General features: G+C 41.5%; 1 protein-coding gene across 1 annotated transcript; it reads right to left on the bottom strand.

Moving 5' to 3' along the window:
* Positions 1-29264: 29264 nt before the first annotated feature.
* On the bottom strand, positions 29265-139313 carry LOC140197243 (SH2 domain-containing adapter protein F-like). The gene is made up of 6 exons (XM_072257169.1): positions 138734-139313; positions 119864-119993; positions 81501-81698; positions 61197-61350; positions 53895-54014; positions 29265-30460 (listed from the first exon to the last, which is right to left on the bottom strand). Exons 1-6 carry the CDS (start codon positions 139211-139213, stop codon positions 30277-30279), a joined length of 1266 nt encoding a protein of 421 aa, XP_072113270.1. The 5' UTR covers positions 139214-139313; the 3' UTR covers positions 29265-30276.
* Between the last annotated feature and the right edge of the window lie 4866 nt (positions 139314-144179).

The following is a 144179-nucleotide window of genomic DNA, read 5'->3' as shown; positions in this document are numbered from 1 at the left end:
CAGGGTGAAAAGAGGAATAGTCCAGATAGCTGTGAGAGTCAGTAGGCTTATAGTAGACATCAGTGGATAAGCTGTCTCCAGAGGCAGAGACAGAAAGATCTAGAAAGGGGAGGGAGGTGTCGGAAATGGACCAGGTAAACTTGAGGGCAGGGTGAAAGTTGGAGGCAAAGTTAATAAAGTCAACGAGTTCTGCATGCGTGCAGGAAGCAGCGCCAATGCAGTCGTCGATGTAGCGAAGGAAAGGTGGGGGACAGATACCAGAATAGGCACGGAACATAGATTGTTCCACAAACCCAACAAAAAGGCATGCATAGCTAGGACCCATACGGGTGCCCATAGCTACACCTTTAGTTTGGAGGAAGTGGGAGGAGCCAAAGGAGAAATTATTAAGAGTAAGGACTAATTCCGCTAGATGGAGCAGAGTGGTGGTAAAGGGGAACTGATTAGGTCTGGAATCCAAAAAGAAGCGTAGAGCTTTGAGACCTTCCTGATGGGGGATGGAAGTATATAAGGACTGGACATCCATGGTGAAAATAAAGCGGTGAGGGCCAGGGAACTTAAAATCATCGAAAAGTTTAAGAGCGTGAGAAGTCTCACGAACATAGGTCGGAAGGGATTGAACAAGGGGTGATAAAACAGTGTCGAGGTATGCAGAAATGAGTTCGGTGGGGCAGGAGCAAGCTGAGACAATAGGTCGGCCAGGACAGGCAGGTTTGTGGATCTTGGGTAGGAGGTAGAAACAGGAAGTGTGGGGTGTGGGAACTATAAGGTTGGTAGCAGTGGATGGGAGATCCCCTGAGCGGATAAAGTCGGTGATGGTGTGGGAGACAATGGCCTGGTGCTCCTTAGTGGGGTCATGATCGAGGGGTAAATAACAGGAGGTATCCGCGAGTTGTCACTGTGCCTCGGCAAGGTAGAGGTCAGTACGCCAGACTACAACAGCACCCCCCTTATCGGCGGGTTTAATAATAAGGTTAGGATTAGTGCGGAGGGAGTGGAGAGCAGAGCGTTCGGAAGGAGTAAGGTTGGAATGGGGACAAGGTGCGGTGAAGTCGAGACGGTTGATGTCCCGACGGCAATTAGCGATAAAGAGATCCAGAGCAGACAGAAGACCAGAGCGGGGTGTCCATGAAGAAGAGGAGGGTTGAAGATGGGAGAAGGGGTCATCGGTGGGGGTGGAAGAGTCCTTGCCGAAGAAGTAGGCTCGGAGACGGAGACGGCGGAAGAAAAGTTCCGCATCGTGGCGAACACGGAACTCGCTGAGGTGTGGGCGAAAGGGAACAAAGGTGAGGCCCTTACTGAGGACTGAGCGTTCTGCCTCCGACAGTTGAAGGTCGGAGGGGATGGTAAAGACCCGGCACGGATGAGAGCTGGGATCAGAGGAGGGACGGGGGAGGCTGGGGGTGTCAATGGAGAGGGGAGGGTTGGGGTGAGAGGAGTCGACTGGGGTGATATACTGCGTCCGGTGCTCCCGATGTGGCCTTTTATATATTGGCGAGACCCGACGCAGACTGGGAGACCGCTTTGCTGAACATCTACGCTCTGTCCGCCAGAGAAAGCAGGATCCCCCAGTGGCCACACATTTTAATTCCACATCCCATTCCCATGCTGACATGTCTATCCACGGCCTCCTCTACTGTAAAGATGAAGCCACACTCAGGTTGGAGGAACAACACCTTATATTCCGTCTGGGTAGCTTCCAACCTGATGGCATGAACATCGACTTCTCTAACTTCCGCTAGGCCCCACCTCCCCCTCGTACCCCATCTTTACTTATTTTTATGCACACATTCTTTCTCTCACTCTCCTTTTTCTCCCTCTGTCTCTCTGAATATACCTCTTGCCCATCCTCTGGGTCGCCCCCACCCCTTGTCTTTCTTCCCGGACCTCCTGTCCCATGATCCTCTCGTATCCCCTTTTGCCAATCACCTGTCCAGCTCTTGGTTCCATCCCTCCCCCTCCTGTCTTCTCCTATCATTTTGGATCTCCCCCTCCCCCTCCAACTTTCAAATCCCTTACTCACTCTTCCTTCAGTTAGTCCTGATGAAGGGTCTCGGCCTGAAACGTCGACTGCACCTCTTCCTACAGATGCTGCCTGGCCTGCTGCGTTCACCAGCAACTTTGATGTGTGTTGCTTGAATTTCCAGCATCTACAGAATTCCTGTTGTTTAAGTTTAATCAGCATTGTGCTCAGCGTGAACATTGCAGGTTGAAGGACCTGTTCCTGTGCTGTACTGTTCTATGTTCTAAAGCAGGGGTTCCCAACCTGGGGTCTACGGACTACTTGGTTAATAGTAGTGGTCCATGGCATAAAAAGGATTAGGAACTCCTGTTCTAAAGCTATTCTAGTGATGGGAATTGATTCTACATTTAGCAATCTTGTGGATCCACATTAAAGGCAAAAATAATTTGTTCACTGAAGTAGTACAGGAACTGGAATATTATTTCAATCCATAGTCATTTGAAATAGCAAAGTGCTGCTTATTGGGTCCAAAGATTGGAAGAAACTGTGACTAATGATTTTTTGTTTTATTGGAAGGTTTATCTAGGTATTGCAATGCAAGTGGGATAAATCTATTTTTGGTTTGAAAGAAAACATATCCAGTCCATATTATCAAGCACACATCTTACCTGTGAATTGACTTGTAAGATTGCTGCCTCAATGGAAATGGCTGCAAAAGATGTTAAGGAATTTTATTATCCTCCAGGAAAAATGCCATGGCAACAACTCAGCATCATGTGACTATTTGTGATCACCACAGACTACACCCCCCCACCCCCCAACAGCATTACCCCAACTGCCCCACACAGCTTCTCCACAGTCTGGCTGCAGATACAATAGCAAGCACTCTGCACTGAGCTTATCAGGTGGAAATGTGCTTCAGGTGTCAGAAAAAGGGACAAAGGCAATGAGATGCAAGTCTAACCCTAGTGCTTCAGGTGCATTCCCTGCATAGAAATGAAATTTATCCAAGGAGAGGAAGCCTGCTTAAGACAAACCTAATTCTGATGGAGCAGAACTGGACATGTGTCTCATCTGACATACAAGATGTGATGTGAAATGGCCAGGAACAGCAAAATTGCAAGGTAAAACTACAAATAAGTGAGTGGGCTACAGAAATTAATTTGTTAGTAAGCAGTGAATTATTCTGTCATGGTGGGGATAATGAGCACATGAACTACAGATAGTCCCAAGACATTCGTGTGAAGTACTTAAGGTACTAGATCAAACACAATACACACAAACAGGCCCTAAGACCCAACTGGTCCATCCCACCCAAAGTTCCTGTCTATGCTAGTACTATTTTCCTTCACTTGGCTATATGCCCCTAAACCTTTCCTATCCATGAATCCTGTCTAGGTAGCTTTGAAATATTGTTAATGTATCTACCTCAACCACTCTCACGGTGAAAAAACTGTCCCTCAAATTCCTATTAAATCTCTCCCATTTCACTTTAACTCTAAGCCTTCTAGTTTCATTATTCTCCGACTCTCTGGAAACAGACTGCGAGTTTTGACACTGTTTAGGTCCCTCATATTTTATGTCGTTAATCATGAGCACAGGATGATGTCAGTCAGTCACAGTAGTCGAAAGCTCTGGTACAATAGAGAAGGACAGACCTTAGAAATGAATAGAAGAGTACGTTTTCAAACGTTGACCAATTCAGATATGTGCCCACATATTGATATGTAGTAATTAAACAATAGACAAATCAAGGATGTTAGAATTGGGGCTTAAAAAGTCATCTTCAATGTCATGGGAACCTGAATCTTAAATTAATTATTCTCAGAACATGCTGGAATTGTAAATCTGAAGATTGTAGCTGAAAACGTCGCCAGCCATCAACAAAGATCTAGAAAATTTAGTACAAAACAAAACCATCAAAGACGCACCCCCGCCCCAGATATGAAGTGGCTGACAAAGAGATACATCATTTTCTCATCAAAAAGACAACAAATAACCTTCTGATCCCAAACAACATTCATTTTACAGTTTGACATCTGGGATCATGTATTCAAGATTCATGATTCAACAGGTGAGATTGATTTGTCCATCCCATAGTATACTTGATCATGGACCTCACTTCACATCACCTCTAACTGAATGATTCATAAGGTGCAGTGGTATCAAACTCTCATTCATTTTCAACACCACCCAGCCTCTGAGGTTCTTAAGGAACCGATGAACATGAAGTACTTCTTTCATGAAATATAACTTCTGTCTTTATATGTGGGGATTTATAATAGGACATTCACTATGAATAAAATTTACCTACATCTTCAATATGGGACAATTGAAGGATATGGGACAAATGGGACAATGGGAGAAGATGGTGGCGCGATGCAGCTCGCAGCGGCCACTCCAGTGGTGATGTCTGTTATTTGTCAAGTAGGGTGCCATGCACAATCCTGATTTGATGGAGACAGACGTGAGAGCACGGAGGAACATCTAGTAAAACTTCTGAAATGCCTGCTTTGCTGCTGCTGCTACTGTGTGGTCCAGAATCTCCGGAGGAGAAGGCTCTAAGTCCTCGGCTTTGCTTGTTGCTTGGTGGCCGGGGTGGGGTCGAAGCACTCGGCAGAGGATGGTGCTCGGAGAGGCTGTGTCGGAGGGGCTGGTCAGAGGCTCAAAGTTTTCGGACGGACTCAGAGTCTGCTACGGTCGGGTGCTTCCAATGGTGCTGTATCAGCAGGCTAGCGGCGCTTGGAGGGTCACGGCGGGGAGTATTTCTCCCTTCTGCCGCCTGCATGAGATAATGAGTCTATCGGGACTTTGAGACTTTTTTTTACCGTGCCCATGGTCTGCTCTTTATCAAATTATGGTATTGCTTTGCACTGTTGTAACTATATGTTATAATTACATGGTTTTGTCAGTTTTAGTCCTGTGTTTTCTTGTGATATCATTCTGGAGGAACGTTGTATCATTTTTTAATGCATGCATTTCTAAATGACGATAAACGAGGACTGAGTGTCCTCATAATCTAATCTAATTGAGAAAAGGGGTATTTAAGACCTCAGAGAGGGCAAAAATGCTTGGTGTCTACTGGAAGCTAATGATCAGTTTCCTGCTTTATGTTTCTGAGATCTGGGTTACTCACAGCAGGCGTTTCAAAGTAACACCAAAGCTGGCTCTGTAAAATTCTTAAAGTTCACTGAAAATAGAAGCAAACTAGTGTCCTCTCCCAGGCTACAGTCAAAGTCATTTTATTGTCATATGCACAAGTACATGTATGCAGAGGTGCAATGAAAAACTTACTTGCAAGCAGCATTAGAGACACATTGCATCAGATAAGCAACATTCACAAGAAAAAGATAAATTATATACGATTTTTTTCAAGAATGAATGCCGTGCAAAATGATCAAAGTATTGCTAAATTGTAGTAGCTAAGGTTTTGCTGGTAGGTTGAAGAACTGAATTGTTGAAGTGAAGCAGCTGTTCTTGAACCTGGTGGTGTAGGACTTCCGACTTCTGTACCTCCTGCTCGATATTAGTAGGGAAAAGATGGCATAGCCCAGTTGGTGGGAATCATTAACTATGTATATTGCTTTCTGGAGACAACCTCACCTGTAGGTACCACTAATGGTGGGGAGGGATATGCCCATGATGCATCGGGCAGAGCCCACTACTCTGCAGCTTTTTACCATTCCTGTACATTTGAATTGCCATGTTAGATTATGATAGAAACATTCAGGATACTTTCAACAGTACATCTGTAGAAGCATGTTAGTGTTCAGTGACGAGCTGAACCTCCTTAATGTCCTAAGAAAGCAAAGATGTTGGAGCGCCTTTCTTACTTCAGCACTGAGGCCTTAGTTAAAACTCAACCAGCTTTGTTGGGTACACTATGCACCTGGCTGATACTAAGCATCCAAAAAGGCATTTTATTCCAAGCTCTTTTGTGTGGATAACTTACCCAGCAGATAAAGAAAAATAGATGCAATCTACCTTGACAAAACACAGGATCCTCACCTACTATTGGAAATCAGTGGTCCATGACCACTCAAAGTTAGGAAAGATAAGAAGCATTTGGTATTTTATTAACAACTTCAGATCCATGTCTTAAGTTTCATTGTACGTAATCTCGAAGTGAATTGTTTTCAGTTTAATCCATGAAAGTTAAAGGTTTATCTCCACTAGTGAATCAAACCGTGACAAAGTAGTTTAATGGAGATTTGGTTGGATGAAAAGTATACATGATAAGAAGAGATTTGTTGCAGTGAAATAAATTATTTTGACGAGCTGAAAAAAGTAGTGGGAAGGCTTATTCTAAGTCCCTTCACTTTAAGTAAATAAAGTAATAATCCATGAAAAAGCAGATAGAAGCTAAGGGTAAGTGATAGGCGGATTTCACCACCACACACACCAACCACTGACTTCAGTCATAAGCCACCTCCTCTCCCATCTCCCATTGTGAAGGGTCTGAAGTTCCCACATTGACCACAACAGCCACCTCAGAATCCGCAAAACTAGAGTGAAATCTGGTGACTCCAGATCCCAAATAAGTGCCTAAGAAGACAACAAAGAAGTCAAAATGACTTCTGTCATTCCAGTAACTTTCATGAATGAGTTTTATTGAAAACTGTTTTCCTTAATTCTACTGGGCTAGGCTGTCACTAACTAAAGTAACAGTCATGCAGCACTGAAACAGGCCCTTCAGCTGAAATAATCCACACCGACACCGATGTCCTTCTAAGCATTTCCCATTTGCCAAAGTTTGCCCATATCCTTCTAAACTTTTCAGTTCCACATATGTACCTAACCAAGTGTCTTCTGCATGCTGTTATTGGACTTGCCTCTACTATTTTCTCTGGCAGCTCATTTCATATATATATGACTCTCTGGGTGAAAAAGTTGCCCTCAAGTTCCTATTAAATCTCTCCTCTCACCTTAAACTTGTGTCCTGTGGTTTATGATTTCCTTTCCCTGTTAAAATGGGCCTACTCTTTTGCTCATTGCCCTGACTGATGAAGGCCAGTGTGCCAAATGCCTTCTTCATCACCCTGTCTTCCTTTGATGACACTTTCAGTGAACTGTGTACCGGAATTCCTAGGCCCTCCTGTTCTACAACACCCTCCAGAGCCCTACCTTTCATTGTAAAAGTCGAGCCGTGGTTTGACTTTCCAAAAAGCAATACCTTTCACTTATCTGAATGAACACCATTTGCCATTCCTCAGTCCAGTTACCTAGTTGATCAAAATCTCCCTGTAATCTTTGAGACTTGCTTCGTTGTATATAATGCCACCTATTTTAGTGTTATCTGCATACTTACTAACCATGCCTTGTATATTCTCACACAAATGCTTTACATATGTAAATGCTAAACTACAATGGCTCCAGCACCAATCCCTGTGCACACCATTAGTAACAGGACTCCTGTCTGAAAAGCAATTTTTCACTATCTTCCTGGTTACCTCTTCAAAACTCTCTAACAGATAGAAGAAATTGCCTTTAAACTCACGAGAGAGCATAGGCCATCAACTTTTTGCTGTTGATGTTTCTGTAGCAGGCAATTTCTTTTTTATGAGATTGAGTTGCTAGCTCAACGCTCAACCCAGCACGGATGGAAAGCGTGCACAGGAGCCGGCTGGATTCGAACTCGGGACCTTCTGCCCCAAAGTCCAGCACTGATGCCACTATGCTACCAGCCGGCCATCTCTAACAGATAGGTGAAACATAATTTTCCATGTACAAAGTCGTGTTGACTATCCCAGCTGAGTCGTCATTTTAGCAAATGCTGGTATATCTTTTCGCTCAGAATTCCTTCCAATAACTTACCCACCACTGACGTCAGGTTCACTAGCATGTAGTCCTCTCGCTTGTCTATGCTGCTCTTCTTAAGTAATGGTACAATAGTAATTACCCTCCAGACCTCTGGCATTTCTCATGTGGCTAAAGCTGATGCAAGTATCTCTGCAAGTGCCCCACAATTCCTTTCCTAGCTTCCCACAACTACCACACCAATCAAATCATGATCAATCCATCTTGAGTCCCTTGGCGAACTTCTTGCACTGTGATAAAGCTCTTTCTATCATGTTAACTAAACAAAGTTACTTTCAGTGCAACTTGTCATAACTGCATCCAAAATATTAACTATTTTATATGTCTCTTTTTTCTGAAAATTGGTTGCTGTAGCCACTTTTTAATTGTTTCTAATAAATAATCTTTTACAGACAAATATCTTCCTGTTTTTAATAATCAAACTATTGATTTTCAGTCTTGCTTATTTTGAACAGGGCTTATTTCAATGAAGTACCTTTATCTTACATGCCCCACTATGCTTTCTTTGCACGTATTTACTTTGAACAGTTTTCGGCATTTTGTTATTTTGCTGAAAGTATTCCTTTCCCTAATGAAAAAGACTTTATTTTTCTGTCATGTACTTTTCTCTTTTTATCTAGTTATCTAATATTTTTCTTCAAGGTTGTCAACTTGTGTTGGTCTTGACATTTTTGAGAAATATCCTATTGTACTACTACTTTCACAAAGATGAAGTTTTTTCTTTTATGGAATACATTTTTTAAACCTACTGGACTAAACATTTTCAGTCTTTGAAAAAAAAACACAACACTAGAAGGTGTTAGGGTAGATCAGCCATAGTCTTTTAGAATAGCAGAGGAGATGAGTGGTCATATGACCATCTGTTCTATTTCTTGTCAGTTCATCCACATGTAATGTTAACTCATTTTGTCTCATTCCACAATTGCTGTTAGGTCTGCTGAGTATTTCCAAATAAAATACTCTGAAAATACTTAGCTGATTAGGCAGCATTTGGGGGGGAGAGGGAGAAAGACAGGGGAGAGGGGAGAGGGGGAGAGGGGAGATGGGAGGAGAGGGAGAGGAAGAGAGATAGAAAGATAGAGAGATAGATATATGGAGAGAACAACGGATAGATTGGAGACCTGAACGTCATAGACGTGTTAATGGTTGCTGATTTGTCTGCAGAAGATGCAAGTTGAAGGAAATGAATGAGGATATTGGCGAGAGAGAAGGACACAACATGCAGGAACTGTGCTGATAACGCTAGCTAAGAGTGTGAAGGCTTGTTATCCCAGCTGAAAAATGAAATGCAGTTTGGTTGATGGATTTGTAGAGCATTTTTCATCTGTTTGCAATAGTGTGGTCCTGAACTTGACGTTGCTTGTCACTTTAATTTTCAATCACTCTTCCACTCACTTTGTACACTGTTCTAGTGAAATGCAACACAAGTAGCAACTCCTCTTCCAATTAGAACATGTTACAGCCTTCAGGACTCAACACCGGACTCAGCAATTTTACGATAAACAGTATTTTCCAGCTGACATAAGGAATGGCTAGTTCTGACCAACAGTTTCTGAATAATTGAGTTTTATTACAATTCTATTTTCTTACGAAGTTGTAAACAGGGCCTTGGTGAGAACACACTTATCTGCAATTTTCATCTCCTTGCATAAAAAAGTCTATTCTTGGATATAGATGGAAGTTGATTATATGGAGAGATATTGAGTAGGCTAGGGATTGGAGTAACAGGACAGTTCCAACAGAAACTATGAGGGAGGAGCTGGCCAAAGTTCAATGGAACAATACCCTAGCAGGGATGACAGTGGAACAACAATGGCAGGTATTTCTGGGAATTATGCAGAAGGTGCAAGATCAAGCAACACACATCAAAGTTGCTGGTGAATGCAGCAGGCTAGGCAGCATCTCTAGGAAGAGGTACATTCGATGTTTCCGGCTGAGACCCTTCGTCAGGACTAACTGAAAGAAGAGCTAGTAAGAGATTTGAAAGTGGGAGGGGGAGGGGGAAGGATGGAGCCAAGAGCTGAACAGGTGATTGGCAAAAGGGATATGAGAGGATCATGGGACAGGAGGCCCAGGGAGAAGGAAAAGAGGGAGAGGGAGAAGGAAAAGGGGGAGGGGGGAAAAAACCCAGAGGATGGGCAAGGGGTATAGTCAGAGGGACATAGGGAGAAAAAGGAGAGAGAGAGAGAGAAAGAATGTGTGTATATAAATAAATAACGGATGGGGTACGAGGGGGAGTTGGGGCATTAGCGGAAGTTAGAGAAGTCAATGTTCATCCCATCATTGACTGCATCTGCAGAATTCATCGTATTAAGGTGCAAGATCAGTTCATTCCAAAGAGGAAGAAAGATCCTAAGGGGAGTAAGGGGAGGCCGTGGCTGACACGGGAAGTCAAGGAAAATATAAAAATAAAAGAGAAGAAGTATAACATAGCAAAGACGAGTGGGAAGCTGGAGAATTGGGAAACTTTTAAGGAGCAACAGAAGATAACTAAAAAGGCAATACGCAGAGAAAAAATGAGGTACGAAAGTAAACCAGCCAAGAATATAAAGGAGGATAGTAAAAACTTCTTTAGGTATGTGAAAAGGAAAAAAATTAGTTAAGGCCAAAATTGGGCCCTTGAAGACAGAAATGGCTGAATTTATTACGGGGAACAAGGAAATGGCAGACGAGTTGAACAGGTACTTTGGATCTGTCTTCACTAGGGAAGACACAAACAATCTCCCAGATATAATAGTGGCCAAAGGACCTAGGGTAATGGATGAACTGAAGGAAATTTATATTAGGCAGGAAATGGTGTTGGATAGGCTGTTGGGTCTGAAGGCTGATAAGTCCCCGGGACCTGATGGTCTGCATCCCAGGGTACTTAAGGAGGTGGCTTTAGAAATCGTGGACGCATTGGTAATCATTTTCCAATTTTCTATAGATTCAGGATCAGTTCCAGTGGATTGGAGGGTGGCTAATGTTGTCCCACTTTTCAAGAAAGGAGGGAGAGAGAAAACAGGGAATTATAGACCGGTTAGCCTGATGCCAGTGGTGGGAAAAATGTTGGAGACAATTATAAAAGATGAAATTATGACACATTTGGATAGCAGTAACAGGATAGGCCCGAGTCAGCATGGATTTACGAAGGAGAAATCGTGCTTGACTAATCTTCTGGAATTTTTTGAGGATGTAACTATGAAAATGGACAAGGGAGAGCCACTGGATGTGGTGTACTTGGACTTTCAGAAAGCCTTTGATAAAGTCCCACATAGGAGATTAGTGGGCAAAATTAGGGCACATGGTATTGGGGGCAGAGTACTGACATGGATTGAAAATTGGCTGACTGACAGGAAACAAAGAATAGCGATTAATGGGTCCCTTTTGGAATGGCAGGCGGTGACCAGTGGGGTACCGCAGAGTTCAGTGCTGGGACCGCAGCTGTTTACAATATACATTAATGATTTAGATGAAGGGATTAAAAGTAACATTAGCAAATTTGCAGATGACACAAAGCTGGGTGGCAGTGTGAAATGTGAGGAGGATGTTGAGATAATGCAGGATGACTTGGACAGTTTAGGTGAGTGGGTGGATGCATGGCAGATGCAGTTTAATGTGGATAAATGTGAGGTTATCCACTTTGGTGGTAAGAACAGGAAGGTAGATTTTTATCTAAATGGAGTCAAGTTAGGAAAAGGGGAAGTACAACAAGATCTAGGTGATCTTGTACATCAGTCACTAAAAGTAAGCATGCAGGTACAGCAGGCAGTGAAGAAAGCTAATGGCATGCTGGCCTTCATAACAAGGGGAATTGAGTATAGGAGCAAAGAGGTCCTTCTGCAGCTGTACAGGGCCCTGGTGAGACCACACCTGGAGTATTGTGTGCAATTTTGGCCTCCAAATTTGAGGAAGGACATTCTTGATATTGAGGGAGTGCAGCGTAGGTTCACAAGGTTAATTCCCGGGGTGGCGGGACTGTCATATGTTGAAAGATTGGAGCAACTGGGCTTGTATACACCGGAATTTAGAAGGATGAGAGGGGATCTGATTGAAACATATAAGATTATTTAGGGATTGGACACGCTGGAGGCAGGAAGCATGTTCCTGCTGATAGGTGAGTCCAGAACCAGGGGCCACAGTTTAAGAATGAGGGGTTGGTCATTTAGAATGGAGTTGAGGAAAAACTTTTTCACACAGAGGGTTGTGGATCTGTGGAATGCTCTGCCTCAGAAGGCAGTGGAGGCCAAGTCTCTGGATGCTTTCAAGAAAGAGATGGAAAGATCTCTTAAAGATAATGGATTCAAAGGTTATGGGGATAAGGCAGGAACTGGATACTGATTGTTGATGATCAGCCATGATCACAGTGAATGGCGGTGCTGGCTCAAAGGGCCGAATAGCCTACTCCTGCACCTATTGTCTATTGTTCCCACGTGGGTCCGACAAAGAGCTTGAAAATGCAGCAAGTTTTTCAACAGGAGTTGTTGACTGGAGTACTGCACAGATGCAACAGGAGCTTTCCTGCGCAGGTCTGACAAAGAGGTTTTAAAAATGCAGTTTCTATAAAAGAGAGGTACTGCCTAGCAGAGCGGTCGGAGCAGTCTTGAGTCAAAGTAGAAGGGCTTTGGATCAACAAGGCTTTGGCGGGAACAGGCAGAGGCACGGTAAATAGGCAAGTTCATTCCTTATTTCTCATTTAATTATAGAGAGAACAGGGGTACGTCTGCAGAGCCTGTGTTCTGTTCTGGGTGTCAGATGTCAGATTTGCAGGAGACTCTCAGCCTCCTTGATGGCCACATCTATGCCAGATGCATCAAGATGCTGCTCCTTAGAGACAGAGTTAGGGAACTGGAACTGCAGCTCCATGACCTTTGGCTTGTTAGGGAAAGTGAAGCAGTGATAGACAGGAGCTACACAGAGGTAGTCACCCCAAGGCTATAGGAGACAGTCAGGAGAGGGAAGGGAGAGTGTCAGATCGTGGAGAACACCCTGTGACTGTCCCACTCAACAATAAGTACACCATTTTGTGTACTGTTGGTGGGGGGACATTCCTGGGAGAAGCAACAACGGCTGTGCTTCTGGCACTGAGTCTGGCCCTGTGGCTCAGAAGAGTAAGAAACTGACGAAGATGGCAGCAGTAATAGGGGACTATATGGTCAGGGGGACAGACAGGCAATTCTGTGGCTGCCAAAAGGAAACACAGATGGTAGTTTGCCTCCCAGGTACCAGGGTCTGAGATGTTTCTGGACAAGTCCACAATATCCTGAAAAGGGAGGGCAAAAGGCCAGAAGTCGTGGTACATATTGGTACCAATGACAGAAGCCTGAAGGTACTCACTCAACGATTCAGGAACAGCTTCTTCCCCTCTGCCATCCAATTCCTAAATGGACACGTTTTAAAAAATCTATTCAGTATACGTATATTACTTATTTTATTATTATTATTGTTTATACTTTTTTTCTCTTCTATATTATGTATTGCATTGAATTGCTGCTACTAAGTTAACAAATTTCACGTCACATGCCAGTGATAATAAACCTGATTCTGAATTCTGAAAGAAGAAAAAGGGAGGAGGTCCTGGAAAAAGAATACAGAGAATTAGGAAGGAAGCTGAGAAGCAGGACCTCAAAGGTTGTAATGTCAGATTGCTGCCTCTGTCATGTGACAGTGAGTATAGGAATAGAATGAGGTAGCAGATAAATGTGTGGCTGAAGAATTGGAGCAGGGGGTGGGGATTCAGATTTCTGGATAATTGGGACCTCTTCTGGGGCAGGTGAGACCTGTATAAAAGGGATGGGTTGCACTTGAATCTAAGGGGGACCAATATTCCTGTGGGCAGATTTACTAGAGCCGTTGGGAGTGGTTTAAACTAATATGGCAGGGTGATGGGAACCAGTATGATAGAGCTGAGGATGAGCCAGCAGGTTTGCAAGTAGATGATGGGTGTAACATGAATGTAAGGAAGGAAAGCCAATGATTCAGTACAAAGAGTTAAATTGTACTCAGAGACAAAACTCAAAAGGGCCAAAAATGCAGGACTGAGGGTGCTGTATTTAAATATGCATAGCATTCGGAATAAAGTGAACAAACTCGTGGCGCAATTAGAGACTGGCCAATATGACATTGTGGCCATCACTGAGTCATGGCTGAAAGGCCATAGTTGGGAGCTTAACATCAAAGGATACTTTGCATTGAAAGGATATGCAGGAAGGCATAGGCAGTGGTATGGCTCTGTTGCTTAAAGATGGAACTACATCTTTAGAAAGAGGTGACATAGGGTCAGATAATGTTGAATCTTTGTGGGTTGTGATAAGAAATTGCAAGGGTAAAAAAACCATTATGGGAATCAGATATAGGCCTCCTAATAGTAGCCAAGATATGGGGTTAAGATTGCAAAGGGAGCTGGAAAAGGTATGTAATAAGGGTAATGACACAATTGTAATAGGGGACTTCAATATGCAAGGGATTGGGAAAATCAGGTTGGTGTCAGGTCGCAAGAGAGAGAATTTGTTGAATGCCTACAAGATGGCCCTTTAGAGCGGCTTGTGCGTGAGCCTACCCAGGGAAAGGCTATCTTAGATTGAGGGTTATGCAATAACCCAGAATATATTAGAGAGCTTAATGTAAAGGAACCCTGAGGAGGCTGTGATCATAATATGATTGAAATCGTACTGCAGTTTGAGAGGGAGAAAGATAACTCAGATGTATCAGTATCACAATGGAATAAAGGGAATTACAGAGGGATGAGAGAGGAGCTTGCCCAGGTGGATTGGAGAGGGATACTGGCAGGGATGACGACAGAAGAGGGATGGCTGAAGTTTCTGGGAATGGTTCACAAGGCTCAGGATAGATACGTCCCCCATAAGAAGTTGTTCTCAAATGTCATGGCTAGGCAACCGAGGCTGACAAAGGAAGTTAAGGACTGCATAAAAACCAAGGAAAGGGCATATAAGGTAGCAAAAGTGAGTGGGAAGTTGGATGATTGGGAAGCTTTTAAAATCCAACAAAAGGCAAATAAAAAAAGCTATAGGAAAGAAAGAGATGAAATATGAGGACAGCCTAGCCAATAATATAAAGCAGGATAGTGAAAGTTTTTTCATTTATATAAAGAGTAAAAGGTGAGAGTCGATTTTGGACCACTGGAACATGATGCTGGCAAGGTAGTAATGGGGGACAAGGAAATGTCAGATGAAGTTAATAAGTACTTTGCTTCTGTTTTCACTGTGGAAGACATTAGCAGTGTGCCAGAAGTCCATAAGTGTCAGGGAACAGGAGTCTGTGCCATAGCTATTACAAAGGAAAAACTGCTAGGCAAACTGAAAGCTATTAAAGTGGATAAGTTACCTGGACCAGATAAACTACATTCCAGAGTCCAGCAAGAGGTTGCTGAAGAGATAATGGATATATTGGTCATGATCTTTCAAGGATCATTTGATTCTGGCATGGTCCCAGAGGACTGAAAGCTTACAAATGTCACTCCACTCTTTAAGAAGGGAAGAAGGCAAATGAAAGGAATTTATATGCCTGTCAGCCTATCCTCAGTGGTTGGAAAAGTGTTGGAATCTATTATTAAGGATGAGGTTTTGAGGTACTTTGAGACTAATGGTAAAGTAAGTCAAAGTTAGCATGGTTTCTGTAAAGGGAAATTTTGCCTGACAAATTTGTTGGGAGTTCTTCAAGGAGGTAACAAGCATAGTGGACAAAGGAGAGGCAGTGGATGTCATTTACTTGGATTTGCAGAAGGTGTTTGATAAGGTGCCACACATGAGGCTGTAAACAAGATAAAATCCTATGGCGTTACAGGAAAGATACCGTACTGGCATGGATGGCGGAATGGCTGACAGGCAGGAGGCAGTGAGTGGGAATAAAAGGGGCCTTTTCTGGTTGGCTGCCAGTGACGAGTGGTTTTACTCATGGGTCAGTGTTGGGATACCACTACTTTTCACATTGTTTGTCAATGATTTAGATAATGGAATTGATGGCTTTGTGGCAAAGTTTGCAGATGATACAAAGATTAGTGGAGGGGTAGGTAGTGCAGAGGAACCAATATGATTGCAGCAGGACTTAGACATGTTGATAGAATGGGCAAAAAAGTGGCACATGAAATACAGTGTTGGGAAATTCATGATGATACGTTTTGGTAAAAGGAACAATACTACGGACTATTACCTAAATTTGGGAGAAGGTTCAAACATCAGAGGTACAGAGAGACCTAGGGGTCCTCATGAAAGACTCCCAGAAAGTTAATTTACAGATAGAGGCTGTGGTAAAGACGGCAAATGCAATATTGGCATTTATTTCAAGGCGAATAGAATATAAAAGCAAGGAGATAATGCTGAACTTTTATAAGACACTAGTCAGCCCGCACTTGAAGTATTGTCAACAGTTTTGGGTCCCATATCTCAGAAAGGATGTGTTATCATTGGAGAGAGCCCAGAGGAGGTTCATGAAGAGGATTCCCGGAATGAAGAGGTTAACATATGAGGAGCATTTGGCAGCTTTGGGCCTATACTCGTTGGAAATTAAAAGAATGCAGGGGGAGCTCATTGAAACCTACCAAATGTTGAAAGGACTAGATAAGGTGGATGTGGAGGGGGTGTTTCCTATGGTGGGAGTATCCATAACTCGAGGGCGTAGCCTCAAAAATCGAGGAGTGACCCCTTAGAACAAAGGTAAGAAGGAATTTCTTTAGCCAGAGAGTAGTAAATCTATGGAACGCTCTGCCACAGACTGCAGCGTATATTTAAGGTGGAAGTTGATCATTTTCTGATTGGTCAGGGCATCAAATGGAATGGCGAGAATGCAGGTGTTTGGAGTTGAGTGGGATCTGGTATCAGCCATGACTGAATGGTGGAGCAGACTCGATGGGTTGAATAGCCTAATTCTGCTCCTTTGTCTTATGGCCTTATGGCTCCATTTTTCAGGTCAGCAGAATAAGGGGTGACCTCAGTGGAGCACATACAATACTTAGAGGACTTGACCAGATAGATCCAGGGTGTTTCTCCTGCGCAAGAGGTCCTGAAGTTGAGGTCACAGTCTCAAGATACGTGTTGGGGCATTTCATTTAGTCTATTGTCATGTGCTCAAATACAATGAGGTACAGATACAAAATGAAAAAAGAAAATTGCTTGCAGCAGCATCCCGGGCATGTAGGCTCAAACACAAAACTTAAACATAAATTATACAAGACAGTGAAGAGAAGAATGCTGCGTAAAATAAGGCATTAGCACAAAGAAAGCTACAATCAGAGACAAGTCCATAGTACTTTGTTGCTGAGGTAGGGTTAGGGTGTACAGGTCAATTCGAGAACCTAATGGCTATAGGAATGTAGCTGTCCCTGCTCCTGGTGATGTGCAACTTCAGGTTTCTATACCTCCTGCCAACATTAGCATTGAGAAGAGGGCATGGCCCAGATAGTGAGAATTCCTGATGATAGATACTATCTTTTTTGAGGTAGCACCTCCTGCAGATGATGTCAATGGTGGTCTGGGTTGTTTCCATTATTCTCTGCTGCCTCTTGTGTTCCTGTGTGCCGGAACCGCTTCACTGGTCCATCAGATGTTTGTGTATTTGATGACATGCCAAATTTAGAACCAAGTTGAAGAAAAAGATTTCTCTACACCAGTAGGTTATGGAGACTCACTCACTGATTTAATTCAAAATTGAGATCAATAGATGCTTGGATATTACATACAGGATTGGAGGGAAATGGTGTTTGAGGTAGATTAGCCATGATCTTCATGAATGACTGAGCACATTTGAACAGTCAATTTACTCCATTTCCTGTCTTTCCTTATAATGTTAACTGATATTTTCTCATTCCATAATTGCTGCTGCCTGCTGAGTACTTCCAGCATTCTGATTTCAAAATTTTAGCAACTTTGATTCTCCTGTCCCATGAATCCCCACTGTCATAGGAAGGACCATAAGATCATTAGACACAGAAGCCTATCGAGTCCACTCTGCAATTCAATCATGGCCGATCCTTTTTCCCTCTCCTCAGCCCCACTCCCCAGCCTTCTCGCCGTAACCTTTGATGCCGTGTCCAATCAAGAACCTATCAATCTCTGCCTTAAAAACACCCAATGACCTGGCCTCCCTGCTCCTATATTCTACACATCTTGAAATGAATGCTAACATTGCATTTGCCTTTTCACCACCGACTCTACCTGCAAGCTCATCCTTAGGATGTTCTGCATCAGTACTCACAAGTCCTTTTGCAGAACGAATGGTCCTCTAATACAATTATATTCTTGACACACAATCTACCTTCTTATGGTCCTGCAACTTATTGTCTGCCTGCACTGCACTTTCTCTGTTCCTGTAACACTTTAATCAGTATTCTGTTGCTTTTGCCGTGTACTATCTCAATGTACTGATATGTGAAATATCTGCAAGGATGCAATGCAAAGCAAAGTTTTGGACTGTACCTTGGTATGTGTGACAATCATAAACCAATTTAACAATTACTTTTACCAGTTTACTCATTCAACTAGGGTTTGTTCCCTCTACTTAATTGTAATCATGTTGCACCCAAAAATAGATTCACAATTATTGCTGTACAATTGAAGGGTTCTTACTGAAACATCTGCATGGTGCTAAGCTAGGGCACATCATCAGTGATGCTACCTGGGGTCGTCGGGTGTTTCGGGTCTTTCAACATCATACACCCTCGCCCAGGCGACCCGACTGGGGTTGATCAGACCCCGGCCTGTGCCTTAGCAGCAACCCATGGATCTGGCCTCTTTATTCAGAGCCACCTTGACGCTTTCTCTGCTGCATCTGTGGTGGTAGAAATGATTCTTCTTCTTCTCTGTCCCGCGATTCCAAGTGCAGTGTATACTTTGCAGAGCGACTGGCCTCCATGGGCCAACACTTTGCTCTCCAGCCTCTTCTTTGGCAGTTGTTCTTCATATCTTCATACTTGGCTCTTTTCTGCTCGTAGGCCTCCTCCATGTGTTCTTCCCACGGCACGGTAAGCTCAAGCATAAGAACATGCTTCGATGAGTCGGACCACAACACAATGTCAGGCTGCAATGTAGTCTCTGTGATGTGGGGAGGAAACTGCAGCTGTTTTCCCAGGTCTGTTCTTAGCTTCCAGTCCTGCACAGTGAAGAGCAACCCAGTTGCTTCCTGGTGTTCTGTTGGTCTTCTCCCTTCTTTGACAAAGCAGAGGGTGTTCTTGACCGGACTTGTTTTCCGGCAGATGTTAAGGGTGCTGCAGATCATCTCAGCAATTGTCCGGAGGACCTGGTCATGCCGCCACTGATAATGGCCATCGGAAAGAGCTCTGGGGCAGCAGCTCAGAATATGCTCCAGCGTACTGGTCTTCTCACAGAGGGGACAAGCTGGTCGTTCTGTAAGGCCCCAGCAGTGCAGGTTGGATGGGCTAGGAAGGACGTCATAAACAGCCTGGATAAGGAACTTGATGTGGTGTGGATCCACCTTCCAGAAATCATTCCATGAGATCTTTCACTCGATCACTGGCTCCCATTTGGTCTGGGCTCCTTGCTGCTTCAATTCAGGATTAAATTGAGGTTATCAAGATTAAAGTGGGTAAATTCCCAAGGCCTGATGAGATCCGCCCCAGATTACTGAGAGACAAGAGAGGAGATTGCTGGGGCTTTGACAAAGATTTTTGTATTCTAACTAGCTGCAAGCTAAGTTTCTGAATAGAGAGCAGTTTATGTCATTCCTTTGTTTAAGAAATGCAAATTTATAGCATATGAGACTCACATCAGGAGCAGGGAAGAGATTCTTAGGGATAGAATTTACTCACATTTCGAAAAGCGTAGACTTAGGATAGTCATCATGGCTTTTTGTAGGTCAGGTCTTTCTAACAATTGAAAACTTGAAGAAGTGATGAAGATAATCGATGAAGGTAAAGCAGTGTATTTTGTCTATATCATGACTGTGAACAAAGCCAACCAGAGACACAACTGGTAGAGATAAAAGTCTTTATTTGGGACACACACAAGCTGGCAGCCTTTGGAGTCACTCAAAAGAGAGAGGCTCCCGACCAAACATTCCAAAACATTGTTATATGTTAAAGAACAAAGTAACAGGACAATTTCTATTGTTACAATGCCTTCATAATGCTTCTTTTGAGTTACATGTAATTTTTCAAATACCTGGATCTTCCCAACTGTGGTCTCTGAGTTGTATTCAAGCCGATACAGACACCTCATGTCAATTGGGTGTTTCCTGGTCTGAAACTTATTCTAAAATGCAGCTTCAGGAAGACCATTGTTCCAAGATGCTTTTTAAATTCAATCTGCAATCCATATTCAGATCTGAAGACTGGTTGCTGTTGAAAATAATATTTACTATATTGCACATCTCCAGAATATGCTCTAACAGTCTATATAGACATTGGTAAGGCATTTGACAAGGTCCCTCATGATGAGTTAATCCAGGATATTAAAATGCTTGGTGCCCATGGTGATTTGATAACTTGGATTCAGAACTTGGCTGCTTATACAAGAGCTGAAGGGTCTGTTCCTGTGCTGCACTGTTCTATGTTCTATTGAGACTTTTATTACAGAAAGGAATGCTTTTGCATTGTAGCAATTTTACTTTTGCCAATAACTATGGGGATTTTGCAGGCTGCTGCTGTAATTGATGAAGTCTGCATGAACAATTAGGAAAACATATATTTGAAATGCTAAGCAGGAAATGGGGAAGTCAATAGGAAATGTTTCAATAACACTTGACAAAAGCCCAGGATTTGTGGTTAGTGGTGAACCACCAGACCTCATGGTGACATATGGGAAAGGATTACTCTTGGCTTCTGTGAGTCGTTACTGCCAAGTTACATTTTAGAACTCCGTAGCTGTCAAACAGCGAGTGTTTCTAACATTCTGCACAATTAAAAAACAATCCCCGAACACTAAAAAAAAAATTCACCTTTCGAAGGTTCATACTCACCCCTGCATGAAAAAGAAACAAAACTTGCAGACCCTCAAATCACCCACTCCCTCCCCCCAGGAAAAAGCAGTGACAAAAGCAGCAAATCTTCACCCCCTCCCTCCAGAAAAAAACAGCAACAATAACAACAAATCTCCAACCCTCTCCATGGGAAAAACAGCGACAATAACAAATCTCCACCCCTTCGGCAGAAGAAAGTGACAATAACAATCCCTGACCCCCTCTATACAGAAAAAAAGTGACAATGACAATCCCCGACCCTTCACTCGCAGAAGGGAACAGGAACAGTAGCATCAAAACCTCCCAACCCCTCCCCACCTCACACACAAAGTACCAACAGATCACCCACCTGCCAAATGGCCACAAGAAAGAAAATGCCAAAAAACTGAAGGAGACCTATATAAAGCACAGTCCAATCACATAAATCTCAGAACATTGAACAGTCCTTCTGTGACTCAGAACTCACTCCTGGTCTCTATAGGGAGTAATCGCAGACTGGGGTCCAAATGCTGCCAATCTGGTGGCCTCCATCAGGAGTGATCACTGACCCCCTCTGCACTCGTCTCCACGCCTCAATCTTCCTCACCGCTTTGAAAACGAGTCATTCATAACCCCGTGTCCCATCTTTGGTTTTTTCCACAGGTCAGCTCGTGTTCTTGGCCCTTTTCGGGTTCTCGTTTCTGACCTCCATGGGGCAGCTTTCCGGACACAGCACAGCAAACTTTATAAGGTATTGAACAAAAAGATTCAAAATAAGGCTGAAAAACACTTAGTAAATACAAGAATTGAATAATCTATTTCCTCAGAGTCTTGAGGAGAATACCCAAAACTTGGATTTTGTTGCACTCACATCCAAGGGATCGATGTTGCTGCTAAATTCAGGGCATGTGTTCTGAACTTTTTGCACACCAGGTGGTTCAGTGTGGATATTGCAGCACTTTTGCTTAAAATCTGGTCTAATACTTTTGACTGGGGCCTCTGTCAAAAACTTATGATGATTTGAATTTGGGCCTGTTTGTGTTCTGGACATTAGCTATCTCATCACATTTGAAGTGATGAATTTGTTTTCCAAGGAGAATCTTTTCAGAATCAAAATCAGTTGAAGTAGTAGGTGGGCACTTGTGTTATTTTTAATTCAACAGAAATAGCTCTCCTTGAAAGACAAATTCAATGGGAAACAGAAATGACCTATGTGAGTGCTCATTTTCTATCTCAGACCAGGTAATATCAATAGAAAGAGAAACAGAGTTAATGATTCAAATCAAAGAGCACTAAGTATTCCTAGTTACTTGAATACAGTTAAGCATAATTTTAAAATTTACTTCATCTGACTGCTACTCTAGCCTTCTTCTTTGTCAGATTTCTCTTAAACTACAACATACAGTAAATGCAAACATCTGCATTCTTTTGTGGCCAATGAAGATGCTCACGTGTTAAAGTCTAAGTTTGTGTAAACCCCTCACCGGGACTGTATGCAATCTTGCCTCGTCAGCTGGGCCTGCTAACAGCCACGGGACTCAGTGGTGAGAAGGCCACCTTTCATAAACATTGAGTGTCTAGGGTCGGTATGATTTGGGGGTTCAGCCAAATAGGAACGTTGTGGTGTTCTGATTAAAGAAACCTCAATTTGAGCAAGTGCTGCGTAAATACTGCCCATAGCCTAGTGTCGGTCAGCGAGAAATAACAAATCGTACACCGCATAAATTTATAAATAAAGTATATTTACAAGCTTCAGCTTTATCGAGCACTTAGTAGAAAAAAGAAAAGGAAAAAAAAAACAAAATGGTTCATTACAGTTAACACAAAATAATCTGCAGATGCTGGGGTCAAAGCAACACTCATAACATGCTGGAGGAACTCAGCAGGTCGGGCAGCATCCGTGGAAACGATCAGTCGACGTTTCGGGCCAGAACCCTTTGTCAGGACTGTAGAGGGAAAGGGCCGAGGCCCTATAAAGAAGGTGGGGAGGGGGAGGGTGGGAAGGAGAAGGCTGGTAGGTTCCAGGTGAAAAACCAGTAAGGGGAAAGATAAAGGGGTGGGGAAGGGAGGCAGGAAAGGTGAAGAAGGAATAGGGGAAAACACAATGGGTAGTAGAAGGAGGCAGAACCATGAAGGAGGTGATAGGCAGCTGGGGGAGGGGGCAGAGTGACATAGGGATAGAGGGGGGGGGTGGAATTACCGGAAGTTGGAGAATTCTATGTTCATACCAAAGGGCTGGAGACTACCTAGACGGTATATGAGGTGTTGCTCCTCCAACCTGAGTTTAGCCTCATCATGGCAGTAGAGGAGGCCATGTATGGACATATCTGAATGGGCGTGGGAATCAGAGATGAAGTGGGTGGCTACTGGGAGATCCCGTCTGTTGTGGCAGATGGAGCGGAGGTGCTTGACGAAGCAGTCCCCCAATCTGCGTCGGGTTTCACCGACTTAGAGGAGGCCGCACTGGGAGCACCGGATGCAATAGATGACCCCAACAGGCTCACAAGTGAAGTGTTGCCTCACTTGGAAAGACTGTTTGGGGCCCTGAATAGTGGCAAGAGAGGAGGTGTAGGGACAGGTGTAGCACTTGTGCTTACAGGGATAAGTGCTGGGTGGGAAATCCATGGGGAGGGACGTGTGGACCAGGGAGTCGCAGAGGGACTGATCCCTGCGGAGAGCGGAGAGGGAAAGATGTGCTTAGTGGTGGGGTCCTGTTGAAGGTGGCGGAAGTTGCGGAGGATAATGTGTTGGATCCGGAGGCTGGTGGGGTGGTTGGTGAGGACAAAGGGAACTCTGTCCCTGTTGTGGTGGCAGAAGGATGGGGTGAGGACCGAAGTGCGGGAAATGGAGGAGATGTGAGTGAGGGCATCATTGATGACAGCGGAAGGGAAACCACGATCCTTAAAGAAACAGGACATTTGAGATGTTCTGGAACGGAAAGCCTCATCCTCGGAGCAGATGCGGCGGAGACGGAGGAACTGGGAATAGGGAATGGCATTTTTGCATGTGGCGGGGTGGGAAGAGGTATAGTTGAGGTAGTTACAGTTCATTACAGTTAATCCAGTCCAAATGAGCACATAAAGTTGCAGCTCATCTTGAAGCTGTCTTTTTACTCATAATCATAGTCATACTTTATTGATCCCGGGGGAAATTGGTTTTCGTTACAGTTGCACCATAAATAATAAATAGTAATAGAAATAGTAATAGTAATATTACTATTAGTAAATAGTAATAGTCATAGAAACAATAACTAGTAATAGAATAGTAATAAAGTTAAATAGTAATATGTAAATGTATGTAAATAGTAATACTCACACACTGGACCCACAGTCTGTGTGAAAAAATACACCACATTCTGAATATCGCTCAAAATCTATGTTGAACAAGTGGGCACTCTCTCAGGAGTATTGGCCCTTCCTCCTTGGAGCCATTCATCTGCACAAAGCATTTCATGCAACAGGGATGCTCCTTTCCACAGCATCCTCCCATCCTCTCCGCAACTTGTACCAAAAAAATCTGCAAACCACACTATCAATCACGAATCTCACTCCACCAGCTCTCTAGAACTCTCTCCCAATTCCACCACCCTGATTGGCTGACACAACATTCCTAGTTGATCATCACAGCCTCTTATCTTTCAGCCGAAACCAAAACATTCTAAAAGCAGAGCACAATGCTTTCACAGAACTGCAAAAATGGAATTCCTACAGCATAGTATTAAAAATCTCAACCAGGGCATTACATTTGGTTATGTCTAGATGGTGGACAGAATAATTCTCAGAACCTTGACGATGGGTTGGGGAAGACAATGGAACATCAACGTGAAAAATACTGTCAGTGGAAGGGAACATGAGGAAGGGCGTACAGTGATTTCAAGAGTGGAAGTAGAAGATACAATTGATGCTGGGAGGACATGGAAAAAATCCATAGGGCTGCGAAGGACATAAAACTGTGGGTTGGGAAATCGCGAACCTTGAATAGAAAAGTGTATTCACCTTATGGAGCATCAACCCATCATCCAAAAAAAAATCTTGACATATACATTCCTCAGCCTTTATCCTCTAGCATTTCAAAACTAGTCAGAAATGGTAAATTGGGACAAGTAGTATACACATAGAGATCCACACTTCACTTCACAGGTACCAACTTTGCAAGGGCAAAGTGTCCAACTGTCATGCAATATGCAACAGAACTTCTGGGCCAAGATAGCTGTTTTTTAAATGAACATAAACAAGCACAACTTTCACAGTAATTAAAGCAAATGTGTTCTGAATAAAATAAAACGTAATGAAGTCTGTCAATACTCCTTTTTCAATTGGCTATAATGGAAAATTATGCAAAACATATTGAATTACCTCGTGTCCTCAATGCTAGCATTGTTCTCTCCCTAAAATAAAGAACAACAGATTAGGAAGGAGAGGAAATGGGACATACTGGAGATGGTACATTGTTTTTTTTAATTCACCAGGCAGAGATCCAAATGTTCTTCTTGTTTGCATGAAAGTTAATATCTTCTACAGTTATTGTGGCTAATTTGTCACCAATTACAATTATTTTTATAACAAAAATAAACAATTCCATGAAAACTGAATAAATGTCCCAGGTCTCTGGACACCGAATTCCATATACCCCATCCTTCATCCCTATGGACAAATCCCATCAATTCCAAATCCCATCAATTCATAAGCAAGACATTTTATCAGCACAAATTGTTTCAGGTCACCACTAAGAAAATAAAACTTTTTTATTTGACAATCTGGCATCACTTCTAATTGGTTAATGGTAGTCTGATTCAGTACTACGCAATGATCAATGAATCAGTAAAACAAATCTACATTTAAATTGTAATAGATTTTGCAAAATATTGATAAAAAAGTAATCAACTTACGAAATATGTAAAAACATTGTCCGAAAATCAAAAATATTTCAAACATGTAAAATTATTTACCTTTTTGATATAGTCACACCTGTCGATTTTGCATATATTGCATAAAAAATAAGTGTTAAATTACAGAATACAAATTAGCAGCTTACTATCTTACATTACCTTAGCTACAACTTTTTATATATTGAACAGTGTTATATAACTGCAAGACATTTAATGCAAATCTGTCATGCTATCAATATGGCATTAATTTCCATTACAAATGTAGCCACAGGAAGTTACAGTGGTAAATGTCAGGAACTAAAAACAGATATAAAAGCTTAGATTTAGCTGGGTCTTGCCAGGATTGTCAATATTTCTCCACAGATGCCAGCAAGGTTCCAAGTTCCTGTACAACTGAGTAGGAAAGCAAAGTATTCATATATTAACAATTCCATGTGAGAAATATTAAAATAAGGTAAATCACATTGTATGCTTTTTTAATTATTTCAGTGTCATTGTATATTTTTGTCAGAAACTTCTAGGAGCCATGAAAATCTTCACCATTTAGAGATGTTGGGGACAGTGTTTTGACAACTGATGTAGTTTTTCCACAGGAGTTTGTGGACAGGGCTTGTTCATATTCCCAAAATCAGGTAGCTACATCATTTGACATCCTATTATCAGTCTCAAGCAAGCCTCTGGGCTCCAGAATCATACCTGTTAGTAAATCTGGTGGTTTCCTTCGGAATTAACAAAAAACGGGGAACAAAGGCAGTAACAGTGGACAGTAGACCCCAAATAAAATCTTCAGCACCATTTTCACAGCCACTTCCAACTTATTATTGACAATTTCTTTGCTTTATTTGATATAAATTGTGACCGTTCATTACTATTTACTTCCTTAAATACAGAAGCATAGAAAATAGGTGCAGGAGTAGGCCATTCGGCCCTTCGAGCCTGCACCGCCATTTATTTAAAGTAATAACACTATTTAAAACTTTTAATCTCAGCTTTATTCACTGGCCTGAATTTGAAAATTCACAAAAATAATAAGATTTCCAAATAATTACTTTATATTCCCTTGCCTCAAATGGGATGATTTTTGTGAATTTACTGAAATTTATGTTTAATCGAATCCTCTGTAAAATCTTAATGCCAGTTATAGTATAATGGGCAAGGGAACATGAATGCCACAGAAAAAGATGTATAAACATCAGATGTGATTTTATCACAAGAGTAGTGCTTTCTGATGAGTAGCCGGCAAATAATTACTTGCAGTTTATTCAGATCAAGTACATAACATATACTTCAGGGTAAATTTAGCTGGCGGTCTAATTCCAACTTGACAAGGCACCTTAGTCTGAATGACGACACAGCTAGAACCACATGGAACTCCAGTTGAGCCTTTTGGATTGTAAATGTTTATGTACGGATTACAAGCAAGAATTGGTTCAGATTGTCACTCTAAATTCTAAAGAGTAAGCAGGCAGAAGGGGAGTGTGTGATCAGCTGACAGACAATGAAGCCCATAAAGTCTACAAGTCTTATTACATCTGGTTGCAAATTAAATAGTGACGTCATGGGCATTTAGGAACACAGTAGGCTAAAGCACAGGAAAAAAAAACCTTTCTTGGACAAAAGTCTTGGAGGCCAATGTCAGAACACCATTCATGAAGGTGGACCCTTGCAAGGTGTCAGGTGTACCCGGTAGGGCACTGCAAACCTGTGCCAACCAAATGGCAGGAGTGTTCAAGGACATCTTCAATTTCTCACTGCTGCAGTTGGAAGTTCCCACCCACTTCAAAAGAGTGACAGTCATACCCATGAAGAGCAGGGTGAGCTGCCTCAATGACTATTGCCCAGTTGCATTCACATCTACTGTGAAGTGCTTTTACAGGTTGGTCATGGCTAGAAACAATTTCTGCCTAAGGATCTGGACACACTGTAACTTGCCTATCGCCACAATAGGTCTAGAGCAGAAGCAATCTCACTCGGCCTTGGACCATCTGGACAATAGCAATACCTACATCACGCTGCTGTTTATTGATTACAGCCCACACAATCAACCCTCAGTAGTAATCAACAAGCTCCAAAAGCTGGGCCTCGGTACCTCCTTCTGTCACTGGATCCTGACTTCCTCACTGGGAGACCATAGTCAACGAAGATCAGAAGTAACATCTCCTCCTTGCTGACAAACAATGCTGGCACACCTCAGGGATGCATGCATAGTCCACTGCTCTACTCACTCTATACCTAGGACTGTGTGGATAGGCACAGCTCAAACACCTTCTATAAATTTGCTGAATACATCACTATTGTTGACAGAATTTCAGATGGTGATGAGGAGGCATCAAGGACTGAGATAGATCAGTTGGTAAAGTGGTGTCAAAACAGCAACTTGCACTCAACGTCAGTAAAACCAAGGAATCGATTGTGGACTTCAGGAAGGGGAGATCGAGATAACACACACTTGTCCTCATTGAGGGATCAGCATTGGTTGGTATATCACCAAACACTTGCAAATTTCTACAGATATACTGTGGGGAGTACTCTAACTGGTTGCATCACTGTGATATGGAGGGGCCACTGCAAAGGATTGCAAAAAGCTACAAAGTTGCAAACTCAGCCAGCTACATTATGGGCACTAGCCTCCCCAGCATCGAGGACATTGTCCAAAGGTGCTGCCTCAAAACAGCAGCATCCACTGTTAAGGATTCCTGTTACCCAGGACATGTCCTGAAGACACACTTAGTATTTGAGGAACAGTTTCTTTCCTACCACCATCAGATCTCTGAATGGACAATGAATCCATGAATATAGTTTTTTCTCGCTCCCTTGTGCAATACTTATTTAATTTTATATACCTATGTGTACTTATTGCAATGCATAATAAAACATAAGTTACAACGTACTGCTGCTGCAAAACAACATATACCAGTGATATTAAACCTGATTCTGATTCAATTCTCAATAATATACAGAAAGCACAGAGGCAAAAGTAAGTAAATAAGGGACACAATAGAGCCTGGAAAAGCATGAGAAAAGATTATCAATGTATGCTTCATTTATAATGTGTATTATTAGCAAGAGGATAGAGAAGAGTTGCAACTATTGAAGCCCTCCGTTGCTTGAGGATGACCATAGATGTTGCGTCCTCGCTGTCTACATGATAAGCAAGCCAGGGCAGTACGAAATAGAGAGCAAGTTGTTCCCCAGGCAGCAGGCTCCCCATCTCCACCCAGCTAAGAAATCCAAAGGAACAGCAGAAACTGATATAGTTCAGCACCAGCAGCATCATAGGAAATGCAGTGAAGGACTGCCTCTGGATTTTTCCCCTCAGAGTTTACTCCCAATTCCTTTCCCACGAATGAGTATAGCTGCAAGTCAATAGAGGTTTCGTGTTGGCATCTCATCTCCTAGGTGAGCCGCCAACTGTGGCTGACGAGCCCCACTCAAAGTGATGCGCTTTAAGGTGCCACTAACACACCTTTGCCCCTTCTACTGACAGTAGAAACCGCTCTGCCTGGTTTAGTAGCAAGGCTGCATTTAAGGCCAGGAATTGGACTTGGACTTGGACTTGGCTGGCAGAGGCTGTTTGAGATGTATGCCACTGGGAGCATTTAATAGGCAGTGGGAGCTTGTCCTACCATCTCCTCTGGCTATGACAACCTTAAGGAACCTGGAACCATTAGAAGATAAGTAAAAACTTGAGCTTAAATACAGATGGTTTGTATGTTTATTTTCACAAAATGGCAGGGAAGAAATGGCAGAGATCAATGCACACATTGTATTTTGGGAAGTGTGTAACACTTTACAAAGAACTTGCATAGTGAATTAAAGATAATTTTTGAAAGTACTTCGTTCTACATTATTGAAGGATTATTCCGTTGCTATTGGCTCTGAGTTTGGAATGAGACACGCCCTTGAGGTGAACAAAAAAGTTCTAACAGCTTTATTCAAATAAACCTTCAAACATCTTCACCAAAAAGTATCTGGCTCTTCAGTCTGTCTATTGTTTATGAAAGCCTGCTGTGAACAATTTAGTTGTTATATTTGTTTACAAAATGAATGTCTGTACTCTGGAAAGAATTCAAATTCAAAGCACGTTGTTACATCTAGAGCAGAAGATGTAAAATAAATGCAAGTCTCTTCCCAATTATGATTGTTTCTGTTTTTCTTTTATATCATAAATTCTGATGAAAATACGTCCTCATACAAATTTAAACTTGTTTATCCAACATTAAAATGCATTAAGTAACATTTCAAAAACATCATAGCACTGTGCCAAAAAGATAAAAAATATATTTATATATATTTATATATATATTAGGACACAGTATTTATTTATAAATAATCACCGAAGTCAGGTATCTCAGCAGCAGACGAGGGGGTAAAATGGACTATATGTATCATATTATCAGTGTAGTAAATTTTTTACATTTACAGGAACAATTTAAATATTTCTATGAACTAACAAAACATTGATGACAATTTTTAATTATATTAGATGGTTTTGAGCAAAATCATATACATGCAACAACATGGTAGTACCACAAAGTAATTGTTATTGTATTCTCTCAGGACCAACAGGGCCTCCCACAGACTATGGGGCGAAGATCTGCTTCTTAGCTGTAATGCTCTATGATTCTATGACTCCAGTTACAAACGAATTAGGCCATCCATGCATTTTAAAGTAATTGGGCAATCTCCTATCCACAGGAAGGAACTAAACGAGGGCAAAGAGTTATAGTGTTCGCACAGTTACAGGGTAGAGGAGGGACAAATGTTCTGCTCCTTTAATAGGTAACTTTCTTGTTGTGTAGTAGTGTATGACCTCAGGAACGCTATTAAATGGAAGGCTGTTCTGTCCCAAGATGTATTTGTCTTTGGCTCTGGTAAGCTTCATGTGCATGAAACCCTGGCTGCTCCTGTAAACAAGCAGAATTACAATTACAAAATGATCACAATTTAGGGAAACAGACAGCATACTTTCATCTGAACTGGCTGTCCAGCAAAATGGCCCCATTCACCAAATCATATGATCACTACAAGGTTTCTAATTCAAATTGTCTCAGTCTAAAATTAAATTTCAACGACAGAGCAGTAATGAATGATTTACTAACTTAATCAGCATGAAAGATATGACGTTCAGATAATTACTATGTACATGTTATTTGTAAAATAATCAACATCTTGCTATGCATCGCAATGCATGCCTACTTTGAGAAAGTTATCATAATAAGCAAGCCACAATTTTCAATTTGAGCTTCCACTAATTCATGTTTGTAATCCACAGAATAATCACTTAAAACACCCACAGGTTCAATAGTATCCCACTTCTTGACTTCAATGAGCTCTGTGCCTGATCTGATTATACACAACTTACAAAGTGAAGTTCACTTGAAAATAAAAGCATTGGACTGGGAAAAAACTGTTTTCTTTCAAAGTTATTTGTGTCAACAATAATAACATTTGCTTAGAGATTTTGAGAGGATACATCCCACACTTTTGTCAATAGAAACCAGTTTTAATTTCTTCCTTAAAGAAAATTAGACCAAAGGATTACCAGCTTTGTGCTGCTATAAGGTGTGTTCTAAGTGGTTTGCAATAATACAGTGAAAAACTGGTAAAGCCAAGTCTTCTTTCCAATTCAATCAATAAGGAAGAACCATTTTCCCCAGCCCCAACGCTTTTCCCCAAACTTGTCCAAGCCAATATCTGTTGCAGATGACCCAATTTCTGAGCAGCAGGTCTGAAAACTTGAAGTTGCTTCAAATGTTGGACTATACCTTCTGCTTTCTTAGTACTGAAGTTAGTGCTGGGGAGCAGAATTGGGTCCGAGTGGCAATAGAGTGTTATATCATCTCTATGAGATTTGGATACAGGCAAGGCTGTAAGAAGAACAGCAAACAAAAAAAATAGGGTCTCAATTGGTGTGGGGAGTGTTAGGTGCCTGTGGTGTAGTATGCAAAATTTAAGACAATATTCCCTTCCGAATCTCAGTGGAGAACAGAGAGGAGGTTAGGATCAATTAAATCCAAAGACAATGGCTCCCAATTTACGAGATCCCTACAGAACCTGCAACTTCATGCACGATTCCACTCTTTTATTTTGGCTCACAGTGCCAAATTGTCACATCATGTAAATACAGAAAAAGTCTTTTTCAAGCATCACGTTGTGCCAGCTTTTTGGAAAAAATACTGTAAACATTCAATTGTTCTCACATTTCTCTGCTCAACACGCTGAACTTGGAAAATTCTCACTGCTAATATTTATCCAGTTCCCTTTTGAAGGTTGAATACCTGGATTTGGCAAACTAATGATGAAAAGGTCTGTCAGTATTATGCACCATGACCCTGTCTTACCACAATAACTCAAGGATCTCTGCTCATGCAGGAAGAGACATGGAAGACGCAGATTCATTCTGATGATCATGACTGCGACACAGGTTGTGCCCCAAAACCGCACAGCCCATGCAGTTCAGCATGGGAGGGGTAACTTAGATTGAATGATCACATTCACTTAAAGAACTGTGCTTCAGTTCAAAGAAAAGCAAAAGTTATTTGCCCCTTAATTTGTATGGATGAATACCTTAATGACATGTAAGAGTTGGGCCATCCAAATGATGTTATAGAAGTTATCAGTTTAAAAATTACTATGTTTACAAATAGTAAATTTTTAATTGTTTTGTTAATTGATAATTCAACATTTAAAGAAGTTTAAATTATGTTAAAACTGCTTTAAAAGTCTTTTGAAATATTTTACACTTTCAATCTTTGTTGTTTAAGATGTTTAGGTTTATATTTTAAAAAAAGACTTTATTTTGCTTAAGTTATGGAAGGTTTCCAAATTTCTCAGGATCTTTCTAGGATATAGCAGCTGCTTTGTGTAATATATCATAAAGTGTAATTAGAAAAACAACAGAAACTCCCTTTGCTGACATTTAGCTAATCTCTTTCAAAGCAAAGAGTAGGCAATGTGTGCCACACAAATATTATGGACTTGCCAAAGTTTACCATTTACAGGTTGCTCCCTTAATAGTGAGTGGAGGCAATTAGAATTTTGACGTCTTCAGTTAGAAGGGATTCCACTTGATTAATATCAAGTAGGTTTGTGGCCACAGTCAGAAGCGACTTGTGGTCAACTCCAAGCAATTAGAGGAAGCCGCAAATTTTAACTTACCCATCAGCAATATGTTGTATCCTTGATTAATAAATTTTATGGAATTATGAAATTAGAGATCAATTTTGTAATCTTAAGGTCAGCAAATATATAGGGAAACCAAAAAAGTATCAGTCAACCAATGAAATTAGCACCAGAACCATGCAAAACGTTCTTCTTTGAAGAAGGAGAACATCTCCTTAGTTCTCGAATGAAACACCTCATCTTGAGAGCAGATGCAGCAGAGGCAGAGGAATTGAGAGAAGTTTTTACAAGTAATAGGTTGGGAAGAGGTATAGTCCAGGTAGTTGTGAGAATCAGCAGGTTTAGACTGACAGATTGAGAAAGCTTGGATTGCCAGCACCTGCAGATTTTCTCTTGTTTGTGATTGGACTATAACATTGCTAAGGCTTTCCAGGGATGCCTACACTGAAGTTGTTTAAATATTCCCTTCAACGGGAGTTCAGTGAAACCCTCTCTCACTGCTCACCCTCTGTGATCTTTGCTGCCATCTGACTCTTCAATCATGTGCTCACCCAGACCCGCTACCACAACCACATTTCCTTCCAGGGAACATGTCACCTATGACCCTGAGGTTCTTCCACCCTTTCCCCCCACTTTCTTACTCTGACTCATCTTTTTTTTTCGCCAGTCCTGATGAAGGGTCTCACCTGAAACGCCGACTGTACTCTTTTCCATAGGTGCTACCTTGCCTGCTGAGTTCCTCCAACATTTTGTGTTTTGCTTGGATTTCCAGCATCTGCAGATTTTCTCTTGCTTGTGATTGGACTACCAACTGTTAGTTTGTAATTTGAAGGTTTGGTTTATGTTGCACGTAGCACTTTTCTATCCCATGCAGACAAATTCTACATGGAACACTAATATCTGATATCAGCAATAAAGTAACTTCACAATTTGAAAACCAGCAGATAAACTTAATAATTGCACAGGATTATTTTCACTATTAACTGATTTGTACAAAATGACAGAACCAGATTTATGTATCATAATTCTGTCTATACTCCCGAATGGAATGCCAATCAGCTAGAACAGCACGGCAGAGAATCAGCTCCATGCACTTTCAACTTTATAAGATGCATCTAATGCGGCTTATGCCAAAATATGTTGGACAGTTTTATTCTATGGAATGACTCCAAAAGATTTAGAAGTATCCGAACCTATCAGTCAAGCATACAGTCAAGATAAAGAATGCTAAGTTATGACGAATCTCAAAAAATAAAGAAATATTTCTATCCTTGTATTTTTAAAACCACAAGCAAATTGTTACGTTTACAAAATAAATAAAATGATAATATTTGTTTAGAACGTTATCTGATGTTTTACTGCCAAAATTCATGTTTTTCCCCAATGCTCTGAAACAAGCAACTCAGAACTAAAGGAAAGATGAAAAATTTTGCAAATTTGAAAACTAGAATGGTGTAGGTAGTGGAGACTCATTATGTTAGGCAGAGAAGTAACTACCTGGGGCTTGAAGCACTGCACCAGTTACAGTGGCGTGCAAAGGTTTGGGCACTCTGGTCAAAATATCTGTTACTGTGAATAGCTAAGCGAGTAAAAGATGACCTGATTTCCAAAAGGCATAAAGTTAAAGATGACACATTTCTTTAATATTTTAAGCAAGATTACTTTTCTATTTTCCATCTTTTATAGTTTCAAAATAACAAAAAAGGAAAAGGGCCTGAAACAAAAGTTTGGGCACCCTGCATGGTCAGTACTTAGTGACACCCCCCTTGGCAAGTATCACAGCTTGTAAATGCTTTCTGTAGCCAGCTAAGAGTCTTTCAATTCTTGTTTGGGGGATTTTAGCCCATTCTTCCTTGCAAAAAGCTTCCAGTTCTGTGAGATTCTTGGGGCGTCTTGCATGCACTGTTCTTTTGAGATCTATCCACAGATTCTCGATGATGTTTAGGTCAGTGGACTGTGAGGGCCATGGCAAAACCTTCAACTTGCACCTCTTGAGGTAGTCCATTGTGGATTTTGAGGTGTGTTCAGGATCATTATCCTGTTGTAGAAGCCATTCTCTTTTCAGCTTCAGCTTTTTTACAGATGGTGTGATGTTTGCTTCCAGATTTTGTTGGTATTTAATTTAATTGGTTTTCTTCTGATGACTCTTCCATGAAGGTCATATTTGTGCAGGTGTCGCTGCACAGTAGAACAGTGCACCACCACTCCAGAGTCTACAAGAAGTTCTCTTGGAAAGTTTTCTTGGTCTTCCAGACTTCAACTTGACCTCCACTGTTAACTGCCATTTCTTAATTACATTACGAACTGAGGAAATGGCTACCTGAAAACGCTTTGGTATCTTCTTATAGCCTTCTCCTGCTTTGTGAGCATCATTTATTTTAATTTTCAGAGTGCTAGGCAGCTGCTTAGAGGAGCCCATGGCTGCTGATTGTTGGGTCAAGTTTTGAGGAGTCAGGGTATTTATAAAGCTTTGAAATTTGCATCACCTGGCCTTTTCTAACGATGACTGTGAACAAGCTATAGCCCTAACAAGCTAATTAATGTCTGAGACCTTGGTAAAAGTTATCTGAGAGCTCAAATCTCTTGGGGTGCCCAAACTTTTGCATGGTGCTCCTTTCCTTTTTTTCACTCTAAAATTGTACAAAACAAAAATAATACACTAATCTTGCTTAAAATGTTGAAAAGAATGATTCATCTTTAACTTTATGACTTTTGGAGATCAGTTTATCTTCTACTCACTTAACTATTCACAGTAACAGAAATTTTGATTAGGGGTTTCCCAAACTTTTGCATGCCACTGTATATTCCCATTCAAGAGAGTTCATGTATTCACAAATCAATGGTGAGAACATTTTGTGACAATAACCCAGGACAAATTTAAATGTCAGCTGGAAAAATGTGAATCAATGGAAAACAGTAGCTATGACTTTCTGAAAGGCTCGATCTGATTGATTGATTTCCTTCATGGAGAAGAATTGCTGAAGGTAGCCATCTAAATTTTCAGAAGTTATTTTTAAAGTATCAATTAATAAACTGGATAGTAAAGTGCAGCCCTGTTGAATAAAAGGGGAACTAAAAGGGCCTGTCTCGGTGTTGGTTAAAATATTTCTAGAAGAGATAAAGTCAAGAGTAGCGGTGTTGCTTTTGACAAAGGTATATAGATATCCAAGTCAAGTGCTTTTGTTGGTGAATAAAAAAAGTCTAAAATTGAAAATTACCTCAATTACAAAATATGGAGCTGACGTCATAGGAAGCAAAGTGGAAAACAGCATGAAGGACAAACTTGAGAATACAGGCAAACTGAGGAGAAACTGGCATATCATACTTAACCCAGCTCTGCCTCACATTTGGTTTCTGTAAGATCCCCACTAATATTTTGCAGTTTATAACATCAGAGATCCATTAACCGTAAAAGGTAGGTGTAGAAGAGATTTACCAGTATATTGGCAGAATGTAGATCATCAGTTAAAACAAAGGATTAGAATATAACAGGATTATTTTTTTCAGCAGAGAAAATTAAAACATAGGTTTAATGCATTGGGATTTAGGATACAAGTTAAACAATACATCTGAAATTGACAACAAATTGTCAGGGAAGGAAAGTGTTCAAAAAACACAGCAGTTCTGTCATGTTGAACATCTATCTTGCTAAAACAGAAGAATTGGTCAGCTGTCATTCACCATATGCAAAAAAGATGTGTTTCACAGTCAAAAGAAAGTCTAGGAGAGTTTGTATTCTTTAATTTCAATGGAGACTGATAACAGCATATCTATTAGCTGTAGTTTGAAAAGTCCTATCTATGCAAGAAGTCAGTTTTTGTAAGTCTTGGAGAAAAATCTACTACTTTCTCAGTCTCAGAAAAACACCTAACTTCTTTGTGGTCCTTTGGTCATTAAAGTCAGCATAATTTAAGCACAAGGAACAGTAGGAAAAAATGTGAATAAAACAAACCTCTGGGGGAAATAAAGGATTTTGACAGGCAGTATTCTGCCTTTGGTTGAAAATTTTACACTGTTCAAAGACCATATCATTTCTGAACCCAGCCTGACCCAGTGGCCCAAAACAAACACAAAACATTCAATAGACAATAGACAATAGGTGCAGGAGTAGGCCATTCAGCCCTTCGAGCCAGCACCACCATTCACTGTGATCATGGCTAATCATCCACAGTCAGTATCCTTTTCCTGCCTTCTCCCTATATCCTTTCACTCCGCTATCTTTAAGAGCTCTATCTAACTCTTTCTTGAAAGAATCCAGAGGATTGGCCTCCACTGCCTTCTGAGGCAGAGCATTCCACAGAACCACAACCATCTGTGTGAAAAAGTTTTCCTCAACTCCATTCTAAATTGTCTACCCCTTATTCTTAAACTGTGGCCTCTGGTTCTGGACTCCCTCAACATCGGGAACATGTTTCCTGCCTCCAGCGTGTCCAATCCCTTAATAATCTTATATGTTTCAATCAGATCCCCTCTCATCCTTCTAAATTCCAGTGTATACAACCCCAGTCGCTCCAATCTTTCAAATATGACAGTCCCGTCATCCCGGGAATTAACCTCCTGAACATACGCTGCACTCCCTCAATAGCTAGAATGTCATTCCTCAAATCTGGAGACGAAAACTGTACACAATACTCCAGGTGGGGTCTCACCAGGGCCCTGTACAACTGCAGAAGGACCTCTTTGCTCCTATACTCAACTCCCCTTGTTATGAAGGCCAACATGCCATTAGCTTTCTTCACTGCCTGCTGTACCTGCATGCTTACTTTCAGTGACTGATGTACACCTACATCTTGTTGTACTTCCTCTTTTCAAGACTTGACACCATTCAGATAGTAATCTGCCTTCCTGTTCTTGCCACCAAAGTGGATAACCCCACATTTATTCACATTAAACTGCATCTGCTCACTCACCCAACCTGTCCAAGTCATCCTGCATTCTCATAACATCCTCCTCACATTTCACACTGCCACCCAGCTCTGTGCCAGCTGCAAATCTGCTAATGTTACTTTTAATCCCTTAATCTAAATCATTAATATATATTGTAAATAGCTACGGTCCTAGCACCGAGCCTTGCGGTACCCCACTAGTCACTGCCTGTCATTCTGAAAAGGACCCATTAATCCCTGCTCTTTGTTTCCTGTCTGCCAACCAATTTTCTATCCATGTCAGTACCCTACCCCCAATACCATTTGCTCTAATTTTGCACACTAACCTCCTATGTTGACAAGAAAAAAATAAACAAGGAGAAAGATAGAGAGTAGCTCTCTGCTGTTTGTATGTTTGGATTGGTAACTTTATAAACATGTCCTGAAATTGATGGTCAGTAAATGTCACTCTTTGGCTTTCTCCCTATAAAAGTAAACGCTGTCTGCATTAGTAGGCATAGATGAATAATTTCAAATCTAAGAAGGTAACATTATAGGCTATCATATAGAATCTGGAAAAAAAAAATTCTCCCAGAAAAATTCACAGAGCTCTCAGATTTAATGCAATAAAACCACAAAGAGGGTAAATCACTTTAGCATGGGGAACAGATTTCATGACAGAGAAAGTTTGCAAGGATATAGGAAAAAGGCAGGAATAGGATTAACAGTATGGGTCCTTCAATGATCTGATAGGCACAAAGGATTGAATACTTTCCTTCAATACTACACAATCTAAAAGAAAATTCTGTAAGATTTAATTTAAAGATGTCAAACCAGCAATCATATTACGATATTGATGAAGAAATTGTTGAACTGAATAACTAAAAAATATTACACAATCTAAATTGATTCAAGGAATAGGAAATTTCACAATATTGCCGAATTTTGGAAATAAACTGTAATCATGAAATGCTAAATGAACACTATCAAAAATATCAATGACCAATGATGTTAATGAAAACTAGCCTCTGAACTGCAAAATATGTTCAATGTCAGATTTGTTATGAGGCTGAACATTAGTCACACTGAAACTGGACAGTGGTCACAAACCATCCTAAGTAACAGATGAAGAGCCTGAAGCCATAGCTTACAGCAGTACGAGATGAGTGAGTTATTAATTTCTAGTCAGAGCAAAGGTGATGCCATCATCTGTTAATAATCCAGCAACAATGCTTATAAGGCTAATGGCACTCCATACAATAATACTATATTTAGAAATAAAACAGGTACAGATCAAGATTTTAAAATCAGGCCAACCCATTCTTACTGACTAGCTTGGGTTCAAGCCAGCCATGGGGCAAGTCCCAACAACTATTACTACTGAAGTATACAGCAGTAGAACTAGACTCCACAAGTTTACCGCAACAAAAACAGAAAGTGGCAGAAATACTTGGCAGATCATGTGGCATCTGTAAACTGTATAGTGGGAAATCTGGATGATTTATCTCTCAAGGATAATCAGGCCAGTGTATAATTAAGAATTCCGTCCTTTGAAAATGCCTTTTGCTACAGCTACATTACTGTTCACAGCATGATTTTTTTTTGACTGATCTTCCAAGATCATTCTGGGGATTTAGAATGTGGTCATAGATGTTAATAAAAAATAACTACACATTTGAAGCGATTTACTTGGCCCAGAAATATAAACATCTCAGCCTAAAAATTAGATATGGTAATACAGCCTTCTTTGGGCATTGTGGGTCCACAGCTGGTTGGAATTTCAATTGTACTGTACGTGCATGCTACAAATATGCATATTTGGCAGATGTTACTGTCAATCTACATGCAACAATGATATGCTGTTTGCCAAATAGGGCCATAATGCAGTAACAAAGATTGTGTGGAAATCGAGCTTGGGTATCTGGACGACTCTGTCCAGTAAAATAGTTAAAAAGATAACCTCAATTACTTGCAGATTTATGAGGTTCAGGATTATAGGCTGAATTGAAACTGGGTTTATTTTGAACGAGACACTGTAAGTGTTTTGAAGTTCTGTTTGAAATTTGAAGTGAAAACTGAGATAATGGGTGGCATGTTCATCAAAATCAGAAGCTTTATTTATGGTATCTCTGGGCTGCCTGTGTAACTATGAACAGGAGAGAGCACTGCTAAAGAAAAGTTGAAAGAGGGAGGTGAGAGAGTCTATAGGGTAGGAGTACCTATCATTCTAATGATTTCTGTGAGCAATACTCCTATGTGCATCTCATTGAGAAAAACTGTGCTAGAAAAGCAACATTGTCAAAGGGGATGGTGACAGATGCCTCCAGCCTCAGTAATGATTCAACCACCTTCCTGAGGCATGATAACCTCTCTGCTTCTGAACTTCCAAGCCTCCCAATTATTTCATGTCATGGTAGCCAAAATATGTCAAGCTTAACCACCCAAGAAACTTCATGATGGCTCTCAACGGAAGCAGAGATTTTCTTCTCTCCTTCGGCAGAGATTTGAATTGAATTGACTTGACTTTATTTCTTACATCCTTCACATACATGAGAAATAAAAATCTTTAGGTTACATCTCCATCTAAATGTGCAATTTATAGTAATTTGTAATACATAGTACGTACAACAGGACAGTCAATAGAGCATAGGAATACAATTGTATTAATGTGAATTAATCAGTCTGATGGCCTGGTGGAAGAAGCTGTCCTGGAGCCTGTGGGTCCCAGCTTTAATGCTGCAGTATTATTTCCCAGATGGTAGCAGCTGGAACAGTTTGTGGTTGAGGTGACTCAGGTCCCCAATAATCCTTTGGGCCCCTTTTATGCACCTGTCTCTGTAAATCAGCGGTCCCCAACCACCGGGCCGCGGCGAAACGATATGATTTGGCGATATGAGTCAGCTGCACCTTTCCTTATTCCCAGTCACGCCCTCTGTTGAGCCATTACGCACGCGAGGTCATTACCCGCACGTCATCCATGTCAGTGCGGGAAGGAGATCAACTCCTCGAGCTTGCAAATGACGGCGGGCTGAAAAGTATGTTTGACATAACATCTCTGCCAGCATTCCGGACCAAAGTCAAGGCTGAATATCCTGAGATAGCCACGAAAGCACTGAAAATGTTGCTTCCATTTCCAACATATCTCTGCGATGAATGTAACAAAGACTAAATTGTGGAATAGACTGGACATAAGGAATCCTGTTCGAGTATCGCTGTCTCCCATCACCCCTCGATGGGACTGTGTTGTTGCAGGGAAACAAATATTCAGCCCAGGGCTCCCACTGGTTCAGCGATATTGGTGCGTTGCAATGATTTTATATGTTCATACGAGGAAAATACGCGCTGTATGCTTAATATCCAAACATTACTTAAAATGTTATGATGCTATTGACTGATAAGTGACTTATATAACCATATAACAATTACAGCAGGGAAACAGGCGATCTCGGCCCGTCTAGTCCGTGCCGAAAGCTACTCTCACCTAGTGCCACCAACCTGCACTCAGCCCATATCCCTCCATTCCTTTCCTGTCCATATACCTATCCAATTTAATTTTATAATATTGAATCTGCCTCTACCACTTCTACTGGAAGTTCTTTCAACACATACTTCAAGCTCCTCGTCCTCCCCTGATGATTGACTTACCACTATATTCATGCGAGGAAAATAAGCGGTGTGTGCTTAATATTAAATTCATTAGATAAACCCTTATAGAAATGAAATTGAGTGTATTAGCCACTTATTACCAATATTCCGGTCGTGATTAACACGCCTCCACCCCCAAACAGAATCGCCAAAAACGGTTTGCTGAGAATAATATCGGCAGGTACACGCATGCGCACTGGTCCCTGCGCAAGGCTTCATGGTCATTGTAGTCTTTCTTGGGGCAAACACTACTCTCGTCCGTTAGCAACCCTACCCCCCCCCCTCCCCCGGTCGGCTGGTCCGCAAGAATATCGGCAATCTTAAGCCGGTCCGCAGCGCAAAAAAGGTTGGGGACCCCTGCTGTAAATACCCGAATAGTGAGAAGTTCACATCTACAGATGCACTGGGTGGTCCACACTAATCTCTGCAGAGACCTGCGATTGAGGGAATTATAGTTCTCATACCAGGCAGTGATGCAGCCAGTCAGGATGCTCTCAATTAGGCTCCTGCAGAAAGTCCTTAGGATTTGGGGATTCATGCCACACTTCACCAACCGTTTGAGGTGAAAGAGGCACTGTTGTGCTTTGTCTACCACACAGTTGGCGTGTACAGACCACGTGAGATCCTTGGTGATATGGATGCCAAGGAACTTAAAGCTGTCCACCTTCTCAATCCCAGATCCATTGATGTCAATAGGGGTTAGCCTGTCTCCATTCCTCCTTTGTCCACAACCAGCTCCTTTGCTTTTGCGACATTTGAGGGAGAGATTGTTTTCTTGACATCACTGTGTCAGGGTGATGACTTCCTCTCTGTAGGCCGCCTCATTATTTGAGATGAGATCAATCAATGTAGTATCGTCAGCAAATTTAATTAGCAGATTGGAGCTGTGGGTAGTGACAGAGTCACGGGTATACAGCGAGTAAAGAAGGGGGATTAGGACACAGTCCTGAGGGGCCACTGTGTTGAGGGGCAGAGGTGACCAGGCCCACTCTTACCACTTGCAGGTGACCTGACAGGAAATCCAGGATCCAGCTGCACAAGGCAGGGTGAAGGCCAAAGTCTCTGAGCTTCTTGTCAAGCCTGGAGGGAATTATGGTCTTGAATGCTGAACTGTAGTCCAAGAACAGCATTCTCACATAAGCATCCTTCTTCTCCAGAAGTGTAAAATGTGTGGAGCTGAGGCTATTGCGTCATCTGTCGATCGGTTGTGTCAATAGGCGAATTGTAGGGGGTCCAGTATGGGTGGTAGCATGCTGCGGATGTAGTCCAGCCTCTCGAAGCATTTGCTTATTATTGAGGTGAATGCGATAGGGCGCCAGTCGTTCAGACATGTTACCTCAGTCTTTTTAGGTACAGGGACAATGGTGGATGTTTTGGAGCAGGACGGCACTTTACATTGGGAGAGAGAGAGATTAAAAATGTCTGTAAACACACCTGCCAGTTGTGCTGCAAACATCCCGAGTACCCGGCCTAGGATGCAGTCCAGTCCTGTACACTTGTCGGAAACACCTGAGAACTTCAGCCTCAGAGATGACCAAGTTGCTTCGGTGGCTGTCCTCGGAGGCTCAGTGTTCGCTACATCGAACCGAGTGCAAAAAAGGTTAAGATCATCTGGGAGAGAGGCAATGATGTTGGCAGCACCACTGCACTTAGCTTTGAAGTCTGCGATGGTATGCACATCTTGCCAAAAGCTGCATGTGTTGTTAGTGGAGAGTTGTATCTGAGATTATAGCTGCATTTTTTGAATTCCGGGTGGTTACTGGTGGCGAAAGCTCTGTCACGAACTGTTGATCCAGGGTTTCTGGTTTGGATGGACCCTGACTGATTTTTGGGGGACAACATTCTCAATGCACTTACGGATGAAGCTCGTGACCTCATCTATGAACTCGGAGATATCCTCATCATGAAAGGCGTTCCAGTTGACGTCATCAAATCAGTCCTGTCAATCGATTGGTTGGCTCTATTAAAGTCTCCAGCGATGATGAGGGCAGCCTCTGGGTGTACTCGAGAGTCGGGTGGAGGGGCCGGTACTGCTGAGGAAACAGAGAGTCTGCAGAGAGACTTGGATAGATTGGAAAAATGGGCAAAGAAGTGGCAAATGAAATACAATGTCGGAAAGTGTATGGTTATGCATTTTGGCACAAGAAATAATTGGTCAGACTATTATTTAAATGGGGAGAGAATTTAAAGTTCTGAGATGCAACGGGACTTGGGAGTTCTCGTGCAGGATACCCTTAAGGTTAACCTCCAGGTTGAGTCGGTTGTGAAGGCGGCGAATGCAATGTTGGCATTCATTTCCGGAGGAATAGAGTATAGGAGCAGGGTTGTGATGTTGAGACTCTATAAGGAACTGGTAAGACCTCACTTGGAGTACTGTGGGCAGTTCTGGGCGCCTTATTTAAGAAAGGATGTGCTGACGTTGGAGAGAGTACTGAGAAGATTCACTAGAATGATTCCGGGAATGAGAGGGTTAACATATGAGGAACGTTTTTCTGCTCTTGGACTGTATTCCTTGGAGGTTAGAAGAATGAGGGGGGACCTCATAGACACATTTCGAATGTTGAAAGGCATGAACAGAGTGGATGTGGCACAGTTGTTTCCCATGATGGGGGAGTCGAGTACGAGAGGGCATGACTTAAGGATTGAAGGGCGCCCGTTCAGAACAGAGACGTGAAGAAATTTTTTTAGCCCGAGGGTAGTGAATCTATGGAATTTGTTGCCACGGGCGGCAGTGGAGGCCAAGCCATTGGGTGTATTTAAGGCAGAGATTGATAGGTATCTGAGTAACCAGGGCATCAAAGGCCATGGTGAGAAGGCAGGGGAGTGGGACTAAATGGGAGAATGGATCAGCTCATGATAAAATGGCAGCGCAGACTTGATGGGCCGAATAGCCAACTTCTGCTCCTTTGTCTTATGGTCTTAATAAAACACACCCACTAGAAATTAAAGACTTTATGTAGAAAGCTTGAATAGTTTCCCAACAGACTAGACTATCACTCGCTGAGGTCAATGCAATGTTTGCACTTTTTGTTCATTTCGAAGCACCAGGATTGTTTCTGCTACATTTCAAACATCATGTAAAAACAACAGCTGTCTTTTGTTATTTGTAATAGCAGCTTCACTATAAACCAAAACAGCAAAATGACTGTTAAAGGCAGTCAGTTAAAATTAATCCCAATATTTCTTCCACCTTGACCCTCAACACTAGTGCTCTCCAGAGTTGCTTGCTCAGTCCCTTAATCTGTTCCTTGTACATCCAAGACTATATGGCCATATACAGTGGCATGCAAAAGTCTGGGCACCACTGAGTCAAAATTTGTGTTACTGTGAATAGTTAAGTGAGTAGATGAACTGATCTCCAAAAGTCATGAAGTTAAAGATGAAACATTCTTTTCAACATTTTAAGCAAGATTAGTGTATTATTTTTGTTTTGTACAATTTTAGAGTGAAAAAAAGGAAAGGAGCACCATGCAAAAGTTTGGGCACCCCAAGAGATTTTTGCTCTCAGATAACTTTTACCAAGGTCTCAGACCTTAATTAGCTTGTTAGGGCTATAGCTCGTTCACAGTCATCATTAGGAAAGGCCAAATTTCAAAGCTTTATAAATACCCTGACTTCTCAAACCTTGTCCTAACAGTCAGTAGCCATGGGCTCGTCTAAGCAGCTGCCTAGCACTCTGAAAATTAAAATAAATGATGTCCACAAAGCAGGAGAAGGCTATAAGAAGATAGCAAAGCATTTTCAGGTAGCCGTTTCCTCAGTTCGTAATGTAATTAAGAAATGGCAGTTAACAGGAACGGTGGAGGTCAAGTTGAGGTCTGGAAGACCAAGAAAACTTTCCCAGAGAAATGCTCGTAGGATTGCTAGAAAGGCAAATCAAAACCTCCATTTGACTGCAAAAGACCCTTAGGAAGATTTAGCAGACTCTGGAGTGGTGGTGTACTGTTCTACTGTGCAGCGACACCTGCACAAATATGACCTTCATGGAAGAGTCATCAGAAGAAAATCTTTCCTGCGTCCTCACCACAAAATTCAACGCCAGAGGTTTGCAAAGGTACATCTAAACAAGCCTGATGCATTTTGGAAACAAGTCCTGTGGACTGATGAAGTTAAAATATAACTTTTTGGCCACAATGAGCAAAGGTATGTTTGGAGAAAAAAGGGTGCAGAATTTCATGAAGAACACCTCTCCAACTGTTAAGCACGGGGGTGGATCGATCATGCTTTGGGCTTGTGTTGCAGTCAGTGGCACGGGGAACATTTCACTGGTAGAGGGAAGAATGAATTCAATTAAATACCATCAAATTCTGGAAGCAAACATCACACCAACTGTAAAAAAAAAGCTGAAGATGAAAAGAGGATGGCTTCTACAACAGAATAATGATCCTAAACACACCTCAAAATCCATAATGGACTACCTCAAGAGATGCAAGCTGGAGGTTTTGCTATGGCCCTCACAGTCCCCCAACCTAAACATCATTGAAAATCTGTGGATAGACCTTAAAAGAGCAGTGCATGCAAGATGGCCCAAGAATCTCACACATCTAGAAGCCTTATGCAAGGAAGAATGGGCGAAAATCCTCCAAACAAGAATTGAAAGACTCTTAGCTGGCTACAGAAACCGTTTACAAGCTGTGATACTTGCCAAAGCGGGTGTTACTAAGTATTGACCATGCAGGGTGCCCAAACTTTTGCTTCGGGCCCTTTTCCTTTTTTGTTATTTTGAAACTGTAAAAGATGGAAATAAAGAAGTAATCTTGCTTAAAATATTAAAGAAGTGTGTCATCTTTAACGTTATGCCTTTTGGAAATCAGGTCATCTTTTACCTGCTTAGCTATTCACAGTAACAGAAATTTTGACTGGGGTGCCTAACTTTTATATGCCACTGTGTAGTGCCAAGTCATTTTTTTAATATGCTGGAGACACCATTGCTATACACCAGTTCAACAACATGGAGATAGAATAGAGTAAAGAGCTCACAAACCTGTTCTGGGACTCCTACTCATTGTGATTTTTATAAATGACCTGGATGAGGAAGTGGAGGGATGGGTTAATAAATTTGCTGACGACACAAAGGTTGGAGGTGTTGTGGATAGTGTGGAGGGTTGTCAGATGTTACAACAGGACTTTGATAAAATGCAAAACTGGGCTGAGAAGTGGCCGATGGAGTTCAACCCAGATAAGTGTGAGGTGGTTCATTTTGGTAGGTCAAATATGATGGCAGAATACAGCATTAATGGTAAGACTCTTGGCAGTGTGGAGGATCAGAAGGATCTTGGGTCCGAGTCCATAGATCACTCAAAGCCACTATGCAGGTTGACTCTGTGGTTAAGAAAGCATACGGTGCATTGGCCTTCATCAATCGTGGGATTGAGTTTAAGAGCCAAGTTGCAGCTATATAGGACCCTGGTCAGACCCCACTTGGAGCACTGCTCAATTCTGGTCGCCTCACTACAGGAAGGACGTACAAACTATAGAAAGGGTGCAGAGGAGATTTACAAGGATGTTGCCTGAGAGGTGACCTGATAGAGGCGTACAAGATAATGAGAGGCATTGATCTTGTGTATAGTCAGAGGCTTTTCCCCAGGGCTGAAATGGCTAGCACGAGAGGGCGCAGTTTTAAGGTGCTTGGAAGTAAGTACAGAGGAGATGTCAGGGGTATGTTTTTTATGCACAGAGTGGCAACTGGGTGGAATGGGCTGCTGGCGGCAGCGGTGGAAGCAGAAACGATAGCTTCTTTTAAGAGACTCTTTGTTGGCTGCATGAGCTTAGAAAAATAAAGGGCTATGGGTAAAGCCTAGGTAGTTCTAAGGTAGGGACATGTTTGGCACAGCTTTGTGGGCCGAAGGGCCTGTATTGTGCCGTATGTTTTCTATGTTTCTATGTAACCTTGCGTCAGTGTATTAGAGCAACAAAATAGCCTTTAATGTCAGCAAGGCAAAAGAGCTTATTGCTAACCTAAGGGGATGAACACACACTGTCGTCAGCACAGTTTCTGTCGAGATGTTCAACAGCTTCAAGTGCCGACACATCCAATATCACCAGCATATCCCCCTTTCCGGTGGTGCTCCCACGATCTCGTCTCTTCATTCTACCTTGCTCAGTTATTCCATTACTGTCACGTTAAAATTTTCTTTTGCATGATTTCAGGCTGCACTCTTAATCTTTGCATCATTGTGGTACTTTGCATGCTGCAGTTGTTTTGCTCTTGTCACTGTATTAATTGGTGCACTTATTATTACCATGTAAATTGTTTACTTTGGGAGCTTCATGCAAGCAAGGAATTTCATTGCACTCTGGTGTATATGAAAATAAACTAAACAGAATCTGAATCAGTCCTGTGCAAACCTTACCGTCCATCTTCTTTGCCTGTACTCAATAATGTACTGCTTTTTAAGTGACTGCAGCAAGCTGACTCCAAGTTGCACTTCTGTTCCCTATATTGGGTGAATTTAGGAACAGAGGGCACAGCCTCAGAATCGAAGAACATCCTTTTAGAACAGAGATGAGGAGGAATTTCTTTAGCCAGAGGGTGGTGAACCTGTGAAATTCACTGCCACAGACTGTTGTGGAGACCAAGTCACTGGGTATAGTTAAAGTGGAGGTTGATAGGTTCTTGATGAGTAAGGGTGTCAAAGGTTGCAGACAGAAGGCAGGAGAACAGCGTTGAGAGGGATAATAAATTATCCATAATGGAATGGTGGAGTAGACTCGATGGGCCAAATGGCCTAATTCTGTCGTATGACCTTCTGTAGTGGAGGATGATTTAGGTGCCTTAAAGTAGACCTCAAGCAGCATTTTTTATCTTTGGTTTATCTTCAGACCAATCTTGACGAGCAGCAGAAATCCGCCCCCAATTTGGCTGATGGAAAACCCTCACAGAATACTAGGTGTGAATGGTGGGATATGAATGTGGTCAAACTGGGAGGATAGCTGAAAGGTTCTCCACAAAACCATTGCTATATTCCAGGCAGTTTACCCAGCAATTTTAATTATGTTGTTAGGTTGACTCCATTGCCACCTAATTCAAAAGCACACCTCTGGTTGCTGAAAAAAATCCAGTTGAACAGAAGAGATAACATACACAAGGCCATAAGACATAGGAACAGAATTGGGCCATTTGACCCATCAAAACTTCTCCACCATTTCAACATGGCTGATCCAATTCCCCCTCAGCCCCAATTTCTTGCCTTCTCTCCATATTCCTTCATGTTTGACTAGTCAAGAACCTATCAACCTCTGCCTTAAACATACATAAAGCCTTAGCTTCCACAGCCGACTGTGGCAATGAATTCCACAAATTTACCACTCTCTGGCTAAAGAAATTCTTCATCTCTATTCTAAATGGACAACCCTCTATTCTGAGGCTGTCCCCTCTGGTCCTAGACTTCCCACCAGAGGAAACATCTCTCCATATGTACTCTATCAAAGCCTCTCAACATTTGGTAGATGTCAACGAGATCCCCCCTCATTCTTCTGAATTCCAGTGAATACAGGCCCAGTGCCTTTCGATTCCAGAATCATCTTCATGAAACTTCTTTGAACCATCTCCAATGTCAGCATATTACAGGGGCCAAAAGTGCTCACAATACTCCAAGTGAGGCTTCACCAGAGTCTTATAAAGCCTCAACATTACATCCTCACTTTTACATTCTAGTCCCCTCGAAATGAATACTAACATTACAATTGCCTTTCTCTCAACTAACTCAACCTGCAAATTAACCTTTCAGGAATCCTGCATGAGGACTTCCATGTCCCTTTGCACCTCAGAATTTTGAATTTACTGTCCGTTTAGAAAAAGTTTATGCTTTTATTTCTTCTACCAAAGCGCATGACCATATACTTCCCAACACTGTATTCTACCTGTCAATTTTTTGCCCGTTCTTATCTGTCCAAGTCCTTCTGGAGTTTCTCTGCATCCTCAACACCATCTGTCCCCCACTTATCTCAGTATTGTCCACAAACTTGGACACAAAACCATCAATTCCCTGACCCATCGACATATAATGTAAAAGAAGTGGTCCCAACACAGACCCCTGTGAAACACCACTAGTCACCGGCAGCCACTCAGAAAAGGCACCCCTTATTCCTGCAATACCATGGGGTCTTAACTTGTTAAGGAGCCTCATGAATGGCACCTTGTCAAAGGCCTTCTGAAAATCCAAGTACACAAAATCCGCCTATTTTCCTGTCTATCAGCTTGTTATTTCATCAAATTCAAGCAGATTTGTCATGCAAGATTTTCCCTTACGGAAACTATGCTGTCTTCAGCCTATTTTATCATGTGCCTTTAAGTACTCTGAAACCAAGTCCTTAACAATCAACTCCCACATCTTCCCAACCACTAAGGTCAGACTAACTGGACTATAATTTCCAGATCTCGACCTCACAGAAAGAACTTAGATAGCACAGATCTCTTTATCATCTTCTTTCTAGGGTTCATATCCATTACAGGAAGTCAATAAATCTTTGTGGATACAAAAGCACAAAAGGCAGCAAGTCCATATGAGCCATTTCCCAGAGTTTGTAAAGAAATTAGGGCTGTGGGGCACAAAAGATTGGCAGAATTCCTCACTAATGTATGTTACTGGCAAAGAACCAAGTATGAAAGGAATCTAAGGTCATAGAACTTCTTAAATATGTAAAATAGGCAAGTGACTCAAGACTGCTGGTCAAATCGTTCCTCAGGTCCTACTACAGCTCCTCCTGCAAAAGATCATGCTAAAGCTTGCTCTCAAAGGAACAAGCTAGCTTTAGAAGTGGTCATAGCTGTTGTGACAGGTGCTGACAAGCTGTGCGAATGTCAGATTTTCAACACAAATTAAAAGTAGCTGCAGTATTCATTGACTTCTCTCTGATTTTGATACTGTTTCTGTAGAAAGGACGTAAACTATCCCAAGCTTGTGGCTGCAAGCTCTTATTAAATTCATTACCAAGTTGCCGAGTTACCAAAGACTCTGGCAGATGAATCGAGCTACATAACTGAACTTGAAAAGCATTCTGTCACAGGGAGCAGTCCTGGCTCCGCATTTTAATAAATGCTCTAATTGCAGAGGACAATGGAGAAGCAGAGAAAGAGAACAAATCCCTATGAATGAAAATAAAAACAGTAAGTGCTTGAAGCACCCCGCAGGTCAGGCAGCACTTGTAGAAAGCAAAATAGTTCAGGCCCTGCACCCCTCAGCAGAACTGGGATGGGGAGTAAAAACAAGTTAATTTAGGCAGCAGAAAATGAAGTTGAGAGGGTGAGGGGGGAGTGGGAATAAGTGGAACAAAGAACCAAAGTAGAAAATGCTGTAAAAACTTAAAAAGCAATTTTTCAGCATTTCTGCTTTTGTTTCAGAGTCCACACCTCAGTTTTATTTGTTTTTCTCAAAGAAATAGAACAACCATAAGGCACAACTGTAATGTGGCAATGAAGCAGCAGTTCCTTTGTTCTGTCTAATTATAAAGCAATGGAACATGCCCAGTATCCCAGACTAAATAGTTAAAATGCCAAAATAAAATGCTAGCTAGATAAGCCATGGCCCATGCCTCTGACATTTAGAGCCATTCAAAAACATTTCAAAACCATTAAAAAGTATTCAAACTAGTACAAAACAAAAATGACCAATTGTAGAAAAATAAAATGCCTGAATATACTTAAATACAAGCACAATTGAAAGAGTATAAACAAATCAGTTCAATTAAAAATGCAATCTATTTATTTTTGTCCAATGCATTCACTCCTCTCCAAACTAAAGAATGAAGATCATACAAAATGATTTTCTAGTTTAAGCACTGGGTAACTACAGGAACTTTGCATTCTGCCACTGGATAATAAATCCAAAACTGTAAACTGGTCTTGAAATTTAGTGCGAGGAATTGACAGCAGTTTTCAGACTCTGTACTCATATGAATTCCTGAAATTACTGTCAGGAACAGAAGGACACCCAGTAATTATGTTGATATCCCTGCTCAGAATCTGGGCCATTAATTCAGAAGAGAAAATTTTAATTGTGAAGTGCCTCCAGCAATTCATTGTCTATGAGCAATTTCTTCACTTTGTCCTTAACCAGTGACATTTTCACCATACGCTGCTGTTCAACTGTCTGCTATGAATACATTAAATTAATTGACAGCTTACTGTTAAATAAAAGCTCTGACAAGTAGTCTTCAAAACACTGGAGATGGCAAGATAACAAGACTACACTTCAATCACTTTGATGTGCAGTATGCTAGCCGGAATATTCTGCTAGCTGCAGATGTCAGAGTATGCAGACTCAATTGAAAGCTTTTATTAACTTCTGCAAAGGTATCCTGAAATTCAGGCCTCTGAAATAAATAGAATTTTTAAAGAGATTAAAATAGTAAATGTATTTTAAAAAACATAACAGAAAATTCAATTTCTAAATTATGTTATTGCGAGGATACAAGATGTATTAAATAATCTGCATTGCAGTATGCAATAAACAAACATAAGTGAATACATTAGTCGTGCATATGAAAAATACTAGGAATGAAAATAAACACACTAGTTTTCCCCCACCCTTGTAATGGATGCCAATGCTATTGCTTCTGTTTAAACAGAATTGGTCTAACAAGCTAATGTGGCAATGAGGGTGGAGGGTAGGTGGACACAACTTACAAGCTGGGGCTGGTCCCTAGTTCCAGCACCAAACAGCATCAGATCTGGTGCTTTCATCAAAACTCTGGTTAGGCCACACTTGGAGTACTGTGTCCAGTTCCGGTCACCTCACTATAGGAAAGATATGGAAGCATTGGAAAGGGTACAGGAGATTTACCAGGATGCTACGTGGTTTAGAGAGTATGCATTCTGATCAGAGATTAAGGGAGCTAGGGCTTTACTCTTTGGAGAGGAGGAGGATGAGAGGAGACATGATAGAGGTATACAAGATATTAAAAGGAACAGATAGGGTGGACAGCCAGTGCCTCTTCCCCAGGGCACCACTGCTCAGTACAAGAGGACATGGTTTTAAGGTAAGGGGTGGGAAGTTCAAGGGGGATATTAGCAGAAGGTTTTTACTCAGAGAGTGGTTGGTGCGTGGAATGCACTGCCTGAGTCAGTGGTGGAGGCAGATACACTAGTGAAATTTAAGAGACTACTAAACAGGTATATGGAGGAATTTAAGGTGGGGGGGGTTATATGGGAGGCAGGGTTTAAGGGTTGGCACAACATTGTGGGCCGAAGGGCCTGTACTGTGCTGTACTATTCTATGTTCTATGTATCTCACACTAGAGTCCTCAATCATATCTTCAGGGAAAGGAGGAGAGCAAAGGGTGGACAAATTCAAGACACTAGTCTCCCTACACAGTTTCACCACTCCCTTCCTTCTTAACAATATCTTTCTCCCCACATTCCTCAGCCTTCTCCCAATGTAATATTTTATTAGGGAAATATATACTTTTGGTGCCACAAGGGGTTGCAGGTGGTGGATTCTGGGGCAATGGTCTGCTGGAGGAACACTGATTCCTTGTTGCTCTAAACCTTTGGTGCTCGCAGTCACCAATGGTAAGGCAAAGGAAATCTGGGGCACAGAAGCAGCTTGGAATGTAATGCAAAGACCAGAGGGTGAGAAAAGTCCACAGGGAGATTTCAATACCATGAGAATTTTAAATTACATTGCTAAAGCTTATAAAGATATTCGGACATTCAGAAATATAGGGACCCAATTATCATTTAATAGCATGAGCATTCTGATTGTCAGTACCAGGGCAACATTAACCTTCAGTAGCCATGAGCCCTCTGTGACTAAGGCCTTGCCTCTATAGACATTCTGCAAAGTGAGGTCAGGTATGACAGTCGCCTAGGCTGCACAAATGATGGACGAGCCTGATGGCTTCAGACAGTCGAAGCCAAGATTCACAAAAGTTTAACCAACAAGCAAACCATTAATACTAATCCAATAGAGTTAAAAAAAAACTACATCACCCAAAAAAATACACCAATCATGGCTTGTATAAAGCTGAGAAGGATATATGACACGCATCCTCGAGACAGGCCATTAAATGCCAGGTCCATCAATGGAGTGACAGATGATATGCACAAAGCTAACCTACAGTACATTCCATCCTTCAGCAGGTGCAGTTCCATAGTACCCTGATGTGTATATTGCAGTGCACACTAAAAGCAGCCTGGGTAGTCTATAAGAATCTGCTCACTGGCCATTACTTCAATCTCACAGTGTTTTTGAAGCACTTGCCCGATCTTTTTTTCCTAAATTAAATCACGTAAAAGTGATGATATACATGCCGATCTGTGTTGAAGTACGCAACTAACACAAACATGCCTTAATGGAAATACTTAGAAGACTCCCAACAGAAATAATATTTCAGTTACTAACAAAATGGACATGAGTTGTTTCCATTAAAGCAACATTTTGTCAATAATCAATAGTGGCTAGCTGTTTACAACACGTAATTGAACAATGATTGCTACTAAAACTATTACACTAGAACTGCAAGCATACATTTGGTAATATGTAGATAAATAAAGAGGCATCTACAACTCAAAAGCAAGCTTGCAAAACAAATACATTGATACATATGTGCAACACAGAGGTCTGCGCGAAGTAATTCAACTTTCTGTAATGATCAAATACCAATGTTTTGGCAGAGTGAATTATAAGCCAAACATTGCATGTATTTACACTGCATTTCAGTTCATTATGAATTATAATCAATTATTTAAGGAGATGTCACTTACTTTAGTGAAAGTGAGTAATCATTTTTGCTGCTTTGACTATTTCGGATGAGATAGCTGCACTCTTTACATAGTCGTAAAAGGTTTTCTGCATCTGTTCGGCTAATGGCTCCATGATACCACCTACAAAAGAAAAGCAAATATCGCAATACTGAATGCAGACAAGCTACTTGGAATGAACATCTCCTTAAATGTCAACAATTATGGGCCATTAAATGTTTGATTGTTCAGTAATATTGGAAATTTGTCTCGTCAGCAATAAGTTCCATTTATTCGACACCTGTAATTTATAATAAAAATTCCACAGCACTTCAGATGTGTGAACGTATACAACTATGTGCAGAGATATTCAGCAAAAAAAAAAGGTCAGAAGCATCTTTTAAATAGTGGCAAAGTAGAGTGCTGCACAGATTTAAAGAAAACATCTCAGAGCTTTGGGACTTGGTAGATGTAGAAAACGGTGAAGGAATGAAAATTTGAAATACTCCAGTGTATAAAGTTCAAAGTTGAAAGTAAATGTTATTATCAAAGTACCATATACAACTCTGAGATTCATTTTCTTCTGGGCATATTCAATAAACTTATAGAATAACAATCATTACAGAATCAATGAAAGATCACCGACTAGGGCGTATAGCTAGAGTGTAGAAGACAATAAACTGTGTAAATACAAACAATAAATAAATCAGCAATAAATATCTGGAACATGAGATGAAGAATCCTTGAAAGTGAGTCCACAGGTTGTGGAAACATTTCAATGATGGAGCAAGTGATGTTATCACCTTTGGTCGAGGGGTAGTAACTATCCTGTAGCTCTTGTATCTTCTTCCTGATGGCAGCAGTGTCCTGGTAGGTGGGATCCCTGATGATGGATGCTGCTTTCCTGTGACAGCGTTTCACGTAGGTGTGCCAAATGGCTGGGCGAGGTTTACCCCAGATGGACTAGGCCGTATCCACTACTTTTTGTAGTATCTTCTGCTCAAGGGCATTAGCATTTCCATAGCAGGCTGTCAGTGTACTCTCTACTACACATCTATAGAAGTTTGTCAAAGTTTCAGATGTCATGCTAAATCTCCGTAAACTCTTAAGGAAGTAGAGGCATTGCTGTGCCTTCTTCATAACTACACTTACGTACCAGCCCCAGGACATATCCTCTGAAATAGTAACACCGAGGAATTTAAAATTGCTAACCCTCTCCGCCTCTGATCCTCCGATGAAGACTGGCTCATGGATCTCTGGTTTCCTTTTCCTGAAGTCTATAATCAGTTCCTTGAACTTGCTGACATTGAGCGAGAGGTTGTTGTTATGACACCACTCTGCCAGATTTTAAATCTCCCCCTTACATGCTGATTCATCACCACCTTTGACTAATTCTATGATAGTGGTGTCATCAACAAACTTGAATATGGCATTGGAGCTGTGCCTCACAGTCATAAGTGTGAAGTGAGAATATAGAACATAGAAACTGCACTGCACAGAATAGAACAGATTCTTCTGCCCACAATGCTCTGCCAATCTTTTAACCTACACTAAAATCATTCTAACCTTTCCCTCTCACACAGACTTCCAGTTTTGTATTTATGTTCCAATTACAATAGTCTTAGATTTCCCCTTTGTATCTAACCCGGCAGCATGTTTCACGCACCCATTACTTTCAGTGTAAAAAAAAACTACCTCTGACACCCCCCTATAATTTTCGTCAATCACCTTAAAAATAAGTCCCTTTGTATTAGGCATTTTCACCCTGGTAAAATGTCTTTGGCTGTCCACTCTACACCTCTTATCATCTTGTACATTTCCAATTGCTCCAAAGAGAAAAGCCCTCGCCCACTCCACTAGCTCTTTAATCCAATCAGCATCCTGCTAAATCTCTTCAAACCCGCTCAAAAGCTTCCCACATCCTTCCTATAATGAGGTGACCAAAACTGAAGCAATACTCCAAATGTGGTCTAACCAGTGTTTCATGAGGGTTGAGGGGTTCTGCTTGGCAATGTTTCACTCTGTTCTCCACGGTGCTGAGGTTGAAGCTCTTTTGTGATCTGGTCTAAGTGTCTGCGAACTCTGCGGAGATTTGCCTCTGTGTAATGGACTGTGACTGAGACTATGGGCCCACTCCAGCTGCTCCCAGCCTTGGGTTTCTACTTCTCTCACTGAGTGTGGCACAGGCAGCAATCCAGAGACTACTACCCTTGAGGTCCTACTTTTCTGTTTCCTACCTAGCTCCTTATATCCTCTCTTCAAGACCTCATCCCTTTTCCTACTTGTGCTATTGGTACCAATATGTACCATGACTCTGGCTGCTCACCCTAACTATTTTAATAATGCTGTGGGCCCAATCTGTGACGTCCCTGACCTTTTTACCTGGAGGGAACTTACCATCCAGGTGCCTCTTTCACGTGCACAAAATATCCTGTCTTACTGTCTAATCCCTCCTCATCGCTGCTCTCTTCTTCCCCTTGCCTTTTGAAAATCAGAACCTAGTGGTTGCGGCATTGCCCTCGTAGGCTGTCCCCCTCAATAGCATTCAAAGCGATAGACTTGATATTGACGCAAACAACAGGAATTCTGCAGATTCTGGAAATTCAAGCAACACATATCAAAGTTGAGTCCTGACGAAGGGTCTCGGCCTGAAACGTCGACTGTACCTCTTCCTAGAGATGCTGCCTGGCCTGCTGCGTTCACCAGCAACTTTGATGTGTGTGACTTGATATTGAAGTGAACAGCCACAGGGGTATTCAGTATTGCCCTTCCCTCTCCTGATAATCTCCCAATTACCTGCCTTCTGCAATTTAAGTGTGCCTATCTCCCTGTTGCTCCCATCTAAAACCTTTTCGTACTCCCAAATGAGCCAAAGGTCACCCAGTTCCAGTTCCCTAACACAGTCTATAAGGAACTGCACCAAGATGCCCTTTTCACATACATAGCAATCAGGGAGATAGGCTGTCTCCCAGATCTTGCCAGAACACCGTCTATTGGCGTCTATTCTTCCTACGCTAGCTAGATACTAATTCAGACACAAAGAGAAACTTGACAGAAACCTCAACTTTGCCCATGCCTCAGGCCCCCGCTCTAAGAAGCGATGCAAATTTGGTTCAGGTGAGCAACAAGAAGTTTAACACTGATTCCTGAGCTGGAGAGTGTTCTGTCTCTAGAGGCACCGTTCATTTTGTATGCAGTTCGTTTTGCAAAATCTCACTTCCTGTTCATAAGCTTTTTCTTTTAACATCATTCCCCATGTGGGTTAATTTGGACTTTTTATATGAAGCACACACGGTAAAAAGACATTCACCTCCATCCACTCTTTATTTGCCCTTGAAGCAGTAATACCCGTGAGTCTTATGCTTTCTTAATATTGGTAAACATTTAATAAATGTACTTAGATGTACTCATACTCTCTGGAAAGATTGAGGGGAGTAAACCTAGAGGAAGACTTCAGCTTATGTACGTCAAAAGCATAGCCAGGTGGCTACACATCGAGGAAATGGAAGTCATCCAAAAAACGAAGGATAGATCTATATGGAAAACCATGGTCACCAAAGTCTGCATCGGATATGGTACCTAGACAGACAGACAGACTAAGAAGGAAGTATTATGTTTATCGTTCATCTCTATTAAGCTAATGATGTGCCATGAGTTCACTCTAGCCCATAGTATAGCTTTAGAACGTTGCATGTGTGTATTACCTTGCTTAACATTGATTCAGAGAATAATCAATAATATTAGTATATTCAGGCACGTTACAATTCTATATTGAATCCAATACGTGCTTTACTTAACTTTCTGCAATTTCACAATGTTTTCTCATTAAAAACCCTGAAGGAAGTTTCTAGCCTGGGTGATTTTTCAGAAGGTGTTCAACTCCTTGCTTAGCTTTGTACACACACACACTGCGAGGGTAGTAGAGAGAGATGGCTGTACAAGGAGAAAATAAGCAGACAAGTCTAAATTCTTTGAATTTAGAATAAGAGGTGATCTCATTAATATATCTGTAATTCTTTCAGGGCTTGGTAGGGTAAAAGTAATGACTTATTTCTTTGGCTGGACCATGTAGAACCGGTGTACATAATCTCAAATTGGTTGAGTGGAATGGCCTATAAAATCACAATCTGTACAGTATTGCTCTAAAAGGGATTGGCCATTCAGTACTGAGAATAAATTTCTTCACTCAGAGGGGAGTGAATCTTTGGAATTCTCAACCTAACAATAGAGAATTCTCTACCAAAACAAAATATTGAATACTAAAAGAATTAAAGGAAGCCGGGGGGGGGGGGGGGGGGGGTGAATTGGCTTATTCCTGCTTTTGCTTCTTAAGCTTTTAGGTTTTTAATGATGATAGACCTGATAGCACTGATGTTCAACCGAACCTAAGTGTGCTTGTACATAGTCAGTAAAGTCCAACACAACATGTAGGTGCAGGTACTGCAGTTAACTGAGAGGGCAAGTGCAATGTCAGCCTTTATTAGAGAACAATTTGAAGCAGCAATTCATATTGCAATTGTATAGAAATCACACCTGGTGTATTGTATACAACTATATGCTCCTTCTTACAGAACAGTGAAGATCCATCAGACTGGTTCTAGAGATGGCAAGTTTGTTGTGTGAGAAGAGATGGAGTATACTGGGATGGTTTAGAAGATGAGAGAAGATATGAAAAAAATCTTGAAGGGATTGATAGGTTAGATGCAGGAAAGACGTTTTTCCTGAATGAGGAGAATGGAGCTAGGGAATAAAGAGCAGGCTGTTCAAGATGAGGAGAAATTTCTTCACCCAGAGTGAATGTTAGTCTTCATGTTCATTCAAACTAGATCAACCGCATTCAAGGGATATGGCAATAATATAGGGATATGGCACTGAGGGGCACCCAAGCACCATGAACAGATGCACTGATCTATTTATGGCCTGTCAAATCTAAATAAGTTAGAGGCAGGGCTTTAATGGTTACAGGTTGGGTAGATGGGCTGAGAGAGAGATTATCCAGGACTTTACTGAATAATCAAAGCACAGGCATTAGGCACAGAAATAATCTGCTCTGAATTGTACGTGTTCATACAACCTATGGCTCAGTAATACTTAGCGGCATTACAGTGTCTCCAAATGATCACACTGGCAAACTTACCAGCAACATGAAAAAATACTAGTTTTGAAATTAGATTTACAGTTTGTTATATTAATAAACATGAAACAGCTATGCAGAACCACCAAAAACTTAAGAGAAGGTCAGATTTATTTTCATGTAGCTTTACAGACTCAGTTAGATTGAGATTTTTGAAGTGATGGTGACCATTTTAATTTGATCATGCACTTTTTCAAAACTGAAATTGAACAACTATTAAGAACAAACGTTGGGGCTACTGAAATAGTTTTATTTATGGTGTAAACATATGCATTACTGCATCTAAAATGGTCTCTCCAGATCAAAAATTAATTAGCTGGTATAGCAATAGATAATACTGCCAGGCACTTGAAGGCAAATTCCTTAGATATACTTAGAAATCAAACTGTCATGATTCACATTAAGACCAAATCAAAAGAAATTTCATTTGCTGAACATGAGTGCCAACTACTTATTCTGGCTGCAGAGTGCTCTATATGAGCCGATGGATATGAAGATGATATAAATAAGAGCTAAATAACAAATCAATAGGTTTATGCCAATAGTCATAATCTCAGGTTTATGGAATAAGCATTGCGACACAAGCAGCCAAATACATTTTACACTAACGTACTCTTCTACTTGAATGGGTCCAAGAGAACAAATCAGGGGGGAAAAAAAATTGAACTTCAGATTCCTTTAAAAAAAAGGAATCTGTTACTTTCTCTTATTAATACGCAAACTCCACTGAAAACCTACTCAAGAAAATAAGAATCAATTTCATCTGCTTTCCTCAACTCAATGATTGCAGGACATAGCTTAGGAATTCAGAATGAAGCGAATTACAGACCTGAGGCTGAAAATAGCCTTCAGTCAATTTTTAAAACTATACCTACTTATTTACTAAAATAACAAAATCAGAAACACAACCCTGGTATTATAAACGCAAACAACAGGAATTCTGCAGATGCTGGAAATTCAAGCAACACACATAAAAGTTGCTGGTGAACGCAGCAGGCCAGGCAGCATCTCTAGGAAGAGGTGCAGTCGACGTTTCAGGCCGAGATCCTTCGTCAGGACTAACTGAAGGAAGAGTGAGTAAGGGATTTGAAAGTTGGGGGGGGGGGGGGGGAGGGGGAGATCCAAAATGATCGGGGAAGACAGGAGGGGGAGGGATGGAGCCAAGAGCTGGACAGGTGATAGGCAAAAGGGATACGAGAGGATCATGGGACAGGAGGTCCGGGAAGAAAGACAAGGGGGGGGGGCGGGACCCAGAGCATGGGCAAGGGGTATATTCAGAGGGACAGAGGGAGAAAAAGGAGAGTGAGAGAAAGAATGTGTGTATAAAAATAAGTAACAGATGTGGTACGAGGGAGAGGTGGGGCATTAGCGGAAGTTAGAGAGGTCGATGTTCATGCCATCATGTTCATGTTGAACACCTATGCTCTGTCCACCAGAGGAAGCAGGATCTCCCAGTGGCCACACATTTTAATTCCACATCCCATTCCCATTCTGACACGTCTATCCACGGCCTCCTCTACTGTAAAGATGAAGCCACACTCAGGTTGGAGGAACAACACCTTATATTCCGTCTGGGTAGCCTCCAACCTGATGGCATGAACATCGACTTCTCTAACTTCTGCTAATGCCCCACCTCCCCCTCGTACCCCATTTGTTACTTATTTTTATACACACATTCTTTCTCTCACTCTCCTTTTTCTCCCTCTGTCCCTCGGAATATACCCCTTGCCCATCCTCTGGGTCCCCCCCCCCTTGTCTTTCTTCCCGGACCTCCTGTCCCATGATCCTCTCGTATCCCCTTTTGCCTATCACCTGTCCAGCTCTTGGCTCCATCCCTCCCCCTCCTGTCTTCTCCTATCATTTTGGATCTCCCCCTCCCCCTCCAACTTCCAAATCCCTTACTCGCTCTTCCTTCAGTTAGTCCTGACGAAGGGTCTCGGCCTGAAACGTCGACTGCACCTCTTCCTAGAGATGCTGCCTGGCCTGCTGCGTTCACCAGCAACTTTTATGTGTGTTCCTGGTATTATAAGTATATCGAAAAATAATTTGTATCTATGTTACTAGCGCAGGTACTGGTCTGAATTCTAATTTACTCAACATTTAATGCATTGATTAATTCCTTACAAAGAATACAACAGAGTGGAGTGAGCAATGGACTGTTAGTAACATGGAAAAACAAAACAATGACTTACACTTGCTTCTCCAGTGGAGTGCTGGGATCTATTCTCTCTCCTACAATATCACTGAACTCCAGACCTCCATGTTTGATTAGATCTGGGGGTACCAGCTGCCTGCGTCTGTCACATAAGGGAGAGGACTGTCTCTTCTCAATGCCATTGAGCTGAACTACAAGGAAACAAGAAGATATAATGATAATACTTGAAAAGAGAAAAAATATTTTTCTTAGAGATAATATTTCAAGAAAAGGAAAGCATCACTTGTCTTCTTTTTCCAGTCGATGTAACTACATTTTCTTGGCAATTTGATATTCTTTTTACAAAACACAACTGGCCAATGGTTACAGAAATGCCAATAGAAGTCTTCAATAATTAAGGATTAATGCAGAATCAAAATACTATAGACACTAAATGTCTAAAATGAATCAAGATGAGAGATCATCAACCTGAAAATTTAATTCTTCCTTCCTTATAAATCAATTGATGAATGCTGAACCAAACTTCAAATGATTATGGGCAAATTCAAATCACAGTATTGTTAATTATGTACTTTCAAATAAAAAGCACGATGGAAATTTTCCACCTAAACCCACCCTGTTGTAACTTGGACCATGTGTCAGCGGCAGTGTTGCAACAGTTCAAGCTTTGGATTTTCTAATTCCTCAGCACTCAGAGCACAACGAAACTACAAAACTTAAAATATGAACTCAAAATGTTCAATACAAAATAAATTACTTCTATGAGAACTAAATTTATTGTCTATCCACATATTATTAAAGATGTTTCCTAGGAATTAAAAAGAGTAACATTTATGTAGAAGTATTACAAAAACAACGTGATATAATTTTGTTGGAACACACATGATGGAACACAATTTGTACTTACTGCAAGCATTATGTTTATTCATTTGTTTTCTGGATGCTTGGTGCTTCAGGCACACTAAAGCACTGAGGCACCCAGATGTGCAAGCCTGAATGCCAGTTCTACAATTTCACGCATGCTTAGACACACAGAGGTCACCTATGTAGAATCGAGCCTTTGCTGCATGCACAATCTACCTTATCATTACTTGAGAAAACTGCTAAAACAGACACCAGAACGTGGACTTCAGAACTTGGAGCCTATTTAATTATCTGATAACTTGAAAGTTTACTTCTGATGATGGCTTTCTCGTTGCTGCCAACTTGTCCCCACGACCCTGCTCTCTCAGTCACAATTCTGTTGTCCTAACACGTTTGCAAACCTGACCCTCCACTCAGCAGTCAACCAGAACATCCTTTAGCCAATCTAACCCTTCCATATTGCCCCAACTAATATCCCAACACACCCTAATCCATTCCAAAACTCTCCCCTCCTCACCCACAAACTGGAAGTGACTAGCAATCCAATCATCTACCACTGGTGTAAATCTCACCTCAAAGCACAAAGCCTTGGATTTAATGAACTGCAGAATTCTGCGGCAGCAAGTTCTTGTGGGGCTGGGGGGGGGGGTTGGAGGGTGGAAGGAACAGGGAATATTGCCCACCTTTTTTTTTTTTATTAAGTGCAATTGTGAACAATAGCCAGATCAGAAATGCTGATCAAGTCAACTAGTTCCCAAACTAGGCCAATCAGATGGTTCAATGCTGCTCAGTGATAGGACACAAAAAAAATCATAGGTACAATTAAGAAACATTAAAAAATAGTTTAAATACTGGAGTCATGATGATTATGATGAAGTCTGCTGGAGAGACACATTTATACACATGCCGTCCTCCATAATTCAAAGAGATTGAAGGATAAGGTTGCAGGGTGACAAAACACTCGGAACTACAAATTAATCCCTACCGGGAGAAAACAGCACCTGTTCTTTCCGCACCCTTCTCCAGCAGTTTAAGGACTAAGTCCAGCTGGAACATAACTCACAAGTGCTCTTGAAAGTCAGGTATTAACCCGACCTACCAACAACCAAGCACTGCAACCCTGGCCTCTTCATGATAGCTAATGAAGAAGCATGTGACTTCTCTCTCAGAGATGACAGGTGTTTGTGCACTCGACTCTTGGAGGCTTGGACCCCATCGTCGCAGATGTTTCCAATCACAGCATCTGGAAGGCTGTTCCAAATTCTGATAGCACAGTGAAGGAAGCTTCTATCCAGTATGTAGGTTCTTGCATCAGGCATAGAAACAGCATGAGCAGGCATAGATAAACTTGATCGAGTGGTGCACCGTCTCTCATAAGATGAAGGCAGCATGGTGCGAAGGTCTGCAGGGCTGTGGCTGGTGTGCACTTTGTACAGCACAGCAGCTGCAGCAACCTGTCATCTGTGGTGTAAGCTACTGATAGCTAGTTTCTCACGAGCTGTGGCTTCATCTACACCTGTAATCCTGAGAGACTTTCTTTGAATGGAATCAAACTGGCTGAGGACACTCTGTGAGGCATTCATCTATGAAAAGCAGGCATACTCCATGATACTTCGTACCTGGGCTTTGTAAACTGTGACTCTGCCTTCTTTGTCTCATATATATTGCCCTCAGACAACATATTTTATACACGCACACACTGCATTTCCAGGACCATGCAACTATACATGCTGGTCCCACTATCCCTCTACCCTCTACACCTATTTCATCTATAATGTACCCTTGGCAACAATTCTCAATGGAACCATGAAAATAGAAATCAAAATTTATGTCAACCTTAATGAATTAACCAAGAGCCTTTTGGATTAAGTGCACCTTAACAGCTGTTAGTTACATTGCTATGCATAGTAACATAATCAACAAGTATTGGCAAGATGAACTTCCAAGTAAGTCATTTCTTACTTGTGGCATTCTTTACTTGGTTCTACTCCAATGATAATGTGCATTGTTGTAATACATGCATTAACAAGCTGACTTCTGTGTTTCCCAACAGTTACTCAAAGAATATATGCTCTTGGGACATGCCTGGATTTTCAAAATAGCAGATCGTGATCGCGCAATGAACAGATTTGACTAATAGAATATCTACAGATACACACACACACACGCGCACACACACACACACACACACACACACAAAATAAGCTAATCATTAGAGAGTGCACAGAAGCAACAGACAATCGGCTGGAGGAACTCAGCAGGTTGAACAGTATCTCTGGGAGGAAAAATATTGTCTACATTTTGGATTGAAACCCTGCATCAGGATGCTGCTCATCTTGCTGAGCTCATCCAACAGATTGTTCGTTGTTCCAGATTCTAGCATCTGAAATCTTTTGTCTCCTCAGGAGACAGGGTATAAACACAGTCTGTAAATAAATCCAATTATTAGCCAACTTCACTGTGCCCTGCACACACATTAACATCTGTTTAAGTGGTTTTCATGCAACACAAGAGGCATTACATCCATGAATACGCACAACTTGCACTAATGTGGTTGGCTTTTGTCCAAGCTCAGTACTGTTGAACAAACCGGCACCACAAGCAGTTCCCCCAAGTTCCTAACATAAGAGAACCATGCATAATGAAAACATATGGCTTGCTCGAACCACAAGAAATGTTTGAAAATTTTGTTTTATGCAATGATATGAATTAATATATTTTCAAATCAAGCCATTACAAAGAAACAGAGCATGAATATTCAAAAACTCAGGTGTTCCACTCAAGCTGCCTTGCAATCACCAATCAGAAATGATAAACACAGCTGAAATAAGCAAAAATGTTTATTTCACAAGAAAACTTGATTTTAAAAATGTTCCTTATTTTCCTTCTTAGGAGTTGAGGAACATTTATCCCTTCTTGTGATAGTTTTCCCAAACTAACCAGCTCCTGCTTTAAAAAATAGTGATTTCCAGATACCTAATTTGTGAACTCATTATAACATCTGCCACACTAAGATCAGTTTATGATGTTACTAACTGTTTCTTTAGCCAGAGAGTGGTGAATCTATGGATTTCGTTGCCATAAGCAGCTATAGAAGCCAAGCCTTTATGTATATTTAAGGCAGAGTTGATAGAATTTTGATTGGTCAGGGCATGAAGGCTATGAGGAGAAGGCAGGAGACTGGGGCCGAGAGGGAAAATAGATCAACCATGATGAAATGATGGAGCAGACCCGATGGGCCAAATTACCTAATTCTGCTTCTATATCTTATGGTCTAACTGGAAGAGGCAAAACTAGGATGAGATAATTAGGACATACAGGGATTCCTGGACATTAACTTCCAGTTTACAATAAAGTCAGGCTGATTTTTAAAAGAATACTCAAAACTTTCAAAAAAATACTGATTCGGGAGTCTAGGTACGCGGAATGGTTGCAAAGAGTGAGTGAGGAACAGAAAGACTCTCAACAGCAGTCCAAGTTGCTCAGCGAGCTCCTCAAACTGAGGTTTAATGAGGGGCAATGTAGGAGATACGTGAACTTCAGCAATCTGCCCTCTGCTACAGTTACAACTGCAACTTCAAAACAAGTGTTGATCATACTGACTATATGCTTACAATGACAACGAAAGCATTGGATTCCTTCCAGGAGGAAGTTGGATATGTCAGTTGGATATTCTTGCAGTTTGTATGGGTAGGCAAGTTGGTTTATTACTGTAACATGAACTGAGGTACAGTGAAAAACTTCTTACATACTGTCTATACAGATAATTTCCTTACAGCAAGTTCAAGTTTAATTGTCATTCAGCCATTCATGAATACAGCCAAAGAAAACAGCGTTCCTCCAGGGCAAAAGTGTAAATCATAGTACACAGCACACACATATAGTTACTGTAGGAAAACATGCAGTCACACAGAAAAAAGTAGCCCAAGTCCCTGAGTGGCATGGCCCAACTTGTATTGCACCAAATGAACACTGGGGGCAGCACCGAGAGGAGGGCCAACACCCATCTCATTATGGATTCCAGCCCCTGCTCTCTTCCTCACCATCCCGGTGTCTCCTCTCCTGAGCGAATGCAACATGGACCACCAAGGCATGAGGGGCTGGACCCCACAACAACTGAGGCAACACAGCTACCCCCACCATTGGTCTCACCAATGAACTGGGCTTGCAGTATTCTACATTGCCAATGTCCAAATGGGTCTTGTGATCACAATGAAAATGTCCTAGACCATTACTAGCACTGTTTAGTTGGACCACATGCCACCTTCACACAATAGTATGCAACTAGTCCAGGTGTCAACATGGTACTCAACTCCATTGCAACTGTGCACCTTGCTGATGGGGTACACCAATAGTACTTGATGTTCCCAACATCCAGCAGTATCTTGAGATTGAAAAAAAGACACAATAGCGAACAATTACACCATTGGCTGGAACAGGAGAGGCCAATGTGATTGGTGCGCACAGCCATCTAACCAGCAGTGCATTGAGATAGCTACAGAATACAGAATAAAATGTTGCAGTTACAGAGAAAGTACGGCGCAGGCAGACAATATGGTGCAAGGCCACAATAAGGTAGATTGTGATGTCAGGAGTCCATCGTATAGGACAAGGGATCCATTCAATAGTTTTATAACAGCAGGAGTTATAAGCTTACTTAAGCCTAGTGGTATGTGTTTTTAGGCTTTTGTATTTTCTGCCTAATGGGAGGGCAAAAAGAGAGAATGTCTTGGGTAGTTACGGTCTTTGATTGAAGCAATGTGAAGTGATACAAAGATATCGGACTGCATTTCATCTACTCTTGCTGACCAGGAGACAAACAGACTGCAAGTTTCCACACAGCATATGATAGTTACCTTGGTTACATCTCTGAGATATACCACAAGCAAAAAGGGAATTTTGCTTCCTGAACATCAGAGGAGTGTAAGCAAATGCAACAATACTACAGTGGTCAAAGTTCCTTAATCTTGTGCCATTATTCACCTGCATTCAAGTCCCACTAAAAATGAGGAGGACGTTTCAGGGTACTTGGAGGTACACAGTCAAACAGGCTGAAGTCAGCACGGTTTATTGAAGAGGAAATCTTGCCTGATGAATCTATTGGAATTCTTTTGAGAAAATAACAGGCAGGATAGACAAAGTTGTGTCAGTGGATGTTGATTACTTGGATCTTCAGCAGGCCTTTGACAAGATGCCACACATGAGGCTGCTGAACAATGTAAGACCCCACAGTATTTCAAGGAAGTTACTAGCATGGACAGCAGATTCAGGCAGGAGGCGAAGAGTAGGAATAAAGGGGGCCTTTTCTGGTTGGCTGCCGGTGACTAGTAGTGTTCTGCAGGGGTCAGTGTTGGGTCTGCTGCTTTGCATGTTGTGTATTAATGATCTGAATGACAGAACTGATGGCATTTTGGCCAAGATTATATCAAATCAATTATCATTCAAACCATACATAGATACAGCTGAACAAGACAGAGTTCTTCTGGGGCCAAGCTGCAAAGCATTCAAAGTAGCACGCAAACATTCAAAAATATTGAGTAATGAAATCAAAATAGCAAGCAAGCAAGCATAGTCATTTGAAAAAGAAACATATATAGTCCAAGACCCTGAGCAACAATGACTGGCAATCAATGGAACAGTCAACTGTCAGTGTGCAGTCACACGCAATCCAGCCTGTCATTCCACCACTCAAACACAGGCCCCAGCTGAGCTTGGATGCCACACTGTGAACACTTCCATGTCTCACCTGGTCTGCAGCAGCAGATAAGCCCGAGGCTTGAGGCCTGATCCTCGCTACAACTGAGGCTACACAGCACTCATGTCATCTGTAACTCCACCAGACAAGGGTAACAGGCCTGTGGCAATTTACATTATCACTGACCAATAGTCTTGCGATTGCAAGCGAAATATCCAAGACAATCTCTCACAGTTATTCTGCACCAACTTCAATGCTTCCGAGTGGTGGGCAGCAAAATGTTCTGCAGCCAGGTCAGCTCCTCCGACATCCCGACTGGCTCCACCGACATCCCGGCTGGCCCATTCGACACCTTGGCCAGCTCTGCTGCTAACACCAATCCAACTACTCCAATCAACAAGCAGCCCAGCAGCACTGAAGTACCCGATGATCTTGGAGTAGAATTGCCTTTGGATTGTAAAAAATGAATTTTACAAAGAAAAAAAGCACCTGGGAGGCTGCTGTATCTGCACGCACCACCATCTTACCGGAGGATAACTGGAGGGGTAGGTAGTGTTAAGGAAGCAGGGAGTCTGCAGAAGGACTTGCACAAATTTAGAGAAGGGCAAAGAAGTGACAGATGGAATACAGTGCAGGGAAATGCAGGCATGTAGTTTGGTAGAAGGAATAAAGGCATACATCATTTTCTAAACATGGAGTGAATACAGAAATTGGAGGAGCAAAGGATCTTGGGCATCCTTGTGCAGGATTCCCTGAAGGTTAACTTTCAGGTTGTGTCAGTAGTGAGGAAGGCAAATGCAATGTTAGCTTTCATCTCGAGAGAGGTCTAGAATATAAAAGCAAGAATGTAATGCTGAGGCTTAAGGCATTGGTTAGAGCATACTTGGAATACTGTGAGCAGATGTGGGCCCCATATCTACAAGAAAGAAAGGATGTGCTGGCACTGAAGACCTACAAGGAGAATTTGATAGCTCTGGGCATGTACTCTCTGGAGTTTAGAAGAATGAAGGGGAATCTCATTGAAACCCATCAAATATTGAAAGGCCAAGATAGAGTGGATGTGGAGAGGATATTTCCAATAGTGGGACTGTCTAGGACCAGAGAGCACAACCTCAGAATAGAAGGAAGTCACTTTAGAGCAGTGATAAGGAGAAATTTCTTTATCCAGAGGGTGGTGAATCTGTGGAAATCATTGCCACAGATGGCTGTGGAGGTCAAGTGATTGGGTATATTTAAAGTGGAAATTGAAAGGTTCTTGATTAGTAAGGGGGTCAAAGGTATGAGGATGGGATTAAGAGGAAACATAAATCAGCCAAGATCGAATTCTGAAGCAGTCTGGATGGACAGAATGGCCTAATTCTGCTCCTATGTCTTATGGTCTTAAAAACTAAGTGGTTTCTGGTCAGCAAGAGCCACCTGCTGCAGTCCACTGTGCAATCCATGCATATACAGGCAGCACACAAGCAATAGGCCAGACGAATTACATGCAAAAACCTGCATTTATGCAGGCTATAGTGCCAAGGTGAGGTCCTCCAGTGAGCAGACGTCATGGACCTCTGCTATCCACTGCATTACCCAGCCATTGTGAGGATACTGTTATAAACAAGGAGCAGGAAGAAGCAGAGAAGTGGGAAAATAAAACAAGGAAAATAAGCAGCCAGGACACTTCCATTCCAGCTGGATTATCTACAAACACCAACCTGAATGTGACACTACATCCTACACCCCCCTCTGTCAACTGTGCTACAGCTTACATCATCTTTGTTTTTGACAACATGAATGAAAGCTCATAATGAATGAATGAATGAATGAATGAATGAATACTTATAAATAAACACTATAAAGAAAAAAATACAAAAAAAATTGGAAACAGTCTATCATACATATCCAGCTGGCTATTTTTAAGTTTCAGATTTACTGATGTCAAAATGTGACATTGCAAAATTGTTCTTCTTTAGGTGGCCATATTGATGAAGGCAGGCCTTTGGTATATCTAATATGGACTTTGAGACTTCTGACAAAGTTCCACATGAATGGTATTTCAAAAAACTAAAAACACAAGGTTCAAGGGAAAGTGTAAAATTGGACCACCAGTTGGCTCAGTAGCAGAAGACAAAGGAAGTGTCCTGGTAGATGTTCTTTTTATTACTGCAAAGATTTTCAGCAGGATTCCATAAAAATAGTACTTTGTTCCTTGCATCATATGCTAATGATTTAATTGTTAATATATAGTCCATAATAAATAGGTTTACAGATGACACCATGTGAGATATTTGCAGATGATCTAGCCAAAGTCAAAAGTTAATTTATTGTGTGTCACTTGGGCAGGAAAGTGGCAAACAGAATTCGATCTAGAGAAGGGCAAGGTAATGCATCTGACGCAACAAGGCGAGGAAATACATAATTAATGGAAGGATATTAAGAGGTGTGCAAGAACAGGGGGACCTTGGAATGTATGCCCACAGATCCTTAATAAAGTGTTCAGAGTCAGAGTCAGGTTAAATATCATCGGCATACCTCCACACTCGGGTTGGAGGAACAACACTTTATATTCCGTCTGGGTAGCCTCCAACCTGATGGCATGAACATCGACTTCTCTAACTTCCGCTACGGCCCCACCTCCCCCTCGTACCCCATCTGTTACTTATTTTTATACACACATTCTTTCTCTCACTCTCCTTTTTCTCCCTCTGTCCCTCTGAATATACCTCTTGCCCATCCTCTGGGTCCTCCCCCCCACCCCCCCCCGTCTTTCTTCCCGGACCTCCTGTCCCATGATCCTCTCGTATCCCCTTTTGCCAATCACCTGTCCAGCTCTTGGCTCTATCCCTCCCCCTCCTGTCTTCTCCTATCATTTTGGATCTCCCCCTCCCCCTCCAACTTTCAAATCCCTTACTCACTCTTCCTTCAGTTAGTCCTGATGAAGGGTCTCGGCCTGAAACGTCGACTGCACCTCTTCCTACAGATGCTGCCTGGCCTGCTGCGTTCACCAGCAACTTTGATGTGTGTTGCTTGAATTTCCAGCATCTGCAGAATTCCTGTTGTTTGCCATGAAATTTGTCGTTTTATAGCAGCAGTAACATTGCAATACATAACTAAATAAGTAAGAGAGGAAAAAATATTGAGGTTGTGTTCATGGGTTCATTGCCCATTCAGAAATCTGATGGCAGAGTGGTTTGAAGTGTTTGAAAGCCCCTTATGAGCTGAAGCAGATACAAGAGTAGGTGAAGAGGTACCAGCACTGCACACACAACTAATTAAGACCGCAGCCTTCATTTCTAGTTACATTACAGGAACAAAATGTTTGCACCAGAAAGGATGCAGAAGGGATTTGAGTAGGTGGCTAGAATCGAAAATGTTAACAATAAGAAAAGACTGGATAGACGGGAGTTGTTTTCTTTAGATAGAGGTTGAGAAGAAGCTTAAGTGAGGTATTTAATGACGGAGAAGACAAAACAAGGCAGATCCATTTCTGTCAAGCAGAGGAGTGTTAAAAAAATCAAAAGTCATCTTTTAGAGTAGCTAATAGAAGCATTAGCTGGAAGATGAGGCAAAATTATTTCACCCAGAGGCCAGTAGGGGTCTGGAACTCTGCATACAAGTACATCAGATATCAATACTCATTCCATGAATACTTGAAGGGCCAAGGACCTAGGGCTGGAGAATGGAATTAGGCCAAATAATTATTTTCTGACTGACATAGCTACAATGGGCTCAATGGCCTCCTCCTTCATAATTATTTTATGATTTCATCTTTAAGTACAGAAAGCAGCAGCCTTTAAATCCAAACAGACTGTGGAATGAGGGGCAGTGGCAAACAAGCAAATTAGACATGCAATGAGTATCATTTTTGTTCAGCAACTATTAAGGCACCTTGACCTGCAAAACAGAAAGAAGTGTTTCAGTAAGTGCTCTGAAAAGTTTTATATCATGTGCTTCTCATGGTGCAGCTAAATGCAAATTTTGTAACGTGCAGATTTTGGGTGTGAAACCTGCACTTGCCTTAAGTGTGTTAGTACAAACTGAATCTCTGACAGTTAAGTATTAGTCCTAATAAACACAGAATGTTGAGAGGTGGGTGATGGGCGCAAGCCTGAAGGTAGTGATTCATTTGGTGGCATATTGCTTTTATAAATGCATCAATTGACTTTAATGCACCAGTGAAGTTACTGAAATCTCTGATGGCACTGCAACCAAATCTTGGGGAATTGACTGGATGACGTCACCTGGCTGAGGAGCCTTTCTCCTCCTCACCATCAAGGCTTCAAGGGCAGTCAGAAAAATCCTGGTTTCTGCTTTTCCTTATGTTGTACCATGATTAAAGCTAGAATGATTTTTACAACAGCTCCCAAAAATTGCAAAAAATAATCTACTTCATCTTCCAGGGATCAGCACTGGAAAGGGCGAGTTCCTGGGTGTCAATATCTCTGAAGATCTATCCTGGGCACAACATACTGATGCACTTACAAAGAAGGCATGTCAGTGGCTGTATTTCATTAGGAGTTTGAGGAGATTTGGTCTGTCACCAAAGACTTCAGCAAATTTCTACATATATACCATTGAGAGCATTGTAACTGGTTACATCGTTGTCTGATACAGAAGGGCCACTGTATAAGACTGCAAAAAGCTGCAGAGGGCTGCAAACTCAACCACTGCCATCATGGGCACTAGTCTTCACTGTTGGTGAGGCACCTTCAAAAGTCAATGCCTCAAAAAAGGCAGCATCCATCATTATGGACCTCCATCACCCAGGACATATCCTCTTTTCATTGCTACCATCAGGAGGGAGCTACAGGAGCCTGATGGCACACACTCAGTGTTCTAGGAACAGCTTTTTCCTCTTCGCTATCAGATTTCTGAACAGGCAATAAACAATCCATGAACATTTACCTTACTACTTTTGCTCCCTTTTGCACTACTTAACTTAAAAAATTTTAGATACATTGCTTATTAAAATTTAGTTATGTGATGCATTGCAACTGCTGCTGCAAAACAACAAATTCACAACATATGTTACTGATATTAAACTGATTTTTAATTCCTGTGGTGCCTGCTACTCATGAAGAACCAACTAAACAATGGCTGCATGCAGCAGACATGTAAATTAACAGGCTGCACAAAACTGGAACCATGAAACAACAGACCTAAATTAATTGCACTGCAACATTTTCTGATTCAATTTGCTTCCTCCCTGTTTTTCCAATTATATTCTTCTGGAATTTAAGACAGCTTCCTCTGACTGTACTTGACAAACTACAGTACTTGACAAAGTGCTTTATGAACTGGGTGGGGGATAGGAATAGAGTTCAAGACACAAGCAGGTTGGTCAAATAGGCAGATAAAATTTAAAACTTAAATGTAAAGTCTTATGGTAGGATAAATGAAAATAGGCATTATGAACTAGAGTATAACTCGAAAATGAATACATGAGTAGGAAGATCTAGGACATCTGCATAATTTGTCAAAAGTAGTGTAGCAGGTTGAGAAAGCTGTTAAAAGCAAACTGCAATGTGATAATCTATAAATAGAGGGTAGAACAGAAAGGAAGCCAATCATAAGTCTTTATTGAAACACTGGTTTAGCAATAACTGGAATATTGTGTCCAGCTTTGGGTGTCATACTGTGGGAAAGATGTAAAGGCATTATTGAAGAGAGTGATTTCAGGGCTGAGTGACTGGTTGCATGGGTAGATTGGGAAGCTCAGAAAAGGAGAATTGCAAGGAGATGTGATAGAGTTATTAAAAAAAACACAAGGTGCGCAGGCACGAGCTGATAGGGAAACTATTCCAATTAGCAGAGGTGGACAAGAATAAGGAAACATGGATTAAAAGTGACTGCCAAAAGAACCAAAAGTGACATAAAGATCCTTTCAAAAAATAAAGATGAAGTGGGTAAAGGCTGGACTTAGTCAAGCAGTGGAAGGAGACTTCAAAAGGGCTGGACAAGAACCTGAAAGGATTTGAAGGAATGGGGGGAAGGGGCAGGGGAAGGGACGAGCTGGAATGTTGTTACATGAGCCAGAATGGACATGATGACTCAATTATTCTCCTATAAGGCAGCAATTCTGTAGCTCTATGATTATTTTTAGTACCTTTTAACCTACTTTAAAAATGCAAATAAGGACCCTTTGATCGCTTTCTTTCTCCAAGGATAATGTAGCCTGCTTATTCCTTCCGTCTGTATTGAAATTGATCTTTCATCATTCCTGTTCTGCAAATAGCTCATTGTCAAAATATTGCTTTTACATCTGAAGGGTTGCCTATAAAGTGCATCTTCACAATTTAAGGCTTTTAATTACAAGAAAACTGGGCTTTTATCCTACCACACCAAAACTCTGCTTAAGAACTGTTTAGAATCACCAGACATTTACAGTTCACTTCTTTCTCCTAATATTCATTAAAATAAAATTAATATTTATAAAAAGCATTCATTCTGTTAGTTTTGTTTGTTAATTTCAGTCAATTCACAGTGTAACGCTTACTTCCCATCTCCCTTTTGGCAGATCTGTCACTGGAACCTACAAACTCTGCACAAATAGAATCACTATCCAATACAAAAACCTGCTACACATGCTCAAGTGGGATTTTGAACTAAACCAACAAAGCCTCAGTCTAGGCATTGACATTTACACGCAGAATAAATAGTAGCTTAAAAAAAAACAGCCATACTCACTGTGGGTCCAAAACAAAGGACTGGAATTTTACTCTGAGGCCATGTTTTGTCATCAGTTGTTCAGCTTAAGACCCATGAACTGCAATGTCACAATTAACTATTTCCAGAAATGCTTAGTTCAAAAGGTCATTCATGTCCCATTTTTAATATCAACAAAATAATTCAATGCAATTTAGTGTGTGCTATGGATTTGAGGAGAGGATGTGAAGTACACTGTACCCTCTGTCTATGGTTAAGGATGACAGTGAACTTATTAGGTTGGCTATGTACAATTGAGTGTGTTGCAAATGTCATGTGCTACCCCAGTGCCCTTTAAATCCTGTTTGCCACGAAATGGACGGTATTCAATATCTCCTGTTGAGAAGTTGTGAAATTGTGAAATTACTGTCACAACAGATGCCATTTCACTGGCTCTTCACTGAACCCTGGACTACTGGATAGTGAAGATGGAAGCATCAGGATGCACCTCATTCACCACAGCTCAGCATTCAACACTATTAACCTCACAAAACTAATCAATAAGCTCCAAGACATCGGCCTCAATATCTCCTTGTGTAATTGGACCCTCGATTTCCTCACTTGAAGATCTCGGTCAGTTCAGATTGGTTACAACAACTCCTCAACAATCACATTCGGGTGCACCACAAGGTTGTGTGCTTAGTAGTACAGCTCAAGGCCATATTTAAGTTTAGTGACAACACAACACTACTATTGGCTGGTGTCATCATCAAAGCCTGAATCAGCATACAGTAGAGAGATTGAGAATTGTTGTGGCTCAATGTCAGCAAAACCAAAGAGCTGATTTATTGACAAGAAGAGGAAACCTCCTGAAGGTCCACGAGGCAGTCCTCATCAGAGGATCAGAAATGAAAAGGGTCAACAAACTTTGAATTCCTTGCCGTTATCATTTCCGAGGATCTGTCCTGAGTGCAGCAAATAACTACCACTACAAAGAAGACACGACAATGTCTCTACTTTCTTGGAAGTTTACGAAGATTCAGCACATCATCTAATACTTTGATAAACCTCTGTAGAATGACAGTGGAGAACATCCAGACTGGTTGCATCACAGCTGGGTATGGAAATGCCAATGCCCTCAAATGGAAAAAGCTACAAAAAGCAGTGCATCGCAGGTAAATCCCTTCCCATCACTGAGCACATCCACAAGGGGTGTTATCGGAGGAAAGCAGTATCCATCATCAAGGACCCTCACCATTCAGGCCATGCTCTCTTCTCACGGCTGCCATCAGGAAGGAGGTACAGCAGCCTCAGGTCACCACCAGGTACGGGAACCTCAACCATCAGACTCTTGAACCAGAGGGGATAACTTCACTCACTGAACTGAGTCACAACCATGGACTCACTTTCAAGGACTATACAACTGATGGCCTTGATATTTATTGCTCATTTATTTATTACCATTATTTTGGATCTTTTTCTTTTTGTATTTGTATAGTTTATTGTCTTTTGCACATTAGTTGTTTGCCTGACTAAAAACTGTGCAGTTTTTCATTCTGTTTCTTTGTATTTACTGTGAATGCCCACAAGAAAACAAATCTCAGGGTTGTATATGGTAACGTATTTGTACTTTGATAATAAATTTACTTTGAACTTCTAAATTATGTCAGAGACACTGGGGTCTTAAATTTTGGCAGGCTTGCAGCTGCAGTGGTGGACAAAAGTATAGGTCAGGTAAAAACCAGACTAAGTGTCAGGAACTTGAAGTTGGGTGGGAGCTTGAATCCAGAGTGCTTCAATATTTCAGCTTGTTTTGAAATTGAGCAGCACAGAATTTGTCATATTACTGAGAGGAGTTTGACCTCTAAATGCCATTGCAGACTTGGTGCCACTGCCAACAGCTTGGTAGCGTGATGTTTTATTTGCTATCAAAATGAAGTCCGTACCCTATCCCTCACGAAAAGCAAAAACTAAGTGTTATTATATAGATCTCGTTTATCAGAACATTTTTACCATGTACACAAAGAATAGATTTCTCTAATGTATAAACAAAATAATTTTCTTGGTAACTTTCCTCCAGACAGGCCATGTTGACACACAGGTTGGCCAACCAAACCAAAGCATATAATGAGTTGGGAGGAGATCAGGAGGTTTGAGAGTCAGAAACATCCTTGGAAGTGAAGGTAATCACAGATCCTGGGATTGGGTGGTATGTAGACAGGGAGTAGTCCAAAATCGTGATATGCAGTAATAAGAGGTGTATACAACCTAGATTATTAGGTATGAAAAAAGCACCCCTGCTTTGTCTATTACCACAAATAGTGCTTCAAAATCCAGCTCACTTGTGAATCTAGAGCTTCTACTATTTATCTTCAATATTTTTGAGTGCTGAGAAATATCATCTTCTAGGTGATAAGAAAAATGGCCTGAAGTGGATGCATCATTAAATTAAAAGAGAAAACATTGTAAAAGAGAAAAAGAATTATGTTTTAAACTGAAGGTCCTTTGTCAAAACTGGAAAAAAGAAAAAGGTTGGTTTTACGTTGGTTTTACGCGAGGCTGGAGTTGGCATGGTGAAAAGTCACTGAAGAATCCATTTGATCAACAGGGAGATGAAAGAAGATAGAGAGGAATGAGCAGAGGGGCGATTAAAAGCTGTAAAATACAGGTCAGAATTATAATAATGATCCAGCCAATTAGACAGGTGTCAGAGATGGAAAAATGGTTAACGTTACAAATGAATATCCTACATCAGAACTGATCAGTTCTGCATGTTACCCAAAAATTCAACACAGGAAGATGGGACGCTGTTCCCCAAGCTAGCATTAAGCCTCTTAAGAACAGTGCTGCAGGTCACAGATATATATGTCAGACTGGGAGTACAATGAAGAACTAAAGTGACAGGTAACTTGAAATTCAGATGGCACAAGAGACTGCAGATGCTGGAATCTGAAGCAACATGCTTCCGCTGGAGGAACTCAATGGGTCACACAGCATCTGTGGTAGGAAATAAAGCATTAACATTTTGGGTTGAAAACCTGCATTAGGATTGAAAGTGGAGGAGGGAGACAGTTAGCATAAAGAGAAGGGGGGCGGGGGGGAGTGGTGAGACAGGAACCTGACCTGATCGCTGGCTGTAAGGTAAGGGACCTCAGTGAGGATAATCAGCACCTGCGTGCGTGCAACTCCAGAATTGTGTTTGCAGATTGAATGCAGGTACTCTGTAAAGCAGCTGCCCAATCTGCATTTAGTTTCCTAAATGCCGGGGAAAGCACCTTGTAACCAACCTGAGCACCCTTAAGATTTCAATGGCTGACCTGCTTTATTAGTCATCTAAATGAAGCATTTATTTTAGTGACTTGTACATATACACCCCTTCGCTTTCTATCTCTAAAGATAATGTTCATTTATTCCATCTGTATTGAAATTGACTTTCATGCTCTACAAATGTATTAATATCTTCAATTATCAAAATATTCCTTTTACATTTGAGGCACTTGACTCCAATAAAATCAAGAGTGGGTGGTTTCATGGCAAGCCGAAATTATATTTGAAATGTTTTACATATATACCTCCCACTCACTCATCTGTTAATATGCCACCTATACTTTACTTAACCAGGATGCTAGCTGCCATAAAGCTAGCCTGCAGCCTTCTCTTATATCTGTTGTTAAGAAAGAAGATTCAGTCAAGTTACTGGACAGCAATAAATTCCAAGTTATTTATCATGGAGGGAATGTGTGAGCAATGCCACTACAGACCACGAGGACATGTTGTTTCTTGGTTGAGATGGGTACTGCATGAGGCATGTGTGCAATTTCTTTCCATATGTTGGTCCACACTGAAAACATCTAAATCCTATTACCAGGGGAGACGTGATCAATGCGGTCGTCAGCATATTACAAAGAGAAGGTCAATGAAGTTGCTGGGGAACATAACCAGTGTAATGATGCATTATGCTGAAATTCTGAAGTTCCAAGTTATGATAACTGCTCTCCAAAAACTGTGATAGTAGCCATGTTTTGTACGAATCACGGAAGTTTTTCCCAATGACAAAGTTCTGCAAATGTTCAATGCTACCCTTACTACTTGGTCCATGCACAGGATATGGATAGAATGAGTAGGTGAAATATTGGCAAATAGGGTTTAATTTCTGAATGTATGAGGTCATGCACTTCAGAAAGTAGAATCAAAAGGGAAATATTATCTAACTGGAGAAATAAAGCAAAGTACAGAGAAATCTGGGTGACCTGGACTACAGTGCAGAGCTTGGCTGTCTTACTAAAGGAAAGGAATACCAGAATCAGGAGGCAGTCAAAAAAGATTTATCAGACTGATTCCTAGTATGAAGGGTTAATATATCATGAGTGGCCAAAGAAATTGATTCTGTATTCTTTAGAGTTTGGAAGAATGATGGGTAATCTTATTGAAAGATGTATTATCACAAGAGAGGATGAGAAAGTCCACAATAGTGCAGCAGTTAGTGTGGCACTATTACAACTCGGGCCATTCCAGTGTTCCGAGTTCAATTCCAGCGCTGTATACAAGCAGTTTGTACGTTCTCCGCGTGACCACGTGGATTTCCTCTGGGTGCTCTGGTTTCCTCCTACAGTTCAAAGATATACTGGTTAGTAGGTTGAGGAGTCATTGTAAACTGACCTGTGATTAGGCTGGTGTTAAGTAAGCGGGCAGTGCAGTTCATTGTGCTGGAAGGGCCTATCTTGTACTGTATTTCTAAATGAACAGAATATAATATTTTCAAAAGTGGAAAAGTCTCAAAGAGGATAAAAGTGTAGTCATTTAAGACAGAGTGTATAAATTTCTTGCAGGACATGGTGAATTTCTGGAATTCTCTATGCTGAAACTATCTTCCATGTCCTAAGTTTTCAGAAGCCTGAAACCTGAGCCAATCCATTTTGGAAATGCTGTGTGATGTTCCTTAATCATGAAGCAGCTAAAGTACTCTTTCCTTGAGTGGAGGTCCTCAGTGAGACTGTAAATATAGGAATGGGCTGTAAACTGCAGCATGGGTATTTGTCAGAAATGTTTTGTTTTAAATACTCTGCACAACATCAAAAGTAGCCCAGATATTTAGCTTTGTGCTTGAGACTAAAGGGATAACGAACAGGTAAATATCACTTAATACAATCAAACTTCAAACAACATTTAATTCAAACTATTGCTTAATTAAGCTGTTTTTCTTTAATCATCAATCATCATATTCTGCCCAAACTACCAAATATCACCTTGGTTTCTCATTGTAAACAAAAGAAAATCAAGCTACTGAACTTAGATTCATTATACAAATACAAACTAGGTGAGTTTACCGGAACTGGCAAATAATTCCTGTAATGCCCAAGCTATTTTTGATAACAGAATCCGGTCGTGTGATTTCCTTGCATGCAGATTGAAGATACCAGGAACACCTAAAGTTACTTGAAGTTGGTAATGACAAACCATACAAAGGAGTAATCAAAATTATCACAGTATGTCATTCATATTTCAGCATGAAAAGGCAACCAGATTTTGATATGCTATAAATCTGTGATCGCACTTTAATACAGACATTTTTATAGACAGGGGACTTCAGAAGCATAACTTTGATACTCTACTAACCCAAATATGCCTGCTATACCACTCCAAAGAATGGACCCCAACAGTCAAACCATACCCAAACCGTCTACAGAGTGGCTTCATTTGTGGTCTTCAGTCCTTCGCCTTCATACCCCTCTGCTCTTCTGATGCTCAGTGGTGGGCTCATGCCTTACCCAGTTTTCTTCATGTGTTATACCCAGGAAGGATGCTTGGTCAGTAATGCACAAGGCATTACTAAATTTTAGCAGCAGGCTAATTAGCCTTCACACCGCAGCTGCTTACAGTGCTTTTGCAGGTCCCAACAAAACTCTAAACCATACATGTTGCTCATATTAGCACCTATGTGATGAAATCATTTCGGTTTCCAGCTGGCATTACTATTTTTCAACTTGTGTAAAGTATTAACTGTGTTCACAAGATTGTATGAAGCAAATGTCTAAGCAGCTGAACAATGAGGCTCATGCTGCTACTGCAATCACTCCCATTTCCCATTCTGTGATGCAAGTTTACTTACACGTGCAATTGAAATCACTTGTGTGAAATTAATACTCCATCTGTAAAAGGCATGGGCCTTAAACTCGGCACACAGTCTTAACTCAAGCATTAAGTGTGGTTCCAGAGTTAATTAAAGAGCTTTCTTTTCCCACTAGCGCCTCCTGGAGAGTATTAGGTGTTGCTCTTCCTTAAGACAGCTTCCTGTTTAGTTTTTTCATCAATCTATATAAATTTCCTACCTATCTGTGATCATACTCAGAGTCTACTCTGCCAAAGTCCTCCATTGCCAATTGGATCTCTCCCCTCCCTCATGGTCTTTCATGAAGCTGGCAGGCACAATCTTATTCAATGTGTGAAAACAGGAATATTTCTTACTCCCAAATTGTTCAACGTTGTACTTAATGACTGTGAAACTCATTAACTGGTGTTATAACAAATCTTACCATTTACCTTTATCTCTGCCCTCAAAATGTAGAAGAAAACAAATCAAACATTTACTACCACATGAATAAACTAATATTCCAATTGTAAATTTGTAAGGCTCTGTTGCCATCAGTCCAACTGAAGTAGGCACAGGGACATTATATTCCATTTCTCAATTCTCCAACCTATATGTCATGTACTGTCTGTGTCAGCAGAAAAGCAAAATCAAATTACCCTTTATATCTCACACCTGTGTGCACAATCCAAATCCTTGTTAGTTCCAGGTTTGGGTTATCTGCACTGGCATCTTGATGCTGTTTTAGTGATTAGCAGGGAACCTTTGCCTGGAAATGAGGGAGGACAGACACCCACTGATACAAGTCCATGAGGTGCGCAGCAGAAAAGTGCCAGTCAGTTTGAACACTGGCGCAAGTCCAAAAGCATTGAAAAGGCAGGCTTTGATGACTGTTTTGCTGGTCTCGTTAGAAAGTGAATTTGCTGTATACTCTTGATATTATAATCCAAAAGAATCATGCAATGCCACCTTTAACCCATTATTATTTGCCACTACTAGAGAAATGACACTCCAAGCCTCCCCAAAGCTGACATGCAGATCTAAAATCAAACTTAAACACAGACCTGAAAAGGGTGGGACTGTAACATTCCATTCCCACGGTTGGTCATATTCCTCTGCAGGCCTGGCGTCACCTTGCGGCAATCTGCTTTCTCTTAGGTAACTATCAACACTCTCTGTGTCTGAAGCTCCATTCTCTTCAGGTTCATAGGGTGTGTCATACAACTGAATTCCTTTCTTCTGACTTTCTTGCTTGTGAATCTCTGGAAAAGAATCAAATCTTATGAGTGCCAGAAAGAAAAGTACCAAGAAAAAAAAAATCTGTTGAAAGTCCTTGTATTTTAATGTAAGAGACTGTAAACAGACATTGTCAAAAATCAAATTAAACTATAAAGTAGCTTCTAAACTTTTTTTCCTTAATGTTACTCCCAACTACCCATTTCAGTTAAAAACAGAATTTCACAATCCATGCCTCAGCTGAGAGTTGGCTCCTGGAATAAAAGATACATTTTCTAGCATTTAGCTGTGAAATGCTGCCCCTTTAATTTCAGAGGGTAGCATTGTTTAGGACAGCAGCTTTGTTAAGGATCTTGTAAAGTCAAAGAGTTCTAACAGGGTGGAAACAGATCCATTGGCACAACTTACCATCTAGGATGTCCATTTGTGCTGGTCTCATTAGTCTGTATTTGGCCCATTATTCTCTTTGTCTTTTCCATACATGTACCCTGTCCAGATGTCTTACACATTACAGCTGTATGCCTCCAATCCAAGTAACATCCTCAATTAAAACTTCCTGCACCTTTACGACATCTTTTTTACAGCACAATACCCCAAGTGTGGTCTCACCAGCGACTTGTGCAGCTGACATCTCAACTCCTGTACTTAACTGCTTAAGGTATGTCCCTCCCCCATGCTTCTGTGAATGAGTCAATGAAGGCATGGAGCTCAGCCAAGAAATGTTATAATCATCTGCTGCTGCACATCAGCTACTGAGATTTGGTTTGAACGTGGTTTTGTCATGTAGTGACAGCAGACTGAGCACTTTCCCATTGGATCTGAGATAAGCCCCACTCCCACGAGGAGTTTGTTGGAGGTGCGATGCAAAAATATAGTAAAAAAAAACTAAGCAAATTGTTGAGACAATGAGAGAGTCTTGTTTGACTTTGGACTTCAGTGAATGGAGTTATACTATAGAAGCAGTGCAGTGTGTAGATGATGCTTGCCTTTGCACCTGCTCAGAGGTTGAGCCCCGAGCCATCATTGACTTGTGCACCAAAGCATCCAAGGGGGAGGATCTTTCACTTAACATCCATGAGAACAAGATCCTCGACCAATCTATCCCACTGTACCACAATGCTGATTGAAAATAAACTAGATCAGGGTAAGGTGGGCTTCAATTTGTCCAATACGGCAATTGAAAAAGAAAACTGAAATACACAGTCACTTTTTCGAAGATACACAGAAGTGATGTAAACTAATAATATCCCTGAAACTACACTGTGCTTCCACATGTTACTACACTCTACTTGGGGAAGAGATGGCAGTGCTAATCCCATCGCACAAAGTGTATAAACGAGTAACTAACTCCTCAGTTAATCTGATTCCTATGAAAACAAATATATAATGAAACTACTGACAAAAGAACACTCAGCTGTAAATGCTATTTATTCCCAGGGACAGGAGACCAAGTGGAATCAGTGTTCAAATGAATTGTATGTGTTACTGATAATGCTGCTGCGCAAGACATACCAGGTGCCTAGTTGGGAGAATGTGAGCCCTCGCCATTAACTGATACGTTTGCAATGGAATGACCTCATCCTCCAATGGCTCAGTCTGGCACGAACCAAAGCATCATGCAGCAGCCGCCTGCGAGGGATGCCGTTGGCGAGCTCTGGTGAACAGCATGACTGCTCACAGCTGAGATACGGAGCTCAGGGCTGCACCCTGTTCAGCACAGTAAGTATAGCCCTTTGGTGGAGACTGTCAGTACATGCTCCATGTGCGCATAGATACTGCTTGAATCCAACAGTTCCTCTCATCACTTATTGCTGATGTGAGGGAAGCTACTGACTGCGCCTCAAAACCCCCACTGCTTAACTGCCCCCTTTCTTTATAGGTCCCAACAGTCCAGAGAATCGTGCGCACAGCAGTTCACGTGCAGAGATTTCAATAGTGTATGGACCCTCAAGTGTTCATATGGCAGGACTAACTGTGTTACAATTAATCAGCTCTCTGCAGAGCAGCACCAACAGGGAATCAGAGTAGTGTATTTAACCTAACAGACAGACAACCTTTGGAGCATTATCAAATAAGAGTGGTATCAACTCACACGTGGAGGACCAAATGGTTGGTCAAAGTTTTATGGAATACCTTAAGCAGCAAAAAAGGGGGGAGAACCAAAAGGTTAAATCCAGGGGCAGTCCAGGACTCGCATGCTAATCTGAAGAACTGTAGCACTGGCAAATAAGGTCAAAGTCAGAAGCTTCACCTTTAAAAAAAAGCATTCTTATCATGTTTATTCTTTGGCAGTTTATTTCCACTCTCCTACATGCATTTGTGATGATTGCTTTATGAAGATAAGCTTTAAAAACTTTAATCTATTAATAAGACCAAGGTAAAATAATCAAAGGTTGTTTGTACAGGAGAACTATGAATCAGTATCATTCTGTTGCAACAATAAAATAACAGTTTATAAATTTAAAGCACCACAAGCATCTTAAAAGTACAAGATTAATTTAGATTATACTTTGAGCCTGCAGATCTGTCAAATGTTCTTCAATCCATACTCTTCAATTTACAGACATACAGTAATTGTAAAATTGTTTTAAAGACGACAAAACAACAGCACAGTATGGGCCATTCAGCTCATGTTGTGTCAACTTATATGAATGTACTCCACAATTAATCTAACCCTTCCCTCTTACAGAGCCCATAACCCTCCATTTTACTTCCATCCATGTGCCCAAGAGACTCTTAAATAGACCTAATGTATTTACCTCTACCACCACTCATGGCAGTGCATTCCAGCTACCTACCACTCTCTGTAGAGAAAGCTCACCTCTAACAGTTCACCTAAACTTTCCTCCATTCAATTTAAAAGGATGTTCCTTGGTATTGGCCACTGCTGTCCTGGGAAAAAGGTTCTGGCTGCTCACTCTATGTCCTAAACACTCGATCAAATCACCTCTTACCTTCTGTTGCTCCAAAGAGAAAAGCACTAGCATGCTTGACCTTTCCTCACAACCCAGGAAGCATCCTAACATTAACTTTGTACTCCTCCAAGTTCAACTTTCCCGAAGTGTATAACTTAATAGCTCAGCATTTAATACCATGATTCTCACCATCCTGATTGAGAAGTTGCAGAACCTGGGACTCTGTACTTCCCTCTGTAATTGGATCCTTGACTTCCTAACCGGAAGACCACAATCTGTGCAGATTGATGATAACACGATCAACACTGGCGCACCTCAGAGGTGTGTGCTTAGCCCATTGCTCTACCCTCTGTATACACATGACTGTGTGGCTAGGCATAGCTCAATTACCATCTACAAATTTGTTGACAATACAACCGTTGTTGGTAGAATCTCAGGTGGTGACGAGAGGGCGTACAGGAGTGAGATATGCCAACTAGTGGAATGGTGCCGCAGCAACAACCTGGCACTCAACGTCAGTAAGATGAAAGAGCTGATTGTGGACTTCAGGAAGGGTAAGACCAAGGAGCACATACCAATCCTCATAGAAGGATCAGAAGTGGAGAGAGTGAGCAGTTTCAAGTTCCTGAGTGTCAAGATCCCTGAGGATCTAACCTGGTGCCAACATATCGATGTAGTCATAAAGAAGGTAAGACAGCGGCTATACTTTATTAGGAGTTTGAAGCGATTTGGCATGTCAACAAATACACTCAAAAACTTCTATAGTTGTACAGTGGAGAGCATTCTGACAGGCTGCATCACTGTCTGGTATGGAGAGGCTACTGCAAAGGACCGAAAGAAGCTGCAGAGGGACGTAAATTTAGTCGGTTCCATCTTGGGCACTAGCCTACAAAGTACCCAGGACATCTTTAGGGAGCAGTGTCTCAGAAAGGCAGTATCCATTATTAAAGATCTCCAGCACCCAGGGCATACCCTTTTCTCACTACTACCATCAGGTAGGAGGTACAGAAGCCTGAAGGCACACATTCAGCACTTCAGGAACAGCTTCTTCCCCTCTGCCATCCGATTCCTAAGTGGATTTTGAAGCTTTGGACACTATCTCACTTTTTTTCAAAATATACAGCATTTCTGTTTTTGCACATTTTAAAATAATCTATTCAATACACGTAATTGATTTACTTGTTTATTTATTACTTTTTATTTTATTATTATTATTTTTCTCTCTGCTAGATTATGTATTGCATTGAACTGCTGCTGCTAAATTAACAAATTTCACGTCACATGCCGGTGACAATAAACCTGATTCTGATTTCACAATTTTCCAAATTGATCCATCTGCCACTTCTCTGCCTAGCTTTGCTTTATGTCTTTACCCCATTGTAACCTATGATTATGACAACCTTCTACACAATTCACTACACCACCAACCATTGAGAAATCTGCAAAGTAACTAACCGACCTTTCAATTTCCTCTACCAAGTCATTTAGTAAAAGAGAAGGGGCCCTGTCCCAGACCAGATCCAGGTAGAACACCATTAATCACTGACCTCTAGGTAGAATAAGCTCTGTTGACTAGGACTCCATCTTCTGTGGACAAGCCAATTCCCAATCCATGCAGCCAAGTTTCCATGGATCCAGCCTCAATGACTTTATGGATGATCCTACCAGAGGCAAGCTTGTCAAATAGCTTACTGAACTCCATATACACATCACCACTCTACCTTCATCAATTTGTATTATCACCTTGAAATAACCTGACCTACCCCTCACAAAGCCATGCTGATTATCCCTAATCAGACGATGCTTCTCAAAAAGCTCATAAATAAGCAAGATTCACTTTTCTGTAACTATTATCCCTATACCTTTCTTCAACAAAGCAATAACATTTGCCATCCTCTAATCCTCTGGTACAACTGCAACGTCCAGGGAGAATGCAAAGATCATCGTCCACTCCCTAGCAATCTCTTCCTTTGCTTCCCGCAGTAACATTGGGTATATATCATCCAGCCCCAGGGACTTATCTAACACAATGCTTTTCAAAATCTCCAATGCTGCCTTTTTCTTGACCTCAACATGCTCCAGAAAAGTGCTCTTTATCTTATTCATCTCAGAAGCACGCGCATATACAGGTGGTTGTTTTTTTTTCTTTTTAAAGAATGCATTTTAGAATTGAAGTATTCTAGTTTTTTTTTCCTTTACAGATTTCTAGCAATCACAATATTTTGATGTGGATATACTAGGCTAAAAATCTTAAAATAGCAAGGCACTAGTTAATAATTCAAGAGCTTGTATTTATAGCACTGAAAAATAAATACTTGAACGTTTGACAAAATCCTTCTCTAACTCACAACCTCCACTTCTCAGACAAACAGACTACTGTAAATGAGCAAAGTCACCAAGTTCCCCTCATATCAAAGGCTATCCTGACTTGGACATATACTTACAGTGCTGTGCCACTGCGGAGCATGAGAAGTATCAGTAAACTGAGTACAAGAAAAAATCTGTACAAAAGGGAAGCAAGCAAAGAAAGAGAAGGTTGCCAGCGCTAGGCTGAAAACGGTCAAGGAGGGGAAGTAGCTTACAGAGAACATATATCATTGAAATCTACAGCACGTTACGGGCCCTTTGGCCCACAATGTTGTGACAACCTTGTAACCCTAGAAACTGCCTAGCATTTCCTTACCACATAGTCTTCTACTTTTCTAAGCTCCACATACCTATCTAAGAGTCTCTAAAATGCCTGGAAAAGACCTTCTGGTGGCTGTATTCCCATGTACCTGCTGCTTTTGTGCTCTACAAGATGCTACAGTATAAGAAAATCCTATCTAACTGCAGTCCAGTCTGTAACTGCTGGTGGGAAGAATGCATATTTAGGATGACAGAATGCAAATCAAGTAGGCTGCTTTGTCCTGAAAGTTAGTTTTACAAATAATCTGAACCAACAACACAATCTTTTCCAGAAAGATCAGAGTTCTTATGTTGCCTATGTAATATTCTACCCTCAACCAACACACACAAAAACAGATTTGACTTGAAATGTATGCAGTCTCAGTGCATTTCTTAAATCAGCAGGCACACTCACAACTAAAAGTGCTTACTCAAATCTCCGAAGTGGCAAGATTCAAAATGGAAATAATTACAACTGCTTTTCAATCCAAAGATAAATATCGTTTAGATTTCTATCAACAAAAAAGCATGACAAATTGTCTAAATGATTATGCGTATCAACTGGAAAACAAAATCAAAGTACTAACACAAAATAAAGATTCTGTAATACTTACACAGGCCACAGATGGCCCATCATTTGGTTTCATAATTTGGACCCCTTTCTCCATCATCATCCTTGCCTTAGACCTTGGATGGTGATGGAGAAAAAGACATTGAACAGTCACTTCACACGATTACCAACAAATGTGAGTGTCAGATCCGCTCTCCAACCATTGTATCATAGCATAAGCACACAGAAGCCTTTGTATTCTAATCCTCTTGACATACAATTATTTTTCATGACTTGCACCAGTCCTCCTAGACCAACAAATCTCACCATCCCTTTGCTGCCCTTCACAATTTATAAAATATATAATAATTTTTAGGGCAAAGTTCAAAGTAGGATTTATTGTCTAAGTACATATATGCCATCATCTATAAAGAGATTCATTTTCCTGTGAGCATACTCAATAAATCCAATAACCGTAACAAAATCAATGAAATACCACACCAACAGGGTGACAACCAGTGTGCAAACCGTAAATACAAAAGAAAGATAATAAGGATTCAACATTACAAGCAAGCTTATGCAATTCTGATAAGTACACACCACTAGACATAAATGAAAGCACAACCCAGAAAAGTGAAGTTATCACTACAGAAGAAAAAGTTAACCAACGGAAGAGCATGACCCTCAATATGAGCTGACAAGATGTCGACAAGGAAGTCTGCTTCAGAGTTGGAAACCTCTTCTCAGAAACAGGGAGATTCCTTGTGGCAATACAGGATCAGGTGGTTAACACAAAAAAAAACCCAAAAATACATAATAAAAGACCAACAAATTCAGATGATAAATGCAGAAAATGCCAAGAGAAACCAAAAACAATCCAATGCATTACAGGAGCCTGCAGCAGTTTAACTCAATCTGATCACTTAAACAGGCACAATCAAGTGGCAAACATCAATCACCAAAATCTGGTTTTAAAATAGAAATTCATTCAGCCAATTAACAAGGCAGATCAATAATTTGCCTTTAACTCCACTGGTTTTAAGTTTGACCAGTGTTTTAGAAGGGACTTCATCCAGTTTTCTTCTAAATTCACTGACATTTCTGTCTACTATTTCAGTCATCCGTTAGAAAATTTCAAATCAGGTTCATCAGGCGAGTGCAATTCTTTGTAAATCCATTCCAACTCTTCTTGATCATTTACGAATTTTGAAAGTATTCAAACATTCCATACTGACAGATCCTGATAATTTCCCAATACAGGATTTAAGCTACATTGGGTACAATTCTGGGTTTCCATCTCCTGCCACCTAAAAGATTCTTTTCAATTTCAAATTTTAAGCCTTTAGCATCATATATTTTAAATATTGGCTGAACATATCAATGCATCCAAGATCCAGAGAAAAAATTTGATCCATTCAGTTTATGCTGGCTCTCACAATATTCCCAATAAATTCCATTCCAATACTTTTACTTTCCTGTAACCTATTGTCTATTAGCTCCTCTTAAATGTTTCCGCCACCCAATTATGTTAATAGTCAGCAATGAATTAACCAACCAATCAATATGAACTACAAGCAGAGACTGAAGATTCAGGTGAAGATTGTGCAAATAAGCAGAGAATTTCATCTGCACTGCTTTCAATGCATTGTAACTCTACCTATTCCCTCATTCCTGAGCTGTTCAAAACAGTCACTGCTGGAATTCATAGATAATCTCATCACCACAGCTATGTGAGAGAGGGAGGGGGGAAGAATTAGTAAAGAAACTTCCTTCTTCCTCATGCCACTGATTGCAGGAAAAAAATTTCTAAGAGAAAGGGACCCCTCTACCATCTCTAGTGGGATCAGCCTCAGTACCACTAGGTCAGAAGATGCAGGTCAGAAGCCATTAAGAATTCCTACTTATTATATGATATGAAGTCTAAAGTGAGAGCTTGGCTGCAATCCCTTTCAAGAATGGAGTGTCCAATAAAATTTTTAATAAGTTTGCTCAAATAGATGACACATGATTAAAAAATTACATTCTCCAGAAAGCTGTAGGTTTCTTCACATATATTGCATTGCACAATCAGCAGCACAGAAATTGTGCAATCAGATTCCATTAAAATAACTCCAGCATTTCAACAGATGCATTTGGTGACTATCAATGCATGGGAAGCATATTTTACTGAACCTCGTTTTAAGGAACTGCTGCCAAACAAACTAAGCATTCTTTAAACTGTTAAGATTGTTTTTGTTTCCTTATCATCCTTGCCCTAACCAACATAAGGGTCATTCTCCAGTGATGACTATTAGCTTTGTTTGCTGCAGAATATTGTGTAATACCCCAGTGATTTTCCAAAACCCTGACTAAAAAGCCACCAAACTTGTTTAAGCATTTAACTAGCAGTGGCAAGGCTTCAATGGCATTTTCATCTCAAATCAATGTAGTATAAATATGCTTAACCAAAGAATCTTTCCCATTATTTCCTACTGCCACCACTTAAAAGATGTATAGCAATCTGATAGTCAAATTATAGCCTGTTGCATGCTGGAAAACCAGCAGAACTGAAACTGTCACATGTAGAATGGATTCAAACCCACAAGTAGAAGCTTACTTTATTAAGAATACTTCTGGAAATACAGAGCATTACTAACAGCAGCTGTGGGAAGATAAAACAGTCAACCCAATCAGGCTAATGGAAATAATTTTGATGAAAAATACTAGGATGCTCACGCTGTTTTTCTCCCAAGTGTTGCCTGTCCAGATTACCTAAAGCATTTGTTTTGATTCAGAACTCCATCAATTGGAGTTTCTTTTTGCATTGGGATGGATATCAATGGCATTCAAAATAATACAACATATCAACAATTTAAAAACAAATAAAGCAAATAAAAAACGACTAGGCATAGTCCACAGTTCAACCGTTAGCAATATTAGTAACTTTTAATTGTCACAATTCCTCATTCGGTTCATCCTACTAGAGATATTCCCCTGCTCTCATCTACCCTTCCTCTACGTTTTCTATTACTTATAACCAACTTGTTTTTCTTTATCCCAGTTTCGTAGTAATTTTGGATCCATATCACATTCCAAGAGGCTTTCTGATTTGATCATTTTGAGCATTTTCTATTTTTAACATCAGATTTCCAGCACGTGCACCAACAGCGCTCTCCCTCCTGACACTGATGTAGGTAGATCAGTTACAGCACTGTCTGGTCACCAGTGACACTGAGGACATTGACAGTAGTTTCAGGTGGTCTTAGCATTCCTTGAATATTACATAGAAAGTGGTTCTTTAAAGGTTATTAAGCCTGGGGGTGGGGGGAAGGGGGCAGAAGGGATAAGCTCCCATCAATGCTCCCGATGGCACGTGTCTCAAGTAGTCTTTGACAACGAAGTTCTGTTTTGGGCTTTCATGTATGGCTTGGCTACTAAGCCCAGCAGAACTGTTTCTACTGAAAGGAGGAGGGGCAAAGGCAGGTTACTGGTGCCTTAAAACCAGTTGCTTTTGGTAGACAGGGCTCATCAGCCGTGGTTGACAGCCAGTGTAGGAGAAGGAAAACTCCACTGCCTTGCAGCTATTCCTACTTACTCAGAGCGAAGGCTTCGAGAGTAACCCGAGGTAAAATCCGGAGCTGAATCCCTAAGGCAGCCCAATATTTAGTTTAACACTGACTAGCAACTCCTGTGAAGCTGCTGGTGCCAAAATGTATCAGCTTATGTATCACGTGGACAGCTGGGGTGAATTCTGCAAAGGTAGAGTCTTCAGGAGACTGGTCATTCACTTGCTACTTTGGGATGACAGGGGTTGCCCGTGTTTCAACCTTGCCTCTTAAAATTCATAGCAAAAGAGATTAACCAGGCTGCCTCCTGGATTAGAGAACATGTTTTATGAGAAAGGGTTGACAATCTAGGGCGTTTCTCTTTCGAGCGAAGGAGAATGAGAGGTGGCATAATAAAAGTGTACAAGAGGAATATAAAGAGCAGACATCCAGCACCTTTTATTTTTACCTCCCAGGGCAGCAAATAGCTAATATGAGAGGGCATTATTTTACTGCGTTTGGTGGAAAGTATGGGGGGGGGGGGGGAGGGTTGTGGATGTCAGAGTTTGGTATTTTTGGAGGGGTAGGGCCATGTAACACACTGTCAGGGGTAGTGGTAAAGGCATACATTAGGGACATTACAGACTCATAGATAGGCACATGGATGAAAGAAGAATGGAGTGGTTTTGTGGGAGGAAAGGGTTAGATTGATTTTGGAGTAGTTTGAATGGTCAGCACAACAACATGAGCTGAAGGGCCTGTACTATACAGTTCCATTTTCTACATTTTAAAGATTAGCTTTATTTGTCACATGTCTATCAAACATACAGTGAAATGGGTTATTATTTGTTAACAAACACAGTACGATGTGCTGGGAGCAATACCTAAGGGTCACCATGACCCGGGCAGCAACACAGCATACCCACACTTACTCCCTGTACGCTAGTGGTCGCCAACCCGTCGATCGCGATTGAGTGGTCGATCCCAGTAGATCCCCAAAAAATCAAAAATAAATACACAAATACTGTTGTAATGTGAGCATTATAAGAATAAGTAATACTAATTAGGATAATCTTAATATAGCAATACTTTCACTACTGAAAGCTGTTGCGGGGTTTTAGTTCCGTTCTTTCTGCCCAGTGCACGTGTGTAGCTCCCCCGCCATGCACCGCGTTTTCAGCGTAGCTTGTGCTGCATCGAAGTGACCAGTTAGATTAGATAAGAGTACAGACTGTCACAAACATCAATATACGGCACTCGCTCGTGATATTCTGATAGCATGGTGGAGGCTCCATGAAAGAAGGCGAAAACGTACAAATTCCATCCAGAATGGGAAGAGGAATTTCTATTTACCTTGGTGAAAGACAAGTGTGTATGTATGTTGTGCCACCAAACACAAGCATTGACTAAAAGAGGGAATCTGGAGCGGCACCACAACACCAACCACCAGAAATTTAAAGATACCTACCCACCAAACAGTGCAATTCGTGCCAGGAAAGCTGAGAAGCTGAAATCTGGGTTGAAATCCCAGCAATCGTTTTTCACAAAACATGCTGCTCAAAATAAGGCTGCTATTGAAGCATTATTTTGTGTAAGCCACCTTTTGGCTAAACACAAGAAGTCTTTTACAGATGGCGATTTATTCAAGGAAGCAATGGCCATCACCGCAGAGACTGTTTTTAATGGCTTTAAAAACAAAAACGGCATCACAACCACAATACATAATATACTGCTTGGCCCTGCAACAATGCCAAGGAAGGTAGAGTCACTGTCAGAGTTCGTGGATTGACTTGTCACTCTGTGAATATTTTTCACTACGGTTCCATGAATCCCTGGGTGTAATGCAAACAGCTCAGCTTGTTGTATTCGTCAGAATGGCTTTCCAGGATTTTACAACAAAGGAGGACTTCCTCACTCTTTTGCAATTAAAAGAGAGAACGAGAGGTGAGGATATTTACAATGAGTTTTAAAAATGACCGTGAAAATGACATCCCCATTCATAAACTGATGGCAATTACAACTGATGGGGCCCCGGCAGTGCGCGGTGTGCGTGTTGGTTTTATAGCGGTAAAAGTCAATGCCTACTTTGGGTCAACTTTTCTATGTGAAATTGCACTTTCACAGATGAAAATTATTAAATCTAAGTACAGGAGCTGTCTTACTGACAGACACCTCACAGACCGTCTCAGACTGGCTGTCTGTAGTGATGAGCCAAATTTCAGGGAACTAGCAGAAAGTATTCAGCCCCAGTCATCACACTGAGTGCGACGATCAATTTTTATTCATTTATTTTTCATGTTGAAATAAAATTAAATAATGAAACTTATAATTAAAGGTGTGAAGTATTGTAATATTCTTAAAGAAAGACAGCTATGGCCTGTTTGATATGCTAGTTACAGTGTTTTCTTATTTGAATTAATTTGAAAGCTTGACAAACGTATATTGTGTAATTCAAATACGATTAGCCCAAATAAAAGGCCTCAAATTGGAAGTACAATCTGAGCTGTTTTTTCTCTAAATGATTTAGTAGGTAGATCTTGCCTTTTCCTAAGGTCGAGGTAGGGGATCTTGGGCTTGAAAAGGTTGGTGACCAGTATTGTATGCATTTGGAGTGTGGGAGGATCCTGAGGAAACCCCAAGCAGTCACGTGGAAAATGTAGAAACCCCTTGCAGAGGATAACCTCGGGAACTGAAATACCGATCGCTGGCGCTGACACTAACCACTGTGCTATCACAGTCATGTGACAGCTCTGCCATCATTAACCTGCTACTTGTCCACTGCCATTCAGTTACATGGAGCAACACTGGAGCATCTTAAACTGATCAACTGGGTGTGGAATCACTTAGCAGTGAATAATTTCAGATAAATAATCTACTCAATCTTTTATTTCCTGTCTTTTAGCATCTGCAATACTTTTCATTGTTTCAAATAAAAGCACGGCTTTACTACTTAACACCTCATCAATTGCTTTTTTTGTTAAAAGAAATCCTATTACTACTTTTGTTTCCTATTGTAGAATCTTTCCTTTCTGGTTATTCTCCCACAAGATCTGCTTTACTGCATTTTTTCCTTTAGCTCTCTCCTCTTTATCCCCCTCTTCATGTAACTTGGAACTTGCCTTGACTCCCTCAACCACTAATTATTCCAACTCTGCTGCAACTCATTTAGTTGAAAAGTTAACTTTGGTTTACTCTCTTTATATGATATGCAGACTGGTGAGTATTCCCACAACTATCTATCTAAAATGTCCACTGTCCCAAGTATTTGCTTTTCTATTATTGTACCTCTACATCTGCTGTTATCTATGCAATAGTTTTGCCTCATGGCACTGTACAATGTACAGTTCTGGCTTTGGGCGCTGACATGTTTGTCCAACGACTTCACTGCTGCTAATGACATGCATCAGTAATATCAACTTGAAAGTTGTGGCCTTGAGGCAAAGCCCAATCATGGGTAAATACAAAAGTTACCTTCCTCTATTTGAAACAAATTGAAGCTGGCAATAACCTTTCACTATTGACTTGAAATTCCCTCATTATCAAACTTGCACTAAATTTAAATCATAATGCCACTAACTAATTAGATATTTTGTTTTATATGAACAGTTTGTAGTTAGTGCTTCAATTCTTCATATCAAAACAATTGCAGTTCCAAATTTACTGCGGCTAAAAATAAGTGCTTTGCTAGTAGAAACATCAATGAACAGCCCTTTCTGGTTCTCCACTGATCTGTAAACAAAGCAAACTGACTGTGAGCTAATATCAGGTTCCTAGTGATCTGTGACTGCACTCTGCTTCAGGTAATTTGCAATGACATGTATTACAGATTGCATTTACCCATGTATTTAAACAGTGGTTATTCCAGCTGTGATGAAATCTAACAATTCTGAGGGTTTATCTTGAGAATATTTAATGCAGTACTTAAACCAGAAACCTACAGAGAAACCTCAATAAATAGGAGGCTAAGTGCTCCCTGCTGCATTATACAAGTGATATAATGGTAGCTGAAAGAAGCTTGCCAAGTCCAGTGTAATGATGAAATACAACTCTTGCTAAACATGAAGTATTAAACATGCTTCTTTCTATCCTAATTTCCTTTAAGTTTCTCAGCAAGAGACAGAAAATAGAAATTCTAAGTTACACCTGGAATAGAATGTAGGCTAATCAATAAACACAGTGGCCTAGCAGTCAGCGCAACTCTAGTCGCCCAGGTTCAATTTCACCGACTTCTGTATGAAAATGCTCACCCCGTGACCACGCGAGTTTCCTCCCATGTTCTAAAGATGTAAGGCTGAGCATGCTATGCTGTCACCGAAAGCATGGCCACACTTGTGGGCTGCCCCCAGTACACCCTCCAATTATGTTTGTCGTTGATGCAAGTGACACATCACTGTATGCTTTGATGTACATGTGACAAATAAAGCTAGTCTCATCTATAACAGAAAATACATCAAACAGATTTTAATATTTCTTTGGATTTAAATAAATTACCTTTCACATTTACCAGTTTAATCACCATGCTGTATGCACAATAAATGGAAAAAAAAGTCTGGTCTTTTTATTTTAGTAGATTTTAAAGAAGCTTTGAAAAATACCTATATCAAAGTCTTTGTCAATCAATATCAATACCCCTTGACTCAAGTGCAGAGAATATACACCAAGCTTAGAGGTACAACAGGGTGAGTGATGTTTCTATTTTCTGACTGACACCGATCAGTTCTGGCACTGCTGCATTTACATTGATCAAAAACCCTATTAAAGACAAACAGGTTGTGAAGTTCACTTTCAATATCAATTAGGTTTAACTAATTAAAAGCCAGAACAAATAAAGCAGTAGCTATACTTCATTGGAGTCGGAAGAGATTTGGTATGTCAACAAATACACTCAAAAAGTTCTAAAAATATCCCTTGGAGAGCATTCTGGCAGACTGCATCACTGTCTGGTACGAGGGGGGGGGGAGAGATAATGCACAGGACCTAAAGCAGCTGCAGAGAGTTGTAAATTTAGTCAGCTACATCTTGGGTACCAGCCTACAAAATACTTAGGACATCTTTAGGGAGTGGTGTCTCAGAAAGGAAGCGTCCATTATTAAGGACCTCCAGCACCCAGGGCATGCCCTTTTCTCACTGTTACCATCAGGTAGGAGGTACAGAAGCCTGAAGTCACACACTCAGCGATTCAGAAACAGCTTCTTCCCCTCTGCCATCCGATTCCTAAATGGACATTGAGCCCTTGGACACTACCTCACTTTTTTAATATATAGTATTTCTGTTTTTTGCATGATTTTTAATCTACTCAATATATGTACACTGTAATTGATTTATTATTTTATTTTGTTTCTTTCTTCTATATTATGTATTGCATCGAACTGCTGCCGCTAAATTAACAAATTTCACGACACATGCCAGTGATAATAAACTTGATTCTGAATGATACACAACTCGAGGCTGCAAACAATGAAAGATCAAATCCATCTAAAAGAAAACAAAGGCTATCAAGTCTGAACTCAACAATATTTTTGAAATATCGTAAAGCTATGTTCAATATTGGAAAGGAGAGATTTTTTAATTTACTGATTCAGTGCAGAGTAGGCCCCTGGAGCCACGCTGCCACAGTAACCCCACAACCCCAATTAACTGTGATCTCATCACAGGACAACTTAACCTACCCAGCAAGTCTTTGAACCATGGGAGGAAACCAGAGCACCGGGGGGAAACCCACGCATTCCATGAGGAGGACATACAAAGACTCCTTAAGGCCGATTTATACTTCTGCGTCAAATCTATGCCGTAGGTACGGCGTAGCCGCATACCCTACGCCGTAGCCTGACGCGCACCTCCCCAAAAATGTAATTATGCGTCCATCGTGGCAACGCAGACCGCAACAACTGTGATTGGTCTGCTTGGTAGCATCGCATTTCCTCCTATGCTGCAATAGCTTCCCATTGGGCGACTGAAGGGCAGGGAAGGAACTCTGGGGCTGCAAGGCTTTCCATAAAGCTTTACAGACCTCTGAAATTATGGAGGACCCTGTTGCTTGACGCCAGTTTGTAGCTAGCTGCTACAGCCTGTTGACTTCCACCTGAAGCTAAAACTCGAATGGTGATTGCCAGTCTCTGAGTATACTGTGCGTACACTGATACAAAATAAATGGTTGAAGGCGATGAAGCAAATCGTCAAATCTACCTGCCAACATCCGAAAATATTTGAAATGCATTTCCTCTTCCATGTCTCTCAGTAGCCAGACAAGCACAGAAAATTCACCCTCCTTCAGTTTCAGTCGCCATTGTTTGAAGTTTGAAATCCTACGTGTTGAGTTTCAGCACGAAGGAACTCAACACTATGGCATAGAAATCCCACTGCTAACTAGCGTTTTGGTGGTGAATTGCAGAGCAACGTAGACACACCAACGCACAAGTATAAATGCTCACAACTGAGTAGGCCACTTGCGTAGGCGACTACGCAGAAGTATAAATCAGCCTTTATAGAACGGCGCCAGAACTGAACTCCAAACTCTGGAGCACCCAAGCTGTAACAGTGCCTCGCTAAATGCTACGCTACCGTAGCACCTAATCAAGCAGGTCATGCACAAACACCTATGAAAGCTAGTGGACGAGTAGAAACTGTATAGTGCCTAGAAAAAGTATTTAGCCCCCACAACTACTTTCACATTTTACAAATTTTCAAAATTTAAAATAGTCATAGTCATACTTTATTGATCCCGGGGGAAATTGGTTTTCGTTACAGTTGCACCATAAATAACAAATAGTAATAGAACCATAAATAGTTAAATAGTAATGTGTAAATTATGCCAGTAAATTATGAAATAAGTCCAGGACTTAAATATATTTAAGTTGGATGTTTTGAGCTAATCCAAAAAACATAGAACAAATCAAAAGAAAAAAATCCAAATCCCACCAATTTACTAAAAATTAAAACCAAAAATTGAGAGGCTAAAAAATTAGTTGTTCCCTTTGTAATTACTACTCTAACTGTCCTCAGTTACAATGCTGTGTATTACACCTTACTGACTCACAATTTACTGATGTTGAAAGTCGGAGGATCACCTGTTTTCAATGAATTTGTAAGAATGAATGCCCACTCTCTTTGTAAGGTCCAATGGTATGGTAGATTTTCAACAAGACAAACCAAAATGAAAACAAAAGAGCATTCAAGGCAAGACAGGAAAATAATTGAGAAGCATAAATCTGGGGAAGGATACAAAACCACCTTAAATGCACTGAACATACCATGGAGCTCCATTGTGAAAAAGAGGAAAAAATATGAAACCACAGCCACACTGCGTAGGTCAGGCTGCCCCTCTAAACTAAGTCACTGGAGAAGAATGGCCACTGTGATGTCAACGGTCACTCTTGAATGAGCTGCAGAAGTGAGTGGCTGCAAATGGAAATGAAGTTCATGGCTCAACAAACTCTAAGGCCTTGCATAAAAAGGGAATTTATGGAAGAGAGCACTTAGCAGTTACTGCAAAGATACAGAAGAAGGTATTGTAGTTGGATGAGACTAAAGTGGAACTTTTTGACCTCAATACTAAGCATAAAACTACTACTGCACATCAGCCAGGTAACACCATCCCTACTGTGAAGTATGGTGGAAGTAGCATCATGGTATGAACATAAGCAATAGAAGCAGGAGTAGCCCATCTGGTCCATTGAGTCTGCTCCATATGGGGATACATTTCATCAGCAGAGACTGGAAATCTGGTCAGGATTGATGAAAAGATGAATGCTGCTAGGTACAGAGATTCGGGATAAAAACCCGCTAGTTTCTACCAGAAAGCATAAAATGAGGAGGAAGGTTCATCTTTCAGCAGGACAATGACCCAAAACCCACTCCACAGCAACCATACAGTAGCTTCAGATGAAGCAAATTGATATCCTTGAGTGGGCCAGAGTCCAGACCTTAACCCGATCAAACATCTTTGGCAAGACCTCAAGATTGTTGTCTACTGCTGCTGCCCAACTAACCTGGCACAGCTTGAGGAATTTTGAAAGGAGAAATGGGCAAATCTTGCTCCATCATGTTGTACTAAGCTAACAGAGACTTATCCAGAAAGCCTACTAACTGTAATAGCTAAGAGGTAGTTCAACTGAGCAAAGGAGGATGAATGTTTCTGAACTGCTGATATTTTAGTTTTGAATTCTTAGTTTTTCATGTGTTCCAATTTTCCCTTTTTCTGAGCTCCACTGTGGAAAATAGGGATATGTGATTCACAAATAAAAATTCTCAGTTAAATTGAATAACATCCTTGGTTGTAATACCTTTTATTTGAGAAAAGGGTTGGGGGGTGCTGAATACTCGCACAAGGCACTATAGATCTAAATGCTTCTCAGTTGTTAGATATTATCTGCTGGGTGTTCAGAAAATAAAATGAGACAAATCGTATAAATTTCTAGTTACATTGCATCTGGAGTAGTGCTTTCAATCTTTTATTCTGCATTACACGAATGCTGTATTAGTCAAGGAGTTACAATATACATTATCAGAGCAATTTGGGGCAACAAGCTCAGTTATGAAAAGAAAATCCATAAACCATGCTAGCATTCATTCCATCAGTGAAGGCAATTAAGGAATGATATTTGAAGAGTTAAATTATTAAACTGAAACATTTTTGGGAATGGGATAAAATCTCAAATTACATTTAAGCTGTCGAAAGGTCATGTCATAAAGACAAATGTGTTAAAGGTGGAAACGTCACCTCTTTCCCAAAATTCCAATGGAATTAGGTCAATTAAAATTTTCAAAACTGATGTTGATAATGTGTTGAAGGGACATCCTGAGGCCAGAAATACCGGAATGTAGATACTTGAGAGGGATACAAGGCCACAGAATGTTAGAAATGAGATGAATGAGGGCATGGGAAATTTTCAATGATGATTTTAAAATCGAGCTGTCATCTAACCCGAAATGAACGCTGGTCAGCAAGCACAGGGTGACGGGCAACAGATGTGGAGAGAGTCAAGACGTGTGTTGCAGCATTCTCAATAATTTCAAGTTTCTGAGAGTTGAAGGCGGCCTGTCAGAATTACGTGGGAGAGTGGAAGGTAAGAGGCTAAAAGAGATTTACGAGGGTTTTGAAAACTCATGAGCAAAAGGCAAAGATGGAGTCCGTTGTACATTGTAGCTGGAATGGGAAAGCCCAATAACAGCATAGATGAAGCCTGAAATTCAAACCTGATATGAAGTTTGTAAGATTTCTCATTTAAGTTTGGACAGCTGCCTGAAAGGATATAATCAATGGTTAGGAGATTGAGTTTGTGATGGGGATATGCGTTGATGACTTCAGCCTTGGGGAGATTATTTGGTCATCCAGGGTTGCATTCTGGACAAACACCTGAAAAACTTAGCACACAGAGGAAACTTGGCATAGCAGCAAGGTAAAACAGTGTTGATGCAAATGCTACATTGTCTGATGGAAAGAGTGTCATGGTCATTACAGAAGTTTGAATAACACAAATCTCCAATAACATTTGCATTCAAAATTAAAATGTAGCAAAATGCACCATAAAAAGAGGGGAAAAAAAGTTCCTGACCTATCAGTTCATCCCTGTTTTAAGAGTGCTCTTTGCTTGACACCTTTACCTGGATGCCATACATGAAAGCTTCATAAACAGTGATAATTAGGCTGTGCCCCAGTGCAGCCAGTATCTGTTCGTTTTAGCATTCCCAATGCATGAAATGTAATCCCTACGATGAATGGTCCATCATAAAATGTAATAAAAGGCAGCAAAATCAGCATCAACATTACACAAAGACCATCAAAATAATTAATATTTACAAATACAAGCGGTGAATACAATCTAAACATAGTCATCTCCTCTTCCTTTGTATGGTGACTATTATCTACAAGAAGTAATCAAAACTCTCAATGTATTTTCCCTCTTCTGTTCTGCTCTGGCTTTCTTCTCTTTCAATAGGCAGGATTTCAATTTCTTTTCTGATGTGGTCATCTGCTCCGGTATGTCCCACAGCAAACTAAAAGCACAAATCCCTCAAGTTTCCTTACAGATCAGGTACATTAAGCTTGTTAAGGATTTTTTGGCACTGGGAAACAGTGACCCAGATATTTCACTGCAGGGAACAACACTTAAATGCACTATACAATTCCACTTTATCTGAAGACAAGTGCCACCACATTCTCCAAACACTGTGCACATAATAGGTTCTAGGAAGCACTACACTCAACTTCTGTCCTCCTTAATATTTGAATGTGCAGGCACTTCTTCACATCTTAAGCCCATGGCCATTAATTCTAGATACCTCCATTAGACAGAAAACTTCTTATCCATACTACAACTTTTTTTTTAAAAAAGGTACATTTATCAAACTATTTCTCAGCTTCTGTCTCTCCATGCCCTCTCACAACCTTCCCCTTGTATCCACAATTCTTCTCTGATCTCAGTCTCCTCCTTACTGGCCCCACACAATTCTTTTCCAAAATATTGATTCTCACCAATCACTCCAGCCTCTAATCTTGCCTTCTTCCCAAAAACCTACCTTTCCCCAGTCTAATCTTCATCCCTGAACTCCAACCAAACTTTCAACGGAGTTAGCCAAGTTTAAAAGCTAATCACATGGAAATCTCATTGCAAATCAGAAATGTCCATGTGTAGATCTGGTCTTGACTTATCAAAACTAATCCTTTGCCCACTTGCTAAGCTCCAGCTAAAATAACTCAAAAATAACAAATATAGCACAAGAAGAGGTTTTATTACAATATGCTAACACATGACATGGAAAATACATGGACTCGTTAAAATGGTTGATACAAGAGATGTGCAGTCCAATAAAACTATGTTTTGCAGCTAAAAGAGGATACAAGATGCTCAAGCGGAAGCCTTCATCAAAATTATTGGCATAATAGAAATCTGATTTTAGATGCCCTGACACAACAAATTATAGAACACCATTTCAGACTGGTTCAAGCAGATAATCTGACTCTAAATCATAATCTTACTGGATATGGGAAATGTTTTGAGGGGTAAGAGAAATCTACTCACCTTTAACAAATTGGAGTCAAGATACATTATTTCATTAGAGTATCACAAAGATTATTCTGCTCCACTTATTTGATACAATCAGAATAGAACTCAGAAACATTAAGTTCTGAGAACCAAAAACTTCTAGTTTATAAGTACAAACTGCCATTGTAGGGAAAGAAAGGAGGAGCAACAAACAATCTGCCTATTTCTTTGGCAAGGACTCCCCACCGCGCACTGATGACGCCTTCTCCCATCTTAACCCTCTTCCTCTTCCTGGACACCCCGCCCTGGACCTTTTCATTGCCAACTGATGACGGGACATTAACCATCTAAACTTCACTACACCTCTCTCCTATTCCAACCTCACTCCTTCCGAACGCTCTGCTCTCCACTCCCTCCACACTAACCCTAACCTCACCATCAAATCCACATATAAGGGACGTGTAGTAGTCTGTCAAACAGACCTCTACCTTGCTGAGGCCCAGCGACAACTCTCAGACACCTCTACTTGCTTACCACACGAACAGGACCCCACTAAGAAACACCAGGCCATCGTCTCCCACACCATCACCAACCTCATTGACTCTGGGGATCTCCCATCCACCGCCACCAACCTCATAGTTCCCTCACCCGCACCTCCCGTTTCCATCTCCTACCCAAAATCCACAAACCTGCTTGTCCAGGTAGATCCATTATTTCAGCTTGTTCCTGCCCCACTGAACACAGATCTGCATACCTTGACTCTGTTATATCACCCTGGTTCAATCCCTTCCCACCCACATCTGTGACACTTCACACACCCTTCGTCTTAAAGGATTTCAGGTTCCCTAGCCCCCATCATCTTATTTTTACTATGGATATCCAGTCCCCATACACCTCCATTCCCCACCAGGAAGACCTCAAAGCCCTCTGTTTCTTTCTGGACACCAGACCCAACCAATTCCCCTCCACCACCACTCTTCTCCACCTAGCAGAACTTGTCCTCACTCTAATTACTCCTTTGGGTCCACCCAGTTCCTTCAAAAAAAGGTGTAGCCATGGGCACTCACATGAGTCCCAGTTATGCCTGCCTGTTTGTTGGCTACGTGGAGCAGTCTATGTTGCAAGCTTACACTGGTGACTATCCCACACTCTTCCTACGCTACATCGATGACTGCATTGGTGCTGCTTCCTTCACCTATGGTGAACTCATCGATTTCATCTACTTTGCCTCAAGCTTCCACCCGGCCCTCAAATTCACCCGGTCCATTTCTGACACCCCCTTCCCCTTACCTTTCCCTTTCTTGACCTCACTGTCTTTGCTTCCATAGACAGCTTATCCACTGATGTCTATTTTAAACCAACAGACTCTCACAGCTACCTGGACGATATCTTGTCCCACCCTGCTACTTGTGAAAACGCCAATCCCGTTTTTCATTCTAGAACAAATGAGATGTTCTCCTTTTTCAAAGAAAGGGACTTCCCTTCATCCAGTCACTGTTGCTCTCAACCACATCTCTTCCATTTCACGCACGTCTGCTCTTACCCCATCCTCCCGCCATGCTCCCAGGGATAGGGTTCCTCTTATCCTCACCTACTACTCCACCAGCCTCCACATCCAGCCCATTCTCTGAAACTTCGCCACCTCCAACTGGATAACACCACTAAACACATCTCTCCCTCCCCCTCATTTTCTGCTTTCCACAGGGATTGTTCCCTACGCGACTCCCTTGTCCATTCGTCCCTCCCCACTGATCTCCCTCCTGACACTTATCCATGCAAGTGGAACAAGCGTTTCATGTGCCCCTACACCTCATCGCTCACTACTATTCAAGGCCCCAAACAGTCCTTCCAGGTGAAGTGACACTTCACCTGTGAGTCTGTTGGGGTCATATATTGTGTTTGGTGCTCCTGGTGTGACCCCCTGTACATCGGTGAGACTCGACGTAGATTGAGAGACTGCTTCGCCGAGCACCTATGCTCCGTTCGCCAGAACAAGTGGGATCTCTCAGTGGCCACCCATTTTAATTCCACTTCCCATTCCATTATATCCATCCATGGCCTCCTCCACTGTCCGGATAAGGCCATACTTAGGTTGGAGAAACAACACCTTATATTCTGTTTGGGTAGCCTCCAACCTCATGGCATGAACATCGGTTTCTCAAATTGCCAGTAATGCCTCCACCTCCCTCCCTTCAACATTTCCCACCCCCTTGTCCCTCACTCATGTTATCCCCATGCCACCCATCACTCTGTCTGGTGCTCCGCCCCTCCCCCCTTCTTCTTTCTTCCATGGCTTTCTGTCTCTTTCACCAATCAACTTCCTACCTCTTTGCTTCATCCCTCCCCCTCCAAATTGCACCTATTGCCTGGCATTTCTTTCTACCCTCCCCCCACCTTTCAAATCTACTCCTCAGCTTTTTTTCCTCCAGTCCTGCCATAGGGTTTTGGCCCAAAACTTCGACTGTATTTCTTCCCCCCTCCCCCCCGCCATAGATGCCGCCTGGCCTGCTGAGTTCATCCGGCATTTTGTGTGAATCTGCTGGAGGAACTCAGTGGGTCAAGAAGAATCTGAGGGAGGAAAGGGATAGTCAATATGTTGGGTCAAAACCCTGCCTCAGGGTAAATGATGTTTAACTAGAAATAGGTCCATATTGCACAGTATGTTAAAATCACTGACACAGTTTTATTGATGACCAGCAAGTTTCTCAAGTTCGGCAGTCACATGTCAAAGGTCCTGTATCTTTCTCCAGCATGCTCCTGAGAAAAGGCTTACTCCCTCTTGCAGGGAGCAGTGTAACCACCCCATTCCTCCCTCCCCCCGGCACTACTTGAGTGCGTCCCCACATATATTGGAATGATAATCAGCAACCTTCAGATCCATTATGTACCAGGGAGATCAGCCTTGCCTTAACATGGAAGCAATGCAATTACAGGTTGGGTCGCTCTGAGTGGAGGCAGAAAAACTAAGTTTGCCAGGTTGCCTTCACACTTTCTAAACCATAGCCCAAACTGCCTGCATAAAAAAATGGATTAATAATAATAAATCAATGGGGGGGAAAATGACTCTTTGCTATTAGCTCAGGACAATTGAAGCCTTCAGAAACGCAGGTGGGGGGGTGGGAGGAGGGTGGCGATTCTATAAAACAAAGAGTTTCAGTTTTAGTGCACTGAAGGAAATTGGTGCTGCCAGCATCACCCTCATCATTTGCCACTTTTCTGACAAAAAAAAAATGCCAGCAAGACATGTTAGGAACTAGTAGAATAGGTTATACAGAAACAGTCATTGCACACAGCAATAATTTGAATTGGATTCTGCCATCTTCCCCCCTTCCTTCCTGAAGAAGGGTTTTGGCCTGAAACATCGACTGTTATTCATGCCATAGATGCTGCCCGATCTGCTGAGTTCCTCCAGCATTTTGTATGTTGCAATAATTTGAATTAATAATTATAAATTAAATTCCAACGCAAATTTAAGAATCTTATAATCAAAAGGTCACTTGCATTTTACCCATTGTGACAGCCTTTCAAATTGGTTTGCTGGCTCTGTGACATACAAGTCTCCCATGAGGCTTATGAAACACCGATCTTCCATTCATGTGAGCTGCAGGTGATCACATTGTCCAGCTCTGGTCCTGGAGGACTCTTGATGTCTGTAGCCTCCATTATAAGGGCACAGGCATATATAACGAGGCAAGGGATGGCCCCAGAAAAACAGTGTGGGATTGCCTCAGAACAGGCAGAGTAGGGGAGACAGGTTCACACTATGGAAGAGGACAGCACTTTCAAACATCACATCACTAATGTTACTGCTCCAACAATGGGGTGGACAATTCACTATCTGCTATGACTCAGATCCTACATTGCCACAGTCCATTTCAACACAGCTAAATAATTATCACATGGCAAGATTCCTTCCTCATAAGAAGTTGCTACTTCTAGGTAGTAATAAAATGTACAACAAAATATGCTTCAGGAACGTGCGAGCTGAGCAGTATCTATAGAGGTGGAAGGAATAATTGATATTTCAAGTCCTGGTACAAGGCTTCAACTCGAAATTTTAGTAGTTCCTTCCCCTGCCCACCACAAATATCTGCTGAGTTCCTCAACATTGCTCATTGCTCCAGATTTCAGCATCTAAAATCACTTGTGCGTAAACAACAGAGTTTTGGCTGCAGCACCTGTCGAGATGCACACCATAAACTGAAAGCCTCTCCAAAAGTACCAGGGACTGGGGACCATCTCTGTTGCACATGCTGTCAAGCAGACTAGTCAATAAATCAAACTTCCACTTTCTTCACAGTGACCTCTCCAACTATAACCATTCTCCTAGTCCACATCTAAGTCCTAAAATCTAGGACCAACATACAGCTATGCCTCTGAGGAATGCTGCGAAATGTTCCCCCTCCCTCTGATCTGACTCAACCCATTACAGGTGGAGTGTTATAGGGTGAGCAGTTTCAAGTTCCTGAGTGTCAAAATTTGAGGGGAGCTATCCTGGGCCCAACATATTGATGGACTTACAAAGAAGGCACGACAGCAGCTATATTTCAATAAGAGTTTGAGGAGATTTAGCATGTCACCAAGGACACACTCAAACGTCTACAGATGTACAGTGGAGAGCATTCTAACTGGTTGCATCACCATCTGGTACGGAGAGGGCCACTGTACAGGATTGGAAAAAGCTGTAGAAAGTTGCAAACACTGCCGGTTTCATCTTGGGCACCAGCCTTCCCAGCATCCAGGACACCATCAAAAGGTGATGCTTCAAAAATGCAACATCCATTATTAAGGACCCTCATCATCCAGTACATGCCTTCCTCTCACTGCTACCATCAAGGTAATGGTATCAGAGCCCGAAGACATACACTCACCGGTTCAGGAACATCTTTTTCCCTTCCGCCATCCATTTTCCCTTCCTTTTTTTTTGCACTACTTAGTTAATTTTATTTTCTTTTTTATCTATACAGTTGCAAGAAAAAGGTTGGGAACCCTTTGCAATTACCTGGTCTCCTGCATTACTCATAAAAGTGTGGTCTGATCTTTATCTAACTCACAATATAGACAAATAACAATCTGCCTAAACTATTAACACACAAACAATTGTACTACTTCTCATCAAAACCGAGTACAACATTTAAATAATCACAGTCTAGTTTCAAAAAAGTATGTGAACCTCTGGAGTAATGCCTCCTACAAATGCTATTGGGAATCAGGGGTTCCAATCAATGAGATGAGATTGGAGATGTGGGATATAGAGGAGCACTGCCCTATAAAAACAGACACACTAAAGTCAGGTTACTTGAAGAGCCTACTCTTCTCAAGAAAGATGTGTTTATGTGTACCATGCCTTGATCAAAACAACTCTCAGAAGACCTTAGGATAATTGTAGAGACGCATGAAGCTGGAAAAGACTATAAAAGCATTTCTAAAGATCTGAGTGCACATCAATCCGCAATACGGGAAATTGTCTACAAATGGAGGAAATTCAGTACTGTTGCTATTCTCCTTAGGAGTGGGTGTGCTACAAAGTTCACACCAAGAGCACAACGTGCAGTGCTGAAGGAGGTGAAAAAGAACCCAAAGGGCAATAACAAAAAAAAAAAAAAAAAATCGGCAAAAATCTCTAGAACTTGCTAAAATGTCTGTTCATATGTCCACTTTAAGAAAAACAATGATCAAGAATGATGTTCATGGAAAGATACCACAGAGGAAACCACTGCTCTCCAAAAAAATTGCTGCACGTCTCGAGGCAGCAAAAGAGCACCTGGATGTTCCACAATGCTTTTGGGACAATGTCCTGTGGACAGACGAGATAATGCACACCGCTATGTTTGGAGGAAAAAGGCACTGCACATCAACACCAAAACTGTGAAGCACAGTGGAAGAAGCATCATGGTTTGAGGCTGCTTTGCTACCTCAGGGCCTGGACAGCTTGCAATTGTTGAGGGACAATGAATTGAAAATTGTGTCAAGGCATTTTACAGGAGAATGTCAGGGTAGCAGTCTGTCACTCGAATCTTAATGGAAGTTGGATGATGCAACAAGACAGTAATCCGAAACACAAGGGTAAATCCACAACAGAATGGTTTAAAAGGAAGAAAATTCATGTCTTGGAATGGCCAAGTCGGAGTCCAGACCTTAACCCAATTGAGATGCTGTGGCATGACCTGAAGAGGGCTGTTCATGCAAAGTATCTCAGAAATATTGATGACCTGGAACAGTTTTGTATGGAGGAATGGTCTAAAATTCCTCCTTGCCATTGTGCAAGTCTGATCAGCAGCTACAGGAAATACTTGGTGGATGTTATTGCTGCTAAAGGAGGTTCTACCAGTTATTAAATACAAGGACTCAACATACTTTTTCCAGCCTGGACTGTTAATGATTAAACAATGTGTTCAATAAAGACTTGAAAAGTACAATTGTTCGTGTGTTATTAGTTCAAACAGATTGTGTTTGTCTATTATTATGACTCAGATGAAGATCAGACCACATTATATGAGTAATTAATACAGAAAACCAGGTAACTGCAAAAGGTTCACAAACATTTTCTTGCAACTGTACTTATTGTAATTTACAGTTTTTATTTTAATTGCAATGTATTGTTGCCACAAAAAACAAATTTCACAACATATGCAGGTGATATTAAACCTGATTCTGATTATATGCCTGCATGGCTTTCACTGTGCCAGTACTGGTACTTGGCACTTCCTCTCTGCAGCTGTATGCCCCTGCTAAAATGACTGATAAGAGTTGAGCACATATCCTCTCCTGATTAGAACTAAATAATGAGCATGATGCTGGTAGGCACAAACCATTAAGGAGAATGTTCAGCAATGTGCAGGTCTATATAGACAGATCAATTGTTACTTTGAGGAAAGACATATTAAAGATCAAGTTCCACATCCATTACGGTATAAACTGAGAAAAGAGCTAAATTACCTTAGCACCCATAGAAGAGGCTAGCTGCACTTCAGTCACTTGAGCCTTTAGCATAAAATGTGTCCCTTCTGGGTTGTTGGCCCAACATACAGGTAATCTTTGCCTCAATAGTTGGATTGTTCTGCTGTTGTAGTAGACACTCCCCAAATGCAGTCTCCAGATAGTAAATGGGTGATCACCAAGAACTGTAAGAGGAGTGCAGGGATCCTAGTGGCCATTGCCCTCAGCAACAGGTGAGGGCTGTTGCTGAGGGCTCGGAATATTGCCTGGGAGCAGGTTGACATTGGGCACAGTATCAGCTGCCAGGCCAGTGGCACCGTGGCTGGCTCCATGATTCGAAGAAGGGTAAAATCAATTAGAGCGATAGTGATAGAAGACTCGATAGTTAGGGGGGCGGACAGGAATTTCTGTGGCTGCCTAAGGAAAGTCAAGATGTGTTGCCTCTCAGGTGCTAATGTCCAGGATATCTCAGAGTGGCTGCAGAAATTTTCAAAGGGCAGGCTGAGCAACCAGAGGTCTTGACATAGATAGAAGAGGTTCTGCGCAGAGAGTTTGCTAAGAGGCTGAAGAGCAGGACCTCCAAGGTAGTAATCTTTGAATTACTCCCAGTGCCCCATGCTAGTCAGAGCAGGAATAGGATGATAGTACAGATAGATGAATGGCTGAGGAACTGATGCTGGGGGCAGCTTTACAGGTGTTTGGATCATTGAAATCTCTTCTGCCCAGGGGGGACCTGTACAATAAAGATGGGTTGCACATTAACTGGAGGGGAACCAATATCCTGGACAAAAGGTTCACTAGTGCGACTCAGGAGTGTTTAAACTAGTTTGGCAGGAGGATGGGAACCAGAGCACCAGGTCAGAAAGTGGAGGGATGGAGAGCAAGGTAGATGTCACGGCCAGTAAAAACAGGCAGGAGCAAAGTAATGGACATGACAGTTTGAAGTGTGTATATTTTAATACCAGGATCATTATGGGTAAAGGTGATGAACTTAAGAGTATGGATCAGTACAAGGGAACAATGAAGTTGTGGCCATGCAGAGACTCGGCTGACGGAGGGAAGGAATGGGTGCTTAATGTCCCAGGGTTTTGATGTTTTAGAAAAGAGAAAGCGGGAAGTAAAACAGGTGAGTAGTTGCACTGCTAATCAGAGACAATATCGCAGCTGCACTCTGAGGAGACATAATGGAGGGCTCGACCACTGAGACTATATAGGTAGAACTCAAAAATAAGATGCCAAGGTAAGAGAACTTTTGATGTTGAGGGAGGTGATGTATTTAGTCAAGAAGGAAAAGGAAACATATGTAAAGCTTAGGAAGCTAGAATTAAACAGAGCCCTTTATTTTTATTTTTAAAAAGCTAGAAAAGAACTCAAGGGGATTTAGAAAGCCAGGATGGGCTTTGAAAGGTCCATGGCAAGAAAGATTATACAGAATCCTGAAGCATTCTATATATACATCAAGAGCCAGAGGATAACAAGGGAGAGGATGGGACAACATTAGGAGCAAAGGTTGTGGGTGAGGTCCTTACTGAGTACTCTACCTCAGTACTTGCCAAGGAGAAGGATGTGGAGCATAGGAAGATCAGTGCCATGGGTATTTAAATGCTAGGGCATTTTGAAGTAAAGGAGGATGTAACATTGGGTCTCTTAAAGAACATTAAATTGGATAAGTCCCCAGAGCCTGATGGGATATACTCAGGTTATTGAGGGGCAAGTGATGAGATTGCTGGGGATTTGATCAATATCTTTGTAACCTCCTAACCACAGGTGAGGTCCTAGGGGACTGGTGAGTAGCTAATGTTGTTCCATTGTTCAAAAAGGAACCAATTAATGTCTCATGCCAGTTGTAGGGAAGTTGCTGGAGAGAGTTCATAAGAATAGGATTTATGAAGTTTGGAAAATCATGGCCTAATTAGGGCAAGTCAGCATGGCTTTCTGCGAGGCAAGTTGTGCCTTACTAACTTGATTGAGTTTTCGATGAGGTGACAAGAGTGATTGATGAAGGTAGAGCTATAGACGTCGTTTACGTGGATTTTAATAAGGTATTTGACAAGATCCCTTATGGGAGGCTCATCCAGAAGACTAAGATGCATGGGATCAATGGTGCCTTGGCTGTTTGGATTCAGACTGAGAGTAGTGGTCAAAGGGACCTATTCTAGCTGGAGGTCTGAGATTAATGGTGTTCTGCAGGTATCTGTACTGGGACCTCTACTGTTTGATATGTTTACTAATGATGTGGATGAAAATGTATAGATGGGTGGGTAAGTTTGCAGATGAAACAAAGATTGGTGGTGATACGGTTAACATAGATGACTGGAAAAGAATACAATAGGATATATCACTTACAAATATGAGCGGAGAAATTGAAGATGGTGTTTAACCCAGCCAAATGTGGTGTTGTACCTTGGTAGATCAAATGTAAAGAGACAGTAATCTGTTAAGAGCAAGACCCTTAATAGTGTTGATTAGCAGAGGGATCATGAAATCCAAGTTCATAGTTCCCTGAAAGTGGCTACGCAGGTTGATAGGGTAGTTAAGGCGGCACATGGCACGCTTGCTATTTTAATTGAGGCACTGAGCTCAAAAGTCAGGAAGTTATGTTGTAGTTTTTTGATCATGTGTCTATATACTATGTTTTTGCTCTTTTTTTTGTTGCTGTTTGCTAGATCTGCTTTTTTTGCACATGGGAGGGAGTTGATGTTTTTTTTTCTTTGACAGGGTTCTTCTTGCTTAGTGGCTATCCATAAGGAAGACAAATCTCAGGTGTATAGTACACAAATTGGCATCCATTAGTCTCGTGAGACCATGGATTTGCCCTGGAAGGTTTCCAGGGCGCAGGCCTGGGCAAGGTTATAGGAAGACCGGCAGTTGCCCATGCTGCAAGTCTCCCCTCTCCATGCCACCGATGTTGTCCAAGGGAAGGGCACTAGGGCATACAGCTTGGCACCGGCATCGTCGCAGAGCAATGTGTGGTTAAGTGCCTTGCTTAAGGACACAACACGCTGCCTCAGCTGAGGTTCGAACTAGTGACCTTCAGATCACTAGACCGATGCCTTAACCACTTGGCCATGCACCAAATACTTTGATAGTAAATGTACTTTGATTTTCACACTGAATACAACCAAATAGCACTTTGCATCAACATGACAATACATTACAACCAAATAGCACTTCAAGCTTGCATCAACATGACAAGACATTTAAAGCACAGCACCTATTTGGGCTATGCTTTAAATAGGTGATCTCTGGAGACAAGGTGAAAGAGTCTGCCCTTGATATCAAAGTTCAAAGTAAATTTATTATCAAAGTACATATGTCACCATATACTACCCCGAGAGTCATTTTCTTGTGGGCATTCACAGTAAATACAAAGAAACACAGTAAAATCAATGAAAAACCACACATTTCAGAGACAAACAGCCAATGTACAAATACAACAAAAAAAAATTACTAATAAATAAGCAATATATATTCAGAACACAAGTTATAGAGACTTTAAAAGTAAGTCCATAAGTTATGGAATCAGTTCAGTGTTGGGGTGAATGAAGTTAGTCCCTCTGGTTCAAGGGCTTGATGGTGAGGGGTAATAACTGCTTCTGAACCTGGTGGCGTGGAACAAGGCAGCACTTGATCAAGTTTGACATCAAGACACCTTGGTAAAACTGAAAGCAATAGGAAAACATCCAGTGTTTAGAGTTGTAGCTCACACAAAGATAATTTTCTGTGGATGTCACAGGTCAATTATCACATTTCCCAATATTACTGCAGGTGTTCTATTGGGCAATAAACTAGGATAATCACTGCAGCTGCAATTTCAACGATCTTCCCTCAATCATGAGTTCAGAAGTAGGGATGTTTACAAATGATTGGATGCACAATGTTTAATGCCACGCCTTTTTTCTTAGAAGCTGAAGTAGCCCACGCCTTCATGCAGCAAGACTTCAAAATATTTAACAGTGGCAATAACATTTGCACCACAAAAGAGCTGAGTAGCAAACCATGTCTAACAAAATTAAATCTAACCTCTTTGACCTTCAGTAACGGTTCCTCCTTATCCATATGCTGAAAGACAGCATCTAATTAGAAATTCAACTGGACTAGGAATGTCAGCACCAGACCAATAGAGAGAGAGCGAGCGAGTGAGAGAGAGAGAGCGAGCGCGTACGCTTCACACAGGTCGGGGAGAAGAGCTTAAAAAAAGGAGTGTTTCGCAGGGATTGGCGCATTAGCGGCGGACCAATCAATTCGGAATTTATTAGCAGGAGCAAATAGAAGTAAAGCAAGGTCAAAGTAGAGTGATCCTTATGTAAGAGGACCAGATTAGGAGTGAGAACTTGAGGCTTTGGCGAGGAGGCACAGGTAAGTAGCAAGTAAGGCTTTTGTAGTGGTTGAATAAAAAGTCACTAAATTACAGCTAAGTAAATAAAAGGATGATGCAGGATCAGGTGATGTGCTGCAGCTGTATGATCTGGGAGCTGGTGGACCCCTTTGTGGTTCCTGGAGACCACACCTGCAGCAAGTGTTGGCTGCTCCAGGAACTCAGGCTCAAAGTTGATGACCTGAAGTCTGAGCTTCAAACTTTGCGGCACATCAGGGAGGGGGGAGAGTTAACTGGATTCTCTGTAGTCACACCCATTAGATTAGCTGTCTCAAATTCAATCTGTGGTCAGGGACAAGACAGTGTGACTGCCAGTGAGGCAGGTAGTGGGATGCAAGAGGCAGTGCTGGAGGAGCCTCAGCCCTTGAGTTTGTCCAACAGGTCTGAGATTTTTTGCTTCCAGTGTGCTTGACAGTGGGGGCTGTAGGAAGGATGAGCAACCTAACTGTGGCCATTCAAGAGGGGAGAAAGAAATGTAGTGGTAATTGGGGATACTATAGTCGAGGGAATAGGCTGAGTTCTCTGTCACAAGGATAGAGCGTCCCAAAGGCTGTGTTGCCTGCCCGCTGCTCAGGTTCAGGATATCTTATCTGACCTGCAGAGGAATTTGCAGTGGCAGGGGAAAAATCCAGTTGCCGTGGTCCACGTGGGTACCAACAACTCAGGTAGGAGGAGGAAAGAGGTTCTGCTGAAGGAACTTGAGCAGCTCGGGACCAAATTAAAAAGCAGAACCAAAAAGATAGTAATATCTGGATTACTACCTGAGCTACGTGCAAATTGGCATAGGGTCAAGAAGATTAGAGTGTTAAATGCGTGGCTCAAGGATTAGTGTGTGAGAAGTGGGAAATTGGCAACGGTACTGGGGAAGGAGGGAGCTGTACCAATGGGGTGGGCTCCACCTGAACCATGATGGGACCTGGACCCTAGCGAATCACATAACTAGGGCTCTGGTTAGGGTCTTAAACTAAATAGTACAGGGGTGGGTTCAACAAATTAGAGAAGTATGGATAAAGCAAAAAAGTCTGGATAAAAATAAAGAAAAAACAAAAGATAAAAACAGAGAAAAGTAGAAGTGGAGTGAAGAAAAGTCAAGTGCAAAAGAGTAAAAGATTACAAAATTTTAAAAACACAATGAGGTTAAGGGTACTTTATTTGAATGCCCATAGTATTTGAAATAAGGTCAGTGAACTTGTGGCTCAAATCAGTACAAAGAGGTATGATTTAGTGGCCATTACAGATTGCAGGGTGGAGAGAATTGGGAATTAAATATTCAACGATATCAGGTAATATGGAAGGGTAACCAGGAAGGTAAGTGAAGTGGGGTAGCACTCTTAAAGATGAGATCAGGGCGGTAGTGAGAGACAAATGCAAGATCTAAGGAGCAGAATGTTGAATCCATCTGGGTAGAGATTAGAAATAGCAAAGGGGAAAAAAAATTACTGGGAGTTGTCTATTGGCCACCGAATAATAACATTATACTGGCACAGGCAATAAACAAAGAAATATCTGAGGCATGTAAGAACGGAACAACAGTTATCACGGGGGACTTTAACTTGCACATAGATTGGGTGAATCTAAGTTGGCCGAGACAGTCTTGAGGAGGACTTCGTAGAATTCATCCGTGACTGCTTTCTTGAACAGCGTTACTGAACCTACAAGGGACGTGCTATCTTACATCTGGTCCTGTGCAATAAGACAGGTAAAATTAGTGATCTTATAGTTAGGGATCTTCTTGGAAAGAGTGTTCACAGTATGATTGAATTTCTCAAACAAATGGAGGTTCAAACTAAAACCAGTGTATTATGCCTAAAAAAATGGATACTACAAAGGAGTGAGGGAGGATTTGGCACTGGGAACACAGGCTATATGGTAGGACAGATGAGGAACAGTGGAAGATTTTCAAAGAGATTTTTCACGGTGTTCAACAAAAGTATATTCCAGTTAAAAGCAAGGACAGTTAAGGGTGGGGAAAGCCAGCCGTGGAAAACTAAGGAAATATAAGTAGGCATTAAACTAAAAGCTTGTGCATACAAAGTTGCCTAGAGTAGTGGGAAACTGGAAGATGGAAGGTGAGGACCTCAATACAATAGCTATCACTAAAGAGGGAGTGTTGAGCAAACTTGTGGGCCTGAAGATTGACAAGTCCCCTGGTCCTAATAGAATGCATCCCAGGGTACTGAAAGAAATGTCAGAAGTTACAGTAGAGGCTTTAGTGATGATTTACCAAAATTGTCTGGACTTTGGGCAGATCCCAGAGGACTGGAAGACGGTGAATGTCACGCCACTGTTCATAAAGGATTTAGGCAAAAGGCAAGTAACTATAGGTCAGATAGTTTAACATCTGTAGTTGGGAAAATGCTTGAAGCTATCATTAAAGGAGAAATAGCGAGGCATCTGGAAAGAAATGGATCCATCAGGCAGATGCAGCATGGATTCAGCAAAGGCAGGTCCTGTATTACAAACTTACTGGAGTTCTTTGAGGATATAATGAATGCAGTGGATAGGCGAGAACAGATGGATGTTATTTACTTGAATTTCCAGAAGGCGTTCGATAAGGCACCACATAAAAAGACATCCATAAGATAAGGATGCATAGAATTGGGGGCAATGTATTAGCATGAATAGAGGATTGGTTAACTAATATAGAGAGCTAGGATACAGGACCGTCACTCTGGTTGGCAATCAGTGGTGTGCGGTGTGCCGCAAGAGTCGGTGCTGGGCCTGCAACTGCTAATGATATACATTGACAATCTGGAAGAGGGGAATGAGTGTAATGTATCTAAGTTTGCTGATGATACTAAATTGAGTGGAAAAGCAAATTGTACTGAAGATACAGAGAGTCTGCAGAGATATAGATAAGTTAAATGAGTGGGCAAGGGTCTGGCAGATGGAGTACAATGTTGGTAAATGCGAGGTCATCCACCTTGGAAGGAAAAATGAAAGAGCAGATTATTACTTAAATAGTAAAAAATTGCAGCATGCTGCTGTGTAGAGGGACTTAGGAGTGTTTCTGCATGAATCACAAAAGGTTGGTTTGCAGGTACAGCAGGCTAACAAGGCGGCAAATGAAATGTTGGCCTTCATTGCTAGAGGGATTGAATTTAAGAGCAGGGAGGTTATGCTACAATTGTACAGGGTGCTGGTGAGGCCGCACCTGGAGTACTGCATGCAGTTCTGGTCTCCTTACTTGAAGGAGGATATACTAGCTTTGGAGGTGGTTCAGAGGAGATTCACCCAGGTTGATTCCAGAGATGAGGGGGCTAGACTATGAGGAGAGATTGAGTCGCCTGGGACTATACACATTGGAGAGGAGACCTTATAGAAACATATAAAATGATGAAAGGGATAGATAAGATAGAGGCAGGAAAGTTGTTTCCACTGGTAGATGAGACTAGAACTGGGGGACATAGCCTCAAGATTCAGGGGAACAGATTTATGATGGAGATGAGGAGGAACTCCATTTCCCAGAGAGTGGTGAATCTGTGGAATTCTCTGTCCAATGAAGCAGTGGAGGCTACCTTGTAAATAGATATAAGACAAGGTTGGATAAATTTTTGAATAGTAGGGAAATTAAGGGTTATAGGGAAAAGGCAGGTAGGTGGAGATGAGTCTATGACCAGATCAGCCATGATCTTATTGGATGACAAAGCAGGTTTGACAGACCAGATAGCCTTCTCCTGCCGCTATTTCTTATGTTCTTATGTAACAATACCGTGGCACCAGGAGCAGGCCAGAGGTGGGATATCCTACAGCAAACAACTCATCGTGGGACACTGTCAGCCTTTCTGGGCAATAAGTGGCACGATGGAATATTCTTCACTTCATAACTGTCAAGCAGATTGACACTATCCAGAAGTAACAGCATGCTCGATCGACATCCATCAATTACCCTAAACATTTTGGCACTGTGATTAGAGAGTGTATCATCTATACACACTGTTACTCACTTGACTGCTCTGGTATACTCTGTACAGGTGGCCCCCGTTTCCCGAACGTTCGCTTTACGACACCCCGCTGTTATGAAAGACCTACATTAGTTACCTGTTTTCGCTAACAGGTGTCTTCACTGTTATGAAAAAAGGCAGCGCGCGCCCGAGCAGCCAAGCTCCTCCCCCGGAACTGCATTCTAGCCGTCATTGCTTAAATACGTGCTTTATCTCGATTTATTTGCTGCATCCGTTAGCAAGATGAGTTCTAAGGTATTGGAAGAGCCTAAAAGAGCTCGTAAGGGTGTTACACTTAGTGTAAAACTAGACATAATTAAGCGTATTGATCGTGGTGAACGAAGTAAGGACATTGTCCACGCGTTGAACTTGCCTGCATCCACCTTCGCACTATTTATATGCGGAGAGAAAGAATTTTGAAAGCTGCCAATGTTACTGTTGGTTCTGCTCGTAGCAAAGCGGTGTCTCTTAGTCGGCATCCAATAATGGATAAAATGGAAAGTCTATTGCTTGAGTGGACTGATGGGTGTACAAAGTGTGGTGTTCCGTTAAGTTTTCTTATACTTGAGAACAAACCAGTCAGTCTTTTTAATAAGCTGACACAGAAAGCACTGGACGATGGTGATGAAAGTGGAATTTAAAGGTAGTCATGGGTGGTTTGATCGGTTTCTGAGGCGAGGGCAGCTTCATAGTTTAAGCAGTGGTCCCCAACCTCCAGGCCACCGACCAATACCGGGCTGCAAAGAATGCAGTGGCGCAGCGGTAGCCGGAGCTCACCCAGCACATCTTTAAGAAAAAAGCCAAACAAGCTAATTAATTAGGTGTCACCCGGCACGTAAATGTCGGCGAAGATCAGAGGCGATTGCGTCAGGTGCTTCTTCATATAACCAAGTATTTAACTGTGACAAAACTGCAATTTATTGGAGTCTTCCCGATTCCGGTAAGTGAAACTACACTGTACATACATTATTTCTACTTTAAATAGGCTGTGTATTTTTATGTGTTATTTGGGATGATTTGGCAGCTTCATAGCTTAAAGGTTACTGGAGAGAGTGTTTCTGCTGACAGCACTTGTACCGTGTTTTTGCCGAGAGTGATTCCACAAGATTTTCGCTGCGCTAGACAGTGCTGCAGAGAAGTATTTCTACTTTATATAGGCTGTGTATTTATCATACCATTCCTGCTTTTACTATATGTTACTGTTATTTTAGGCTTCATCTGTTATTTGGCATAATTTTGTAGGTTATTTTTTGGGTCTGGGAACACTCAAAACCCATACTAATAAATGGTAATTGCTTATTCACTTTACAACATTCTGGCTTACGAACCATTTCATAGGAACGCTCTACCTTCGGATAGCGGGGGAAACCTGTATTAAGATTTTATTTGTTTTGGTGACCATATGCAAAACTACTGTATATTATCATTTTTTTTAATTCCATTAGCCAATAGATGTAATATTTGTAAATAGATGTTCACATACGAATTTTGAGGAGTATTACAAACCACTTATTCAAAAAAAACGTACAAGTTTTTCTGCTTCAAAGGCAAGTTGCTCACAACATAAAGATATTAATGAATGCACAGTTAAATAGGAAGTCTAACTATTTAACTTATACAATCAAGGATGTTACAGTAACAAACAGACCTGGAGTGCAACGTGATAGAGCAGTAACAGTAAATACAAATCAGAATTGGAGTCTTAGCTTTATAAAACAGAGAAGAAGCAAAGCAGGAAGTTACATTCATCTGTGTGAATTATAAATCGCAGGTCAAGGCTTCAGGTGGAGCAGTAGGGTAAAATTCTGGACATTAGTGTTTAGGAATGTTTTCCAGGTCTTTTCAAAGGAGGTTTACATAAATGATATTTATGATGCAGGGCCTCAGTTGCATGGAAAGTCCAGAAAAGGCTACAGCTGTTCTTACAGAAGAGAGTGTTAACAGGGAACATGCAGAGGATTCTACATAAGAATTAATTTCCAACATAAAATAGTTAAGCAGAAAATAATGATGCAACTCATTGGTGAAAAAAAAGGCAAGATCCCTTTCTAGGTAAAATAATCCAAGGTACTGTGGTCTGGAATTCACCAACTAGAAGTACAGTAGGTTTACTCGTAAACTTCAAAATAAAACATTATTAATACTTGAAGGGGTGGAGGAGAATTACAAAAGAAGAATTGTTAATAGAAATAAAATTGTCAATGAGCTAGCCAGGGTTTGATTCATATACAAGAGAATATATGCAGTTCAATTAAATCTACTGAAATGAGTTGCACAATATGCTCTTACCTGCCATCATCTTTTGTGCCTCATAAGGTTCCATGTATCCATTATTTTCTATTTCTCTCTTTTTTACAACCTTATTCTTCAATTCATTTTTGGCATCAAATGGGTCAGAGTAGTCATCCCTAAAAGCAACCTGAAACCACCAAAAAGCAACCCGATTACCACCTTGTTTGTAAATACAAGAAGACAGTAGCTTTGACATGGACAGGCTTTCTGATTAAAACAAAACAGCTTGCATTTATTGCACCTTTAATATGGTAAAAATTCTCATGGTCCTTCACAAATAGGAAACAAACAAAAAAATAACGGACTAGAAGGGCCGAGATGGTCTGTTTCTGTGCTGTAATTGTTATATGGTTAAATGAGGGATCTGGAGAGGTATAATATGATTAAGAGTAGTCAGAGTGGCTTTGTCAAGGGCAGGTCGTGCCTTATGAGCCTGATTGAATTTTTTGAGGATGTGACTCAACACATTGATGAAGGAAGAGCAGTAGATGTAGTGTATATGGATTTCAGCAAGGCATTTGATAAGGAACCCCATGCAAGGCTTATTGAGAACGTAAGGAGGCATGGGATCCAAGGGGACATTGCTTTGTGGATCCAGAACTGGCTTGCCCACAGAAGGAAAAGAGTGGTTGTAGACGGGTCATATTCTGCATGGAGGTTGGTCACCAGTGGAGTGACTCAGGGTTCTGTTCTGGGAACCTTACTCTTCGTGATTTTTATAAATGACCTGGAGGAGGAAGTGGAGGGATGGGTTAGTAAGTTTGCTGATGACACAATGGTTGGAGGTGTTGTGGGTATTGTGGAAGGCTGTCAGAGGTTACAGTGGGACATTGATAGGATGCAAAACTGGGCTGAAAAGTGGCAGATGGAGTTCAACCCAGATAAGTTTGAAGTGGTTCGTTTTGGTAGGTCAAATATGATAGCAGAATATAGTATTAATGGTAAGACTCTCGGCAGTGTGGAGGATCAGAAGGATCTTGGGGTCTGAGTCCATAGGACACTCAAAGCAGCTGCGCAGGTTGGCTCTGTGGTTAAGGCGGCGTACACTGTATTGGCCTTCATCAATCATGGAATTGAATTTAGGAGCCGAGAGGTAATGTTGCAGCTATATAGGACCCTGGTCAGACCACACTTGGAGTACTGCGCTCAGTTCTGGTCACCTCACTAAGGATGTGGAAGCCATAGAAAGGGTGCAAAGGAGAATTACAAGGATGTTGCCTGATTGGGGAGTATGTCTTATGAGAATAGGTTGAGTGAACTCAGCCTTTTCTCTTTGGAGCGACAGAGGATGAGAGATGACCTGATACAGGTGTATAAGATGATTACAGGCATAGATCGTGTGAATAGTCAAAGGCTTTTTCCCAGGGCTGAAATGGTTGCCACAAGAGGACACAAGTTTTAGGTAACACATATCAAAGTTGCTGGTGAACGCAGCAGGCCAGGCAGCATCTCTAGGAAGAGATGTTTCGGGCCGAGACCCTTTGTCAAGACTAACTGAAGGAAGAGCTAGCAAGAGATTTGAAAGTGGGAGGGGGAGGGGGAGATCCAAAATGATAGGACAAGACAGGAGGGGGAGGGATGGAGCCAAGAGCTGGACAGGTGATTGGCAAAAGGGATATGAGAGGATCATGGGACAGGAGGCCCAGGGAGAAGGAAAAGGGGGAGGGGGGGAGAAACCCAGACAATGGGCAAGAGGTATAGTCAGAGGGACAGAGGGAGAAAAAGGAGAGACAGAGAGAGAGAAAGAATGTGTGTATATAAATAAATAACGGATGGGGTACGAGGGGGAGGTGGGTTTACGTGCTGGGGAGTAGGTACAGAGGAGATGTCAGGGGTAAGTTTTTTTTTTACTCAGAGAGTGGTGAGTGCATGGAATGGGCTGCCAGCAACGGTGGTGGAGGCGAATACAATAGGATCTTTTAAGAGACTTTTAGATAGGTACATGGAGCTTAGTAAAATATGGCGCTTATCGGTAAGCCTAGTAATTTCTAAGGTAGGGACATGTTCGGCACAACTCTGGGGGCCAAAGGGCCTGTATTGTGCTGTAGGTTCTCTATGTTTCTATGTAAAAGGGTGCAACATTAAAAACAGAAAAAGTAGGAAATTCTTGGTGTTGGGCAGTGTCTGAAAACTATTTTCATCAGACTGGAAAAAGTTAAGATAAGTGACAGGTTTTAAAAGGTACAGGGCAGAGAATAAGATGAGTGGACAAAAAGGAAAGGAAGCTTTGCATAGGCAGGAAAAATTAAAGAGGGATTTATAAAAAAATAGAAGATAGTCTTGAAATAGACACAAAGGGAAGAGCAAACTCATTACTAACAGTTGTTGCACAAATTAAAAGGTTCCTGAAATTATAAACTGGCTAATCAAATATTTCATATTTAACCATGGAAGATGAATCCCTGGATCTGGTAGAGCTATAACACCGGGCGGGCTGGAGATATTCATGTCAGTGCAAGTTCAGACTGGTTGGGGTGGTGCATATTCAGAGCGCTGCTGGGAGAATGCAGTAATGCTAATTTGACCAAAATCATGGTCACCTTTCTACTATTTGCACTGATTGATTGGTCTAATTGAAATACTTAATTAAAGGTGAATGCACATGTCATGTTAGAGAAGTCATACATTCCCAGTTTTCTTGTTCAGTTTTATGCTTCCTTGTTCTGAACATGAAAGTGCAAAGGTCTACTTAATGCTGAGGAACTATACAAAAATGAAAGTAAGAGATTTGAGAATATATATCTCAATGCAATTTTGAAATGACGCACCAAAAATGACACCAGCATTTAAGTGCTGCACAAACATGATCAAACACATGACCAGGTATTAAGGCAAACCTGGGTTATCTGGCTTATAAAAACAAGAGGTGTTGACATTTTTTTCAGAGCAAAGACTTTTCATAGGTTAATAAATGCCAAGGTTACTCTGTTTTGATTTAGTTAGAATCTTGATTGAGAAACAGTCCTGTATGACTGTAGTACATCAAAGTCTAGCAAGAAGGGTCCCAATATTAAATTGTTGCATAAATTGCTTGAAGGAGCAAGTATACCAGTAGGAAATAACACAAGTAAAAAAAAAATCAAGATGCCTCCCCCTGTTCAAAGCAATTGGTAGAACTAAGAACCACTAAGAGCTTGGGACAACAGGGAGAACACTGCAGGATAATCCTAGAAGGTAGGAAGGACACCAGTAAACCACTCCATATCCATGTGCTCTCAGTTCAGTTTCAGTTACCTAGGAATGCTTTAAGCATACAATGGACTGGGAGTATGGACTGGATGAAGCAAAAGAACTATCCTATGCACAAAGGAAAGTATTGGTGCTAAGATCAAGAGCTTTGAGTTCCTAGGAGTCAACATCAACAACCTATCCTTGTCCAACTAATGTAGATGCCATGGCAAAGAAAGCACACCAGTGCCTACACTCAAGAGGTTAAAAAAATTAAACTCTCACCAGTTTTAATCAATGCACCAAAGAAAGCATCCTATGTGGATGCATCATGGTTTTGAATGGCAACTGTTTTGCCCGAGACTGCACAAAACAACAGAAAGATGTGGGGACAACTCAGCTAATCATGGATACTAGCCCCTGTTCCATGGACTCTGTCAGTATTTCCTGCTGCCGCGGTAAAGCAGCCAGAATAGTCAAAGACCACCCCCACCCGCCAACCCAGACATACTCTTCTCCCCCTCTGATTGGGTAGTAGATAGAAAATCATGAAAACATATTAAACTTAAAAACACCTTCTATCCCACTGTTCTAAGACCACTAAACAGTACACTAATACAATAAATGGAATCTTGACCTTGCACTTTATCTGCCTGCAGTGCACTTTCCCTATAACTCTAACACTTTATTCTGATTCTTTTATCATTTCCCGTAATACTACCTTAATGGACAGGTGTAATGAAGTGAAGAGTATAAATGGCATAAAAAAACAAAGTGCTCCTCAGTACATGTGACAATAATAAACCAATTTACCACTTTCTTCACTACACAGGCTTTTTTTGTTAGCTACTTGTGGTGAAATAATTTAGTTGCTGTGACATTTAAATACTTTGGTTCTAACTTTCCAAAACACTCTCAACTCAAGAATTCCAATTGAACCATTACAAATTATTTTGTTCTTCAAGAAAATGGAGAAGACAGGAAATGTTCACCCAACATGTTATGGGAAAGCTAATGAAGCATATAATTAAGAACAAGTTAACTAAGTACTTAAAACATTTTGATCATGAGAGAGTGAAGATGAATTTCTAAAATGTGAATGGTATCCAATAAAACTAAATAAATAAGAGAATAAAACAATAGTAGAAATGACATTAACAGCTTATCTATTCAGTAATGTTCTACATTATCATCTAGCACAAATGACACCAGAGCATTGGTCATCTCGGGAGAATGACAAAAACCAATCTGTTATTTTTCACTTAATAACATGCAAGTGTACCAATTAGAAAGAAAAGACTGATGGTGTTCCACCAGAATGTATATTGAGGTTTTAATTATACAAAGGTTTACTAATTGGTAGATAGACATATGGGTATTACAGTAAGTTTCCAAAGCACAATTAGTTGGCCATGTTGACATGAACGTTAAATTAAATAAACTATAAAACTGAGCCACATTAATTTCAATGCAAAACCATTCCTTGAATCCAAATTATTCATGCAGAATAGGATACAGAGATATTAAGGATGTGGGGCCAAATGAGATCGATTAACATTTAAATCAACCAGGAGCTCATTAGGTTGTGGAACATAAATGATTGCCCAATTTGTCTGCTGCTATTCCTTGATGCAGAATAGCCCAGGTCCCAAAGTTTGCAAATTTCCTCAGTTTATTCATGAGGACTTTCTGGAACTGAAGGTACTTAAAATAACAAAACCACAATCCTTGCAAAAACTTGTAACAAGTAATGACCCAGAAATAATCAGCAGCTAACAAAAAAATACTAACTGAATATTAACCATAACATGATCCAATTACATTTAAAAAGAAAAGACTAAGCCACAAACCAACACTTAAATTTCACTAAGGCTGTTTTTAAGGGTTGAGGCAGAAATTGATAACAGCAGAATGGGTAGAAGAGCTAACAGCAAATAGCACAAGGGAATAGTGGCAGATAATACAAGCAACAGTTGATATGAATATAATGAAAGGGCAATTGCTCAGCTACTGTAATTAAATAGCCTAGTCAAAGTTAGTGAAAGGAGAAGTTAAAATTAAAGGCTATACAAATGTAAATAATATTGGAGATTGCGCAAGTTGTTGAAACCCAGAGACAATGAATACAGTGTACCCCCGTGCTATGGAGACTGCAATCCATTTTCCATAAGGCAAACCTTTATTCCCTCCATCAAGTCCCACAATATACGCTCAGTGGCCATCTTATTGGGTACACCAGCACGTTAACGCAAGTACCTAATCAGCCAATCATGTAGCAGCAACTCAATGCATAAATTCATGCAGATGTGGTCAAGTAGTTCAGTTGTTGTTCAGACCAAACATCAGCATGAGTAAGAAATGTGACTGACCATGGAATGATTGTTGGTGCCAGAGGGGTAATTTGAGAATCTCAGGCTACGTCCACACTAGACCGGATAATTTTGAAAACGCCGGTTCCACACTAGGTGTTTTTCAAAATATCTCCGTCCACATTAAAACGGATATTTGGGCGAATCTACTCCTACTGGGCATGCACAGACACATCTACAGAAAACAAGCGAAGAGGAATCGGTATAATGTTTATGTTTCAACGGTGGCGTTGTGTTATTTCCGTTGGTCAAAAACTAGAGTACCAACAACAGTGAAAGAATGTTTTCAACAATGCCTTCGAGGAATACAAAGAAAACCTCCGCTGGAAAAAGCAGACCAGACTTCTTTGTTTAGACAGACAATGAAGTCAAGCTGTTTCTGCGAATTACAAATGACTACAAAGTCAGCAAAGCAGTGGAGAACATAGAGATGTTTAACTGCAAACAAGCTATTAATGTAGACAATAAAGTAAACAACATGAAGCCGTCCTCTACCCAAGATCAACAAGAGAGTGGAATCTTCTGCCGCCAGACCTGCGCAGTATTTGACATTAATACTCAATTAAATCAATTTAGGGGATCTAGTCAAAAAAGCTCACTTTACAATTTAACTCTCACGCCGTTCACACCGACTGCGTGTTATAACAGCCATCCGGCAGTGCTTGCGCAGTACCAAGCAGAAGCAGAAAAAGCATTGTTGTTGTGGTGTTGCCATGACAGCATTTTTAAATATCCCCGTTTACCCCATCCCCACTACGACGCGCAACAATCGTTTTCAAACTTACACACTCTGGAGAGTGTTTTAGAAAAGCTCCGTTTTCGGGGGATGAGAACGCCGTTTCAATGCGGTGGGAGGGTCAAAATGAAGAGAAAAAGCTTCGTTTTCAAAATTATCCGGCGTAGTGTGGACGCAGCCTCAGAAATTACCAATCTTCTGGGATTTTCACACATAATAGTCTCTAGAGTTTACAGAGAATGGTGCAAAAAACTTCCAGTGAGAGGCAGTTCTGTGGGTGAAAATGCCTTGTTAATGAGAGGTCAGAGGAGAATGGCCAGACTGTTTCAAGCTGACAGAAAGGTGACAATAACTCAAATAATGATTCGTAAAAACAGTGATGTGCTGAACAGCATCTCTGAATGCACAACATGTTGAACCTTTAAGTAGATGGGCTACAGCGGCAGAAGACCATTAACATGCATTCAGTGGCCACTATATTAGGTATTGGAGTGTACCTAATATAGTGGCCATTAAGCGGAAGTAGGGATGTGCTCCCATAGCAAGTTTTTCCTCTCAGCAGCAATGCCTCCACAGCTGCATTGTATAAGCGAGAAAATTCTGATTGTACTGTAAACAGAAGAGAAAGGGTTGTGTCCCTAGAAAATATAGCCATATTGTGATTTTCTGTAACCTCCCACTTCCCACTGAATCGCATGTTCTCAACATCAGTACATTCCTACTGGATTTGTTTCCTCCTCCCGCCCCCCCCACCCATATTCAGCTATTTTACCAGTGATCACAAAAGTGACCCATCAGTTATCTAACAGCTACAAATCCTGGGGGATTTTGTCAGTTTTTGGTCTCAGTCACTCTGTACTGAGGAGCAGTAAGATTTGGATATAACGTCACAGTCTCAACTGGGTTGCAGGTCACAGCTGAATTCCCCTTTTGATTTGCCCACCCCAGTCCGAGGATGTGAACACATACCTTATGGTGCTGGGACATTTTCTCTGATGCACAAGGGTCTGGGATTAGTAAGGAGCTTAGGACGTGGCTATGTCAAGAAAATGGATGGCATTCAAAGATCAGGGATTACTTTAAAAAGAGCTGGCCATGGCTTTAGAGGTTCCAAAGTTCTGTTATCGAAGTACAGATATGTCACTGTATATAACCATAACACACATTTTCTTGTGGGCATACACAATAAGTCTATAGAGTAATAACATAACAGAGCCAATGAAAGACCACTTGGCCATTCAACCAGTGTGCAAAAGACAACAAACGGTGCAAATACAAAAGGAAATAATAAATAACAAGAACACGAGACGAAGAGTCCTAGAAAGTGAGTCCAAACAACAGGAATTCTGCAGATGCTGGAAATTCAAGCAACACACATAAAAGTTGCTGGTAACTACTGTCGAAGGGTCTCAGCCTGAAACGTCGACTGCACCTCTTCCTACAGATGCTGCCTGGCCTGCTGCGTTCACCAGCAACTTTTAGAAAGTGAGTCCATTGGTTGTAGGAATATTTCAATGATGGGGCAAGTGAAGTTGAGTGAAGTTATCCCTTTGGTTCAAGAGCCCAATCATTGAGGGGTAGTAGCTATTCCTGAACCTGGCAGTTCGGCTCTTGCATCTTCTTCCTGAAGGCAGCAGTGAGAAGAGAGCATGTCTTAGGTGGTGGGGGCCCCTGATGATGAACGTTGCTTTCCTGTGAAACAATAAAACCGATGAATTTAAAGTTGCTGGTCCTCTCCACCCGTGGTCCGAGTGAGGACTGGCTAATGGACCTTTGGTTTAATTCTCTTGCAGTCAACAACCAGCGCGAGTCTTGTTGACAATGAGCAAAAGGTTGTTGTTAAGGCATCACCCAGCCAGATTCTCAGTCTCCCTCCTATATGCTGATTCATCACCACCTTCGATTCAGCCTACAACAACGGTGTCATCAGCAAACTTGAATATGGCATTGGAGCTGTTCTTAACCACACAGTCGTAAGTGTAAAACGAGGGGGCTAAGCACACAGCCTTGTGGCACCTGTGCTGATGGAGATCGTGGAAGAGATGTTGTTGCCAATTCAAACTGACATCGAGGATCCAAGTGCAAAAGGAGGTATTGAGACCAAAGTCTAGGAGTGTATTGATTAGCTTTGAGGGGATGATGGCATTGAATGCTGAGCTGTAGTCAATAAAGAGCATCCTAATACATGCATCTTTGCTATCCAGATTTTCCAAGGTTGAGTGGAGAGCCAATGAGATGACATCTGCTGTGGACCTGTTGTTCCAGTAGGCAAACTGAAGTGGATTCAAGTTGCTTCTCAGGCAGAATTGATATGTCTCATCACCAACCTCTCAAAACACTTCATCACTGTGTGTGTAAGTGTTAGTGGACGACAGGCATTGAGGCATGTTATTCTTGGGTACCTGTATAATTGAAACCTACTTGAAGCAGGTGAATACCTCAGACCGTCTAGGTGAGAGATTAAGGATCTCAGTGAACACTCCAGCCAGTTGATTAGCACAGGTCTTCAGTACTTGGCCAGGAACCCCATCTGGACTGGATGCTTTTCACAGGTTCACCCTCCTGAAGATTGCTCGCACATCAGCATCAGATTGAAATCACAGGATCATTGGGAGCTTGTGATGATTCTCCTATGTTTTGATGGTCAAAGCAAGCATAAGAAAGCATTGTGTTCATCTGGAAGTGAAGCCCTGCTGTCACCTCTGTAGCTTGATTTCACTTTACAAGAGGTGATAATTCTCAAATCCTGCCACAACTGACAATCGTCCTTCGTTGTTTCAAGTTTAGTCCAGAATTATGAGATGGCTTTCTGGAGATCATACCCGGACCTCTAGGAACTTGCTTGGTCACCAGACTTGAACGCTTTTGATCTGGCTCTCAGCAGATTGTGATCTCATGCTTCATCCAGGGTTTCTGATTGGGGAAACAGAATGATTTGTGGAAACACACTCGTCCACAACTGTTTAAATAAAGTCATGATACCCATGGTGTATTCATTCAGATCCACAGATGGGTCCTTGAATACGGTCCGGTCCACTACATCGAAGCAATCCCATAGCTGATCCTCCGCCTCCTGCAACTACCTCTTTGTTGTCCTAATCTCGAGCTTTGCTCCTTAGCCTCGGCCTGCATGCAGGTAAGACAACGACAGCCTCAAGAAATAATTTACCGAAATGTGGTCTAGGCATGGAATGGTAGGCATTTCTTATCATATTATCTCCTCTCTGCACTGCATAACGCAGAGAATGCTTCTGAGATGTCTGTTCACATGTCTCTAGACTGGAGAGGGCTTGGCAAAGGAGTGGCTCAGCTGTTCCTGCCAATGCAATCGATGCACTAATGTTACATCCAAATCTTATTGTCTCAGTATCTAACATGGTGTGTTGGATAGTGGAGAATGTTGTCATAGATTACAATGGGACTCAAACAAGATGCAGAACTAGATACACAAATGGCAGGAGTTTCATTTAGAAATGCGTACAGGGATACAATTTGGAAGATCAAACTTGAAAACAGAGTCGAAGGATAAAGGGAGGATTCTTAGCAGCGTGGATAAACGCAAGAATCTTGGGGTCCTTCCAAATCTGTCAAAGCTGCCCCGCAAATTAACAGGGTACTTAAGAAAATATACTGTGTACTTGCCTTCATTAATCAGGGGACTGAGTTCAAGAGCACGAGGAAATGTTGCAGCTCTATAAAACTCTGGTTAGATGACACATGGAGTATTGCATTCAGTTTTGATTGTATCATTATAGAAAGGATGTGGAAGTACATTTATTATCAAAGTATGTATACTCTGTACAACCTTGAGATTTGTCTCCATATAGGCAGCCACAAAACAGAGAAATCCAATAGATCCCACTAAAATGACTGTCAATCCCACTAAAACACCAAGCGTAAAAAAATAAAATCAAATTGTGCAAACAATAATAAGTAAACAAATCACATTGACAACTGAAGATCACGAAAGGGAGCTCACAGCCACGAAGCCAGTCATCACTGCAGTCGGTTCAGAAGCCTGTTCGTTGCAGGCCACGGCCTTAGTTCAGTGCAGAGACGAGTAAACCTTGCCATGCAGTAACTGAACACATCCCCAGCCCTGACACCCTGACCGTTTCAATCTAACCTGGTGCTTAAATCAACTAAATATTGGCTCATTCCTCGCTCTCGAACCTGGGCTCTACTGCCTCAATATGCTCTCGGGCCTGGACCCCTCTGCCTCAATTTAGCCCATTCCCAACCTTTCCAATCTGGCCTGGTGCTTAAATCTGACAAACAGTGGCTTGGCTCAAAAACTCAACTCCGAAAGGGAAGTCACAGGCTATTGATTGGAGTAATTGTTGTCCATAAAAGGTGTGAATAATAATAGTTAGTAGCTTTGTTCGCTGCCAGCATGGCATCACTGTGTTTCACCAGCACCATCTTAAACTAGATGTTTAACATGTCCTACAAGGAAAAGTTGAGCAAGTATGAGAGGTGACTTGATAGAGGTGTATAAGATTATGAGAGCCATAGACAGTGAGTTGCCTGCAGCAACAGGCAATACCATGAACTCTGTTCAAAGTGAGTGGAAGAATGTTCCATGATAGGTGGTAGGTGGCTCAAATGTACTGCCAGGGATAGTGGTAGAGGCTGATACAATAGGGATATTTAAGAACTTCCTAGATAGGCTCACAGATGTGAGCAAAATGGAGGGTTACAGCTGTGGAGGAGAAAAGGGTTAGCCCAATTATGGAGTAAATTTATGTAGGACGGCACAACATCTTGAGCCACATTAATTCCAAAGAATCGCTGTTTTTACTGTAATCCATATATACTTTTAGAATTAATGTGACACTAATGTGTTATAGGGATAATATTTCCTCCTAAATCACACATTAATGAAAAAAATTAATTTTCCACAATGCATCATACACATTAATCAACATAAGGAGAATTAGGGAAAAATAAGGTGAGACAGGAGGAACAAACAAGTATATACCTGTAGAAAAGAATGAGGTGTGTACACCTCTTACATTCAGTAAGTATAGACAGCAGTTCTCAAAGGCTTAGGAATTCACATCTGACAAAACCTATTTACTACAACACAAACTACTTGGCTTGCAAAACAAATATTTTAAGGAGAGATTAATTGCATTTTCACTTGAAAATGATACATACACTCACCTCTTTACAAACAAGCAAAAGTTTTAACTTTAAAATCTAACATACTCCAAATATCTGGACATGCAAAAGCAGCCAAAAGTGTACGGCCATGGGACATTAAAAACTAGGGATTACATTAAATATGCACTCAGTAGACAAACTGTAACACTTAATTACTACTCAGCACTTCAGTTTTGATCTGTTGGTATCTTTTCTGGTACACTTACATTTACCTACAAGAAAGCAGTGGATACAGTCCGGTCCAACACAGGTAAACCCCTCGCCACCACTGGGCACACCTACATTGAGCGGTGTCACAGGAAAGCAAAATACATCATCAACGACCCCCACCATCCAGGCCAGGCTCTCTTCTCTCTGCTGTCATCAGGAAGCAGGTACAGGAGCCTCAGAATCCACACCACCAGGCTCAGGAACAGTTATTACCCCTCAACCATCAGGCTCTTGAACCAGTGGGGATAATTTCACTCACCCCATTACTGAACTGTTCCCACAACCTATGAACTCACTTACAAGGACTCTATCTCATTTTATTGATTTTTTTGTATTTGCAGTTTGTCTTTTGTACATTGGTTGGGACAGTGGTATATTGATTCTGTATTTCTTGTGAATGGCCACAAGAAAATGAATCTCAAGGTTGCACATGGTGACATGTATGCACTTTGATAATAAATTTACTTAAACCCAGGCCCAGAATACAGGAATCAGTTCACACATCAAAGCAAAGATTGAAGGAGGGGTGCAGAGATTAATAATCTTGCAAAATCATTATAATTGCCAAAGGGCCACAATGGTTCCGAATAGGGTTGTTGTATTTAACATATTACCAATGGCGTGGAGTCTTCTAGTGGTTACCTGAATAACTGTACTGTAAGAAACTCTTGAAATCTGACCTTTCCCTTTAATGGCCTATGCAGACTTTGAAAGATCAGTTACAAATATATTTGGTTGCTGTAGAATGATTGCTCCTCTAATAAACTAATCATTCCACTCAAAGCAACTGGACTTGGTATCAACACCTTTTCTGCTAAAAGCTTTCCCACACAGATCACATTGAGGATGTAGTCCATGCTTTTGCTGGTCTCAATGCTCCCTTCAACTGATTGTTCATCTGGAGGGCTATAGGTGGTAAACAGCAGGTTTCCACCTGGAATCCAGAGTTAACAGTGAGGATTCTAGGAGGTGAATCCAGTCTACATGTTAATCAGAGATGCACCTGATCTTTTCCTTGGACATGATATTCCAGGGGAAAAAAATGAATGCTGACTGAAAGATCAACTGGTGTTAGCATATGCACAGTGCTACCTGACAAAGCAAGGGACAACTTTTCTTTTTGGTACCCCAGTCGCCAAGTGTTGACAAGGAAGACCTTCCAGTAACAAGACAGAACATTTTTGTGCTGTCAGTAACACGTCAAAAACAATATTTGTCTCAATATTCTTATTCACCTTTGAATCTGGGATTTGCACACAATACTATATGCACGTGCATCTTGGATGGTATTCTGATGCATCCTGTTGCATCTCAAAGACTAGGGTGTCCCAATATAAAACCATTAAATCTGATGTAACTATTAGTGATGTGGTAAAAATTAGTGTTTGTCCCCTCCAAAATACTAGCAATATTAGCTTCAAAGTTCAAAATATATACGTCACCATATACTACCCAAAGATTTACTCTCCTGTGGACATACTCAATAAATCAATAGAATAACAACCACAACAGAATCAAAGAAAGACCAAACCAGCTTAGGCATTCAACCAGTGTACAAAAGACAAACTGTGTAAACACTAAAACAAAGAAATAATAATAAAATAAACAAACAATAAACATCAAGAACGAGATGAAGAGTCCTTGTAAGTGACTGTATAGGTTGTGAGTACATTCGAATGATGGGGCAAGTGAAGATGAGTGAAGTTATCCCCTTTGGTTCAAGAGCCTGATGACTGAGAGGTAATAACATTTCCTGAATCTCGTGGTGCCACTGAGGCTCCTGTAACTTCTTCCTGATGGCAGCAGCAAGAAGAGAGCATGCCCTGGGTGGTGGGGTCCCTGATGATGGATGCTGTTTTCATGTAGATGTACTCAATGGTGGGGAGGGCTTTACCTGTGATGGACTAGGCCTTACCCACTACCTTCTGTACGATTTTCCATTCCAGGACATTGGTGTTCTCATACCAAGCTGTGATGTGGTCAAGTCAAAATACTCTTCACTACACATCTATAGAAGTTTGTCCAAGTTTTAGATGTCATGCCACAAGTTTACAAATTCTGAAGGAAGCAGAGGTGCTGCAGTATTTTCTTCGTAATTACAAATACGTGCTGGGCCCAGGACAGGTTCTCCCAAAGAATAACACCGAGGAATTCAAAGTTGCTAAACCTCTGACAAGGATTGGCTCATGGACCTTTGGTTTCCTTCTCCAGAAGTCAATAATTAGCACCTTGGTCTTGATCACATTGAGTAAGAGGTTGCTATGACACCACTCAGGCAGTTTTACAATATGCTGATTCATCACCACCTTTGATTCATCCTACGAAAGTATCATCAGCAAACTTGAATATGGCATTGGATCCGTACCTAACTACACAGACATAGATGTAAAGTGATTGGAGCTAAGGGCTAAGCACACAGCCTTGTGGTATACCTGTTCTGATGGAGATTGTGGAAGAGATGTTGCTGCTACTCCAAACTGACTGGGGTCTGTAAGCGAAGAAATCAAGGATGCAATTGCATAACGAGTTACTGAGGCTGAAGGCTTGCAGCTCATTGATTAGTTGTGAGGGGATGATGGTATTGAATGCTGAGCTGTAGTTGATAAAGAACAGCCTGATATATGCATCTTTGTGGTCCCTTGTTCCAGGGTTCAGTGAAGAGCCAATGAGATGGTATCTGTTGTGACCTGTTCCGCCAGTAGGCTAACTGAGTGGATCTAAGTCACTTCTCAGGCATGAGTTGATATGTTTCATCATCAACCTCTTAAGACACTTCATCACTGTGTATTAGGTGCTACTGGATGATAGTCATCGAGACAGGTCACTATGTTCTTGGACACCAGTGTAATTGCATCCTACTTGAAGCAGGTGGGTATCTCAGACTGCTGAAGTGAGAAGAAAAAGATCTCAGTGAACACTTCAGCCAGTTGATCAGCACAGGTCTTTAATACTTGGCCAGGTATCCCAACTGGGCCAGATGCTTTTCATGGGTTCGGCCCCCGAAGGCTTCTCGCACATTTGTCTCAGAGACTGAGAACGTAGGATCATTGGGGGCTGTGGAAGATCTTGAATGTCCCTCCATGCTTTGACAGTAAAAGTGAGCACATCTGGAAGTGATTTATCTTTATATGAGGTGATTGTTGCAAGACAGTGTGCCTCTGATCTGGCTCTCAGCAGATTGAGATCTCATGGTTCATCCAGGGCTTCTGACTGCAGAAGACTGAATGATTTTGGGGGACACACTTATCTTACAACTGTTTTAATAACATCCATGACAAGCATGATATACTTATTTGGATCCATAGATGAGTCCTTGAATAGTACACAGTCCACTGACTCAAAACAATCCTATAGTTGCTCCTCTGCCTCCTGTAAACTCTGGAGCTTTGCTATTTTGCCTCTGCCTGTATGCAGGTAGGAGGAGCGCCAAGTGATTTGATTTACTGAAATGTGGCCTGGGTATCAAACGGTAGACATTCCTTATCTTAGTATAACAGTGGTCTAGTGTGTTGGGACCTCTGGTGCTACGGGTTATAAGCTGATGGTAATTGGGCAGGGTTTTCTTCAAACAAACCTGGTTGAAGTCCTGAAGTCCCTGACTATGATTTGAAATGCATTGGGATAGACTGTTTCCTGCTTGGAGACGGCATCATGCAGCATCTCAAGCATCTGATTATAGAACGCCACTGGTGGTATGTAAACTCGGTCAGGATTATGGAAGTGAACTCCCTAGATAAATAGAACAGGCGGCATTTGGACTATTAGGTTATTTATGAGATGTACCGGACATTGGCAATGCTGGCATTTATTGTCATTTTCCAGTCCATCCCCAAATTGTGCCAAGATCTAGCTGCATGTCACGGTGCACTATTTCATTCTCTGTGGAGCTGTGAATGAAAATGAATACCCGTGTCATCAGCGAATATCCCACCTTATCCTTTTATAAAAACGTCAATTCACAAAATAATTTCCACACAAAATGGTGTTTACTGGGTAGCTTGTTGGGCTAGGAGAAAACATTCCTGATGCATTGGCACTGCCACAACAATTTATCTCATGGACACCAAACACGAGTTAAGATTCAGTGAAAATCCCCACATATTGGTTCATCCCAAATGCAGCATCCTCATACTTTGATCACCACCATCACTCCACCTACTGCTAAACTTTGGTAATCAATTTTTTCCTCACTTCCAAGCACTTGCTTCAATGTTTTTCTTGCCAGCCTGCTGAACTGCAATCCTCATCAAATGAACATAACAGAATTCAAGGTCTTGTTCACTGGCATTGTCAACAATCATCATCTCCAACACCACAATATGTCAAATTCATTATCCTCATCACCACTTCACTCCACAACTCTTTATCTCCTGAACTCTGGAATTTTTTCCTTCACATACTCTATGCCATATTGCCACTCCAGTCTTTAGAAGTTTCAATTTGATGTTAAAAAAATACTACAAAAGAAACACTCTTACGTCTCTTCCGCATTTCTGATCACCTCACCCACTTCTTATTTTTACCAGCATGGAAACATTCAGCATGCAGACTCAGCCTACTGAGTCCATATCAGCTATCAACCATCCACTTACACTAATTTTACCTAATCATCTTCAAAATTCCCATCAAAACCTACCTACACACTTGTGTCAGTTCACAGTCTATGTCAACATCTACAGCTTCAATTAAACTGGATGAATCAATTCATGGAAAATCACAGCACATAAGCAGGCCCTACAAGCCCACACACAACCATGATACCAATTCAAAGTAATCCCATCTTCCTGCAGACAATCCATATTGTACCGCCATCCCCCATTATTCTCTGCCTGTCCAGATGCCTCTTAAATGTTGCTATCCATTAAGCTTCCACTACCTGCCATGGTAGCATATTCTAGGCCATTTTTTAAAAAAGCTTCTTCATAGCTTACTCCCCATCAACTTGAAGCTAATTCCCTTGGTTATCTGACATTTCCATTGCGGGGAAAAGACTCAATCCATCTTTTCATAATTCTACGCACTTCTAGCAGGATGCCCCTCAGTTCAAGAAAAAACAATCTATGTTTATGCTACCTATCTTTATTCCTGTCATGAAAACAAGTTGCTGAAAAGTCACAACTTCTGTTAACAGGAGACAGCAAATCTCAAGCAACACACACAAAATGCTGCAGGAATTCAGCAGGTCACAGGCAGCTTCTATGGAGAAGCAGTCAATATTTCGAGCCGGGACCCATCTTGATTCCTGAAGAGGGGTCTCAGTTGAAATGTCGACTGTTTACTCTTTTCCATAGATGCTACCTGACTTGCTGAGCTCCTTGGGCATTTTGTGTGTGTTGCTTGAGATCTCCAGCACCTGCACTTTCTCATGTTTGAGACAGCAAATCTCAATGCCTATCAGCACACTTGGCAATTCTGTCAATCAAGGCGCTTGGCACAAATGCAACATTCTACTCCCCACCGGAAGACATCAATAGGAGAGAGTTAGTCAGAGCTGTAAAGCACAGCAAAAGGCCATTCTGCCTATCTCATCAATGTCAATCATGATGTTTCCCTGAACTAGGCCCATATTCCTCTAAACCACGGGTTCCCAACCTGGTGTCCATAGACCCCTCAGTTAGTGACAAGGCTCCATGACATAAAAAAAGGTTGAAAAGCCCTGGTCTAAGTCTTTCCTTAATCTCTTTTAAATATCATACCTTTACCTCTTCCTCTGGTAGGTCATTACACAAACCCATTACCCACAGTGTAAAATATACCATGTGCCCTTTAAACCTTTCAGCTCTCACCCTAAAACCTGTTTTAAACCACACTGTCCTACCGGTGGGGTGGGGTGGGGTGGGGTGGGGGGGGGGGAACCATCCACCTTTTTAACACCCCTCACAATATACACCTCCACCACATTACCACTCAGCTTCCTTCACTCCAAAGAAAAAATTGCCCAAGCCTATCCAGCATCCCCTGATACTGCTAGTCCTGCCGTCCCAATAACATTCTTGTGAATCTTCTCTGCAATCTCTCCAGCTTTATGACAACCTTAATGACCAGAACTGAGCAGTCACCGTAAGCACATGAGCAAGGCTGGTAACAATAAACCACTCCAAAAAGGTCTCTGCACCATTGTATCTTTTTAGAATCCATTTTTCCACTTTCTCTGTGGTGTATAATTTATGCCCTTATATGTCCTCTGAATCCATGCTTGTTTGTTAAGCTGCTGCAAGCAAGTTTTTCACTGTAAATCTCACTGGTGGGGAGGTACATCTCTGCCAAAGGAGGTGCAAACCACTCCTTCCCTTTGCTACTGCAGTTCACCCTTGGGCAAGGTGCAGCACCTGCTTACCCCGCCCTTCCTCTTCCTCTCCCACCGATCAGGGTCACGTGAAGCCATGGGAGCAGGTGGTGGATGGTCGTATGAGCAGCTGGTGCTCATCACAAGTCCTGGTTATGCGCCCACTGACGCCAGGCAGGCAAGCTCTGAAGAGTATTGATAATGGCTAGGGTCACCCGTCTTGCAAAGACACTGCCCAGAGAAAGGCAATAACAAACCACTTCTGTAGAAAGATTTGCTAAGACCATGATCGCGGCACATAATGAATCTGACTGTATGAACGCTTCAATAAACGTGCATTTTCTCTAGAGCATCAGAGGCTGAGGGGAGAGCTCATACAAGTCACAAGATTATAAGAGATACAGAGTAGACAGAATAGTTGTTTTTGCAGGAGAACATTCAAATACTAGAGAAAAAAATTCTGTAAGGTGAGAGAGGGGATATTTTAAAGGAGATGAGCGGGGTAAGTTTAAATTGCACAGAGCTGTAGATGCCTAGAACAGAACGGTAGGGATAGTTCTGTAAGCAGATACAACAGTGGCACTTACGCTATTAAAAGATATCGAGCGCTATGTTCTAATCTAAACTCGGACTTGGAGCCACGTTCTTGGACTCAATTTCATCTCGTTCAGTTACTGTAACTTTAGTAATTTTTGCACTACACTCTGCGCCATTCTGCATTTATTGCACATTCTTGTATTTATTGTTACTACGGATATTCTTTACACCGTGAGCTTCGGGCAACAAGGATTGCATTGCAACCTGGTGTACTTGACGAGAAACTAATGCATAGACATGATTCGCTCTTGAAGAGTTTACAGGCAATCACACTGTTCTGGACTGCTTCGAGAGACAAAACTAAAACAATTATAAGAGTTGAGGTACGCGCTCACCTTGTCGTCGGGTTGTGGCGACTTCCGGGACCCGGTGGCCGGGCTGCTCCAGTTGCCGACCGCCTTTTCGGTCACCGCCGTCCCGTGTACCTTGATGAGCCGGTGCTGAGCCGAGCCGATGTACATGGCTCGGGGGGAGGAGGAGGCCGCCCTCTCGCTCTGGCTGCGCTGCAACATCGGGGATCCGCTGGCCACCGGGCCCTGGCGACAGCCCCCCTCCTCCTTCTCGTCCTCCGGACCCGGCCACATGGCCTTGAGGCGGCGCAGCGACGATCCCGGGCCGTTGCTGTACGGGTCTTCGAAGTCCCGCTCCTTCTGCAGCCGGTAGGCCCGCATCAGGTCGCTTTCTCGACACGATCCCGATTCGCTGCAGGGCTTCTTCTTCTTCTTCTTGCCAGCCGCTGCCGTCGTCTCCGCCTTGGCCGGAGCCTTCGCCTTGTAGCCACCCAGATTGAAGTACTCCCTCAGCCACCTCGCCATCTTCGTACCCGCTGTCCTAGATGAAAAAATCAGCCGGGGCTGTCCGTGGGTGCAGCAGCGAACCGTCCCGTCCAGTCCCCACCCCGACCTGTCCTGTCCCGCCCCGGGCCCTCGGCGCTCCCTCCCCCCAGGCCCCGTAGCTCGATGCCCCTCCACCACACTCCCTCTATCCCATCGGGAACAGCACTCCTTTTATTACTTCATGGTTTTCTTCCAACACCTCGTCCTCCAACTTTCAGCTGCTGCCGTCGGATTTAGGAACACAATTATTTTCTACTTCTCAACTTCCTGAACTCGCTGCCAAGCCCCAAACCCCACAGCCCGCATTCTGGTGCTTATGGCCAATCGCTCCGCACTAACTCGCCTTCTCTCCGCCTTCACTGCTCGCACTTTGGCCAATGGCTCAGCGCTAACCTGCCGTTCCCCTTGGCCAATCAGTCCCGCTAACTCAGCGCTCCCCGTCTTCGTCGCTCACTCTCCAGCACCTTGCTCACGGTAGCTCAGCGCTCCCTGCCTTCGTCGCTCACTCTCCAGCACCTTGCTCACGGTAGCTCAGCGCTCCCCGCGTTTCCAACCAACCAGCGCCACACTCCACTTTCTTACATCCCCGGCCCCGCTGGTTTGCCTTCGCTCACCGCACATCGGGCGTAGCTGCTTGTGGAAGTGAAAGGAATGTGATGTGTTCTGTCTGTGTACATTCACAAACATCATTTGGGATTTTTTTGGTGGGGAATTTTCAATGGAGAAGGGAATTGTTACTGATTGAATCATGTTGGGTTACTTCAATGCAGGACGTGTATTTATTTCCCAACATCTGCGAGGTAGCGCTATTGGGACAAGAGCGCATTTACGTTTCGTTTGCCAACATACCTGTGAGTCCTGTTCGGAGATAGGATAGTCTTTTAGGTTGAGTTCGTACAAGAAGTGCAAGATCTTTTGTACGTGGAGGTGGAGTTGAATTATTTTTGCTATCATTTTCAGTAAAAATCCTGTAGTTAATTGCTTAATGTTTTAGAGTGGCAAGTATCCCAAAGTTCCAATATTTTAGTTTTACTTTGAAGATCTATTATCAATATGAAGGCTCTTGAAAAGAAATGAATTTTATCAGATTAGGAATATTTTGTGTATTTGCAGTTTTCATTTCTGCAAATAAGTACGAGCTGGAAACGGGAGCAAAACCTACTTTACATAAAGGTGTATTATCATTTCAAGTCGTCACTTTTCACTGTCATTTCGACCATAACTGCTGTACAGTACACAGTAAAAATGAGACGTTTTTCAGGACCATGGTGCTACATGAACAATACAAAAACTACACTGAACTACGTAAAACAACACAAAAACTACACGAGACTACAGACCTACCCAGGACTGCATAAAGTGCACAAAACAGTGCAGACATTACAATAAATAATAAACAAGACAATAGGCACAGTAGAGGGCAGTAGGTTGGTGTCAGTCCAGACTCTGGATTTTGAAGAGTCTGATGACTTGGGGAGAAGAAACTGTTACATAGTCTGGTCGTGAGAGCCTAAATACTTCGGTGCCTTTTGCCAGATGGCAGGAGGGAGAAGAGTTTGTATGAGGGGTGCGTGGGGTCCTTCATAATGCTGTCCCGATTTGGTCCCGATGTTGATGATAAGCCCAGCGCTTGCTGCTCGTTGCGATTTCTCTGTGTGAATATTAGTTTTTTGGAGATACTGTGCTGGAGTTTTCATCCATGAACTAAAGAAGCAGCTTGTGATGAGAAACGTTTGGGGGGGGGGGCGGGAGAATGCAGTGGAAACTTTGATGTGCCAATCTCGTGGACTGCTTGATCCTAGATATTATCATCATCATCAGGTGCCGTGCCCAGTTTGAGCTTTGACTGCCATGGCCCACACACTCTTGTTTCGGGTCAAGTGGATCAATTCATTGGTATTCATTTCCAGTTCTCTAGCTGCTGTCTCCATCATCATTTGTCTTTGTCTTCCTCTTGCTTTCTTCCCTTCAATCTTTCCCATAATTACCATGCATTCTAACTCCTCTTTCCTAGTCACATGTCTAATGAAGTTACGTTGCCTTTTCATGATCTCATACATTATTTCTCTTTTTGTGTTTGCTCTGTTCATAACATCCTCCTTAGATATTTGTTTTGTCCATGATATTCTTTGCATCCTCCTCAAAAACCACATCCCTGCTGTTTCAATTCGTTTCCTCATGTTACTAGAAATTGTCCAACATTCTGAGCCATATAACATAACTGGATAACGTAATATTTCAGTACTCTGAGGTGGGTTGTCGTGCCTAGTTTAGTGTTGGTTAGTATACTCTTGAACAACCAAAGAATGGATGCAAATCTCAAGATATTGTTATTGTCATGGGAGATCTAAATGCTAAAGTAGGACAAGGTGCTGATGGAAGTACCATAGGAAAATTTGGACTATGGGAAAGAAATGAAAGAGGTGAGAAATGGGTAGAATGGTGCAAGATGAATAATCAGGTCATAATGAATACCTACTTTAAAAACCATCCATGACGCTTATGGACTTGGAAAAGTCCAGGTTATAACACTAGAAATCAAATTGACTTTATTACTATAAACTAAAGATTTAGAAACTCAGTGACTCAGTGCAGAACATATCCAGGTGCAGACTGTAATAGTGATCATAACCCAGTAGTATGTCCTGTAATAGTAAAACTTAAAAAACTGAAGAAGCAAAAACCTGAACAATCCCTTGACTACTTGCAATTAATTAAAGAAGAAAACTTAAGACAAATATTTACAATTGAAGTAAGGAATAGATTTCAAAGTCTAGAAATAGAAACTGCTGAAGATGATAGCAATCATGTAGAAATGAAATTTAACTCTCTAAAGGATGCCTTGGTAGAATCAGCAAAGTCAGTGATTCGTAAAACAGAAAGAAAAACACAAAGAATAAATGGATGACAGATGAAATCAAAAATTTAATGGAAGAAAGGAGATGGAAGAAAGCAAATCCTATAGAATATAAGTCCTTAGATTAAAAAAGTTAAAAGTTTATGTCAAAAAGCCAAAGAAGAATGGTTAAACTAGGAATGTGAGCAAAAGAAAGAATCCCTATTACTGATCAAAAAGGTTACATCAACAAGTCAAGAATATCACTGGTAAAAAGCTCCTGTGTTCTTCAGTTGGATGTTTGAAAGCAAAGGATTGTACCATTATCATAGAAAAAGATGAGATTATGAACAGATGGACTGAGTATTTTCAGGAATTGTTTGAAGATGATTGAGGTGAAAAACCAGAAATTAAGAAAAACATTGAAGGTCCAAGTATTTTAAAATCTGAAGTTTGTAATGCATTAAATAAGATGAAGAAAGGAAAGGCAGCAGGTCCTGATGAATTAGTAATAGAAAAAATTATCGCCCTTGAAGATTATGGAATTGAAAAACTTACTGATTTAATCAGTGACATTTATGAGACTGGAATAATACCAGAAGAGATGAAAAAATCAGTATTTATCACTCTTCTTAGAATTTATCTATATCCTCATTTGTTCCATCTGTTGTTGGTGCATCTACCTGTATAATTGCTAAATCAAACGGTTGTCCTCTGAATCTAACAAGGAGCACTCTTTCTGATATTGCCCAATGTCTTAAAACACTTTTTGCCATGTTTTCATCCATAAGAATTCTTACTCCATTGGTATGGGATGTTCCACAAGAATAAATTAGTGTTTTATTTCTATTCTGACATATTCCAGTGCCTATCCAACAAACTTCGCTAATTCCCATGATGTTAATCTTCAGTCTTTCTATTTCATTTGTCACATTGTCCAATCTTCCTGTTTGATATAGGGTTCTTGCATTCCAAGTGGCAATAATTTTCTTTTGTTTTACTTGAGTTTTATGAGCAGTAGCTTGATGACGGTCGGGGATCCCCTGCTGATCAGAATCAACCCTACCGAGTGAAGCATCTTCAGAATTGTCTTGAAGATCCTCTTGACGCTGTTGTTGTGTGATACACTTTGTGAGTTTGACCATGATTTTCTTAGCAAATAGATTCTAGGAAACCTAGTATCTAGCAATGGTGGTTTGCTTTTGCCTTCTGTTGGGCGAACTGAAGAAATCGCCATTTCTCTTCCCAAATGTTCATCCGCCTGTACTATAGCCGTTGTCATTTGAGGTCGTAGGTCATCCGCCTTCTCTGTCATAAGTTCTGTTACTGAACCTGCCGGATCTGCCGTTGGCCTTCGCTCATATCCTGGGCAGGAACCCTTCCAGGTGCTACCGTTCCGGGTCAGTGCAGCCCTGGGAGCAATGAATGACTAAGGGGTAACTCCACTTTCCCCAAAACTCTGAAAGTCCCCAATTAGAGCCTCATCACCGGTTGCTGTTTAGAGTCATACCCAGGACAACTGGATAATATAGTGTATGCTATAGAGGCACATGCGAGATATTGCATAAACCCTTACACAAAAAAAACAGAAAACTCTCAAAATTCAAACAACATCTGTGACCCCTTCATCAGAACTGGGAATAGAGGAAGACAAGTTGGCTTTCAGTTGTCAGGTGGGTGAGGGAGAGATGTGCCAAACAAAGACAATACTTCTGATGGGATGATACCAGATGGTTTACTGGAGCAGTTAAGGAGACATTAGGATAACTTATATGGGCTGACCAAAAAACAAATGCAGGTGACTGCAATGCAGATTACCTGGTTTTATTACCATTCACCATCCCGTTCTCACTCTGACAATTCAGTCTGCACTGATACAATGAGGATCAATTCAGGCTTGAGGAACAGTCACTTTCTTTCTGTCTGGGCACATTGCACCATTACTTCCCCCACCCCACCCCACACCTCTGGATTAGGTATCGAGTTCTGGAGTTGTCAGTAACTTGGTCTATCTTTCAGTCTGTATCAGAACTGGCTATTTGCACGTGTCATCATTTTGACTTGCTTTTTCATTTTCTGTTGGCAGAGTCTGGCCTGTCCCACAGCCGC

This window comes from Mobula birostris, chromosome 5 (genome assembly GCF_030028105.1).
Source record: "Mobula birostris isolate sMobBir1 chromosome 5, sMobBir1.hap1, whole genome shotgun sequence".
Classification (NCBI taxonomy): domain Eukaryota; kingdom Metazoa; phylum Chordata; class Chondrichthyes; order Myliobatiformes; family Myliobatidae; genus Mobula; species Mobula birostris.
This window is presented reverse-complemented; position numbering and strand designations above follow the sequence as displayed.

Excerpts from the sequence above, each read along its gene's own strand:
- LOC140197243 (XM_072257169.1), bottom strand. The coding sequence starts at position 139,213 with ATGGCGAGGTGGCTGAGGGAGTACTTCAATCTGGGTGGCTACAAGGCG. Across the intron at positions 81,699-119,863 it reads GGCACAAAAGATGATGGCAG|AGATTCACAAGCAAGAAAGT; the intron begins GTAAGAGCATAT and ends ATTCTTTTCCAG. Across the intron at positions 54,015-61,196 it reads ACTCCACTGGAGAAGCAAGT|GTGGTATCATGGAGCCATTA; the intron begins GTAAGTCATTGT and ends TTTCTTTTGTAG.